We start from the raw sequence: 144179 nt of genomic DNA, 5'->3' as shown, positions 1-144179 counted from the left end.
CAAAACAATTTATATACTCTTTGAACATGAATATCTCTAATTAAAATAAACAGACATACAATTTTTGGGGGTAATAATTCAAAAGGTAGTGAAAAACATAACACTTAATTTTGTTTCAGGGATGTAAACAAACATGGCGTTATCATTTGATCAATAGAAAACAGAGAACTTTAGTGAGGAAAGTCTACATTGGATGGGTTGAATTTGGAACACCACCAATAACAAGGGTAACAATTGAAAGAATGTGAGAGTCGATGTGACGGTGCAGAATATAAGGAAGAGACACTGCAGAAGAATAAGACGTTTAACACACAATGAAAGTATTAATGCAGTGATCCACGCTTACTCACATTCCCCGAAGATATCTCTGAGGCAGTGCTCTCGTGAGACTGGAATATGCAAAAGTAGTGTTCATAGAATTTTACGGGCTCAGAAATTTAGGCCCTACATCCAAAGACTTTACCATTAGAAACGTGACAGTTGCCATGTAGCTCTGTTGTTAAGTCGTTGTCGACGGTGTATTTTGGCGAAAGGAGGCCACCTTGAACATTTACCACCTTTAGTTGTACCGTAGGGTACACCACAAACGTTGTACTGTATTTCTATCTCCTTTAATTACAGAGATAATCAGTTTAAAGGAGTGTATACATTAATTTGGGACAGCGTGGATATTTGACTAAATTTTTCTGAATATGTTGCGATTTCCGTATCGCGATATCAGAGGCTTGGACGTAATAGTACAACCTAAACTGTTGTGAGTGAAGCAGTGGCTACCGACCGACGTACCTAGAAGGAATTATCATGCGCGCGACAGAAATCGGTAGATGTGATGCAGATAAACAAATGATAACCATTTCAGAAAAACTGGATTCGATAGTGCTCGTCGAATCTGCAGTGCAATTTTTCTTGCATTAGCGTTTAATATTTTCACGGTCTGGCGTCACCAATTCTTGCACTTCCCTACGACGACATCTGAGCCTGACTTTCAGCAGGATTAGAAAATTGAGGTAAACGAATCTTTAGTGTACGTTTCAGGATTTCAGCATTAACATTTTGCAAAACATTTTACGTACTCATGACCTCGCGTTACCGCCCAATTTATTCACAAATTTCGTAAGTACGGTCGGCAATAACATCATGATTAGTAAAACTCTCCAGGCCAGCAACACTACCAACATTACTTGACTGTCATATACTGCCACAGTTAACCAGCCGTTATCATGTTGAAGGGTATCGTTATTTTGCAGGCTGAAATTAAGAATTGTCCTACAAATACTGCAGGTCCGCCCAGTAATGCTTTGAAAGCAACAGTTTTCAGCTGAGAGGCTTTTTTTACTATACTACAGCACATTTGAAGACCCTCATCAAAAGCAACAGTCCAAACTACAAAATTAAATACATATATGTTTGAAGCATGAATTACGTCACCCCTTTGTCATGAATTAGACATATTTCATCCTGAAAAGCATCGGATGAAATACTGATAAATTCATGAGCCAGAACTGCCATTATCCAACTGCTGCCAGGATGCAGTAAGTGTAATTCTTGAGAAAAGGGTGAAGTAATTCACACGCCTCTGTTACCACCGATCTGATGTGTCCCACCTCTTGGGCAATTAACATTTAGAATTGCACTATATTATTTTATTCATTCATTCCTTGTTTAATGGGATACATTAGAGTCTGGAATTCCAGGAGTGCGGATATGGGTGTTTCCGGCTGTTTCTCGCCAAATATGTCGCGATTTCCGAGCGTGTGCTAAGAGTGGAACAGAAAAGCACAGCTAGAATTGTCACAAAAAATCTAGTTATTGTGACAGCGTAATTCATAGCGTAGCCCCAGGGCGACTTAAGGTGGGAAGCTAACAACATTGTCGTTGTGAGTAAGAAATTTGCTGGTAGGGACAGACAGATGAGCAGCATAGCCCGACGTCTAGCTTAGGCTGTAATGTAACAGATTGGTTCTGTGTTTGCGAAGCTATCGAATGCTAAAGCGCTAATCTTGCTTGTGGTTAAAGACTGATCTGTTGCGTAGCCCAAACCCTAGGTTAGTGTGGAAGGCAACAGTTTGGTTGTGAGTGAGGGAAATCAACGAATGTTAAAGCAAAAATCGCTGATATTGTGACATGCTGACCTTTAGCTTCATGTTTTCACAATTCGACTTCTTTGCTTTTCTGTTTCATTTAACCCCAAGTTACTGAACCGTTGTGAGGTTTATAATTTCCGACATGATCCACATTCACGAGAATTTAATCTAATCTGCAGATGATACCAATTTGCGGTACTTGCCCATTTGGCATTGTCAGTTTCTTTCTGTCTTTTGCTTACGCCATAGTCCTTCAGCGATCGCAGGGTCGGCGTGGTTACAATGGATTTGGCACTGGTAGTGTTAGGGATGGCCGAATGCCCTTCCTGCCGCCACTCTTTACCCCCCAGGACGGAATCAGCGTACCCCAACTGTCTGCATCTAGTGTAAATCGGGAAATAGTGCGGACATGTGTCAAGTGTCTGCAACGCGTGTAACTGACTCGGAACGTGGGGACCAGCCCGGTATTCACCTAGCGGGATGTGGAAAACCGCCTAAAAACCACATCCAGGCTGGCAGGCACACCTGCCGTCGTCGTTAATCCGCATGGTGGATTCGATCCGGGTCCGGCTCGCCTACCCGAGTCCAGGAAGCAGGGTGTTAAACGGTGCATTACGTACTTATTTTGTATGTGACACACCACTGGAGACCTTATAATTGTAATTAACTAGTGCATAAACTAAAATGAAATAGAGATTTGTAGAACTTACGATGGTATAGTACATTGTTCCATTTCCCCCGCTTTACTGTTGTAGGGTTAAAAGAGTTTAAGAGCAAGAATTGTACTGAACGATCAGACACAGTAAATGTGTAGAGTAGAAATAGGGAGTTTCGTGAGATTTAATTTTCGAGTATTTAATTTTGGGCCTCATTTGACTGTTTTTCTAATAATCTGTTTAGTAATTTCGTATTTTAAACTCCTAGATTCATACAATCTGTGAACTGTAATGAACATAAAAACAGTTTGATTTAACTCCTCCATTACTCTATTCAAAACATGTGAAAATCCATTGCGTTTCTCTATTATAGATGGTTTTTATAAACAGAGATGGATAGACGACCCTATAGTTATATAAACAATATCACAAAAGGAATGGTCAAACTTCAGGTACTACCATTCGAAGCAAAAATGTCTAATAAATATTGCCTCTAAAAAGCATACCTTATGAACTGCTACCATTTTTTCACCTTCACTACTGTGAAACATCTTCCCTACACAATATATGTTGATAGCTCGCAAAGTATGCACGTTGCTATCCATGTTTAGTGGAAATTGTTTTTCTTGTGTTGGTCCATGCTGCCACCTATCAAAATATGGAAAGCAAAGAACTTGCCATAGAAGAGATGTGTTTCACAGTATCGAAAATGAGGAAGTGTTCATCGCTCTTAAGTTACACATTTTAGAGCCCATGTTTATTAGACTCAATGCTTTGAATGGTAATTTTTGTCATATCCCTAAATACTGGCCAATCCACCTACTCTTCAACTCTATCCACCTCCTACTCTTCCCCCTTATCTACCACCTCCTGTTCCCCAATGTCCACCACCACCTCTTCCATTCTGTCTCCCACCATCTCTTCCACCCATATACCACCTCCTCCTCTTCTCATCTGTCCACCTCTTCCTCACTGTCTGCCTCCTCCTCTATCCCACTGTCACCCACCATCTCTTCCCCTCTGTCCACCTCCTCCTCTCCCACTCTGTCCACTTGCCCCACTGTCAACCTAAACCTCTTTCCCTCTGTACACCACCACCTCTTCGCCCTGTCGACCCCTACTTTTCCCCACCCCCCGCCAACCAATTCCTCCTCTTAACTCTGAAAATCTCCCGTTTCTCCACCTCCATCTCTTCCACCTACCTCCTCCTCTTCCCTCTGTCATCCTCCTCCTCTGCCACTCTGTCCACTTCCCCCTCTTCCCCACTGTCTACCTAAACCCCTCTGTCTACCTCCATCTCTTCCCCTGTCAACCCCTACTCCCCCCCCCTCCCGCCAACCAGTTCGTCCTCTTGACTCTGAAAATCACCCTGTCTTCCCTCTGTCCACCTCTTCTGTATGCCCACCTCCTCTTCTTTGCCATTCTCCCCCTATTCGCACTCTCCACTTCCTACTATATCCCTCTGTCCACCTCCTCTACCCCTCTGCCCTACACTTCCCCCAGCCTATCATTTCCTCCCTTTTCTTTTTCCCACATCCCAATCTTCCACTCTGTCCACCACCTCCTCCTCCCTGTCCATGACCCCTTCTTCCAATCTGTCCACCTCCTTTCCTTCCACTCCATATCTTTGTCTATCCCTCTGTCCATCTCTCCCTCTTTGTCTACCTCCTCCTCTTCCCCTCTGTCCACCTCCTCCTTCCCTCTGTCTACCTCATCCTCTTCGTCTCTGTCTACCTCCTCCCTCTCTGTCCACCTCCCTATCTTCCTCTGTGTCCACCTCTTTTCTTTCCCTCTGTCCATCTCCTCAATTTCCCCTCTGTCCAGTTTCACTCTGTCCACCTCCTGCTCTTCCCCTCTGTCCACCTCCTTCTTTTCCATCTGTCCATCTTCTGCTCTTCCCCATATCTTCTTTTCTTCCCCTCCAACCACTTCTCTTCCCCTCTGTCCACCTCCTCCTTTTTCTTTATGGTGACCTTCCCATCTTTGTGTCTGTCCACCTTCTCATTTCCCTCTCTGTCCACCACCTCCTCTTCCTGTCTGTCCATCTCCTGTTTCTCACTCTTGGGCTATCTCCTTCCTTCTCTGTCCACCTCCCCTCACTCTCTGTCCATATCCTCCTTACACACCATTCTCTACCTATCTCCTGCAACTCAGTAGGAGGTTAGTGGGTCTTATCTCCAAGGTACTTCCCTTCAGAAACTAAGCAACAAGTGTATCAAGTTTGATTGATATCGATCCAAGGATTTAGAAGAAGCAGTTTACCTGCGCCTTCACCTGTGTATGCTCTCGTGACATATACTTCACATGTATTTATCACATTTCACCTATTTTTGTGCATATACTTCCCCCTTATCTCTAGCGAATTTCGCCCTGCAGTTTCGTTCTCACCCAGTTCAATGCTTGTCCGTTTCATCTCCTGAACTGTGTATCGTTTAATGCCATAACTTGTCAGGTACATTCAGTGGTATATGTGGACACCATCTGCGAAATGTATTTTAAATGGGATTCGTAGTAGAGAGGTAACAGATGAGAACGTCAAGCGTAATGCGGCAGTTTAATTGAACGAACAGCGAAAATAAGCGATATTGTTTTTCCTTTCATCACTGGTAGGGATGACAGCGAGAAAAAGTTTGGCAAATATTTAAAATTATGTGTAAAGTGTGTTTCAAACCACCAAGTTTCTCTCATACTCAAATACTGGTTGAATTAAATATGAATAGTTGCCCACACCGACCCCCATCCGTTTGATAGGCTGTGGTCCTTTATCTACAGCGCTTCTTTTAGGACAGTAAGAGATGTATGTACAAAGTTGGGCTCAAGTTTGGGAGGGGATGTGGCACACACGCACTTACATCGATTTTTATAGTATGTTGCCTGAATGTATGGGTAGTTTGTTTTCAAATCGAAATACATGTATAAATAAGTAGAGATATAGCTATATATACATAATTTCGGTTCTGCTTTTTTTTCTATCAGAGATGTGGTTAGGCCGGTATATAAGACATCTTAAACTGATGCAAATGGAGCAATGACATTGCTACTCTTGTTTGAGAAAAAATTTATCGCTCTTTTATTCCGAATATGTCGGGGATTCTATATCACGATTTCCGAGGGTATAGTACGGCTTGGACGTAACAACAGAACTTAATTCTAGAACATTAAAGGAGTGTCATTGTGACGTCGTTACTAAACCATCGTAAATTCAATATTCAATATATTATTCAAAGGAAGTCATTATTTATAGTTCATGCACTAGTAAATTACAATTATAAGGTTTCCAGTGGTATTTCACACACAAAGTAAGTAAAAAAATGTCCTGTTTTACACCCTGTACTAACAATTGTACTGTTCAAAATGTTATCGGGAACCACATAATAGTAGTAGTGGCAATTGTTCAGATTTTAGTGATCTAGGTTTAAGTTGCTCTTTTATGTCGTTTGTTGTCACAAATACTTGGCTGTTATTCTACGAACAGGTGGCGATGACCAGAAACGTGTTGAGAGACAGATCTGTAGCGCAGCCAGAGGTCTACGTTAGGTTGGAATTCAACATTTTGGTTGCCAATTGTCGAAGCGAAATTTGGTAAAAGGAAACAACAAAATCGTAGGAAATTGGGTATTGGAAATTTGGAAATTTGTGGTAAGGTCTTATGAGAGCAAACTGCTGAGGTCATCCGTCCTTAAGCTTAATCTAACTTAAACTAACTTACGGTAAGGACAACACACGCACCCATGGCCGAGGGAGGACTCGAACCTCCGACGGGGGTAGCCGCACGGACCGTGACAAGGCGCCCTGGACCGCTCGGCTACCACGCGTGGCAAATCGGGTATTCGATGCAGTTCAGCGAAGGCTGTAAAACGCTTCCTTGTGGGCGTTGAATTTCGGAGCAAGGAGGTGTTGCTCAGAGTAATAAAATAAAAGATCCTCCGTGGGACGTAGATCGTTCGTGACTGCTTGATTTCATACAATACTCAAGGTACGGAACGCTTTCTGTACCTTGAAGTAAATCTTAGTCTGAATTTCGTAGATACGAAAGCTCGTTCCGGACACACCAGAATGTCGACAAAATGCGGAGAGACGTTAAAAGTGTCACCCCGCGATGTGGCAGAAAGACCAAATATTTCGCGGGTTATCTAGCTTCCGTTTACTACATCGCCAGAAAGGAATATTACATCATCATCTTGGTGAAGCGGGTGAACTTTATCCGTTCTGCGAAGCTGTAATGCAATAGTTGTTTCGAAAAATGTTGCGAGCACGGCTAGCCACTACTATTACGTGACTTTCAGGGAAACAGGCGTCTTCAATTTCCTGAACATTACTGGTATGTTATAGCATCAATTTGCTTGGTACGTTTTGTACTTTGCATTGTAATATCTACTATATTCGGTTCATTCTTAAAATGTTTTCGTCATTTGTGTGTACGCGCACTGAAAATGTGATGAGACGACTGCTGATTACATAACGTGTTATGTGCTGTCATTCTTTGTTCTGAATGGCTAAGGAGATGACGTGTCCTGGGTCCAGGACGTGTAAAAAATGCACACAGTATAGCGCAATCGCCGGCCGCTGTGGCCGAGCGGTTCTAGGCGCTTCAGTCCGGAACCACGTGGCTGCTACGGTCGGAGGTTCGAATCCTGCCTCGGGCATGGATGTGTGTGATGTCCTTAGCTTAATTAGGTTTAAACAGTGTTCTAAGTCTAGGGGACTGATGACCTCAGATGTTAAGTCCTATATTGCTTAGAGCCATTTTATAGCGCAATATCGGTTTCTCTTTCCGAAGCTATCGTGCTGTATTTGGTGGACTTCGTATTTGTACTTGCGTATTCGACAAAAACGTAGTCTCAATGCTACATTGCATTTAACATCCATCCAGGACACTTTCTTAAAAATGGCTCTGAGCACTAAGGAACTTAACATCTGAGGTCATCAGTCCCCTAGAACTTAGAACTACTTAAACCTAACTAACCTAAGGACATCACACACATACATGCCGGAGGCAGGATTCGAACCTGCGACCGTAGCAGTCGCGCAGTTCCAGACTGAAGCGCCTAGAACCGCTCGGCCACTGTGGCCGGCGACACGTTCTTATTTCGTCGGTTTGTTGTGCTAGAGTGCCTGAAAGTGTGATACCGATACGTAAAAATTCCATCCTAGTCACACCACATATTTCACGCAAAAAAAGGAGGTGTCATCGTGGACAATGCATTTGGGTAGTCACTTCAGTCGTTCACGCCTACGTGCTGAATGCGTGCTTACCTTCAGCTGCACTCGAGGCAAACGTCTGCTGACGAAACTGGCAAGCCGGACTGCGTCTGTCCGCGGTCGTAGCTCGCGCGCCAGAACTACCTGTTGGCGCTCCGGCGGTGTACAAGCGGACGCAGCGCGCGTTATACAGCGAGCCACTTGGCACTTGTCGCAGGCTTTACTGCCGGCACGGGCGCAGCTGCGACTGAGCACCACACAAAACCGGCAGACGACTCACCTGCAAGCAGCGCCCCCTCTCTAGCCAGGCACAGCTAAGCAGGCCGCGTCCAACTGGCCCCACACCACACATACATACATACAGACCGCGGACTCCCCTATCTCTGCCGTGTTAATGTTTCAAACCAGAATCTAGCAAGAGGACGACGCATAATCGCCCTCACCAATTTCCTACGAGGTTATAGTATACACGACTTAGTCGTTAATGAATGTAACGAAAATTGGAGCTAGCGTTCCGAAAAAAAAAAGAAGTCGAACAAACGCGAGTAGCACTTGTGCTCTGAGCTTTCGTAGAAACTTAATTATGTATGTAGATAGTAATTACACTACTGGCCATTAATATTGCTACACCACGAAGATGACGTGCTACAGACGCGAAAGAAGATGCTGTGATATGCAAATGATTAGCTTTTCAGAGCATTCACACAAGGTTGACACCGGTGGCGACACTTACAACGTGCTGACATGAGGAAAGTTTCCAACCGATTTCTCATACACAAACAGCAGTTGATCGGCGTTGCCTGGTGAAACATTGTTGTGATGCCTCGTGTAAGGAGAAGAAATTTGTACCACACGTTTCCGACTTTGATAAAGGTCGGAGTGTAGCCTATCGCGATTGCGGTTTATCGTATCGCGACAATGACTGTTAGCAGAATATGGAATCGGTGGGTTCAGGAGGGTAATACGGAACGCCGTGCTGGATCCCAACGGCCTCGTATCACTAGCAGTCGAGATGACAGGCATCTTAATCCGCATGGCTGTAACGGATCGTGCAGCCACGTCTCGATCCCTGAATCAACAGATGGGGACGTTAGCAGGACAACAACCCTCTGCACAAACAGTTCGACGACGTCTGCAGCAGCATGGACTATCAGCTCGGAGACCACGGCTGCGGTTACTCTTGACGCTGCATCACAGACAGGAGCGCCTGCGATGGTGTACTCAACGACGAACCTGAGTACACGAATGGCGAAATGTCATTTTTACGTATGAATCCAGATTCTGATTACAGCATCATGATGCTCGCATCCGTGTTTGGCGACATCGTGGTGAACGCTCATTGGAAGCGTGTAATCGTCATCGCCATACTGGCGTATCAGCCGGCGTGATGCTATGGGGTGCCATTGGTTACATGTCTCGGTTACCTTTTGTTCGCACAGACGGCACTTTGATCAGTGGACGTTACATTTCAGACATGTTACGACCCTTGGCTCTACCCTTCATTCGATCCCTGCGAAACCCTACATTTCAGCAGGATAAAGCACGACCGCATGTTGCAGGTCCTGTACGAGCCTTTCTGGATACAGAAAGTGTTCGGTTGCTGCCCTGGCCAGCACATTCTCCATATCTCTCACCAACTGAAAACGTCTGGTCAATGGTGGCCGAGCAACTGGGTCGTCGCAATACACCAGTCACTACTCTTGATGAACTGTGGAATCGTGTTGAAGCTGCATGTCGCAGCTGTACCTGCACGCGCCATCCACTCTCTGTTTGACTCAATGCCCAGGCGTATGAAGGCCGTTATTACGGCCAGAGGTGGTTGTTCTGGGTACTGATTTCTTAGGATCTATGCACCCAAATTGCGTGCAAATGTAATTACATAATATATTTGTCCAATGAATACCCATTTATCATCTGCATTTCTTCTTGGTGTAGCAATTTTAATGTCCAGAAGTGTATTATTATTTAGCGCAGCAGCCTGGTACGGGTCTATCAATTACACGTTATTTTGACGACTTACGTGTCCCTAACCTGCCCAACTTATCCAACTGGGGAGAGGGGACCGATAGTTCAGCGTGAAAACCAGACCACATGTTGTTTCTGGCCAATACTCACATCGCTCACAGGTGAAGCGCATATAAAAACGAAAATTTCTTCCGGGCTTGCGCTTTGCCGTTTTTTCCTTCATTTTCTTCGTCATTGTTCTCATCAGTTAGTATGAGAGAACATCACATGACACCCCTTCAAGTACATCGTTGGATACTTGACTCAGTTTTATTATTTATTTATTTACATTGTTTAGACACATAGAGGATCACATAAAGCAAATTATGACCTGTGGCTGTTATTTTTCTTGTTCTTCCACAATTGTTTCATCATCTTGCTATGCTCAGCTCGACGTTCATCTGACAACTTTCTTCTAGGTACTTTGGGTTTGTCTTCTGATGAAATTTCCCAGCTGTACACCTTATGTCTGAAGACATTTCGGTCTTCGATGTCTGTCGGTGAGATTTTGGCTTTTGGAATTTTCGCAATGTGGACCTGATTTTTTTACACTATTGTCCTTTTCAGTTTCTGTAAGTACGTCAAAATTTTCTTTGTTAGCCTGTTGTCTTCTAGTCTCATGATGTGTCCACAGAATTTCAGGCGTCGTTTGCGGATATCGAGGACGTATTGTAGCGTTTCTGGCGATTTGTTGCCGTTGTATTTTTGAAAGGTGGTTGGGTGATTGATGATTGCTTGGTCGCAGTTGGAGTACCACCATGGGTGTATTGCCTTTTTCGTAAGTGGGATTAGTTCTTTGATTTTTCTGATTATTTTGTTATAGAAGTCAGTCCAGTTGTTCATAGGTGTTTTTTCTCATTCTTCTGCGATCTTTGTTTCTTGAATTCTACATGTGTCGAACTTTTGGATATGCGGTTTTTTACGTTGTACTTTCTTCCAAGAGAATTTTAATTCGGGTGAGGTAGTGGTCCTTGTCCATGTTCGCACCTATTCGGACTTAAATGTCGTGAATGATTCTGTAGCGGGCGTGGAAGATGCCATCCTGGTCGATCTGATATTCACCAAGATGTTGGATTGAGGATCGCCATGTTTTCTGTTTTTGTGGTGGTTTTCTGAAGTGGGTGGACATAACTTTGAAGTTGAACTGTTGGCATACGTGAATCAGACATGTGCCATTGGTGTTAGTATTTTGGAGTGCAGAATTTTTGCAGATTATTTATCGATAAGATTTTTCCTTTCCCGAGATGATCGTAAGTATTTTATTGGCGTTCTGAATGCGCATGGTCATGAGTCGATTATTGATGGTTGTGATTTCTTTAACAGAGCTGATGATGGATTTCTGTGCAAGGAAGGCCATTCCGAAGATTGGTGTGCCTTTCTGCGACCTTCTGTTGAGTTTTGCCCTTGAAGATGCAGTAGTTTCCCTAGTCCATGGTTTCATTAACAGAATGAGATTTTCTGTCTGCAGCGGAGTGTGTGCTGATATGAAACTTCCTGGCAGATTAAAACTGTGTGGCGGACCGAGACTCGAACTCGGGACCTTTGCCTTTCGCGAGCAAGTGCTCCACCAACTGAGCTACCCAAGCACGACTCACACCCCATCCTCACAGCTTTACTTCCGCCAGTACCTCGTCTCCTACCTTGCAAACTCTACAGAAGCTCTCCTGCGAAAGGCAGAGGTCCCGAGTTCGAGTCTCGGTACGGCACACAGTTTTAATCTGCTAGGAAGTTTCATATCAGCGCACACTCCGCTGCAGAGTGAAAATCTCATTCTGGAAATATCCCACAGGCTGTGGCTAAGCCATGTCTCCGCAATATCCTTTCTTTCAGGAGTGCTAGTTCTGAAAGATTCGCAGGAGAGCTTCTGTCAAGTTTGGAAGGTAGGAGACGAGGTACTGGCGGAAGTAAAGCAGTGAGGAGGGGGCGTGAGTCGTGCTTGGGTAGCTCAGTAGGTAGAGCACTGCCAGCGAAAGGCAAAGGTCCCGAGTTCGAGTCTCGGTCCGGCACACGGTTTTAATCTGCCAGGAAGTTTCACGGTTTCATTGTTAGTCAGTCGTGTTTCTTGAAGAGCGAGTATGAGAATTTTTTGTCGGACGATTTGTTGAGTGAGATTACATAATTTTCCTGTCTGGATCAGTGTACTGATGTTTAGTGGTCTAATGAAAGTTTTCTGCTCGTAGGGAAGTTTACTAGATTTTATCTGCTGTGTTTGCCTGCACTCCCCAGACTCCGAAAGTCCAGTTGTCGTCTGTCGACGGGTGGATTGTGTACCACCTGGGGTAAAGTTGAATTTGCATGCGCAGTTCATGATCGCTTGTGTTTTACTAGTTTGTCCAGGTCACTAGCACGACCGGATAGGCTAACAGACGCTGGCCAGAGTACCGGTGATTTTCACTCAGATGTGTATGGATTTTGAATTGCGTTGTTATTTGGTCCACCCCGAGTATTTGATTTCCTCGGTACCAGCCATATCTGGAGGCTTTCCCCTGTCTGCCACCCGGGGAGGCGCCCGATGGAGGATCCAACAAGGTCATACAGTTTTATTATTATTTTTTCCTTCACTTTCTCAGACGTTAAGTCCGGTTAAAAATGGAGTGACGTGGACCTTGATCAAGCGTCACTTCCTTTTAACTGTACGGTATGTGTTATATTGCATTTAGGAACTCTCGGGTAATTGAACATGTATCAATAATTACGGATTTCTGTAGTTGTATATATATGTTTGGATGTAGCTGTATTGCATTGATGTACTGGTGGATATTGTGTGGTATGACTCCTGTAGTTGATAGTATAATTGGTATGATGTCAACTTTATCCTGATGCCACATGTCTTTGACTTCCTCAGCCAGCTGGATGTATTTTTCAATTTTTTCTCCTGTTTTCTTTTGTATATTTGTTGTATTGGGTATGGATATTTCGATTAGTTGTGTTAATTTCTTCTTTTTATTGGTGAGTATGGTGTCAGGTTTGTTATGTGGCGTTGTTTTATCTGTTATAATGGTTCTGTTCCAGTATAATTTGTATTCATCATTCTCCAGTACATTTTGTGGTGTATACTTGTATGTAGGAACGTGTTGTTTTAAAAGTTTATGTTGTAAGGCAAGCTGTTGATGTATTATTTTTGCGACATTGTCATGTCTTCTGGGGTATTCTGTATTTGCTAGTATTGTACATCCGCTTGTGATGTGATCTACTGTTTCTATTTGTTGTTTACAAAGTCTGCATTTATCCGTTGTGGTATTGGGATCTTTAATAATATGCTTGCTGTAATACCTGGTGTTTATTGTTTGATCCTGTATTGCAATCATGAATCCTTCTGTCTCACTGTATATATTGCCTTTTCTTAGCCATGTGTTGGATGCGTCTTGATCGATGTGTGGCTGTGTTTGATGATACGGGTGCTTGCCATGAAGTGTTTTCTTTTTCCAATTTACTTTCTTCGTTATCTGTTGATGTTATGTGATCTAAAGGGTTGTAGAAGTGGTTATGAAGTTGCAGTGGTGTAGCCGATGTATTTATATGAGTGATTGCCTTGTGTATTTTGCTAGTTTCTGCTCGTTCTATAAAGAATTTTCTTAAATTGTCTACCTGTCCATAATGTAGGTTTTTTATGTCGATAAATCCCCTTCCTCCTTCCTTTCTGCTTAATGTGAATCTTTCTGTTGCTGAATGTATGTGATGTATTCTATATTTGTGGCATTGTGATCGTGTAAGTGTATTGAGTGCTTCTAGGTCTGTGTTACTCCATTTCACTACTCCAAATGAGTAGGTCAATATTGGTATGACATAAGTATTTATAGCTTTTGTCTTGTTTCTTGCTGTCAATTCAGTTTTCAGTATTTTTGTTAGTCTTTGTCTATATTTTTTTTTAGTTCTTCTTTAATATTTGTATTATCAATTCTTATTTTTTGTCTGTATCCTAGATATTTATATATATTTTTCCATCGCTTCTATGCAGTCGCTGTGGTTATCCAATATGTAATCTTCTTGTTTAGTGTGTTTTCCCTTGACTATGATATTTTTCTTACATTTGTCTGTTCCAAAAGCCATATTTATATCATTTCTGAATACTTCTGTTATCTTTAGTAATTGGTTGAGTTGTTGATTTGTTGCTGCCAGTAGTTTTAGATCATCCATGTATAGCATATGTGTGATTTTGTGTGGGTATGTTCCAGTAATATTGTATCCATAATTTGTATTATTTAGGATGTTGGACAGTGGATTCAGAGCAAGGCAGAACCAGAAAGGACTTAATGAGTCTCCTTGGTATATTCCACGCTTAATCTGTATTGGCTGTGATGTGATATTATTTGAATTTGTTTGGATATTAAGTGTGGTTTTCCAATTTTTCATTACTATGTTTAGGAACTGTATCAATTTAGGATCTACTTTGTATATTTCCAATATTTGTAGTAACCATGAGTGGGGTACACTATCAAAAGCTTTTTGGTAATCAATGTATGCGTAGTGTAGCGACCTTTGTTTAGTTTTAGCTTGATATGTCACCTCTGCATCTATTATCAGTTGCTCTTTCCATCCTCGTGCTCCTTTGCAACAGCCTTTTTGTTCTTCATTTATAATTTTGTTCTGTGTTGTATGTGTCATTAATTTCTGTTTATTATTATTATTATTATTATTATTATTATTATTACCGAACACGCTGAGCTATCGTGTCGGCTTAAAAGGCATCTGACGAGGATTCAAATGAACCTGCATTAGGGAAAAGGACTTCCATCAGCTGTAGAATGTAACTATTCATCGTAATGAGAATAACACAGGCACTGTAATATCGCATTTACCTGCCGATACCGTGCAAGCGACTTTCAAGTACAACGTCTGGCCTCTACGAGAGTAAACATAGTGGATGTACGAGTTCAGGTCGTAGAACCATGGTTGACGACATATGAAAGTTTGGGTCTGGCCGTGAGTCATGCAGGGATAACCCAATGGTAAGGCGACGGCTCGCGATAGGCGGTTCAAGTCCCGGTCCGGCACAAATTTTCATTGTCGTCATTGCATTCTGCAGTTGATGGTAGTCCTTATTCGCAATTGCGAATTCATTTGATGTGTTTTGTAAGGGCTGTGGTCGCCGCATTGCCTGTTCCTTTGGACATGCATGCATGTACAAATGAATTTTGCATCGTAATCAGAATAACACGGGCGTTGCAATATCGTATTCAAAAGTCAAGGTCAATTGGATGTACCCTATAGGTTATGGTGAGTGAGTTTGTGAGTGTCGATGCATGTAACATAAATGGACGTATGTTACGACTGGATTAACTTAGGTCTAATGTTTTTCATCTCCAAGGGATCTTAGTATTTCGTAAAAATTTCGACTTGGTATTTCTACCAGTTCCCGAGTAAAAGAGTTTTAACTTATGGGCAGACAGACAAGCAACGAAGTGTTCCTACAAGTGTTCCGTATTTACCGAGTGAAGCACAAAATCCTAAAAAAAAACAGCATTTTTGATGCCGATCGAGCTAGGCATAAGACATTTATCTTATTGTAATTTACAAGCAACAGTTGGTGCAGAGGTAGGAGTGCAGGATGGTTATCTGATAGTCGTGAGGTCTGCTCCTTATATAGGAAGATTTTTTTCTTCCCAATTTTTACAGTACTTACACAGCGAATAAAACGAAAAAAAAAAAATGCACTGTACAGGTTGTCCCAGAAATGTTGCGACAAACTTAGAGAGGGTGTAGAGGGTGTCGTGAGAAGAAATCGAAGATACGAACCCATATCTGGGAACGCCATACACCAAGGCAACAGAGCATCGCATCCATAGCAGAGAAGGCCTATCTACGTAGCAGCTGGCTCCATCTTCTCCACTGGCGTTGGTGGCAGTCTGTCGCGATCACTGAATAGCAAGCAGCATAGTGAGATGTTCCGCCTATGGTCCGTCAGCGTAGAAAGCCACATTTGCTGCTGAAGGGGTCGCCTAGATGCAGGCGCCAGCACCTATAACTTTGACGCTCTGTAGCGCCGTCGGATGACGTTTCTGGACGCAGGTTCCCATCCTTGATTTGTTCTTCAAGACACCCTCTACTAACCTTCGAAGATGGTAGCAACATTTCTGGCACAACCTCTATATGACATTTACCAATATTTTCATATGGTGCATCAAAAGTGAAGGCAAACAATAACATGGACGTATACATAAATTCCTAGTAAGGAACTATAATGCATACACAAGGATTTTATATACAAAATTAGATACTTTAGCTTTGCAGTCAATGATTTACACATGGTGATCTGATGTTCCTCGTAAAAGCAGGGGCAGCAGGAATTTTCTTGTTATCTCACGTAAGAGTCGCATTCATACGATCACATATTACTATAGAGAAACAAACTTGATTTACATTCATAAGAGATTCTTTCTCGTAGCACAATTTGGTAGCAAAATGGGTAGATTTTGCCAAATACTGATGATGGCGGCTGGTGATGTACAGTGGGATGCATTTTGATGCAGCCTTCTCAGGCTATGATTTCTTTTTCTCTCGCTCGATGAGACAAGGGCAGTTCTGAAGCTTTTTCATCAAATTCTTCACATGAGGATAAAAATAAGCGTCGCAACGTTGCATTAGCGAAGTGCATATAGTGGGATGGGGAATCATTTTAATACTGCACGATGCAGTGCTTATTCAGCTATCTTCAAATTACTGCGACCAAGCTCTTTTTGTTTTGTCCTTTAGTTTTTTATCATTCCGTCTCCGCTTTCGAACCTCCTAGCGGTTGATCTTCACATGGCATATATTTATTGATTCTTTACAGCAGTGAGGGAGTCATTTAGCTGTGGCAAGATGTACAAACGGAACACGTAAACAGTGAGTGTGGTGAGAATTATTCACATTATGAGGTAGATTTTGTTGCGTTACTTACAGTTATTAGTATCCGTTGGTTGAATGTTGTTGCACACAGGATTCTGGAAAACATAATAAATGTTCTCCAGAATACTGTCTGCACCACCATAAAACCAATGGATGCTAATACCGCACGTAACGCAACATCGTTTATACATCTTGACACGGCTTCACTGAAGAGCCAAAGAAACTGATACAACTGCCGAATATGGTGTAGGGCCCCCGCAAGCACGCAGGAACACGATGTGGCATGGAGTCGACTAATGTCTGAAGTACTGCTAGAGAGAACTGACACCACGAATCCTGCAGCGCTGTCCACAAATCCGTAAGCGAAAGAGGAAGTTCAGAGCTCTTCTGCACAGCATGTTGCCAGGCATCCCAGATATGCTCAATAATGTTCATGTCTGGGGAGTTTGGTGGCCAGCGGAAGTGTTTAAACTCGGAAGAGTGGTCCTGGAGCTACTCTGTAGCAATTGTGGACGTCTGGTGTGTCGCATTGTTCTGCTGGAATTGACCAAGATTGTCGGAATGCTCAATAGACGTGAATGGATGCAGGTGATCATACGGGATACTTAAGTACGTGTCACCTGTCAGAGTCGCATCTAGACGTATCAGGGGTCCAATGTAGCTCCAACTGCACACGCCCCACGTCATTACAGGGCCTCCACCAGCCTGAACAGTCCCCTGCTGACATGTGGGGTGCATGGATTCATGAGGTTGTCTCCACACCCGTACACGGCCATCCGCTCGAAACAGTTTCAAACGAAACTCGTCCGAGCAGGCAATATGCTTCCAGTCATCAACAGTCCAATGTCGGTGTTGGCAGGCCTAGGCGAGGCGTATAGCTTTTTGTCGTGCAGTCGTCAAAGATACACGGGTGGATCCGCAAGTCCATATCGATGATGTTCCGTTGAATGCTTCTCAAGCTGACACTTGTTGATGACCCTGCACTGAAATCTGCAGCCAATTGTGGAAGGGTTGCACTTCTGTCACGTTGAACTATTCTCTCAGTCGTTGTTCGTCCCGCTCTTGAAGGATCTTTTTCGGCGACAGAGATGTCGGACATTTCACCGGATTCCTGATATTCACGGTACACTCGTGATATGTAGTACAGGAAAATCTCCACTTTATCGCTATGTCAGAGACGTTCACCTGCCATTGTAGCAACAGTAACCGATCTAACAACAGCGCCAGACACTTGTTGTCTTATATAAGCGTTAACGACCGGAGCGCCGCTGCCTGTTTACATATCTCTGTATTTGGTAATTGAATGCGCATGCCTATAAGAGTTTCTTTGATGTTTCAGTGTACATGACTCCCACAGTGCTAGAAACAATCAATAAATATGTGCCATCTGTTGATGAATCGCTAGGTGGTTAGAAGTCGGTAATGGGATGATTAAAAGTTGAAGACCAAAACAAAAATCTACTGGTTGCAGTAATTTCAAGAAAACGTTATTCATCACAGTCGCCGTGATCATCATCTATAACGGATAAAAGTTTTTATCCTTATTCATCTTAAAATATCTCATCGTGTAATTGTTTGCTTGTCACTCTACGGCTCACTTAACATAAGGAATTTGCTCTTCTCCATATAGGGTTCCATCACATCAGCCAAAAAGTTTCTGTGCAAGGTTGTCGTAAGATTCCCAAACTTTTATTATTTGCAACGTAACTAATGTAAAGATTTAAAATAAAAATGTTTCCACTGAAGGCCTCGAGCCCTCGACCTTTGGATTACCGATCTCTTCTCTTTCCGCTGCGACATCCACTGCCTGGAGGCTCCTCTAAGATAAATCGCTCATGACTCGCCAGTTTCCACTTTCTGGAGCAACCTGAATCTGCTGCTCTTACAAATCAGACACAAAATTTTTGGTGTGCTATTTCTGCTGCTCCTGAGAAGCTAGTGATTACAAGTAGGTAAGTTGGTGCAACTTTTTGAGTGGCGTTAAAAATGTCGTTATAGAAAGTTTATTTTTAGCAAGAGCAGCTAACATCGTACTTTATTCAGTGTGGTACATACAGTGCATTTCCGTAAGAGCATGCAAAAATGTGACAGGAGATAGAGGATGTCCCACTGAACAATTTGAGGTAGTGAGCCTGGGGTCGGAGAAGTCAGCTTAAGGAGATATGGAAGTAAACTTGTCTACTGCTTTGTCTAGCATTACTGTCTTTGCAGCTTATTTACAACTAACACGCGTACAAGTGTACACGTACTGTGCTGTTTATTTACATGTGCGTTCTTCGTTTCCAGCAAGGGAATAAGAACGACGAGCTTGATTACTAGGAACTCACGATGCCATCTGAATAGCCACCTGTACTTGAGGTTCGTGCAAGGAGTTCTGCCTGAGTTGTTGGAGAGCTTACCCTTGGCTGTTCGTGGCGGGATGTGGATACAACAGGACGGTGCAGTGTGAATGTCTGCCATCATCTCAATGCTGTATTTTCTGGACGCTGGATTGGGAGGGGTGGTCGTATTCCATGACCTGCGAGATCACCTGACCTGAATCCCCTTGTGGGTATATCTAAAGTCACTTTTGTATGGGACCCCAGTAGATACGGAGATGGAATTAGCTGCCAGAATTGTAACTGCCTGTGATGTGACTCGAAATACACTAGTGATATTTGTCAGGGTGAGTCAGAATATTGTTCACCTACGTCGTGCTTGCATTGAGGTTGGTGACCGTCAGTTTCAGTACATTTTGTAAGATACGGTAAAAATGGTACGTTCATTGTGTCAATGATGGTATTTGCACTTAACTGTAACTAATGTAAATAAAAAAGTACGCAGTAATGTGATTTTATTCCTATTATCTTCTTAAGCTGGCTGCTCCGACCCCAGGTTCCCTATCTCAAATTGTTAAGGAGAGCATCCTCTATGTCCTGTTAAATTTTTGTAACCTCTTACGTAAACACACCGTATACAAATAATAGTAACTAAGACAGTATTTCCACAACTGCTGAATTTGGAAAAGTAGTATATGATTCAGCTTGAGGAATATTAAGAGGTAACGCTACTAGACTTGAAGTGAAACCGGTTACCATTGATGGTGTAGCAGTGAGCAGTGGATGACGATCTTCTCTTAGGGGTGTACATTGTTTTTGGAGAAATGAAAGTAGTCCACGACGATACGGAAAATCGCAACGTACCCTCGGCTTCGTCCAACAGTTCATTCGGTAGTAAAAGAAAATTAGATGTCAGTTCTCTTCCACGCGTGTCACAAAGTTTCTTGAAATCAGGGAGCATAGACTGTAGAAACATCCAGCCAGCATAATTAGCTGGCAGCTCCCGTCAGCTTTTAATTACACTAACCTCTTCATTTCCAGCTTCGATTTGTATGGGGAACATATGAAAAGAAAAATACGTGTCAGATCCACCCCCTACGTAGCAGGCCTTGTTGTGGTGTCACCGCCAGGTGGTAGCCTTTAAATCGGCCGCGGTCCGGTGGTATACGTCGGACCCGCGTGTCACCACTATCAGTGATTGCAGACCGAGCGCCGCCACACGGCGGGTCTAGAGAGACGTCCTAGCACTCGACCCAGTTGTACAGCCGACTTTGCTAGCGATGGTCCACTGACAAAATACGCTCTCATTTGCCGAGACTATAGTTAGCATAGCCTTCAGCTACGTCATTTGCTACGACCTAGCAACGCGCCATTATCATTTGCTATTTTTCTTGTGATGCATGTACCGTCAGACCGATGTTCACCAATTATGGATTAAAGTTAAGTATTCCAGAAGCTACGTACCTTCTTTGCTAGTCTCAATTCCTTGTCATTTTCCAGACCTCACGCCAGCCTGCGTGAGCTTAAAAGCGTGCCCTTCGGCCTCCCGTCCTAGTGGATTGGCTGTCTTGCCAGTCCACAAAACTTGTAGTGCGCAGCTGCCAACCTCGTTGGGTGCGATCTCCTGTATATCTCACGTATTTCGTCGAGAATTGGAAAAGTAATGATACTGCTTCCACCGCTAAAACGTTTCCGACTTATTAACTCAGTTTCGTATGCAGCAATATACGACCTAAAACGCACCAAACATCACCTGACCAAACCAATTTCTTCACTGCAAACTTTTCAAAATATGCAAAGTATTTTTATTAATTTATCTACATCTATCACAATAACTACGGGGAGTATCGCAAAGAAAACCAGTTCACCATCAACCTGTGATGTGAGACTATCAAATACGAAAAAATCACTTTTTTCACCAAAAAGTTCCCTCAAAATCGAATGATGACGACATGAGCAAATCCCAAAGCAGTGGTTTTTAATGCTTTAAGCGAAAAGTCAACGTTTTAATAAGGAACTAACTACAGACACAGATGCAGCTTTGTTTCATCTACATAAAACAACTTTTCAGGCACATTGAGGTGACAAAAGTCATGGAATACCTCCTGATATCATGCGGGACCTCCTTTTGCCGGCGTGGTACAGCAACTTGACGTGGCGTGAACTCAACTCGTCGTTGGAAGCCCCCTGCAGAAACACTGAGACATGCTACCTCTATAATCGTCCATAACTGCGGAAGTGTTTCTGGTGCACGATTTTGTGCACGAACTGACCTCTCGATCATGTCTCATAAATGTTCGATAGGATTCACGTCGTGCGATCTAGGTGGTCAAATTACTCGTTCTTATTGTTCAAAATGTTCTTCAGACCAATCGCGAACAACTTCGCCCGGCTGACTGATGCATTCTCATCCATAAAAATTCCATCGTTTTTTGGGAACATTAAGTCTATGAATGGTCTCCAGGTAGCCGTATATAACATACCCCAGTCAATGAACTGTTCAAAAATGGTTCAAATGGCTCTGAGCACTATGGGACTCAACTGCTGAGGTTATTAGTCCCCTAGAACGTAGAACTAGTTAAACCTAACTAACCTAAGGACATCACAAACATCCATGCCCGAGGCAGGATTCGAACCTGCGACCGTAGCGGTCTTGCGGTTCCAGACTGCAGCGCCTTTAACCGCACGGCCAAATGAACTGTTCATCTGGACCACAGAAACTACTTCATTCCCCATAAACACGGCCCACACCATTATGGAGCCACCACCAGCTTGCACAGTGGCTTGTTGACAACCTAGGTCCATGGTTTCGAGGGGTGTGCACCGCACTCGAACTCTACCATCAGCTCTTATCAAATGAAATCGGGACTCATGTGACCAGGTCACATTTTTCTGGTTGTGTAGAGCGTAAAGGGAGATGGTCACGAAGCAAGGAGAGGCGATGCAGCGATGTCGTGCTGTTAGCAAACACACTGACATCGTTCGTCAGCTGCTATTGCCCATTAACGTCAAATTTCGCCACACTATTCTAACGGAAACCCTCGTCGTACGTCCCACATTGATTTCTACTGTTGTTTCACTCAATGTTGCTTGTCTGTTAGCACTGTCTATTCTACGAAAATGGCGCTGCTCTCGGTCGTTCAGTGAAGGCCGTCGGCCACTGTGTTGTCCGTGGTGTGAGGTAATGCCTGAAATTTGGTATTCTCGGCATACTCTTGAGTTCAAAGTCTGCTAAATGCCGTCGTGCAACCATAATCACGTCGGAAACATTCTTGTATGAATCATCAGAGCACAAATGATAGCTCCGCCAATGCATGACCCTTTTATGCCTTGTGTACCCAATACCGCCGCCATCTGTGTATGTGCACATAGCTATTGCACGACTTTCTCCGTGTATGACGGAAGTTCTGTGAACCATGCAGCATACGCCATTGCGGCGGACAGAGTGTGGTATCACAGTGAACCAGCTAACTTGCTTCAACCTTGTTTCTATGCTCTCCACTGAAGCGGGTTGCTTCTCTGCGGTGTTGCGACTCATATCGTGTATCTTATAAAAAATTATATCGCCTCAGTGACCACTGAGCCTGAAGGTTTCAAACCAATATCTAACAAGTGTACCACGCCTCTTTGTCATTTTCCTCCACATTTATGGTACATGCAGTACTTGACCAGAAATGAAAGTGGCAGAAGTGACAGTTCCAGATTGACAATCGTTTACGAAAAATATCAGTTTCTTCGCGCTGATAGGGCAATGTATGAGCCATTTATGTTAGCACATTTCTAGACAGTGCTTGGCGCAATTGAGATAGTACAGAATGGTAATGCGATTGTCGTGTGGTCGAGTCCCTATATGGAAACAATTTTTTGTGTTCAATTTGAAGTCACTTACACTGAAAATTAAACCGAATTAATTCTCAATGTATTATATTTATAAATATTTGTATAGAAGGCGTCAAAAAGGAAGGTAAGTGTCAATTTTGCACTGAGGATTCTATAAATGGTGGAAACTGTGCGGAAAAGTACCGGACTGTCTTCATTATTTCGTCAAAATCTGGGATAATTATATAAAAAAAAATTTTTTTGACTGATGTGATGAAACCCTATATGCAGGAGAATAAATTTCTTTTGTTAATTTACTCATGAGAGTGACAAACAAATCCACAATAATACGATAGGATTCACAAGCTGCGACATCGTCGCGAAAAAACACAGTGACCCGTATATGTAATAAGTTTCCTTTAATTTACGTCTATGGTCACAATCTTTTCTGTTTAACAGAATACCTGTTTCGGTCTTTAACGACCATCATCAGATCTGTCTGCGGACTTTGTTTTTATGAGACAGATCTGACGATGTCTCAGGACTTTGTTTCTATGAGACAGATCTGATGATGGTCATTAAAGACCGAAACCGGCAATCTGTTAAACAGAAAAGATTGTGACCATAGACGTAAATTAAAGGAAACTTAATACGATAGGAATTTTCAAGATGAATGCGGATTGCATGAAGTCAGGCCTTTTCCTTCAAGAAAATTATTTAAAAGTCGGTATGGCGCATGTTTTTAACAGAGTCGGAAGTAAACTTTTTTTATAGCTGCTTACAAGTCGCCATACGTCTTCAAAAATATTAAAAATACCCCATACCACCAGGTCTAGCCATCCTTTCTCCCCCTCAACCCCTCCCCCTCCCAGTTCATGTCGAGTATGGTATGGGTGCTCTTGTACTACTGTCAATCATGTGTTTGGCACTTAGCACTGTATACGTGCACACATCATGAAAACGTTGCCATTAAAGTTGCCATTCGCAGACACAGCCGGTATTTCTCGGCTTATCATGGAACTGTCAACTAATACGAATAAAGCGTATAACATAAAATGTTATATACTTTTACTTATTTGTTAATTGTGTCTGTCATTGACCGTTCCTTGCCACTGTTTAAGCCGAGGTCGTCGGTTTAATTATGTGTAACTCACATCTGTTGCCAAGGTTAGCCAAAACTGTGAGCTGACAGAGAGACTATTACGCGGTTTTAATTTGAATATCCTGGACGTAAATTAAGGTTGGCATCAGAGCAGAAGATGTGCATGTGCAGTAACGTCCAGTAGATGATATGTTTAAGTGAATGTGAGGATCAGTAAGTTCCTTACTGAAACAAAGTCATGAGCAAATATAACTTCTGCAAAATAAGTATGAAAGCCAAACATGTAGACAACCAATTTATTTACGATCTAACGTCGAAAACAAAAGAGTGCACCAAAGAAAGAAGTACGCTCATAACAACGAGAGCTAGTCAATTAGTGAAGGCAACGTATTTTCTATTTTTCTGAAAGACAATACTGACTCAACAGTGACATTTCCTGTGCGTTAGCCGTGTTACCTGAGTGAAGTATTGACATCAGAGCATCTTATTATTAGATCCCTGTAGCTTGTATGCACTGAGTCCCTAAAGGGACTAAAGCTACGAACATTATTCGCCGAATGAAGCTGCAGTAGGATGATGGCTGTCCTAAAAGTGGATCGCGCCTACTCGCCACCACCGAGTTCGTCCAAGTTTATGGTGTACGCACAGCTTTACAAAGAATGAAAGGGATAGAAGTGGGAGCTCCAGTCAGCCAAGCGTTTAGAGGAAATCGCATTTTTAACGCGGGGTGGGAGAGGCACGAGCCAGTTATGTCAGTGCAGTTTCCAGGCAACGGTTCGCGTAGCGGGAAGAGTACAGAACACAACTCCGAGATCATTGTATCGAATCACAGTTTGGAAACCTTTTCTATTTTATACTAGTGAGTACCCCGCATTGCTCAGGTGTGTATTTATTCCAAACTTTTATTAGTACATCCCTTTCTCCCCCCTCTCCATGTCCGTCTCATGCCTTATCTCTGTCCTCCTCTTCGTCTTCCTCTTCCTCCTCCCCCTCTCCCTGTTCATCTCCTCGTTCCCCCTCTCCCTGCCTATCTATTCCCTCCCCATTTCCGTCCGTCACCTCTTCTTTCCTTTCTATGTCCATCTCCTCTCTCTGTGTCCGTAGCTCGTGGTAGTGCGGTAGCGTTCTCCCTTCCCGCGCCCGGGTTCCCGGGTTCGATTCCCGGCGGGGTCAGGGATTTTCTCTGTCTCGTGATGACTGGGTGTTGTGTGATGTCCTTAGGTTAGTTAGGATTAAGTAGTTCTAAGTTATAGAGGACTGATGACCATAGATGTTAAGTCCCATAGTGCTCAGAGCCATTTGAACCATTTTGAACCTCTCTCTGTACCTCTTCCACAGTCCTCTCCATCCATTTCCTTCTCACTCTATCTGTGCCCATCTCCCCCTTGACTGTCTCTTTCCTATTCCCCCATTCACTCTCAACGTTATGACGTTGACCGCAATACTTTGCTGGTGATTCATGCTCGCACAGTATTTCTTTCCAGATTGTAACTAATATCTGTACGAAATTTTGATAAAATCGTTCCACTGTTTAAATTTTAATCAATAATCAGCATTGGTGGCAGAAGACTTCCGGTATAAGAAGTAACCTTCGATCTGCCAACAGCCTTGTCAAAAAGAATGAACAGAGATTCAGGGCACTCTCTTGACCTAGGGGTGGGAAACTGCCCCTGAAGGCGGCAGAATCAGCAGTGATCAACGGCATGAGGATGCAAAAATAGTTCAAATGGCTCTGGGCACTATGGGACTTAACATCTGAGGTCATCAGTCCCCTAGAACCTAGAACTACTTAAACCTAATTAACCTAAGGACATCACACACATCCATGCCCGAGGCAGGATTCGAACCTACGACCGTAGCAGTAGCGCGGTTCCGGACTGAAGCGCCTATAACCGCACGGCCACCGCGGCCGGCCCATGAGGATGCAGAAAGCAACAGAGAGCACTGAATTATAGACACGTTACGTACTCACTGTACTCATATGTAACATCCCCTTAGAAAAATTATAAATGACTGCTGATAAACTTGTTACGTTATTTGATTTTCTAACAGCTGAGCAGAACTGAACGTACTCAGACATTTCTCTCTTTACTTATTCTGATCAACACTAAACTGACACACAATATTTTTAGCGCAACGCAACCTGACTTTCAATGATCCCTACAAAAGAATTGCCCTGACTAACAATAACCTATACCTTTCATGAATCACTTACCTCACAAAAATCTTCGTTACTCGAACTACTGCAATACAGCGAGCGCCAATACTGCCAGCTAAATCAAAGATTCTAATCTAAATCAAATCAAGCTAAATCAAATCTAGCTAAATCAAAGATTATCAAAGATAATGAAGGCACTAACTACTGATCGGCATAGTTAGCAAATAAAAGATTTTGATAGAGAACAAACAATGTATTTAACTTAATAATGTTCAAAAGTCATCATTATATATATATAATCAGTTCATGATATACAGTATTACAAATTTAATGTTTCTGACGGACACACGTCCAGATCGTCAACTCTCAAAATCCTGCCATCTCTCTCCCCACATCCAGCACTGCTGGCGGCTCACCTCCAACTGCGCAACGCTACGCGCTGTTCACATCCAACTGCCCAACACTACAATAGCAAATATTCCAACAGTACCTAACAAACAAACTGAGCAGCTTTGTATTTTCAGTGCAAATATCACCTGAAGTTGAGATGGAAACATGAAATGTAGCACATACAGGCTACTTTGAATCCGTTACTAGCTATGGTATTGCTTTGGGGGCAGCTTGTCAAACATAGTTTGTGTACTAAAAATACAGAAAAGAACTTTTCGAACTGTGTGTTCTGTAAGTCGTAAGGAACAGTTTCGTCGATTATTTAGCAAACTTAAAATATTAACTGTGCCATCCCAATACATTCTATATTACTGTACTGTCTTTTCATATAGCAGACATGAACTATTTGATGAAATCATTTTGTTCACCCACCTGAGACAAGGAATATAAAAAAAAATTGCACGATTCCCACACATCGCCTGAAAAACTGCACCCATAGACCTCGAACCACGGGAGCCAAAATTTATAATAAATTACATGCGAACAAGTTAATGAAGACGAATCCAGGTTCACTTAAAAGAAAGCTATATGAAGTACTGACACCGAATTGTTAGCACTCAGTTGATACAAGGGTCACTGTTTTTTTTAATCCATCTTTTATTCTACATTTTTGAAAGTTTTACAGTGTGTAGATACATCCTTTAGGAACAATATTTTCATTTCTCCACATAATTTCCATCCCTCCAACTGCCTTACTTCATCTTGGAACCAGCGCCTGTATACCCTCACGGTAAAATTTTGGGCCAACCTGTTGGAGCCACTGTTTGGTAGCGTGCGCAATGGAGTCATCATCTTCAAACCTTCTTCCTCGAAGAGAGTCTTTCAGTTTCCCGTCATCATCATCATCATCATCATCATCATCAGTGTTTTGCTTAAAGCCAGGTTTTCACATAGTAGTTCTCCAGGCTGTCCGGTCTTCTGCCATCCTCTTCAGGTCTGCATAATTTCCTCTTCCCATTATGTCGTCTATCACCTTGTATCTCCTTCTTCCTCTCGGTCTTCTCCCACAAACCAATCCTCCCAAAGCGTCTACTAGCAAGCACTCCCTTCTCAATGAATGTCCCAACCAGTTCTTTTTCCTTTCTCTTACAACCTTCAGCAGACATCTTCTCTCACCAACCCTTTCCAATACTCTCTCATTACTCACTCTTTCCATCCAGCTTACTCTCTCCGTTCTCCTCCACATCCACATCTCAAATGCTTCTAACCTTTTTTCATCCTCTCGTCTCAGTGTCCACGTTTCTGCCCGATATAGTGCCACACTCCAAAAAAAAATATTTGCCAAGTCTTTTCCTTAGTCCTTTATCTAATTTGCAACATCAGAGTCTCCTCTTTCTGTTGAATGCCTCCTTCGCTATGGGAATTCGAGTTTTCACCTCCTGGTGACATCTCAAATCTTCAGTTATTGTGCTTCCGAGATATTTAATTTCACTTACTCGGCTAATGGTAGATTGTCCTATTTTAATATTGGACAGTCTGCGCCTTGTACTGATGACCATACTCTTTGTTTTTGCTGTGTTTATTTGCATCCCATATTCCACACAAGCTTCATTCAGTTCTTTGAGCATGTTATTCACTGTCCGCTCACTTTCTGCCACTAATACCATGTCATCAGCAAATCTTATACATTCTATTCTCTTTCCACCAATACATATTTCTCTTTTCCTATCTGAACTTTTCGCAATAATCTCCTCAAGATGTACGTTAAACAACAGCGGCGAAAGGTAACAACCTTGACTAACACCTCATTCAATGCTGCTTCCTTCTGACATTTCATTTCCAATCCTTATCCTTACTTTCTGGTGTAAATATAGATTCTGTATCAGTCGTCTCCCTTTCCAATGTACTCCTTTCCTCTTCAAGATATCCATCAGCTAGTTCCACAGAACTCTGTCAAAAGCCTTTTCTAAATCTGTAAAAACAGCAAAGATTTCTCTACCCTTTTCCATATATCTTTCCCCTATAGTTCTTAGCAGGCCAATAGCATCTCTTGTTCCTTTTCCTCTTCTAAATCCGAACTGCTCCTCTGCAATCCCTCTATCCAGCTTGCCAAATAACCTTCTATTCAACACCCTCAGCAAGACTTTAGCTGCATGAGAAATTAGACTGATGGTCCGGTGCTCTTCACATTTTTTAGTATTTCTCTTTTCTCTATTGGTATCACAACTGTTGCAGCGAAGTCCTCAGGCCATTCCCCTTTGTCATATATCTCGTTACAGAGGTGGACTACTACTTTTCTTGCCTTGTTTCCCAGACTCTTCAACAGTTCTGCTGGCAAATCATCTATTCCACATGCCTCCCTCTTCTTCATCTCCTTCAGCGCCTTTTCTGCTTCTGCTTCCAAGATGGTAAATCCCTTTCCATCTTCCGGCACATATCGCTCCTCTTCAACCTTAATTTCGCTTTCCATTTCATCCCCCTTATACAGACATCCAATATGTTCTTGCCATCTGTTCAAAACCTCCTGTGGTTCTTCTACTAGAGTACCATCCGCTCTTTCTATTTCCATGTTATTCCTCTTTCTTTTACGTTCAAAAACTATCTCACTAGCCAGTCTATACATCATTTCATAATTTCCCTCTCCCTCCATTTTCTCTATTTCGTCACATTTCTGTTTCATCCATTTTTCTCTTGCTTCTTCAGTTTATCTTCTTAATTCATTACTCAGTTTCCTGTACCTCTTTTTGACTTCTTCAGTTTCTACACTTTTCCACTTTCTGCGCTCTTCCATCTTTTTGAACATGTTTTCTGTTATCCATTCTTTCCTGGTGCTTTGGGATACTCTAATTCCTAGTACTTCTTTGGCAGAGTCCATGAGTCCTTCCCTCATTTTTATCCACTTGTCATTAACACTTTCATCAACACTACCTCTTTGCCATTTTTCCAAATCTGATGCCTTTACTACCTCTTTGAGTCTTTCTATGTTTAGTCTTTCCTTTGCTTTACCTCTAAAGACTTTTTTCAACTTCACTTGTATTTCTCCCATCATTAGGTTGTGGTCTGAATTTATATCCGCTCCTGAATAAGCTTTAGCATTCCTCAAACAGTTCCTAAACCTGTTTCCCAAAGAGATGATAGTCACATGGAGCCAGGTCAGGACTGTAAGGCAGGTGTTTCAGGGTTGTCCATCCGCGTTTTGTGATCGCTTCCACGGTTTTTTGACTGACATGTGGCCGTGTATTGTCGTGGAACAGCAAAACATCCTGCTTTTGCCGATGTGGTCAAACACGACTAGCGAGCATGAAGTTTCTTCGGTGTCGTCACATCATCAGAATTTATGGTGGTTCCACTTGGCATGATGTCCACAAGGAAGAGTCCTTCGCAATCGTAAAACACTGTAGCCAGCAGAAGGTGTGGTTTTGAATTTTTTTTTTCTTGGGTGAATTTGCATAATGCCACTCCATTGATTGCCTCTTCGTCTCTGGTGAAAAATGATGGAGCAACCTTTTATCACCTGTCACAATTCTTCCAAGAAATTCATCTCCACTATTCTCGTACTGTTCCAAAAGTTCGCTGCATACCGTTTTTCTTGTTTCTTTGTGAGCCACTGTCAACATCCTGGGAACCCACCTGGCACAAACCTTTTTTAACGCCACACTTTCAGTATTCTGCAGACACTTCCTTCCCCTATCCCAACGTAGCGTGACAATTCGTTCACTGTGATACGTCTGTCAGCAGTGACCTATTCGTTAACTCTCTGCTCATTGTCTGGAGTGTGTGCTGTACGAGGCTGCCGCTGATAGGACAATCCTCAATGTTTCCCTGCCCTCTTTCATGACGTAACCTGCTTGCCCACCGACTAACTGTACTGCGATCGATAGCAGCATCTCCGTACACCTTTTCCAACCTCTTGTGGATGTTTCCCATTGTCTCGTTTTCACAGCAGAGGAATTCTATGACAGCACGTAGCTTCTGACGAACGTCTTGAAGACATCCTGTGACGGCGCCAATCACGGGCACAGGTTGAACTAAGTTTGAAAACAAGGAGGAAGGATGTATCTACACACTGTAAAACTTACACACATGCAGAATGAAAACTGTATTTTACAAAAATAGTGTGCATTTCTTTTGGAGTGACCCTCGTATTTCCTTACAGGACGAACTGGAAGTGTGAAATTGATTCATTGTGTTACATATCTCAATATATATCACTTCAGTACTATATTACTATTTATCAGTGTAAAAATCATTGTAACTGTACAGAAAAATTTTTGGTATGTCTTCTGTACCTAGATCAGATGGTTTGCAAGTATACGTCATGTATGGCTAATAGTTTACAAGCAATCCTCTGAAACCTAGGAATAAGCCTGCATGTTAATTAGTCTAAAACCAAAGGATGCGACTCATCTTCAAGATGACTGCGTGGTTACGAGCCGAAATATCGGAATATGAATTATTACTGTCCCAGATGCTCACCTATAGATGATGGCACGATAAAAATTACACATCTGGCAACCCTAACTTTTCTCCGAATCTTTCGCGTTACGAGAACTGTTTTCACGGTCTTGTTCTTACCAACGTTTCACTCAGTCGCAGACTGGAAACGTTCCAGCGTTTCAACAGTTTGCGTGGCCGGGTCCTGACGACAGTTCCGATGGACCGAGGGACTTGCCTGTCTCTAGATGCTGCTCTGCCCGGGGCAGCGGGAGGGGGTAGGAGTTATATAAAACACCGGGGTAGGCTACAGCCGTGGCGAGACGGAGCACCAACTCCACGCAGCATTCCGCAGGAGAGAACGTCTGCGCGAGGCACGTCGCAATATCGCCACGTGACGATGACGTCAGCACTGGGAACTCGACCCACAGCAGTCCCCTCGCAGCAGACAAAGCGCACTTTCTTGTCACTGCTACCGTTTCTCTCCGTTAGGAGCATATAGGCAGTTAGCGGCGACAAAATTTCAAAGTTCCATCCGAGAGAAATTACGTATTTCAAAAATTGGCAATAATAATTATTAAGAGACGTAATAAATTAATCACAAGTATCAATATCAAATACGAGGAGCGCGTGGGCGTACAGTAATAGTTTATCCAAGAGGAAGCAAAACTCTGAAAACGCCTGCTGATAAAGTTCAGTCTGAAGACGTGTCGTGCGCCAAGATCTTAATTTAACAGGAGATACAGAAAAATAGTTGTATCCGGAACTTTTTTAAATTAATTTTGTACCAAAATGGTAGGCACATTTGATTACGGTATGCAACGTGCATTGTTTTAATCTATTACGAAGATAATAAATGTCATTTTTTCAGTTAATGGTTTTGAATTACGTCTGTATCTGATTAAATCCAACATACCTCCAACGAGTTACTGAGTCAAACTAGACAATATTCCCAACACATTTTTACTGTAAAACAATAAACTAGTAGCCAAGATCGCAGGATCGCTCCCACATGAGCACAATGTGCTCCCTACAGAATAAAAAAAATAAAAGGAATTCCTCCGATCTTGGCTACCAGCTATATGAGTGAAATCCAAGCCCACTTTTATAGTGTTTTCTGTCCTCCCTAGATCCGACGATGGCGGCTTTAGTTTCGCCGAAACCGGTAATCATGGAATAAAAAAAAACTACTGCGATCTTGGCTACCAGTTTATTGTTTTACAAGCATCTAGATCGCTCCTACATGAGCACAATGTGCTCCCTACAAAACATTTTCACTGCGCAAAACAGTGTTATAGAGAGATTTCACTCGTGGTTGCTATTAAGAGGGAATTATTAGTTCTTCATTTTCGACGCGTTTCGCCTGTATTGAAAAACATCTTCAGACAGTCCAGAAAAATTACAAAACCCACTACAAATATAATGGCCACACAGAAAATTTCTAAAACAGCAAAACCACGTAAATTTTTTTAACCTGACAACATAAAAGTTACAGGTCCCAAACTGCGTTTGGAGTTAGGGGCATGCGGGGGGGGGGGGGGGGGGGGGGTGCTAAAAAGTGTACTAGCTACCATAGTATGAAATATAAAATTTAACGCTTACCGAACTACGGTAAAATAATCATCTCATGAAATGAGGACTCAAACACAAAAAATTACAGCCTGCCGTGGTGGCCGAGCGGTTCTAGGCGCTTCAGTCCGGAACCGCGTGACTGCTACGGTCGCAGGTTCGAATCCTGCCTCGGGCATGGATGTGTGTGATGTCCTTAGGTTAGTTAGGTTTAAGTAGTTCTAGGTTCTAAGGGATTGATGACCTCAGATGTTAAGTCCCATAGTGCTCAGAGCCATTTGAACCATAAAATTACACTCAGGAAAGAACGGCCCAAGTGCATGTATGACGCTAAAATACTGAACAGTACCTATGGGCGTAACTTGTATCTAAAACAAGAACTACATTGTGTCGCCCACCATATTACCAGAAATGAGCCATGTGAAGATTTACAGTAATGAGGTAACACCACCAGGCAATAAAAAACAACTCTCATATGGTGAGACCAAATGTGACTTTTTAAAAACACAGCTTCTTTCAATAGCACAAAAAATCATCTGGAGAAGGAAAACAACTCTGTAAAATCATATCAACCATGATTTTATACAACAGGGGGATGCCAACTGTCTGCTTGTCCAAAGAGCTAAGAGACAGAGATTATTTGACTTACCACACGCAGACGCCGCCCGTCAAACACAAAACAGGGCCTCTTCACATGACACATACGCACAACCTTACGTGTTAGCATTGGTCTGACTATTTGAAAACTAAGGCATACGGCGTCGTAGTACTGGGAAGTACGCCAGATGGCGACGCTACGGGTTCTAACTACGGAAGGCTGTGTGTAAACAACAGGGAGGAGCTTCCAGTGTCTAAACTAACATAAAGCCACAAACTCATTGGTAGATGCGCATCATAGAATGTAAGAAAGCCTGATATTCGACAGTAACTTTTCGTTTAAAAGCTTCGGTGATTTGAAGCGAATGTCTTTCGAAATTTCGAATTTCTCAGCAAATTTAATCTTCGCGCTTTATTTTCTACGTTGCCTTGAAACGACACAGTGCAAATTGTAATACAAGCGTGTTTCATGCTTAATTTGTAAATTATTGACGATAGAAACTCACTCCTGATAGAGCATTCTTATTTGATGACATTAACTGTCGCATGTATCATTTACTTAGAGCAATTAAATCATTGCAAGAATGACATTTTTGTGTAAATTTCCGATGTGAGTACATAAAGTCTTGTGAGAGGCCCGTATCGAACGCTAACGAAAGTAAGTGATGTGGTCTTCGGTATTGCGCGAAACATCAAAATGACGTCACATTTGCAAGAAATAGTGTGAAATGAGCTTAAGGCACCCATGTTCTCTCTTATTTGCTGGATGAACTCCAATCTATGACTTCCCCTACAGATTTTAACCTCCCAACCTAGTACCATGGAAGTTATTTCCTGACGTCTTAACACGTATACTATCATCCTGTCCCTTCTTCTTTCCATGTACTCCTTTCTTCGCTGATTCTACGGAGACCCTTCTCATTCCTTACCAGTCCACCTACTTTACAATACCCTTGAACAGCACCACATTGCAAACGTTTCGATTCTTCCGGTTTTCCCACTGTCCATGTTTCACTTACATACAGTGCTGCGCTTCAGTCTTTCACAAATTCTTGCTTCATTTCAGCAAACTTCTTTTCGCCAGGGCAATAGATGCAAGAAGGAAGGAGACATTATGTGGAGAAAGAGGAAATTAATCTGTTTCTGATGCAGACCTCTCCGCGGATACCAGTAAAAATTGCATTAGTAAGTAGTGATGCATACTTTCGTAACTTTTTGTATACTTGTTTGGATGCCATGTGGGTAATTAAGTTAGGCGTTGTATTTTAATAATGACTGTGACACTTAAAAGTGGTCACTTAAAAAACTGTTGTTGTTTTGATAGCCGAGCGGTACTAGGCGCTTCAATCCGGAACCGCGCTGCTGCTACGGTCGCAGGTTCGAATCCTGCCTCGAGCATGGATGTGTGTGATGTCCTTTGGTTAGATAGGTTTAAGTAGTTTCTGAGTATAGGGGACTGATGACCTCGGATGTTAAGTTTCATAGTACTTAGAGCCATTTGAACCATTTTTGTTGTTGTTGCTTTGATAGTTCACGTATACATCCATTATTGGGTAAAATATAGTCTGCCAGGGATGTGCCTACAAGCAGTTATTTGTGCTTTTAATTTTTAAAACTGGAGTATGCATTAATTTCGATGGCGCATTAGATTCGTGTAAATACGGTAAATCATCAAATTCGTTTGCGTCCGTGTAGAGAGTACTACAACTGCCGTTGTAGAATGATGCCACGCCCACGCTCTGAGAAGACGTATTGCGTTCTGTGGTATCAGAGACAAAAATCTCCAATTACTGTGCAACGAAATTTTCTAAGACAGTACGGGACGGAAGCACCTGATACAAGAAGTACTGTTTGCGTGGTACGTGAAGTTTAAGCCTTTCCGAATCTGCTCGATTCTCATCTCGCGAATTAGTTACTCCGAGAACAACGGCAAGAGGATTTCTACACAATAAATTGCAACGACATGCACACAAGCCGGCCGAAGTGGCCGTGCGGTTAAAGGCGCTACAGTCTGGAACCGCAAGACCGCTACGGTCGCAGGTTCGAATCCTGCCTCGGGCATGGATGTTTGTGATGTCCTTAGGTTAGTTAGGTTTAACTAGTTCTAAGTTCTAGGGGACTAATGACCTTAGCAGTTGAGTCCCATAGTGCTCAGAGCCATTTGAACCATTTGAACCATGCACACAAGGTCCATATACGACACGCGTTACAACCAGATTGCCGAGCAGCTTTCGCGACTGAGGTACTGGCACCAGCACACATCATCAATGAGTATCTTCAACGAATTTGTTTTTTGGATGAGGCTACTTTCCACTTATCGCCTTTCCGGGAAAACAATGACGCAACTGCAAAATTCGACAAATCGACTTTAATGCTTCAGTGTTCTCAGTAACCGTGAGTGCAAACAGTGAAACTCTAGTATCCTTGTCGCCACTGTAGAGTCTTGTACTGCAAGGAAGCAGGGGAGAGGGTGTTGTTATGGGTGGCACAACACAAATGCACACGTGGATTAACACGGTTTCTTATTTACGAGGCGTGTTTTTTTAAGTAAGTACCGGTTTGAAATTGAAAAAAAGACGTGCTAAGATATCTCAATAATTTTATTTTTTTACTTTATCAGTAACCCGAAATGCCAAAAAAAAGAAAAAAGAAAAAAATGGAAATCATCTACATCTTAGAGAAACGGGTTTTCCAGATTTCAAGGACAGTAAAGCTTTGCCTGACGAGATGCCTCCTTAGATGGCGAAGGACGTAGACGGGTATGTATTCAAAGTGTCTGAAATTAAATTAAGTCTGTGTGTAAGGAAAAGTGGTGTGTTTCAATGTAGTAATACCTTCAAGCAGCACTGCGAAAATTCGAGATTTAAATAACTTGGCTAACAGCAACATCACTCCTAAATACAAGAGTGTCTACGATTCTCTTTCCACATAAATATAATTTGTTGCTTATTATGTCACTCACAAGACTCAGATAATAAACCCGATCATAGAACAATGAAACTCCGTAAGAATGAAAAAAAAATTTAGAGATCCATTTAAGTTTTTCCAACACATATTTTTGGTCGTATTTGTTATTTTGGTTAATAATGTCAGAATAACAATAACGATGACTTCCGGCATAAGAAGTCAGCCTCATTCTGCCAACGGCCTTGTCAAAGAGGGCGGAGGAGAGGATACAGGTTCGGGGCACTTTCTTGTCCTAGGGGTGGGAAATTGCCCCTAAAGGCGGAAGAATCAGCAATGATCAACGACATGAGCGTGCAGAAGGCAATGGAAACCACTGCATTAAAGACACGTAACGTGTATCCACAAAACATGTGGCCTGTAATTGAAGAAGTGTCATGATGATCTCTCCATTGGCAAAAGGTTCCGGAATAGTCCCCCATTCGGATCTCCGGGAGGGGACTGCCAAGGGGGAGGTTACCATGAGAAAAAGATTGAATAATCAACGAAAGGATAACGTTCTACGAGTCGGGCCGTGGAATGTCAGAAGCTTGAACGTGGTAGGGAAACTAGAAAATCTGAAAACGGAAATGCAAAGGCTCAATCTAGATATAGTAGGGGTCAGTGAAGTGAAGTGGAAGGAAGACAAAAATTTCTGGTCGGACGAGTATGGGGTAATATCAACAGCAGCAGAAAATGGTATAACAGGTGTAGGATTCGTTATGAATAGGAAGGTAGGGCAGAGGGTGTGTTACTGTGAACAGTTCAGTGATCGGGTTGTTCTAATCAGAATCGACAGCAGACGAACACCGACAACGATAGTTCAGGTATACATGCCGACGTCGCAAGCTGAAGATGAACAGATAGAGAAAGTGTATGAGGATATTGAAAGGGTTATGCAGTATGTAAAGGGGGACGAAAATCTTTTAGTCATGGGCGACTGGAATGCAGTTGTAGGGGAAGGAGTAGAAGAAAAGGTTACAGGAGAATATGGTTGGTTGGTTGGTTTGGGGAAGGAGACCAGACAGCGTGGTCATCGGTCTCATCGGATTATGGAAGGATGGGGAAGGAAGTCGGCCGTGCCCTTTGAAAGGAACCATCCCGGCATTTGCCTGGAGTGATTTAGGGAAATCACGGAAAACCTAAATCAGGATGGCCGGACGCGGGATTGAACCGCCGTCCTCCCGAATGCGAGTCCAGTGTCTAACCACTGCGCCACTTCGCTCGGTGGAGAATATGGGCTTGGGACGAGGAATGAAAGAGGAGAAAGACTAATTGAGTTCTGTAACAAGTTTCAGCTAGTAATAGCGAATACCCTGTTCAAGAATCACAAGAGGAGGAGGTATACTTGGAAAATGCCGGGATGTACGGAAAGATTTCAAGTAGATTACATCATGGTCAGACAGAGATTCCGAAATCAGATACTGGATTGTAAGGCGTACCCAGGAGCAGATATAGACTCAGATCACAATATAGTAGTGATGAAGAGTAGGCTGAAGTTCAAGACATTAGTCAGGAAGAATTAATACGCAAAGTAGTGGGATACGGAAGTACTAAGGAATGACGAGATACGTTTGAAGTTCTCTAACGCTATAGATACAGCAATAAGGAATAGCGCAGTAGGCAGCACAGTTGAAGAGGAATGGACATCTCTAAAAAGGGCCATCACAGAAGTTGGGAAGGAAAACCTAGGTACAAAGAAAGTAGCTGCGAAGAGACCATGGGTAACAGAAGAAATACTTCAGTTGATTGATGAAAGGAGGAAGTACAAACATGTTCCGGGAAAATCAGGAATACAGAAATATAAGTCGCTGAGGAATGAAATAAATAGGAAGTGCAGGGAATCTAAGACGAAATGGCTGCAGGAAAAATGTGAAGACATCGAGAAAGATACGATTGTCGGAAGGACAGACTCAGCATACAAGAAAGTCAAAACAACGTTTGCTGACATTAAAAGCAACGGTGGTAACATTAAGAGTGCAACGGGAATTCCACTGTTAAATGCAGAGGAGAGAGCAGATAGGTGGAAAGAATACATTGAAAGCCTCTATGAGGGTGAAGATTTGTCTGATGTGATAGAAGATGAAACAGGAGTCGATTTAGAAGAGAGAGGGGATCCAGTATTAGAATCGAAATTTAAAAGAGCTTTGGAGGACTTACGGTCAAATAAGGCAGAAGGGATAAAAAATATTCCATCAGAATTTCTAAAAGCATTGGGGGAAGTGGCAACTAAACGACTATTCACGTTGGTGTGTAGAATATATGAGTCTGTCGACATACCATCTGACTTTCGGAAAAGCATCATCCACACAATTCCGAAGACGGCAAGAGCTGACAAGTGCGAGAATTATCGCACAATCAGCTTAACAGCTCATGCATCGAAGCTGCTTACAAGAATAGTATACAGAAGAATGGAAAAGAAAATTGAGAATGCGCTAGGTGACGATTTGTTTGGCTTTAGGAAAAGTAAAGGGACGAGAGAAGCAATTCTGACGTTACGGCTAATAATGGAAGCAAGGCTAAAGAAAAATCAAGACACTTTCATAGGATTTGTCGACCTGGAAAAAGCGTTCGACAATATAAAATGGTGCAAGCTGTTCGAGATTCTGAAAAAAGTAGGGGTAAGCTATAGGGAGAGACGGGTCATATACAATACGTACAACAACCAAGAGGGAATAATAAGAGTGGACGATCAAGAACGAAGTGCTCGTACTAAGAAGGGTGTAAGACAAGGCTGTAGCCTTTCGCCCCTACTCTTCAATCTGTACATCGAGGAAGCAATGATGGAAATAAAAGAAAGGTGCAGGAGAGGAATTAAAATACAAGGTGAAAGGATATCAATGATACGATTCGCTGATGACATTGCTATCCTGAGTGAAAGTGAAGAAGAATTAAATGATCTGCTGAACGGAATGAACAGTCTAATGAGTACACAGAATGGTTTGAGAGTAAATCGGAGAAAGACGAAGGTAATGAGAAGTAGTAGAAATGAGAACAGCGAGAAACTTAACATCACGATTGATGGTCACGAAGTCAATGAAGTTAAGGAATTCTGCTACCTAGGCAGTAAAATAACCAATAACGGACGGAGAAAGGAGGACATCAAAAGCAGACTCGCTATGGCAAAAAAGGCATTTCTGGCCAAGAGAAGTCTACTAATATCAAATACCGGCCTTAATTTGAGGAAGAAATTTCTGAGGATGTACGTCTGGAGTACAGCGTTGTATGGTAGTGAAACATGGACTGTGGGAAAACCGGAACAGAAGAGAATCGAAGCATTTGAGATGTGGTGCTATAGACGAATGTTGAAAATTAGGTGGACTAATAAGGTAAGGAATGAGGAGGTTCTACGCAGAATCGGAGAGGAAAGGAATATGTGGAAAATACTGATAAGAAGAAGGGACAGGATGATAGGACATCCGCTAAGACATGAGGGAATGACTTCCATGGTACTAGAGGGAGCTGTAGAGGGCAAAAACTGTAGGGGCAGACAGCGATTGGAATACGTCAAGCAAATAATTGAGGACGTAGGTTGCAAGTGCTATTCTGAGATGAAGAGGTTAGCACAGGAAAGGAATTCGTGGCGGGCCGCATCAAACCAGTCAGTAGACTGATGACAAAAAAAAAAAATTGTCAATGGAGTTGCGAGGGGTTGATGAGGGTGCAATTTTGCTGAAATAATTTTTGTATTTTGTAAGGAACACTTAGTGTCACAATTAGGTGTGGTCGTACTGTTTTCACTGTCTTCAAGGTCCAAAGTATGTGCGTTCACAGTTATTCCTGATCAAGACGAGATGGTGCAAATGTGCGCTAAACTTACGAAGTAACGCTTGTTAGATCTCGAGGAACGCGAGTGGTACAATACGAAACTAAGGTAAAGCAAAACGGGAGACATATGTGGGAGAAATTGCCAGAGAAGGTAGGGGGAATATTTCATACGCTTTTATCCGCATCATAGAATACTGCAAAGTCTTAGAAAGGGGGGAAAATGGAAAAGAGTAACAGAGAAAGTCGCGCTTTACTTAATACACTGAAGAGCACAGTGACAACGCTTGGGTACCTCATATAAAACCAAAATCTATTGGCGCTACTGACAGGTTATATCTGAGTCAAGTGCAAAGAGATTGGCGAACACATGGCATGCAGTAGCGTATGTTTTCAGTGAGCCAGAACTGTATATGGCAAGCTATTGCTCGTATCAAACCACTACTGCTGCCTCTAGGATCACCACGGCAAACATTATAACCTGTAATGCGCTGCATCTGGGTGCAAAAGAAGGCGTACGGTAGACAATGTGGTTTGTCAACGCCTGTAACGTTTCTTATCAGAAATGGCTCATGAGTCACACTTAGACTGTCTGCTAACTTACACTACTGAGCTGACTACAGAAGATTTATAATCAAATGGGGATGTCCGAGTTTTCGTGAGAACCGATACTTCCTATAACATATATTCAGCGTTAGAGTGTACGCAATGAGATCACTAAGTTTACAAAACCGAGCCAATATAATCACACCAAATCCACACAAGTTATAAAAACCGAGCGAGGTGGCGCAGTGGTTAAACACTGGACTCTCATTCGGGAGGACGACGGTTCAATCCCGCGTCCGGCCATCCTGATTTAGGTTTTCCGTGATTTCCCTAAATCGCTCCAGACAAATGCCGTGATGGTTCCTTTCAAAGGGCACGGCCAACTTCCTTCCCCGTCCTTCCCTAATCCGATGAGACCGATGACCCCGCTGTCTGGTCTCCATCCCCAAAACAAATCAACCCAAGTTATAAAAATGGTTGTATGTATGTACTCATATGTATGTCCCACACTCCTCCTACACCACTGGACCAATTTCAACCAAAGTTGGTACATATACCATATACCGTCTGGAATTAATCAGTCTATTGCTAATGACCACCCTCCATCAAAGGGACAGGGGTGAAACAGCTGTGTAGCCAACGACAAGAGAATACCCATACTTTAGCTATCTAGTATTTGAGAACCAGAGCACTTAGACACTTGCAATAAACTTTACAAGTAATTGCAAATCTTTTGCTGAGAACCCACACAATATGTCGCTTACTACATATTCGCTGTTCATGCTAAAATGGTTCAAATGGCTCTGAGGACTATGGGACTTAACATCGAGAACTTAGAACTACTTAAACCTAACTAACCTAAGGACATCACACACTTCCATGCCCGAGGCAGGATTCGAACCTGCGACCGCAGCGGTAGCGCGGTTCCAGACTGAAGCGCCTAGAACCGCTCGGCCACACCGGCCGGCGCTGTTGATGCTATAAAACTGCTAATGAGCCATGAAGTTTTAATTTATTACTTTTTACCTACCAGTTGTATTCGTGGCACATCTTGCAGACTTTATAGACCATTGAATGTACGACACTTAGTTCAGGAGATAGGACATCATAAACGTTAAGTTGCATGAAAACGAAACTGTGGAGCGAAATTTGTTAGACATATAGGTGAAATATGCGTACAAATACGCGTCAGATATGTTAAATACGTCGGATATCCAGCAAAGGCATGGATACAAAGGTCATGCTGAAGCCCACTGAACGATTACATTCAAATTTGGTCAACTTATTAGTTACAATCTGGAAAGAAATACTGTAGGGTAAGAATCACCAGCTTGCTATTGAGCTGAGTTTGATAATGTGGAGGGAAAAGGGAGGATGAGGAGATGGACGGACAGCTAATGGGACAAAGGAGATAGGCTTGCTTGATCCAGCACTACGATCGAGCTTCTTGCTACATCTTTGGCGACCGGTGTGCTTTTGTCAGCTGTTGCCAGCACATCACTCAGCAAACATGTAGCAAGAAGATCAATAGTAGGCGCTGAATCAAGCGCACCTGTCAGGAGAGAGGCCAAAGTCAGACACGCAAGCAACATGCCGCCAATGCCCTCTCGTCCGCAAGTATTTAGATCGCCGCCACTGACCGGAGGGCTCAGTCTCAGTCACTAGCGCAGTTGCTCAGTCACTGACACATCAACCCGCACTCCAGTTTGGCGTCTGTCATTCATTGCATAGCGGGACTTGTGCTTCACCAAAAGTGAGGCTAATGTGGGCTATTAGGGAGAGCTTTTACCATAACACATGGACTCTGTTACAGATAAGTACCTTTCCATTCATGTAAATTAAGAACCCTGTTAATATACGTGTGCAGTTGTGGTGTAGAAAGAGGATACCGGCCACCAAACAACATCCTTTCCCTTGCTCCCTTGGTACAGCCACAGATAGGAGGAGGAGGATATGGACAGAGGAAAGAAAGAGAAGGGAATGAACAGAGAGAGGGGAAAGGATGGAAAAGAGAGGAAAGACAAGGAGATGTACAGAGACAGGGGCAGAAAGAGAGAGAGATGGGCGAGGAGGAGATGAACCAACAAAAAAGGAGGAGGGACTGGAAAGAGAAACGGAAGACGACAAGATGGACTGAGAGAGGAGAGGAGGAGATTGACAAAGTGAGTGGCAAGAGGAGATGGGCAGTGGGGGGTGGAGCAGGTGGACTGAGGGGTAGGAGCAGATTGACAGAGAGAGGGAGGAGGAGGAGATGGATGGAGAGAGGGGCAGTAGAACATAGTCTAACAAAAATTGGAAATTTGTGGTAAGTTCTTATGGGACCAATCTGCTTAGGTCATTGGACCCTAGACTTACACATTATTTAATCTAAGGTAAACTAACTTACGTTAAGAACAACACACACCACACACACACAGCCATGCACAACGGAGGACTCAAACCTCCGATGGGCGGAACTGCGCGAACTGTGGAGGGGCACCTCACACCGCGGGGCTACCCCACGCGGCTAGACTAACAGAAGGTTGGAATAAATAAACATCTGGGCAACGCCGAGTTTCTCAGTTAGTATGTAATTGTGACATGAGTCATCTGAGAAGAAGAAAAACCTATCTAGTGTCACAGTTTCTGTAAAAGGTCATTTTCACTATCACGAAGCGACCTCAAAAACAAGGTAAGCACTTTCACCAAGTAAACGCAGATCAGCCGGCTATAGTTTTCGTATTAACTGAAAGAACAAGCCACTTAGCTCTACGTTTGGATGATGTCTTCCGACTTTGTCTGCGGCTAGATTGTGGTGATGACAGCATACCACTCCCACAAAGATTCAAATACAGCCATCACGTTGCTGACGATGAGAGCACAGTCAGTGTAACGCTCTTATGGCTGCTTGCATAGGAAGTGTGCTGGCCGAATACAACCACAGTCGTCGTACATCTACGTTCAAACTTGTAAAATGCAACGTTCCCAGGACATTAAACTGTCACCTAGGTCACTCTAACTCCTTATGTGCAGGCACAACCACATTAACCTTCTGAATCTTATACAAAAGTCACTGCTTATCGCTTCCCGTGTGTCGCACAAGCGACCTAAGTTTAGAGACAACAGTCATATATCTGGTCACGGTGCTAGCGGAAGATCGCCGTAGTCTGGAAGTTACTATCAACAGGTTCCAGCTGCCAGAGGTGAGGGAGTGGAAGTTGAAGATGCTGCCGTAACAGGAGACGTGAAACAGACTGTGCCACTGAGTAAGAAGGGCAGGAAAAGCACAAATCGTAGAAAGGAGAGGGTACTAAATCCTCAGAGTCTTCAAGGTGGGATGCGTCTATAAAGTCTTGTCGGTTCACAAACCGCTTCGCTTGGAATAAAACCCTCGAGCCTTCAAAAGCTGCCTCCACAATCGTCACGTGCTGGCACGGTATTCCGCTTATACTGATGTAATGGTAGCATCTGGAACCTTCCAGAGACTGTCGATGAGGCGCATGCGCGGAAGCCAAGTTGGGCAGCCCCTAACGGCCCGCTCCCACCGGGAACATTCCACGATGTCTCACAACAAATTCCTCATTTTGTTTTCAACCGAAACTGGCCGAGGAACAATGTCACATTACTTACTGAACGCCCACCATATAAGCTGTTGTTGTGGTCTTCAGTCCGAAGACTGGTTTGATGCAGCTCTCCATGCTATCCTGTACAAGCCTCTCCAAGTAACTACTGCAGCCCACATCCTTCTGAATCTGCTTAGTATATTTATATCTTTGTCTCACTCTACGATTTTTAGGCCAACCGCTTCAATCCAGTTCTGAATTGGTGACACTTTGATGTCACAGCCTGTGTCCTACCGACTGATCCCTTTTTATAATCAGGTTGTGCCACAAATGTCTTTTCACTCCTACCTCTTCATTAGTTACATCATCTACACATCTAATCAGCATTCTTCTGTAGCACCACAATTCAAAAGCTTCTATTCTCTTCTTGTCTCATCCATATTTCGCTTCCAGACATGGCTGCACTCCAGACAATTACTTTCAGAAAAGACTTCCTAACACTTAAATATATATACTGGATGTTAACAAATTTCTCATTTTCATAAATACTTTTCTTGCCATTGATAATCTACATTTTATTTCCTATCTACTTCGACGATTATCAGTTATTTTACTGTCCAAATAGCAAAATTCTTCTAATACTTTAAGTGTCTCATTTCCTAATCTAGTTCCATCAGCCTTGCCTGATTTACACCACTGGCCATTAAAATTGCTTCACCACGAAGGTGACGTGCTACAGACTCGAAATTCAACCGACAGGAAGAAGATTCTGTGATATGCAAATGATTAGCTTTCCAGAGCATTCATTCACACAAGGTTGCCGCCGGTGGCGACACTTACAACGTGCTGACATGAGGAAAGTTTCCAACCGATTTCTCATACACAAACAGCAGTTGACCGGCGTTGCCTGGTGAAACGTTGTTGTGATGCCTCGTGTACGGAGGAGAAATGCGTACCATCACGTTTCCGACTTTGATAAAGGTCGGATTGTAGGCTATCGCGATTCGGTTTATCGTATCGCGACATTGCTGCTCGCGTTGGTCGAGATCCAGTGAGTGTTAGCAGAATATGGAATCGGTGGGTTCAGGAGGGTAATACGGAACGCCGTGCTGGATCCCAACGGCCTCGTGTCACTAGCAGTCGAGATGACAGGCATCTTAATCGAATGGCTGTAACGGATCGTGCAGCCACGTCTCGATCCCTGATGGGGACGTTTGCAAGACAACAACCATTTCCACGAACAGTTCGACAACGTTTGCAGCAGCATGGACTATCAGCTCGGAGACCATGGCTGCGGTTACCCTTGACGCTGCATCACAGACAGGAGCGCCTGCAATGGTGTACTCAACAACGAACCTGGGTGCACGAATGCCAAAACGTCATTTTTCGGATGAATCCAGGTTCTGTTTACAGCATCATGCTGATCACATCTCTGTTTGACGACATCGCAGTGAACGCACATTGGAATCGTGTATTCGTCGTCGCCATACTTGCGTATCACCCAGCGTCATGGTATGAGGTGCCATTGGTTACACGTCTCGGTCACCTTTTCTCGCATTGACGGCACTTCGAACAGTGGACGTTACATTTCAGATGTGTTACGACCCGTGGCTCTACCCGTCATTCGATCCCTGCGAAGCCCTACATTTCAGCAGAATAATGCACGACCACTTGTTGCAGGTCCTGTATGGGCCTTTCTGGACACAGAAAATGTTCGACTGCTGCCCTGGCCAGCACATTCTCCAGATCTCTCACTAATTGAAAACGTCTGTTGGAGCTGCATGGACAGCTGTACCTGTACACGCCATCCAAGATCTGTTTCATCCAATGCCCAGGCGTATCAAGGCTGATATTACGGCCAGAGGTGCTTGGACTGGATTTCTCAGGATCTATGCACCCAAATTGCGTGAAAATGTAATCACACGTCAGTTCTAGTATAATATATTTGTCCAATGAATACCAGTTTATCATTTGCATTACTTCTTGGTGTAGCAATTTTAATGGCCAGTAGTGTAATTGGATTATATTCCAATATCGACGTTTTGCTTTTGTTCATGTTTATCTTATATCCTTCTTTCAACAGCTTATATCCTTCTTCAACTGCTTTTCAAAGTCCTTTGCGGTATCTGACATTATTATAGTGTCATCAGCAAACTTCAAGGTATTTACTTCTTCTCAATGAATTTTAATTCCTACTCCAAACCGTTCTTTTGTTTCCTTTACTGCTTATTCAATATACAGAGTGAATAACATCGGAGATAGGCTATAAGTCTGCCTCACTCTCAGTCACTGATTCCCTTCAGAGCCCCTCGACTCCTATAACTGCCATCTGGTTTCTGTACAAATTGCAAATAGCATTTCGTTCCCTGTATTTTATCCCTGCCACCTTTAGAACTTGAAAGGGAGTATTGCAATCTACAATGTCAAAAGCTTTTTCCCAGTCTACAAATGCTTTAAACGTAGCTTTGCTTTTTCTTAGGTTATCTTGTATGAGAAGTCGCAGGGTCAGGATTGCCTCGCCTGTTTCTACATTTCTCCGGAATTCAAATTGATCTTCCCCGAGATCGACTTCTACCAGTTTTTCCATTCACCTGCATAGAATTCGAGTTAGTATTTTCCAACTGCGACTTATTACACTGATAATTTGGTAACTTTCTCACCGCCAGCACCTGTTTGCTTTGGATTAGGAATTATAATACCCTTCTTGAAGTCTGATGGTATTTCGCCTGTCTCATACATCTTGCTCACCAGATCGTAGAGTTTTGCCAGGGCTGGCTCTCCCAAGGCTATCAGTAGTTCCAACGGAATGTTGTCTACTCCCGGGGTCTTGTTTCGACTTAGGTCTTTCATGCTCTGTCAAAATGTTTCCGCACTATCATACCTCCCATCTCATCTTCATCAACATCCTCTCCCGCTTCCAGAAGATTGCCTTTATTTACATCTCATTGTATAGATGCTCTATACACTCCTTACACCTTTCCGCTCAAAATGGCTCTGAGCACTATGGGACTTAACATCTATGGTCATCACTCCTCTGGAACTTAGAACTACTTAAACCTAATTAACCTAAGGACATCACACAATACCCAGCCATCACGAGGCAGAGAAAATCCCTGACCCCGCCGGGAATCGAACCCGGGAACCCGGGCGTGGGAACCGAGAACACTACCACACGACCACGAGATGCGGGCCACCTTTCTGCTTTCCCTTCTTTGCGTGGGACTAGTTTTTCATCTGAGCTCTTGATATTCGTACGGGTGGTTATCTTTTCTCCAAAGGTCTCTTTAATTTTCCTGTAGGCGTTATCTATCTTTCCCCTAGTGATATATGCTTCCAAATCCTTACATTTATCCTCTAGCCATTCTTGCTTAGCCATTTTCCTGCCAATCTCATTTTTTAAAAAGTTTATAGTCGTTTCGCCTGCATCATTTGCTGCATTATTATGTTTTCTTCTTTCATTAATTAAGTTCAATATCTCTTGTGTTATCCAAGGATTTATTCTAGTCCTTGTCTTGTTACATATTTTATCCTCTGATACCTTCACTATTTCATCTCTTAAAGCTACCCATTCGTCTTCTACTGTTGTAGTCAACATTTGCCGAACGCTTCCTCTGAAACTCTCAACAATCTCTCGTTCTTTCACCTTACCCAGGTCATCTTCTCGATTTCCTACATTTTCTCAATTTCTTCAGTTTTATTCTAGACTTCATAACCAACAGATTGTGATGAGAGTCCACATCTGCCCCTAGAAATGTTTTACAATTTAAAACTAGTTTCCTAATAATCAATCTGAAACCTCCCGGTGTTCTAGGCGCTACAGTCTAGAACAGCGCGACCGCTGCGGTCGCAAGTTCGAATCCTGCCTCGGGCATGGACGTGTGTGATGTCCTTAGGTTAGTTAGGTTTAAGTAGTTCTAAGCTATAGGGGACTGATGACCTCAGCAGTTAAGGCCCATAGTGCTCAGAGCCATTTGAACCTTCCAGTGTCTCCAGGTCTCTTGCACATATGCATCCTTCTTTTATGATTCTTAAACCAAGTGTTAATGACGATTAAATTATCCTCTGTGCAGAATTCTACCTGGCGACTTCCCCTTTCATTCCCTTCCCCAGTCCATATTCACACACCATTTTTCCTTCTCTTCCTTTTCCTACTATCGAATTCCAGTGCATCATCAGTATGATATTTTCGTGTTTCTTAACTTTCTGAATAAGTTCTTTTGTCTCTCCTCCCAAACTGCATAAGGCGAACCCGTGCTGGGGGAGGGGGGAGGGGGGGGGGGTTAAACAACAGACTATCGTGACGCACTGTTTGAAAATTCTCCAACATCCACGCAGGGTAAGCGGACCATGAGGGTAGTTTTCAGACACATACTCACATGTGGAATGAAAAGGATGTTGCTAAAATGGCATACAAAGGACATGTCTATTGAGAAGGCTCTCGGTGCTTTATAAAAAGTACATTATTGATGATACGGGATTTGCAGATACGTTTCAATAGTCTGTTAGTTTTTCGCACGCATTCTGAACACTTAATGTACAACGCATACTGCAGTGTTGCTATACTCATGCCAGAAGGAAAGAATGACTAAACAAATCTGAAGTACTGCCACAGATAAATGAACTCTTCTCGATAGTCGAAGAAATGACTAAACAAATCTGAAGTACTGCAACAGATTAATGAATTCTTCCCGATAGTCGAAAAAATGGCTGATTTCAGCCTAAATTTGAACAAAGAAGCAAATCTACCTCCAATATCATGACAACAAGTTCGAGGGTAGTAAGTATAGTTGCCTGGGAAAGCTTCATCGCCGAAGTCAAAATCAAAATATTCTCGACGAGCCTGACGTTCCTTCACACTGACCATGAGTGTGAATTCTGCATCTGAAATTACAACGGTGAGAATCTTAGGTCGGTTGAGGTTCCTCCAAGTGTGATCCAACCGTAACACTCCTTATCGTTTTATCATGTACGATTAGCAATGGTAGCAATATCGCGCGCAATCGGTCGACAGGCTTTATCATCGCAACGAAACACTTTGGGCCGGAAATACTAGCGCTTATAACCTTTTCTGGAATGTAAACAGCGTGTTCACACACATGGTGTGGTTGGTGCACTGCTTCCTAATGAATAAAATTCCTGTGTTTTCTATCGTCAGTTATTAACACAACTCGTCACATTTCAGATCTTCAGAAGCATTATGAGCCGTGCTGGCCCCAGCTTATGCGTTGTTTTAAACCTTGACTGTTTCCCTGCGTTTGGTTTCCCATGGTTATTGCGGTTATGCCGTGGTTCTTCCTCTTTCTACGTGTGGCAGCAGCGGTGTGTATCGATATTCGCACCTTGAAGTATCTTTGATCTGGTGCTTATAGTTTCCGGCTAGCCGGGGTGCGGCAGTCGGTCGGTTGGTGAAGATCAGCCAGGAAATCTGCACGCGGCGCAGCGGGCCGGGCCAGCTGGCAGTCTCCATGCAGTGTGGCAGTGTGTGGGAGCTGTTCCGATTGCTACGAGGTTCGCGGCTCACCGACCCAGGACATCAAAGTTGAGTGGTGATTTAATTACCGAAGCCATTCTGTTCACATCGTGCCGTTGGTTTTCATGGTTGGCTGTTGGGGGTATTCCCGCGAGCAACAGCGAGTGTTCGAGTTGGCGAAAGTTTGGCCACCATCCGGCGGAGTTTAATTGTATTTTGGTTATTTGAAGTCCAAGTGCACCAGCGGAATTTTCTTCCTTGTGGCCGTTAGCGTCCCGGTTACCTGCCCTGGCCGCTGACGTAAAATTCAGGCAGTGTCCTTTCCTCACCGTGTTGTCGCTGTCCAACACGTGTGTGTAGTTTTGACAGCTTATGCATACTTGGTTGTGGGCGGCTACGCCTTTTACGTTTTGGCATTGGAGTTGCTTGTGCAGTGGTCGGGTGGAAAGCAAGTCGTCTTGTCAGTGGGTCCGTTGATTGTTGCCGGCGGATAGGATGTAGTTGGGCCGACTACCTGTCTCCCCTAAGCGAACGTTAATATTTCAAGTGCAGACCGACCCCTAAAAACTTCTGAGCGCCGCTGGCTGTACTGCCTTTTCTTATTGATGTTTGATTGTGTATTTTAATGGCTAATAGCCGATGGTTTGAATTTGTATGCTTTTAGTTGGGTTTTAAATAATAAGCCTTCAGCCGTTTTAAAATGGAATGTTCCTTACTTGTCAAGTCTTGCATTGTTTGGGGCTTCAGCCTCATTTAAAATATTTTTGGATAAAGCTTTGGGCCTTCTGCCTTCTGAAATAATATTGTAGTTGTGTTTTTCAATCTTGGGCCTTCAGCCGTCTTACAATTAAAATTCCTTACTCGCTAAGTCTTAGATTGTTTGGGCCATCAGCCTCCTTTTTAAAATTATTTAAGGATGAAGCTCTGGGCCTTCTGCGTTTGAAAATGTATTGTAGTTGGGTTTTTAAATCATGGGCCTTCAGCCGTATCAAAATTAAAATTCCTTACTTGCTAAGTCTTAGATTGTTTGGGCCTTCAGCCTCATTTGAAATATTATTAAAGGATAAAACCTTGCGCTTTCTGCCTTTGAAAACTTATTGTTGTTGTGTTTTAAATCATGGGCCTGCAGCCATTTTAAAAATTAAAGAGATTGTTCCTTAAGCGATAAGATTGTGTGACATATGCAGTCGATAGTTAAGCTGTAATGTTTGGGCAACTAAATAAAGTTATATGTGTTCGAGTGTAACTGACAGCCGCTCATTTTTGGCCTCTTTCCACAATTCCAACTACCTGTTCTGTTCCAACTACCAGGCGTTTCACATTAATTGAATCACACAGAACATACACAGAGGCTACGTTAATCAATTTCTGCCCCTAAAATAGTGGCTTCTCTGCTCTTCAGCAGTGAAATCCCTTAATCCACACTGCGTTTTGGACATAAAACCTCGTTGCGCTATTGTTTAAACGAAATTTTCTCATCCCTGACAGTATACAAACGGAAGAGGCTAACTGATGAACAGCAATAACCTTACACGCCTTTAGGAAGGAAAAATGTCTTAAGACTAAATCAATCAGCGAACTTTCACATTTTAACAGAAACGTCAGCATGACAAGCCGTATTATCACATGACAGGTTAATACTTCGTTACTGAAGTCACATGAGAGCAAGAGTATCGCTTTCTGTTCCCTGACTTGAGGGTATCGTTGCTGTGTCACGCCTACACAGCTATTCCTTTATCAGGCGGTCCAGTTTATAAACACTGCGGCAGGCGATCCACGCGCAGCTGTCTGGGCGAGGTCACTTCGCCTCCATTCGGCAGCACCGGTGCGATCATAGTCTGGAGGCGTACGAAAGAGTATCCAGGCACAATAAAGTAAGTCGGCGGCATTGCTTGCAAAAATTGGTGTCGCCTAAGCTGTGTGGATTCAGTGTACGTAAAGATGATTTTGAGTATATCTAGATGGCGGAAATGAGCGATAAACTTACCAAAGAACGTTTGTTAGATCCCGAGGAACCAGAGTTATAAAATACGAAACAAAGTTGAAGGAAAACGAGAGATATATGAGTGCGAAGTTGCCAGGAAAGATGGGGGACACATTTCTTCTGTTTTTCCCTTCAGGGATTGTGAAACGAACCCTGTCGTCCAGGACCGGGTGCCACAAATAACACAGATTCACCACAAGATGGGGAAACTCATAGGCGTTTATTGTCTATTGAGGCCTAAACGCTGTAGTGTGCCAGTGAGACAGATGACAACGTACATCATAGGGAAACCCAGTAGAATGTTGCTAGGGAGGCATAGCAGTGTTAAATATGGCGGACCTAAGATCGGCAATAAAGGGAAACTTTTATGAAACTATTTGAGGGGGGTAGGACGTCAAACGGACCGACTTGGAGAAGGAGAGGCATCACAGGACATTTTAATTTCCAGTGTCTATACTTTTACAAATAAATTGATAAAACTTTGTCGGCATCACCAGGAAGGATTCAGGATTCACTCACTGCAGTGGAAGTTCGAAAACATAACGAAATAAATTATTTTCGCGTGTGAAATTTCATCATTTTTTTCACTTACTAATGGTTGCATTTGTTGATATAGGTACACTTCTCTTTATAAGTTAGATTCTTCAATGAATTTTGCACATCATACATACCATACTCACAGGTGTATGAAACTCTATAATTTATTTAATTTATGAAAAAACGAATGAACTGTTATATTTTAAACTTCATGTTTAGGAAAAACACAAATTTTATAGTTAGTTACCTCAATGTTTACCACAGTTTTTAATAGATTTCGAAAATTCTAGAGTTTCATACACCTTTAAGTATGGTTTGTATGCTGTGCACAAATCATCGAAGAATCTCTCTTACTTATGAAGAAAAGTGTACCTATAGCAACAAATACTGCCGTTAGTAAGTGAAAAAACGATGAAATTTCACATGTAAAAAAAATTAGTTCGTTAAGGTTTTTGAAGTTCCACTGCTATGAGTGTGAATTCTGAATCCTTCCTGGTCATGCTGACAAAGTTTTTTGAATTTTTTTGCAAAAGTATAGACAGTGGAAATTAAAATGTCCTGTGATGGAGCTATTTCATCTGTGTCTTGATTTACTGTTACCGGTATACTGGTGGAATAGCTACTCATTCATGCTCTCCATACAATAATTTAAATATGATTTCATTGTTAACAATTTGACCTTGCAGTATGAGATGTCGACTACATTACTGCATTCCTGCTCCTGTATGGTAGTTTATTATCTTATAAAATTCATGGCACTTCCATAATTTTAACGCGTTTGAATTAATTTTCAAGCTTTACCCAGTAAATTTAAAAAATCTCGTTTAACGCTACCAGTTGTGCAAACCAATCTAAATTTACTAAACGTTGATTGTTTAGCTTAAACAACTGTGTTGAAGTGATTTAACGGTAGCTGAGACAAGTTATAGTAAATGCACACACTTTTACACTCTCGTCACGGATTGTTATGCTGTAAAAGGTTGTCAACATAAATTAAAGAACATAAAAAAGGAGCGCGTGAACTACCAATCTCTGCGGACACCTGGCACGTAACAGTTTACTAAGCAACAGATAATTACTGAAGTGAAATTGAAATTAGTGCACTATGATGAAAATTCCATGTTACGTGTGCTATAAAGTAATGAAACTAGGAAATGGTATTGAAGCCCAGAAAAAAAACTATAATAAATTTCTCTATTTCCGCCTATGATCCCAAACTTGTTAAACCTTTGACTACCGGTTTCGGTCAGAAATGACCATCTTCAGAGCTCGGTACTGATTTGCTGCTTCAGCTTACAAAGCCTTTTGACTCTGTCGTATACCATACACGTCGCAGCTTGTGAAACTAGTGGCATGTCTGACTTACGACAGAATCGAAAGCCCCTGGAGAGTGAAGTAGTAAATCGGTACCGAGATCTGAAGATGATGATTGCTGACCGAAACAGTTAGTCTAAGGACCCAACAAATTTGTGATCACAGACGTAAATAACGAAATTTATTCTACTCTTTCTGGAGCACAGTTCTGTTCGCGACCATGTTGTGATGCAATGTACAGTTGAACATCAGTGAGAGTTTGTCTGAACGTAAATGTGTGAGTCTGATGGTTCGGGAATACTAAACACACGCACACACACACACACACACACACACACACACACACACACACACACACACACACGTCTGCGTCTGAATATTACTCAAAAATGGCGCAGAAAGTGTTCCCAGTGTGGCTGAAGTCTTTTGCTACTGCGCAGTATCATGTGAACACAAACATGGAATAACGGAAACAGTACCGCAGTACTCTGGAACACTCCCAACTTATCTTAGCGCCACGTGTGGCTGCGAACATTGATAAGCGTTACTTCACGCCACTTCTCTTTTCAAGAGAGAACGAATGCCATTAAAGTAATATACACGGTTTCAGTAAAGGAAGACCGTAGTTGCTTGCTTATTTCAGTAGATAGAAAGTTACGCCGTAAGGCAAAACACTCGACCCTTTGCGTGCTGTCATCAGCAGAAAACTTTTTTTTTCACCATCTTGAATCTTTGTTCACGAACAGCTCGTCTCCAAATTTCGATTCGTAAAACGAACCGCGGCTTGGTTGTAGAGCGCATCGCTGGTGGCAGACGTGTTTTGTGTCCTTAAATTTCCTAAATGTGAGCCAATTGTGACGGTTCAGCCACGATTTCCTACACAATAGGTTTCGAAAAAGACCATCGTGTGAAACCCAGCTCGCGCTATTCGTGCACGAGACTCTGAGGGCCACAGACACAGGTTCCCAGGTAGATGCCGTGTTTCTTGACTTCCGCAAGGCGTTCGATACACTTTGCCACAGTCTTTTAGTGGACGAAGTAAGAGCATATGAACTATCAGTCCAATTGTGTGATTGGATTGAAGAGTTCCTAGATAACAGAAAGCAGCATGCCATATCAATGGAGAGAAGTCTTCCGAAGTAAGAGTGATTTCAGGTGTGCCGCAGGGGAGTGTCATAGGACCGTTGCTATTCACAATATACATAAATGACCTTGTGGATAACATCGGAAGTTCACTGAGGCTTTTTGCGGTATATCGAGAGGTTGTAACGATGGAAAATTGTACTGAAATGCAGGAGGATCTGCAATGAATTGACGCATGGAGCAGGGAATGGCAATTGAATCTCAATGTAGACAAGTGTAATGTGCTGCGAATACATAGAAAGAAAGATCCTTTATCATTTATCTACAATATAGCAGGTCAGCAACTGGAAGCAGTTAATTCCATAAATTATCTGGGAGTACGCATTAGGAGAGATTTAAAATGGAATGATCATATAAAGTTGATCGTCGTTAAAGCAGATGCCAGACTGAGATTCATTGGAAGAGTCCTAAGGAAATGCAATCCGAAAATAAAGGAAGTAGGTCACAGTACACTTTTTCGCCCACTGCTTGAATATTGCTCACCAGTGTGGGATCCGTACCAGAAGGGTTGATAGAAGAGATAGAGAAGATCCATCGGAGAGTACGCGCTTCGTTATAGGATCATTTAATAATAGCGAAAGCGTTATGGATATGATAGATAAACTCCAGTGGAAGACTGCGAGAGAGACGCTCAGTAGCTCGGTTTCGAGAACATACCTTCACCGAGGAGTCAAGCAGTATATTGCTTTCTCCTAAGTGTATCTCGCGAAGAGACCATGAGGATAAAATCACAGAGATTAGAGCCCTCACAGAGGCATATCGACAATCTTTCTTTCCACGAACAATACGAGACTGGAATAGAAGGGAGAACCGATAGAGGTACTCAAAATACTCTCCGCCACACACCGTCAGGTGGCTTGCGGAGTATATATGTAGATGTAGATGTAGAATGTCAGATATAAGCTTCAACAGACAAAACAATCCTTGGTTAGTACGAGGGTTGCACAGAAAGTAATGCACCGCATTTTTTTCTCAGCCGAAAACAACGCTACGAATGCGAAACGTTACATATCTATTATTTGAAGTCTCCTGAGTGAGCTTGCCATGTTTCCGTCACTTCCGACATATAGCGTAACTGCAGTTCAGTTTCAATGTGGCGTCTGTAGGTGATGTACGTTACAAGCAACATGGCGTCATTGAGTTTCTCACTGCAAAGAAAGAAACCGTGGGGGATATTCACAAACGCTTGTGCAAAGTCTGTGGAGCATCTGCTGTCGACACAGGTACAGTTACAGAAGTCGCTGGGCAAGGAGGGTGAGGTCATCAGAAGGCAGTTCGGCGGAGCTCCACGATTTGCAGCGGCCGGGGAGACCATCAGGGCTGTCACACCTGACATGCTGCAACGAGTTGATGTTGTCACTCACGTGGACAGACACATTACAACTCGCCAGATTGCGCTGCATCTGTCAGTCAGCAAAGGAAGTGTGAATGCAATTACGCGCACTTTTGGATATTCAAAATTTCGTGCAAGATGGGTCCCGCAGTCTCTAACGATGGATCACAAATCTCACAGAAAAACATTTGTCTTGATTTCTTACAATATTTTGAAGCTGAGATGGAGGCATTCTTGTCCCAAATTGTGAGAGGTGATGAAACCTGGGTTCTCCATTTTGAGCCCAGTCGATGAAATGTCTCCGTTCCCACTCCCCACAGAAGAAAACATTGAAAGCAACTGCTTCCGCCTGTAAGGCCATGAACATGTCCATTATAATTATCCGGGCTGTTATGCCGTGGTCGGTTGATGAATTCTGTTTCGATTCCCAACGTTTCGCCTCCGACTGCGGGAGACATCTTCAAGGGGGTCCGTAGCTCGATGGAAGGTCCAACACACCCACTGGCTCGCTACTGACTGCCGCTAAATTCCGTGTCCGCGCGCTCCCACGCCGCGGCGTGACGTCACGTGTTTTGAAAACGTCAGTGCAATTGGCCGATGTCCGTCGCCGTCGATCGCCGTTGCCATTACCCAGTGGTGGACGGGTGGTACACATTTTCTTTATCACCGGCATCTATCTATATACCGTTTAATTTCACGCCCTCCTCCTTTCGGTTGAAATTATTTGGGTGTTTAGCGATTTCGATTGCCTCACTGTAGAGCCTTTCGTAATATCCGCTTGTGGCCGCTAGTACTTGCGTCTCCTCGAAACGAATATTGTGGTTCCCTGGCTGGAAAGCATGCTCCGCAACAGCTGATCGCTCCGTTTCTCCTCTTCTACAATTTCCCTTGTGCTCTTCCAAACGTTTAGAAACAGTTCTTTTAGTGGTACCCACATAAACATCACCACAGCAGCATGGGATCCTACACACTCCAGCTTTTTCCAATGGTTTGCGAGCGTCCTTGGCAGGCTTAAGGTATTCCTGTATCTTCCTGGTGGGCTTGTAAATTACGAGCTACGGACCCCCTTGAAGATGTCTCCCGCAGTCGGAGATGAAACATTGGGAATCGACACAGAGTTCATCAACCGACCACGGCATAACAGCCCGGATAATTACAATGGACATGATATTTCCGGCCTGGAAGGTCTACATTTTAGTATAAGGCCATGAACACCGTGTTCTGGGACTGTCAAGGTGTGATTCTCATTTATGTGACGCCAAGAGGTGGCACCATTAATTCAGAAGAATATGTCAACACATTAACAAAACACAAGACGCGCTCTCGGCGACTTCGGAGCGATAGCAGCTCTGGAAATGTTTTGCTGCAACGCGATAACGCTAGGCCCCACAAAAATCTGAGGGTTGGACTCTATTACCCGATCCACCATACAGCTCTAAACTAACCCCCTCGGACTTCCACTTGTTTGGGCCATTAAAAGAAGCCATTCGTGGAAGACGTTCTGAGGAAGACGAGGTGGTGATCCACACAGTGAAGCACTGGCTCCGCCACCAGGACAAGGATTGGTGCCGACAGGGCATACACGCCCTTGTCTCACGCTGGAGGAAGGCCATAGTACGGGATGGAGATTACATGGAAAAATAGGGTGTGTAGATAAAACACCATTTCTTCGTGTGAGTAATTTTCGTTATGTTCAATAAAGAATTGTTGAAGAAAACATGTGCTGCATTACTTTCTGGGCAACCCTCGTACAAAGCGATTGGTGACATCGGGTGCTATGTGGTGCGAAGAAAACAGTCTGTTCGGGACCGAGAACAGATTACGTGGTGCGTATGTGGGAATCATTCGTCAGGAAAACGAGTAAATGGGCGACACGTGCGCCAGGGATCTGTAAATACCACAGTCAACTGTCTGTCTCCGCTAACATCTGCGTGTAAAACCAAATTGGCTGCAGATCTTACATGATCTGACTACCCGGAACCATGTGCTTCGTTCTGACTTTTACAACAGCTCTTGCGGCTACATGAGTAAGACTGTTTACCACAGAAGTTGGTTTTCAGTGACAAAGCCACGTTTCATGCGTGGAAACGTGAAGTGTAATAACGTGCGTGTTCTCCCATACCAACAACACAACCATCACCCACGTTTGGGGCACAGAACATCTACACGAGATTGTAGGAAACATTCATGATTCACGTAAACTTAACGTTATCTGTGCCACATCCTCTTCAAAACTTTATGAACAGGTTTTCTTTGTGGAGAAACTTGTGAGTAGTTTGGTTTACCATTTCAGGCACCACCAGTAAGTTACGCAACAGTTCCAGCGAGAAGATTGGAGGCTTGATTTCTCAACAGGACGGCGCTCCACCACACTTACTTTCATACGTTCGCCTGAAAGTCGAGCTGCCTCACCACTGAACTGGTAATGCTTCAAGTCACGACCTTCCTTCATTAGTGCCTTAATCACCTGACTCGGCTCTGTGTGATTTCTTCCAATGGGGTCACATCAAAGACAGTGTCACCTAATTTGGGGGATTTGCCTAGAAAGGATTGCTAATGTGGTCCCCGATATCAACCGTGATGCGTTGGGAAATGTAGGGCAAGAGTTTCAATAACATACTCACGTTCGGCTCCTCAAACGTAGCCCATACTGAGCAGCTAATGTGATCTAGGAACGTGGAAATGCTCCACCCACTTATATGAGTCTATTATTTTCTGTATATCTTGTAGCTTTCACGCAGTCATGCTAGTAAAGGTTATTTACACTAAGATCTAAGTAGCCAAAATCTCTGCAAATCTTCTGTATAATGGTCAGCTTTGAACTCTATTTAGTGACTGTACTCCTCGGCTTCATAATATAAGTACCTTATAGGCATTTGATGTGATACACTAGAAGAATGTCTGATAAGGCAGGACGATAAGCGTACTGTCACGTACAGATTTTTATTCATATGTCACTAACATTGATGATAAACTGGTGCTGGCGTTAACGTGATTAGTCAACATTAACCGTTTTTCGGCTGAAGGTAAGCCTCGTTTATGTTATTCATAAATCGACAACATAGCGCTACATAACCCCCACAACGACTATGCCGGTCTGAATTTGCAGACACAAAAAATGGAAGAGCAGTGTTTATGCGGATGGAACATAGTTAAGGAAAAGAAAGATCTGAACTAAGTACAACAAATAGCACTATTAAACTGTGTTACGTTAACATATAAACACATAGTGATACGTAACGCTCAAGACCGCTAGAAACCTGTAGTACACGCAAAAATGTTTTGCGTCATGGAATAAAAGAAACCATTCAGAAAAAGTTTTTTCAGAGCCTGCACATCTGCGAATGTGAGTGACCTTTGATTCATGGGAAGGAGGAAATGAAAGAGTAGGCCTTATGAAATTAAAATAATAACTTCGCTGTGAAACAAAGAAAACTGGTAATCTGAAGTAAGACAGTCTACTGGAAGATGCACCTTTGGCACAACCGTGGTATTGAAATATGCTGTTGCTCCACGTACTGTAGTGTGATTGGAGCCTGTTCAACACCCTATCCACAGGCAAGATCGTTACAACATAAACTACTGAGCGTTATAAGCGGTAGTGACCTGATCTGACTAGCGTTGTGCCCAGGTTTTCAACCAGAGTGACTCCGTGCACCACAAGAACCTGCCACTGTCAACCGGGTTGCACTGGGCACTACCTACACAAGTATTTAAAATTCGGCGAGGAACGGCCTCCACAAGATCCAGCTGAAGCTTCGCATTGTGTTACATTGAAGAGTCAAAGAAACTGGTACACCTGGCTAATATCGTGCAGCGTCCGAACGATCACGCAGAAACCCCGAACAAGACGTGGCGTGGACTCGACTAATGTCTGAAGTAGTGCTGGCGGGAAGTGACATCATGAATCCTGCAGGCCTGGCCATAATCCCGTAAGAGGACGAGTGGAGATTTCGGAACAGCACGTAGCAAGACATTCCAGATATGCTCAATAATTTACATCTCTTGGGAGTTTGGTTGCCAGCAGAAGTCTTCAAATTCGGAAGAGTGTTCAAGGAGCCACTCTGTAGCAATACTGGACGTGTGGGGTGTCGCATTGTCCTGCATGGAATTGCCCAAGTCCGTCAGAATGCACGATGGACGTGAATGGATGTAGTTGATAACACAGAATGCTTACGTACGTGTCCCCTGTCAGATTCGTATCTAGACGTATTAGAGGTCCCGTGTCACTCCAAGTGTATGTGCCCCACACCCTTACAGAGCCTCCACCATCTTGAACACTTCCCTGCTGACATACACGTAAGTCCATGCATTCATGAGGTTGCCTCCATATCCGTTCACTTCCATCCGTTCTATACGTGCCTCGTCCGACCAGGCGTCATGTTTCCAGTCATTAACGGTGCAATGTCGGTGCTGACGGGCCCAGCCGAGGCGTGAACCTTTGTGTCGTGCAATCATCAAGGGTACACGAGTGGGCCTTCGCCTCTGGAAGCCCATATCGATGGCGTGGTTCGCACGCTGACACTTGTTGAGGGCCCAGCACTGAAATTTGCAGCAATCTGCGGAAAGGTTGCACTTCTGCCATGTTGGACGATTCTCTTCAGTCGTCGTTGGTGCCTTTCTTGGAGGATCTTTTTCCGGAAATGTCGAAGATTTGATGTTTTACCAGATTCCTGATATTCACTGCACATTCGTGAAATGGTCGTACGGGGAAATCCCCACTTCATCGCTGACTGGGAGATGTTGTGTCCCATGGCTCGTGCTCCGACTATCACATCACGTTCAGACTCACTAAAATCTTGATAACCTGCGACTTTAACAGCAGTAACAGATCTAACAACAGCGCCAGACACTGGTTGACTCAGCGCCTATTCTGTCTGTTTACATATCTCTGTATTTAAATACACATGCCTATGTCGGTTTCTTTGGCGTTTCAGTGTAATTAGTAAATGTTACCTACGTAATGGAGGACTTTTTCATATTTACTATCAAGAAAATTGTTGATGTGTCTATCAGTTACCCAGTTCATTGTTAGTATCACATACGAGTATATTGTTTCTCAGGTTAGCATCTCTTTTTCACCAAACGTACTAATCGTACAGGGGTGAATGGTGTATCGTTATAAAGGTCTTTTCTTAAGCGGATTCTGACGCTGCATACCGGTTTCGTTTTAAAACGTACTACTTGTGGAGAATTTTATCATAAAAAGTTTCTGAACTATCAATATGCAAAAGCGCATCATGAATGCCCAACTTCACACCTATACAGGGTTATTACAAATGATTGAAGCGATTTCACAGCTCTACAATAACTTTATTATTTGAGATATTTTCACAATGCTTTGCACACACATACAAAAACTCAAAACGTTTTTTTAGGCACTCACAAATGTTCGATATGTGCCCCTTTAGTGATTCGGCAGACATCAAGCCGATAATCAAGTTCCTCCCACACTCGGCGCAGCATGTCCCCATCAATGAGTTCGAAAGCATCGTTGATGCGAGCTCGCAGTTCTGGCACGTTTCTTGGTAGAGGAGGTTTAAACACTGAATCTTTCACATAACCCCACAGAAAGAAATCACATGGGGTTAAGTCGGGAGAGCGTGGAGGCCATGACATGAATTGCTGATCATGATCTCCACCACGACCGATCCATCGGTTTTCCAATCTCCTGTTTAAGAAATGCCGAACATCATGATGGGAGTGCGGTGGAGCACCATCCTGTTGAAAGATGAAGTCGGCGCTGTCGGTCTCCAGTTGTGGCATGAGCCAATTTTCCAGCATGTCCAGATACACGTGTCCTGTAACGTTTTTTTCGCAGAAGAAAAAGGGGCCGTAAACTTTAAACCGTGAGATTGCACAAAACACGTTAACTTTTGGTGAATTGCGAATTTGCTGCACGAATGCGTGAGGATTCTCTACCGCCCAGATTCGCACATTGTGTCTGTTCACTTCACCATTAAGAAAAAATGTTGCTTCATCACCGAAAACAAGTTTCGCACTGAACGCATCTTCTTCCATGAGCTGTTGCAACCATGCCGAAAATTCAAAGCGTTTGACTTTGTCATCGGGTGTCAGGGCTTGTAGCAATTGTAAACAGTAAGGCTTCTGCTTTAGCCTTTTCCGCAAGATTTTCCAAACCGTGGGCTGTGGTACGTTTAGCTCCCTGCTTGCTTTATTCGTCGACTTCCGCGGGCTACGCGTGAAACTTGCCCGCACGCGTTCAACCGTTTCTTCGCTCACTGCAGGCCGACCCGTTGATTTCCCCTTACAGAGGCATCCAGAACCTTTGAACTGCGCATACCATCGCCGAATGGAGTTAGCAGTTGGTGGATCTTTGTTGAACTTCGTCCTGAAGTGTCGTTGCACTGTTATGACTGACTGATGTGAGTGCATTTCAAGCACGACATACGCTTTCTCGGCTCCTGTCGCCATTTTGTCTCACTGCGCTCTCGAGCGCTCTGGCGACAGAAACCTGGAGTGCGGATTCAGCCGAACAAAACTTTATGAGTTTTTCTACGTATCTGTAGTGTGTCGTGGCCATATGTCAATGAATGGAGCTACAGTGAATTTATGAAATCGCTTCAATCATTTGTAATAGCCCTGTATTTTACGAAGCTGACTTATTGATCACTTATTGTTTTAAAGTACTTATTAACTACATAACTTGTATTCAGAATTGTCATAGATAACATCCGTGACTACTACAATAGTCCATTATCTCTGCCCCTATCCCTTAAAGAAAACGGAAAACAAAAAGTCCGCAAAGTTTACATTCTTACGCGAAATATCGTTTACACTGGGGTATTGTAACGCTTTGTAAACAATTTTGTTAAAAATTATGTGCATGAAAGTAGATGGAAATAAGGGTGTATCATAAATTCGCGATTATTATTTCACGTCGTTCGGTTCATTTTTATAGATGCTTTCTGTTCATCCGCACACTGCCCCTATCCCAAAGATTAGACTAACGCCAAATACTGTCATTATTCACAACTACACAAGTGCGAAAATTTCGCACAGGTCAACTGTTTACAATCGATGCTCATCTGACTGACACCGGGAAAACTGTAGGAATACCAGGGATAGACTTATCATGTGATCCAAACGTGCCTTTTCGATTGACAAGAAGACACTTGAATATTAAAATCTCGTTTTCTATCACTATGAACAAGTCGCAGAGAAAAACGCTTCGAAGAGCAGGATTGTATTTACCAAATCTCGTCTTTGCTTGATTACAATTGTTATGTAGCCGTCTCATGGGTAATTAGATCAACTGCTATTTTTCTGTCCGTTAAAGAAAATGAAAAACAAAAAGTACGCGAAGATTACCTTCTTAAGAATTGTAATACTCGGTAAGAAATTTCATTCAAAATAATTTTCATGGAAATGTATATACAAATATGTGTCATAAATTGCTGAATATTATTTCACGCCGTTTGTTTCATTTTCAAATATGATTTCTCTTTATTCTCACGGCTACTCTTCTCCAACGACTACATTTGTTCCAAACACTGATACTTAAAACTAATAGTGCGAAAGTTTATTTTAATCATGGACGAATCTTTCGTATTCACACATGTGTGCAAGCTGACAACTGTAACTGATGAATTTTTATACAACGTTTAAACACTTTTATGGTGGGTAATTGACGTAACATATAAATCAACAATCGGCTTTTAAATTTCAGCAGCAGACAGCACATCTTATCGTCGCATCCACTTGTGATGAACAGTTTTGTTATCTGTGGCCTCACTTGCGTGCGCTGCTGCTGTGTCACGCACTTAAGACGGCTCCTTTATCTGGCAAGGCCAGTTCACACGGCCGGCGATAGAGGCGGGACGCGCAAGCTCAGTCCGGCACCATTCAGCAGTCGCAACGTACCAGCGCGAATAGCGCCCTAGGCTGCAGGAGCACTGCTTGAGAAACCTGGTGTGGTGAAACTGGCTTCGTCGTACCAGCAGCGTGTGTATTCAGTGTACTTAGTGTTGTTGTCGAGCGAGTCAACAGTGTGGAAATGAGCTGTTAAGATAGCTTACGTGCTAAATCTGGAGAAATGCCAGCTCTAAAATATGAAGTAAAGATAAAGAAAAACGATAGAGCTGTTATGGTAAAGTTACAGAAAGGTTGGAAGTAATATTTCTTGTGACTGTGTCTATAATCTTGAGAGGCACCCACCTGCCTTGTTAATATTGTCGCATCAAGCAGTCAGGCCTGCAAGATGAGTGGTATGCCAAGCGAGTGGATTTATTCTTACTTATCTAGTAACATCAATGACTGATTATGAGCTCTAGTACCCACAATTAAGCTACAAATTATTCTCCTGTTCGAATATTACGCAACGGAAACGAATAACGCACTTCTGACTATTGGGAATTCATACAACTCTGATTGTTCACTACACTCTGGCAATACCACATTTTCTTTCTAACCCAACGGCTTTGACCAACACGTGGCCATCGCACTGAATATGAATGGCGCACAAATTATAAATTCTGGGTATCATGACTACAAACTATTTGAAGAACAAGGCCCACTATCTTTTTCTTTTCACTATCTTTTTTATTCCGAGAAATCCTATTATGATTCAAAGATAACCTAAACACACCATTACATTTTATACAACAATTACACATGAGAAACTCCGCCCAGTGGGCATGGCTTTACATCGGTGGTTCTCTATGTTATGGTCTCGTAATTGTCTAACACTACAGTGCACTTTCTGGATAGGATGGCGGATCTTTTGCTATACCTCACACTACGACTCTCACACCCATCATCACGAAAATTTCCTCCAGACCGAGCGGTACAAAAAGAAACATGCATATCCCACTGCCTGTGAACCTGTCTTGCTACTCTCCCATGCAAACCACACATACTTAAATTACATGAAATACATCACACTGGCAACATACATCACAAAGAATAGTCACAACGTTATAATCCCATCACTTCCAGCTTTCCCACTTCAATTAGTATTCATCCCAGTTTCACACGACACTGCCCCACTTCGTAACTTTTCTTTCCTACTACCAACTCTGAAGGATATATGCACGTCTTCCTGTGCAATGCAAGCCAAGTGGCGTTGCTGGATAGACGGCTCACTCACCTTGCTTCTCTCTCAGAGTATTGGAGTTTGAATCTAGCGTCACACGGAAACATAACACGCAAAGTAATATTAAGATCATATTCACCACACACGCGAGTCCTCAAATGATACCATGGACGAGTACTTCTTTTTATCCTTTGTCTCATACACAGATTGAGACTCACACAGTACTCAGCACGTGGAAGTCCTCGTCTCTAATTTCAAGTCCTGCACACGCCATTTCTTAAATATTTCCAACTTACAGTACGCACGCTAGTAATTCAGCTTAACTTTAGCACTTAGTACTAGCACTCGCAAGTATTTCAACTTATTGCTACACGTGGTTTCATTGTGACCGTTGGTCACTTCCGAAGATTACTACGATCCCCTTAATATTACCTGCCTGACATTTAATTCTCCCCACAAAAGTTCCTGAAATAGAGAAATTATTATTCCAAACTACTCTTAAGCATTCCACATGCATACCATTCTCTCCACTCTTTTGTCTTTACGGAGCACACCTAAGACAGGTCTTACCAACACAAGATCCAGCGCCAGAGTGCTGAAACATGGCCGTTCTTCAGGTCAGCTCGCACCTCCCGCGAGGTAGGGGCGCACTATGTTACCGTATTGGCCAGCCACATTTCAGGCGCTCAAAGCTCAGGTAAATTTCATCTCTTTGATTCCACCAAAGGTGACCAAAGGACCGTCTCAAAGATGATCATATATTGCACATTCACTATATGCGGTTAGCAGACGACCATACATTCATTCATTTCGAAGATCTCACCAAATTGGATATAGGGATTTACTTTGTGGAAGTGCACATGTGATCAATTAAATAAATAAATTGTCATTCTTTCCTACACTGATATCCGGCTTCAGTGTATTAAGTGAAATTGAGTTATTATTACAAAAAATATGTTGTTCTGACAAGAATAACGAAGAATGTTGTACCTATTTTCAATGTCGGGCGGACTGTACCCTTTCAACCTAAAATACAGCGGAACAATACGGTTTATTATGACATGTGAAGCGAGATATAGTCGTCCACGTTCATAGCCAAAACTGTCCACATCTGTGATACACTATGAGCCGGTAGCAGAAAACATTATCTTAGCAGGTATTATGGTTATCCAAAATGTCGATAATCCAAACAAGAGCGGCGCGTGCATCACGGCGTCGGCGTGACAGCAGTACAAAAATTCTCCAGTGGCAGGCGCTACAAGAGAGGCGATGCGTCACAGAGAAGTTTTCTATTGAAATTTCGAGGGACAGTTCTTTACGGAAAATGTCGGACAACATATTAATTCCTTCCGCATTTTGTTGTTGTGGTCTTCAATCCGAATACCGGTTTGATGCAGCTATCCATGTTACATTATCCTGTGCAAGCCTCTTCATCTCCGATCTCCGAGTAACTACTGAAACTTACATCGACTCTAGATTCTCGCAATTTGACCCAATATATACTAATACACCCGTGGTCTAGGGGTTCCTATGTTCCTGTTTGGTGACGGAGAAATCGCGGCCACACCTCGTACAATGACTCCTGCTCACTCTGCCCCCGAGCCCATACCTTCTATGCCTTCATCCTATGACAAAAAAGGGGGGAGGGTAGCGTCTTTGATTAGTAATCAGAATTCTTCGGTCCTGGGTTCCAAACTCGCCAACGCTTAAATTTTGATTAAATGTCAGCACTGGCGGCCGAAGACTTTCGGCATAAAGAGCCACCCTCATTCTGCCAACGGCTTTGTCAAAGAGGACAGAGGAGCAGACAGAAGTTCAGGGCGCTCTCTTGACCTTCGGGTGGGAAACTGCACCTAAAGGTGGAAGAATCAGTAATGATCAAAGGCATGAAGATGCAGAAGGCAATGGAAACCACTGCATTAAAGACACGTAGCGTGTATCCACAGGACATGTAGCCTGTGATTGAAATAGTGTCATGACGACCCTTCCATTGGCGAAAGATTCTGGAATAGTCCCACATTCAGATCTCTGGGAAGGGAAAGCCAAGGGGGAGGTGACCAATGGAAAAAGATTGAGTAACCAACGAAAGAGTAACGTTCTAAGAGTCGCGGCGTGGACTGTCAGAAATTTGAATGCGGTGGGAAGCTAGAAAATCCGAAAAGGCTCAACTGGATATAGTAGGGGTCAATGAAGTGGAATAGAAAGACGACAAGAATTTCTGGTCAGTTGAGTATAGGGCAGATCAAGAGCAGCAGAAAATGGTATAACGGGAGTAGAAATCGTTATGAATAGGAAGGTAGGGCAGAATGTGTGTTACTGAGAACAGATCAGTGATAAGGTTGTTCTTATCATAAACGACAGCAAACCAACACCGACATCGATAGTTCAGGTATACATGCCGACGTCGCAAGATGAAGAGATAGAGAATGTATATGAGGGTGTTGAAAGGGTAATACAGTACGTAAAGGAAGATGAAAATCTAATAGTCATGGGGGACTGGAATGCAGTTGTAGCGGAAGGAGCAGAGGAAACGTTTACAGTGCAGTATGGGCTTTGGACAAGGAATGAGAGAGATGAAAGACTAATTGAGTTCTGTAATAAATTTCAGCTACAGCGAATACTTTGTTCAAGACAAACAAGAGGATGAGGTGTACCTGGAGAATGCCGGGTTTTACGGGAAGATTTCATTTGGATTACTTCATGATCAGACAGAGATTCCGAAATTAGATACTGAATTGTAAGAGGTACTCAGGGGATATATAGACTTAGATCACAATATGGTAATGATGAAGAGCAGACTGAAATTTAAGCGGCTAGTCAGGATGAATCAGTGCGCATAGAAATAGGATACGGGAGTGCTAAGAAATGGTTTAAATTCTCTGAGGCTATAGATACAGCCATAAACAACAGGTCTATAGGCAGTTAAACTGAAGAGGAATGGACATCTACTGGAAGAGCAATCACAGAAGCTGGGAAGAAAAACATAGGTGCAAAGAAGGTAACAGCGAAGAAACCATGGATAACAGAAGAAATACTTCAGTTGATCGACGAAAGATGGAAAAACAATAATGCTCAGGGAAATTCAGGAACACAGGAATACAAGCGGCTGAGTAACGAAATAAATCGGAAGTGCGGGGAACCTAAGACGAAATGGCGGCCGGCAAAATGTGAATAAATCGAAAAAGAAATGAACGTCGGAAGGACTGACTCAGCATACAGGAAAGTAAAAAGAAACCTTCTGTGAAATTAAAAGAAAGGGTAGTTACATTAAGTGTGCAACGAGGATTCCACTGTTAAGTGCAGAGGAGAGGGCGGACAGGTGGAAACAGTACATTGAAGGATGAGGGGGAAGATTTGTCTGACGCGATAGAAGAAGAAACAGGAGTTGATTTAGAATTTAAGCGAGCTTTCGAGGATTTTAGATCAAATAAGGTGGGAGGAATAGATAACATTCCATCAGAATTTCTAAAATCATTGGGGAAGTGGCAACAAAACGACTACTCATGTTGGTGTGTAGAACGTATGAGTCTGGCGATATGCCACCGGAATTTCGGAAAAATATCATCCACACGATTCCGAATACTGCAAGAACTCACCAGTGCGAGAATTATCGCACAATCTGCTTAACAGCTCTTGCATCCAAATTCCTGACAAGAACAAAATACAGAAGAATGGAAAAGAAAATTGAGGATATGTTAGATGACGGTCAATTTGGCTTTAGGAAAGATAAAGGCACCAGATAGGCAATTCTGACGTGGTTGATAATGGAGGCAACACTAAAGAAATATCAACACACGTTCATAGGATCTGTCGAATTAGCGCTCGGCATTGTATAATGGTGCAAGATGTTCGAAACTCTGAGAAAAATAGGTGTAAGCTATAGGGAGGGACAGGTAATATACAATATGTATAAGAGCCAAGAGGGAATAATAGTAGTGGACGACGAAGAACGAAGTACTCAGATTAAAAAGGGTGTAAGACAGGGATTTAGTCTTTCACCCATAACGTTCAGTCTGTACACCGAAGAAGCAATGATGGAAATAAAAGAAAGGTTCAGGAATCGACTTAAAATTCAAGTTGAATATCAATGATAAGATACGCTGATGATATTTCTATCCTTACTGGAAGTGCAGAAAAATGACAGGATCTGCTGAATGGAATAAACAGTTTAAAGATTACAAAATATGGATTGAGAGTTAATCGAAGAAATACAAATGTAATGAGAAGTAGCAGAAATGAGAACAACGTGAAATGTAACATCAGGGTTGGTGAGCAGAAGGGAAATAAAGGAATTCAGCTGCCTAGGAATCAAAATAACTCATGATGGACGGAGCAAGCAGGACATAAAAAGCAGACTAGCATTGGCAAGAAAGGCATTCCTGAGTAAGAGAATATTAATATCAAACATAGCTCTTAAACTGAGGAAGAAATTTCTAATAATGTAAGTCGGGAGCACATAAATGTATGGTAGTGAAACGTGGACTGTCGAGAAATCAGAAAAGAAGAGAATTGAGGCACTTGAGATGTGGTGCTACAGACGAATGTTGAAAATTAAGTGGACTGATAAGGTTAGGAATGAGGAGGTTTTGCGGAGAACGGGAAAGGAATATGTGGTAAACACTGACAAGGAGAAGGGACATGATGATAGGACATTTGTTAAGACATCGGGGAATGACTTCACTGGTACTAGAGGGAGCTGCAGAGGGCCAAAATTGTAAAGGAAGACAGAGATTGGAATACATCCAGCAAATAATTGAGGACGTAGGTTGCAAGTGCTACTCTGAGATGAAGAGGTTGGCTCAGGAGAGAAATTTGTGGTGGGCTACATCATACCAGTCAGAAGACTGATGACTCAAAAGAAAGAAAAAACTAATGTCAGAGCTTCGTGCATTTGATTAATTGTGCATTTGGTGATGAACGTACGTTCAGCAATTCTGAGTTTTTGAAATCATTTAACTGAAATATGTTAAAGAGTTCTTCAAAAGATGAGTAGAGTTTTGCACGAAGTTTCATTATAGTACGCAGGACGAATTATCAGTGTATGGTATGTGCCTTATTATTAGCATCATGGCAGTCTCCTGCTTATTGCGACTGTGGTAGTAGGTGCAGTTGTGCCGATAATAGTAATATCAGTAGTAGTAATTGTTTTAGTCATTGGTGGATCGCGTTTATAGGAAGAAGAGAGTGTCAAAAATGGTTCAAATTTCTCTGAGCACTATGGGACTTAACTTCTGAGGTCATCAGTCCTCTAGGACTTAGAACTACTTAAACCTAAGTAACCTAAGGACATCACACACATCGATGCCCGAGGCAGGATGCGAACCAGCGACCGTAGCGGTCGTGCGGTTCCAGACTGTAGCGCCTAGAACCGCTCGGACGAGAGTGTCGTGGTATTACAGTCTAATAACATGAAACATCATATTCACGACACTTATAAACATTGAGGTGACGAAAGCCATGGGGTACCTCTCAGTATAGTGCCGAACGTCCTTTTGCAGAGCATGGTGCAGCATTTCGACGTGACATGAACTCAACGAGTCGGTGGAAGTCCCGTGTAAAAATACTGAGCCATTGTACCTCCATAGCCGTACACAATTGGGAAAGTGTTGACGGTGCAGGATTTTGTCCACGAACTGACCTCTCGATTTTATCTCACAAATATTTGATGCGATTTATAACGGGCGGTCTGGGAGGCCATTATAATTCGCTTAAACTCTCCAGAACGATCTGCAAATCAGTCACTTACAATAATTGTGGACCAGTGTCGGTTCCATCGTTGGATGTGAACATGAAATCAATGAATGGCTTCAAATGGTTTCCAATCGACCACAAATAACCTTCCCATTCAATAATCTGTTCAGTTGGACCAGTGACCCAGTCCATTCCATGCAAACACAGTCCACAGCATCATGGAACCACCACCGGCTTGCTCAGTGTCTTGTTGATAACTTGGGTCAATGGCTTCGTGGGGTCTGCACCACACTCAAACCCTGCCGTCAGCTACCAACTGAAATCGTGACTCATGTGACCAGGCTATGGTTTTCCAGTAGTACAGACGCCCAGTGATATGGTCACGAGCCAGGAGGGTGCTGCAGGCGATATCGTGCTGTTAGCAGAGGCACTTACATTGGTCGTCTGCTGCCATACCTGATAAACACCGTACATTGTCGCACTGTCCTAACGCATACATTCGTCGTACATCCCACATTGATATCTGCGGGCATTTCACGCAGTATTTCTTGTCTGTTAGCTCTGACAAGTCTACGCAAACGCCGCTGCTCTTTGTCGATAAGTGAAGGCCGTCGCCCACTGCGTTGTCCGTGGTAAGAGGTAACGCTCGAAATTTGGTATTCTCGGCACTCTCTTGACACTGTGGATCTCGGAATATTGTATTCCTAACGATTTACGGAACAGACAGTCCCAGCTCCAATAAACATTCTGCGTTCAATATCTGTTAATTTCCGTCTTGCGGCCGTAATCATTTCGGAAACCTTTGCACATGAATCATCTCAGTACAAACGACAACTCCGCTAATGCACTGTCGTACATGAGATACTTCCGCCATCTTTATGTGTCCATATCGCTGTATCATGACTTTTGTCACTTCGGTGTACTTACAAGCGTAGTTTGGCAAGGATGGAAGAGGCAATTGGTTGTGAGCCTGTATTAGTAATCATTCCGGGATTTTCCTGAAATGGTTTGGGAAGACCACGTAAGGTACAAATCAGAATGGCCAGCCTCCATCCCCCTCCCCCCCCCCCCCCCCAATGCAAGCCCAGTCTGAAAAACAGTGCCGGCTAATTCGGATAATCCTAAGTATGCAAGCTACTGCTTTCTTTAACATTCTTCAAAAGAAAATTTCATAGTTTTAAAAGCTAGAACCGGCACTGTCCGTTCATGTCTCAACACCAGTAACTGCACAAAAACACACACTGTACTCGCACACTTGCTAAGAACAGGACCGTGGTGATCGTTTGCTTCCCATTGTGCAGTTTCTCGCTTGCTAACCTGAGATATGATCGTGAAAGATATAAATCTACTCCACTGGCTGTCTGAAATTTCTAATTTCTTTTTATTTTACGTACTACACCGTTTCGGCTTTCTAACCATTCTGAAGCAATTGCAGGCATATCAGGGAAAAACAGAATGAGAATACAAACTATCAGTTGCTTACAGATAGCAGAATAAAATGAGCGAAAGAAAGAGCATTTACGACATTTAATCTGTTAACTACACATGTTTTGGATTGCCCACACTTAACTTTGCGGGCAGTCAGTGGCTGACATGATGTACAAGAAAGTAAAATAAAACTAAGTGTGCTTCATGTGCATCCACCATCTCATTGCTCAAACTAGTGTATGCCCAATAAGTGTGGCGCAGTCAGTGTACTCCTGCGATAAGGGTCTCAAGTATTCTTTTTTTGTGACTGGTTCCATGCGGCCCGCCACGAATTTCTCTTCTAAGCCAACCTCTTCATCTCAGAGTAGCACTTGCAATCTCCTCAGTTATTTGCTGAATGTATTCCAATCTCTGTCCCCCTCTACAGTTTTTGCCCCCTACAGCACCCTCTAATACCATGGAAGTCATTCCCTCATGTCTTAACAGATGTCCTATCATCCTGTCCATTCTCCCTCTCACTGTTTTCCACATTTTCTTTTCCTCTTCCGCTTCTGCGCAGAACCTCCTCATTTCTTACTTTATCTGTCCACCTAATTTTCAACATTCGTGCGTAGCACCACATCTCAAATGCTTCGATTCTCCTCTGTTCCGATTTTCCCACAGTCCATGTTTCATACCATACAATTCTGTACTTCAGACGTAAATTTTCAGAAATTTCTTCCTCAAATTGAGGCCTATATTTGACACTAGTAGATTTCTCTCGGCCAGGAATGCCCTTTTTGCCATTGCTAGTCCTCGTTTGATGTCCTCCTTGCTCTGTCTGTCACTGGTTACTTTACTACCTATGGAGCAAAATTCCTCAACTCCATCTACTTTGTGACCATCAATCCTGATGTTGTTCCTCCCTGTTCTCGTTTCTGTTACTTCTCATTTCTTTCGTCTTTCTTCAATTTACTCACAATCCATACTCTGTACTTATTAGATTGTTCATTCCATTCAGCAGATCGTATAATTCTTCTTCACTTTCACTCAGGATGGCAATGTCATCAGTGAATCGTACCATTGATATCCTTTCAAACTGAATTTTAATTCCACTCCTGAACCTTTCTTTTATTTCCATCATTGCTTCTTCGATGACCAGATTGAACGGTAGTGGTGAAAGACTTAATCACTGTCTTACATCATTTTTAGTCCGAGCACTTCGTTCTTTGTCGTCCACTCTTATTATTCCCTTTTGGCTCTTGTACATATTGTATATTACACTTCTCTCCATATATCTTACCCCATTTTCCTCAGAATTTCGAATATCTTGCACCATTTTACACTGTCCAAAGCTTTTTCCAGGTCGACAAATCCTATGAACTTGTTTTGATTTTTCTAGTATTCTAAGAACTCGAAAGGTACTGTTTAGTATGGAGACTTGTACTTAGTCATAAGCGGCTGAGATACCGAAGCAGCCGTCTGGGAGGAAGTTGCGCTAAATGAAAGCGGGCAGGCTGTCAGCTGCTACTGCCACCTGATGGTCAAACACTGGCTACACAAGCCTCGTTGTCTCTTGTCCTCAGGGAGGACTTTCCCGGCGAAAACGTTTGCTATTGGCTGGAGGCTCTGACGCCACAGTGGGGAGGCGTAGAGCCGCACGGCACTGTCGTAAATGTGCCACACCACACGCCCTGTGGCTCCGTTACTTGCTCATCTTTCTCTCGGTTAAATTTAATACACATTTGGACAACTCAAATCAAGCAGACTGACAGATTTATTATACTTAGGGTTAACTAAATGGTACTTAAGATTAAATATAACTCACTTGGTTGATAAAGAAGCAGATGTTAATATTGCCTACTGCACGTTTCTGTTACCATTTACCAGATGATTTGGCAATCAGTAGCTGCTTCCTCCTTGTGCTTCATGACTTCCAGCTTAGCTGTAAAATTCAGATACCTAATAAAACTCTATAAAAGTTCTTGTTCTTACATAAAGAGCTATAACTATATCGTGAACCTCAGGGAACTTCTGTTTCAAAAAAGAGGACACAGATTGTTTCACCTTCTCTTTTTTGCACAGTCTGTTTCCAAGAAAAGCAGCAAATTCTGTTTCAAAATTTGGCACTTTGTTGGGGCTTTAGGCTCTCCGTTTTTTTCATCTGAAGGAATATCTGAGATCATGGAGTCAAAACATATAATTACTACATGTACTAATACCAATAAATCAGAGTGCTGTTGTAGTATAGAGATTAGGGTATATTTTTGACGTGCTGAATGTTGTGGATTCTAATCACAGTTTTTATTTTTTATTTTTAAATTATTATCGAAATGAGTATCATCATTATTTTTATTCAGTTAATTGGTCATAATGCAGTTTTTTATTTTTTATTTTTCACTATGTCGTTTTAATTGTTTCATTAACCTTTTTACTTGTTCTCATTTTTCCTTCCTGTCGTCCTTGATTCATTTGAAGAACTGAGACTCTTACAGATTGTTCCCCCACCTCAGGGGAGCTCGCCTCATCTTGCTACAAAAAGTATGGGTACAGGAGTTCAGACGCACGTTGTACTACATTCTCACAAAGAAACAGTGGCGCCGGCCGCAGTGGATGAGCGGTTTTAGGCGCTTCAGTTCGGAACCACGCGGCTGCTACGGTCGCAGGGTCGAATCCTGCTTCGGGCATGGATGTGTGTGATGTCCTTAGGATGGTTAGGTTTAAATAGTTCTAAGTTCTATGGGGCTGATGACATCAGATGTTAAGTCCCATAATGGCCAGAGTCATTTGAACCATCTGAAACAATGGCGATTCATATGAAATTTCACCAATGTGCTGAATATTGCAAAAACAAAGAGAAAAATTTTTTTAAAAATGTATTAAAATATTTCGAAGCAAATCTTTCGCCTGGAAAGCGACATGTGGTGTCGTTCCATCTTGCACAAAAATTCTGTTGGCACAGTTGCGTTCTTGCAAACCTGGAATCACGTATTGCACAAGGAGATCCTTACAACTTGGTCACTGTACACCTAACTCCAAGAAAAACGCACCGAGAATGAAGGACATTGTGAAACCACAGAACACAGTCACATAACCCGAGTGCAGTGGTTGTACCTGAACAACGTGTTCCAAATAATATTCCCCAGCCACATGTCATCCATTTTCATGCGTGCAGAAACACGAGGGGCAAAGTCACGACGTTGTAGCAAATCTGGGAGCTTCATTTGGTGCACCACATTCTGAGCCTTGTACGGTTACCATTGTAAAATTCGCCACGAAATCTTCTGAACTGTTGACCAGGGGAGAGGAAATTCCCGTGATACAGCTCGAGCACTAGCAGCAGAGTTTGAGGCATGTACTGCACGGTCGGCTACAGCTACAAGTGACATGGGAATGGCCACCTCCCTCTCTTCCTGCTGGAGCACCTGTTTCCCGCATTACAACGCTGCTATGCCCGCCGTTCTGATAAAACACGTTACCAGCAGTTATACGCCAAACGTCAACATTCTTAATCATATACACCAACAGTCACTTCATAAGAGAAATCAATACGGGTCGCTAAGTGATAAACAGCATACTGATGTCAAACCACGAAACATTTCACAGTAGGACTGCTTACAGTGCCATAGTTTCAGAAAATGAAACTATTATTTTTTTCAGGGTGCTATGCGAGGCCACTAATTAATGAACACGGCTACCATGTTTCAGTGTCCTGCCATGTAGACAGCCCGCATTGCAGCAGGCGTTGTAATCGCTCCGTATCAATTCACGGATTTATACTACACTCCTGGAAATTGAAATAAGAACACCGTGAATTCATTGTCCCAGGAAGGGGAAACTTTATTGACACATTCCTGGGGTCAGATACATCACATGATCACACTGACAGAACCACAGGCACATAGACACAGGCAACAGAGCATGCACAATGTCGGCACTAGTACAGTGTATATCCACCTTTCGCAGCAATGCAGGCTGCTATTCTCCCATGGAGACGATCGTAGAGATGCTGGATTTAGTCCTGTGGAACGGCTTGCCATGCCATTTCCACCTGGCGCCTCAGTTGGACCAGCGTTCGTGCTGGACGTGCAGACCAGTCCCAAACATGCTCAATGGGGGACAGATCCGGAGATCTTGCTGGCCAGGGTAGTTGACTTACACCTTCTAGAGCACGTTGGGTGGCACGGGATACATGCGGACGTGCATTGTCCTGTTGGAACAGCAAGTTCCCTTGCTGGTATAGGAATGGTAGAACGATGGGTTCGATGACGGTTTGGATGTACCGTGCACTATTCAGTGTCCCCTCGACGATCACCAGTGGTGTACAGCCAGTGTAGGAGATCGCTCCCCACACCATGATGCCGGGTGTTGGCCCTGTGTGCCTCGGTCGTATGCAGTCCTGATTGTGGCGCTCACCTGCACGGCGCCAAACACGCATACGACCATCATTGGCACCAAGGCAGAAGCGACTCTCATCGCTGAAGACGACACGTCTCCATTCGTCCCTCCATTCACGCCTGTCGCGACACCACTGGAGGCGGGCTGCACGATGTTGGGGCGAGAGCGGAAGACGGCCTAACGGTGTGCGGGACCGTAGCCCAGCTTCATGGAGACGGTTGCGAATGGTCCTCGCCGATACCCCAGGAGCAACAGTGTCCCTGATTTGCTGGGAAGTGGCGGTGCGGTCCCCTGCGGCACTGCGTAGGATCCTACGGTCTTGGCGTGCATCCGTGCGTCGCTGCGGTCCGGTCCCAGGTCGACGGGCACGTGCACCTTCCGCCGACCACTGGCGACAACATCGATGTACTGTGGAGACCTCACGCCCCACGTGTTGAGCAATTCGGCGGTACGTCCACCCGGCCTCCCGCATGCCCACTATACGCCCTCGCTCAAAGTCCGTCAACTGCACATACGGTTCACGTCCACGCTGTCGCGGCATGCTACCAGTGTTAAAGACTGCGATGGAGCTCCGTATGCCACGGCAAACTGGCTGACACTGACGGCGGCGGTGCACAAATGCTGCGCAGCTAGCGCCATTCGACGGCCAACACCGCGGTTCCTGGTGTGTCCGCTGTGCCGTGCGTGTGATCATTGCTTGTACAGCCCTCTCGCAGTGTCCGGAGCAAGTATGGTGGGTCTGACACACCGGTGTCAATGTGTTCTTTTTTCCATTTCCAGGAGTGTATTATCTCATGTTTTTTTTTTTTTTTTTTTTTGTATCATGGCAATGGAGTGAATGAGGAGAGCATAATTGAAAATGTAGAAGGACGAATTTCCTGATAAGTCTGTCAATGTCCGGATTATAGTGAAGTTTCGAAATAATGTAGCAGAACTGTCACACTATTTTTGCACTAATTTGGAAACAGTTCATTTTGTCGTTCTCCACAATTCTGCGACATCCAATGTAACAGTTTCGTGTGGACACAGAATCTGGAAGTACTTTCTTCCCCTTTCCAGTGACACTTCATGGTCGCTGTACTGTACGAGTAATTAAGGAATAACCCAAATACAACTAACTATCTTCGACAAGTTTGCACGTACAGTTGCAGCTCCGCATTCAGTTTACGTAGAAATCACTGCGCTGTTTTCTGGTTGTCGGATTTGATCGGCCTACAATGTACGGGTGCCATTTGTTCCACAGAACAGAGACCCTGGTTATTCCGCAGAAATAGCACATATCAAGAAAAGTGGTAGCAGGATGCCAACGGCCTTCCCGCCGTGGTAACGGACCACCGAGTTTAAGCGCTGTCTGACTTGGGCACTTGGATGGGTGACGTCACTGTTAGCAAGAAGGTTGCACCCAGCCCTTGTGAGGACAACTGAGGAGCCACTTGGTTGAGAAGCAGCGGATCCGGTCACGAAAACTGCCAAGGGCTGGGAGACAGATATGCTGACCACATATCTTCACCATATCCGCATCCAGTGACGCCTTTAATAGCAGAGGACGACGCAGCGGTCGGTCGATGGCTCTGGGCCTGTTCGGACGGGCTAGTAGTGGGATAGATAATGAACTAACTCATTTAACAAAGGACAGCTAATAGGGCCGAATGAAACACATGTACGATTCAACATCATCATACGAAACAACATGCTCACGTTTTGGCGGCAGTTAATCCCAGATCACAGGAAGAATCCGAAAAAAGCGCAGGTCATTCCCTTTTTGGAGAAGTCACACAGCGTTAACCATTACAGGCCTGTATCCCTATCGTTAACATGTTGGAGATCTATGGAACACGTTCATGTATTGTCACCTTTTTGGAGACTTATACAACAGCGGCAGGAATCAGTAGGGATTTCACAGACAGAGATCCCGTAAACTTAACTTGGGCTGTCTGCCCACGAAATCCAGAGGGCACTAAATAAAGGGACCAACGTTGATACTGTGTTCCTTGCTTTCCAGGATGCATTCAAGAATGTGCTACGTACAAGATGGCACGAGATGGCTGGCACATATGTATAATCTTCACCAAAAGCGAATGCTAAAACCGATGTTGCATCTACATTCTGGGGCCTTTTAAAACACCGTTGTACATGCACCTATCTGAAAGCACATGCAAATACAAATATTTCGCGAACGTTTGGACCGTCTGAAAAAAAGAGCAAAGCTTGTTTTCTTGTGACATTAACCCAGGGCTCGGATACACAACTTACCTCTCCTGAAAATTTTCGGTGTATGTTGATATCAAAACAGGCGACCTTATATACCATAACGTATTTTTACGATATAATAGTAATAATAATAATAATAATAACGGTCTGTCGGACCAGCTTGGGAAAAATTTACAAGAAGGGGAGCCTCGATCAGAACAGAAAACGAAACCATCTTCAGCAGGACAATGCACTACACTGCTAATTTACTACGGCGTGACAGATTCGATGCACAAATTGTTAGCACCTGTAGGGCGAAACAGAACTACTTTCCCATTTGTATCCTTCCCACTTCCATCCCATTTCCTTCATGCTCTTTCTTCCGTCTCATTCCATCCTTTAACCGTAAACCCTCTGAAGAGACTTCTTTTGTAATTATTTAATTAATTTTGCAACGAATTGCAGACACATGCTCCAATAGTACCAGTGGTAACTTTGCATACACCAGGGCACTGTCCTTGTTATTATATTATCTTTCGTTTTGTGGGAGAGTTGCCACTTATATACTTTATCCAAAGTTGATGATAGTTTTGCCAGGCCTCAATGTTCACTTTCAGTTTTATGTAAATAACTTCTCTAATACTATTTCACCGAAGCTTTTATAACATTATGTTCAACTTTCGGATTTATGCAGATAACTTTTATATTATGTACAGATTTTAATTTTGCATTTTCTGATGTGACCTAATTATTGATATTAGTTTTAATTGTTAATGTATTAATTTTCAATTTTTAAAGATTTTAATAATTGTCAGTTGTTTATTGTTGGGAAAAGATGGGGTGGAGGGGGGAGATGGGTTTTGGGAGGGACGTTTTAACGGGAGGTTAATGCACGTGGCTCGTTGTGATGGAACATTTTGGAAGTAGAAATCGTAAATAAACGACGATGATCCAAAGAAAAATTCTGCAGATTATTGTTCTGTCATACACATATTGGAAGACAAGCTGCAGTAATACCTGGGATTTCCTGTCCTAGCGGAGCAATCTACATCCAAAGGAATTTAAGTTAAGTATTGCCTTGACCAGCAACATATTCAGCAACAGAGAACTGACTTTATAAATACAGTCCTTTCAGCTTTTCCAGATGTTTATCTGGTGGTGGAGGAGACAAATATGTATGTGCCTAATTCTGTAAGTGTAGACATTACTGTTGGATGTAATCTTGAACGTGTGAAGAACCGACTCATCACATCCATAGTAACTGGAATGCTTCGCAAAGTAGCGGGAACATTTCAAGGGGAGAGCGTTGATCCTGGAGGACAGAGTACGTAGGAAGGCATTCTGCAGACATTATCCACGTATACAATGAGGTTAAAAAGTCGTATACAGATGGCGGTAGTATCGCGTACACAAAAGGGCAGTGCATTGGTGGACCTTTATTTGTACTTAGGTGATTCACTGAAATAATGGCCGCACAACGAGAATAAACAGACTATGAGCACGGAATGGTAGTTGGAGATACAGGCATGGGACATTCTCTTTCGAAAATCGTTAGAGAATTCAATAATCCGAGCTCCACAGCGCCGCGAATACAGGCATTACCTCTCACCGCGCCTGCCGCTGTGGCCGAGTGGTTCTAGGCACTTTAAATCCGGAACCGCACAGCTTCTACGGTCGAAGGTTCGGACCCTGCCTCGGTCATGGATGTGTGTGATGTCCTTAGGTCAGTTAGGTTTACGAAGTCTAGGGGACTGATGACCTCAGATGTTAAGTCCCATAGTGCTTAGAGCCATTTGAACCATTTTGAACCTCTCACTGCGGACGGAGCAGTAGTCGACGGTCTTCACTTTACGACCGAGAGCAGTGGGGTTTGCGAAGAGCTGTCAGTGCTAACAAACAACCAACACTGCGTGAAATATCCCCTGAAATCAACATGGGACGCAGACGGGCGGTGGTCGTGTCCGTTATGACAGTGCGCTGAAATTTGGCGTTAATGGGCCATGCCAACAGACGATCGACGCGGATGCCTTTGCTAACACCACTACATCGCCAGCATCGCCTCTCCTCGGCTCGTGATGACACCGGTTGGGCACCAGACGACTGGAAAACCATGGCCTGGTCGGATGAGTCCCGATTTCAGTTGGTAAGAGCGGACGGTAGGGTTCGAGTGTGGCACAGACCCCATGAAGCCGTGGACCCAAGTTACGAACAAGACACTTGGCAAACTGGAGGTGGCTCCATAATGGTGTGGGCCGCGTGTACATGGAATGGGACGGATCCTCTGGTCCAGTTGGACTGATCAACGACTAGACATGGCAACATTTGCCTACTTGGAGAATATTTGCAGGCATTCGTGGACTTCCGAAACAACGATGGAATTGTTATGGATGGCAATGTGTCATGTCACCGCGCCATAATTCTCGCGATTGTTTTGAGGAAGAATCCTGGACAATTCAAACAAATGATTTGACCACCCTGGTCGGCCGAAGTGAATCCCATCTAACATTTATGGGACATAAACGAGAGGTCAGTTCGCCGAAAAAATCAGGCACCAGCAAAACTTTCGTAAGCGTGGACTGCCACAGAGGCAGCATGGCTCAGTGTTTCTGCTGGGGACTTCCAACGACTCGTTTGAGTCCATGCCACGTGGAGTTGCTGCACAACGCCGGGTAAAAGGAGGTCCGACACTACATTATTAGGTATGCGATGACTTTTGTTTTAAAAAATGGTTCAAATGCCTCTAAGCACTATGGGACTTAACATCTGAGGTCATCAGACCCCTAGACTCAGAACTACTTAAACCTAACTAACCTTAAGGACATCACACACATCCGTGCCCGAGGCAGGATTCGAACCTGTGACCGAAGCAGCAGCGCGGTTCCGGACTGAAGCGCCTAGAACCGCTCGGCCACAGCGGCCGTCGACTTTTGTCTTCTCAATACATATTGTAACTGTTTTGAAGATATCGTTAATTCTTTAGTAGGCCGAGCGGTTCTAGGCGCTACAGTCAGAAACCGCGCGAACGCTACGGTCGCAGGTTCGAATCCTGCCTGGGGCATGGATGTGTGTGATGTCCTTAGGTTTAAGTAGTTCTAAGTTCTAGGGGACTGATGACCAATTCATAGTGCTCAGAGCCATTTGAACCAATTCTTTAGTAACAGATTTGTGGTGAGTAAAATTTTAGAACTAATAACGTATCTTAGAGGCGGTTAAGCCACACTTCGTCCGTGGTGCACCGTCTTGTACCTTGAATCAGGTCTCTGTACCACGAAACACGTGGTATCTGCAAATGAACTAAGTTTCTTTAATGACTTAACAATTTTCCCTGGTTTCAAAATGGAAATAATTGTTGTTTGCCCAAATCTTCTGTTTCAAGATGTTTGATTTGTAACTGGTACAAATGGCTCTGAGCACTATGGAACTTAACATCTGACGTCATCAGTCCCCTAGAGCTTATAACTACTTAAACCTAACTAACCTAAGGACATCACACAAATACATGCCCGAGGCAGGATTCGAACTTGCGACCGTAGCGAAGGAGGAGATTAGTGTTTAACGTCCCGTCGACAACGAGGTCATTAGAGAAGGAGCGCCAGCTCGGGTGAGGGAAGGATGGGGTAGGAAATCGGCCGTGCCCTTTCAAAGGAACCATCCCGGCATTTGCCTGAAGCGATTTAGGGAAATCACGGAAAACCTTAATCAGGATGGCCGTAGACGGGATTTAACCGTCGTCCCCCCGATGAGAGTGTGCTAACCACTGCGCCACCTCGCTCGGTGCGACCGTAGCGGTCGAGCGGTTCCAGACTGAAGCGCCTAGAACCGCTCGGCCACACCGGCCGGCGATTTGTAACTGGTTTTTGATAATATTTCTTCCCGACGATTGGTATGCGGTAGAGTAACAATGTAACCCATAGCCATTAAATACAGTACTGAATCAATCTCACACAGACTTTGTCACATGTACAGAGTATGCGGTATGTTCCCGATATTGCAAGTGGGTCTCTTTTGTCCTTTGTCGATTTTAGACATTCTTAGGTCTTCTTTGTCTGTTTGTGTAAAGTCTTTACGCCGTGTTTGCGCAATATGCGACAGATTCTGACCGTCATACTGGGGATGTGTGACAGAAAGCCCGTATCACCGGCGTGACATTTCGCTGACATTTCTCACGCAACTAGTGGAGTATCCATTGCTCCTCAGAACACCTTTCAGGCGATGCATCTCGCGTCCAGCTGCGAGCTCGATTCCATTTTGCCACCAGGATTGGAGGATGTAGCCTGGACAATGCTAGCCACTTACACTCCTGGAAATGGAAAAAAGAACACATTGACAGCGGTATGTCAGACCCACCATACTTGCTCCGGACACTGCGAGAGGGCTGTACAAGCAATGATCACACGCACGGCACAGCGGACACACCAGGAACCGTGGTGTTGGCCGTCGAATGGCGCTAGCTGCGCAGCATTTGTGCACCGCCGCCGTCAGCGTCAGCCAGTTTGCCGTGGCATACGGAGCTCCATCGCAGTCATTAACACTAGTAATATGCCGCGACAGCGTGGACGTGAACCGTATGTGCAGTTGACGGACTTTGAGCGAGGGCGTATAGTGGGCATGCGGGAGGCCGGGTGGACGTACCGCCGAATTGCTCAACACGTGGGGCGTGAGGACTCCACAGTACATCGATGTTGTCGCCAGTGGTCGGCGGAAGGTGCACGTGCCCGTCGACCTGGGACCGGACCGCAGCGACGCACGGATGCACGCCAAGACCGTAGGATCCTACGCAGTGCCGTAGGGGACCGCACCGCCACTTCCCAGCAAATTAGGGACACTGTTGCTCCTGGGGTATCGGCGAGGACCATTCGCAACCGTCTCCATGAAGCTGGGCTACGGTCCCGCACACCGTTAGGCCGTCTTCCGCTCACGCCCCAACATCGTGCAGCCCGCCTCCAGTGGTGTCGCGACAGGCGTGAATGGAGGGACGAATGGAGACGTGTCGTCTTCAGCGATGAGAGTCGCTTCTGCCTTGGTGCCAATGATAGTCGTATGCGTGTTTGGCGCCGTGCAGGTGAGCGCCACAATCAGGACTGCATACGACCGAGGCACACAGGGCCAACACCCGGCATCATGGTGAGGGGAGCGATCTCCTACACTGGCCGTACACCACTGGTGATCGTCGAGGGGACACTGAATAGTGCACGGTACATCCAAACCGTCATCGAACCCATCGTTCTACCATTCCTAGACCGGCAAGGGAACTTGCTGTTCCAACAGGACAATGCACGTCCGCATGTATCCCGTGCCACCCAACGTGCTCTAGAAGGTGTAAGTCAACTACCCTGGCCAACAAGATCTCCGGATCTGTCCCCCATTGAGCATGTTAGGGACTGGATGAAGCGTCGTCTCACGCGGTCTGCACGTCCAGCACGAACGCTGGTCCAACTGAGGCGCCAGGTGGAAATGGCATGGCAAGCCGTTCCACAGGACTACATCCAGCATCTCTACGATCGTCTCCATGGGAGAATAGCAGCCTGCATTGCTGCGAAAGGTGGATATACACTGTACTAGTGCCGACATTGTGCATGCTCTGTTGCCTGTGTCTATGTGCCTGTGGTTCTGTCAGTGTGATCATGTGATGTATCTGACCCCAGGAATGTGTCAATAAAGTTTCCCCTTCCTGGGACAATGAATTCACGGTGTTCTTATTTCAATTTCCAGGAGTGTATATTGGCGAAACGCCGGATGAAACGTCAAATAAACCTTGGACGAAGAGCCTGCGACAGGAGTCAACAAGCAATATGTCAACAAGCGACCAAAAAACCCTCGACAATTTTATCCATCTCGTGTACATTAAGATGGATCTAAGTTGTTTCGCCATCTTCCTGGGTGGGAACAGTGAGTATATGAGGACTTTCTTCTTTTTGTAAAAATATTTCCGATTAGTAGCGAAATGCAAACAGTGAAAATCAAAAAGTACTTTATTTGCAGTATTTAATTGCACCTTCCAACTTGTTCACTACATAGTCGTCGCTCCGGCTTAGACTTTTGTCGTAGTGTGGTACCATCCTTCCAGTGTCCTCGACGTAGAAGGCATCCGCCTGCGCTTTCCACCAATTCCGCACGCTGGTCTGCAGCTCGCTCTCTGTTCAAAATGGCTCAAATGGCTCTGAGCACTACGGGATTCAACTGCTGAGGTCATTAGTCCCCTAGAACTTAGAACTACTTAAACCTAACTAACCTAAGGACATCACACACATCCATGCCCGAGGCAGGATTCGAACCTGCGACCGTAGCGGTCTCGCGGTTCCAGACTGCAGCGCCTTTAACCGCACGGCCACTTCGGCCGGCTCGCTCTCTGTGCCAAAATGCTGTCCTAGTAGCCAGCGTTTCATGTGTGCGATGAGATCAAAATCAGGGATATTCCAGTCAGTTCTGTATGGTGGGTGATCAAACACTTCCCATAGGAAACGCTGCAGGATCGTCTTCATATCCTTTGCAGTATACAGCCGAGAACTGTCATGATAAATGAAACGCATGGCAGTTACGTGATGTGGGCAGGCGAAACACCATAGCAGTACCTCATACTTGGTGAGACACTATTTTCTAGGCATCTTCACCTGCTGGGCGTGCTCAAACTGAAAAGTGCGACGTGCCGCGATAGACGGGCGTACTGGAGACACTGCAGCACTTGCCCACAAAGCGTCATTGAGGGTCGAAGAAAAAAAGTTGAATCGTGCAACTGGCAGGATGAGATAAATCGCTGGACAAGGAGAGAAAATGAGCGGTATGTCGAGTTGGTCGGTCCTAGAACGAGCCAGCTTTTGGTGTGAACTTGCAGATGGTGGCCGTGTGGTCGCTGTGCACCTTGCTGTGTCTGGCGGCGCCGACTCAGCTGGAGGCGGCCCAGGTGCTGGGGCTGTTCCAGGCGGGAGGGCGCAGCCAGTGGGGGCTGGCCGAGACCTTCCTGAGGGCGCTGGAGCGGCGGGGCCACCACGTCACCGCCGTCACCACCTTCCCCTCCAGTCGGGTGGACGGCAACTGGACAGAGATACTCATACCACACCCAATCACAGGTAAGCTTCACTTCTACGGCCGCTGCTGGTGGAACGCTGGCGTCTCCGACACTCTAGACCAGGGCGTTTGCGTAAAGTTGTTAGTGCTAACGGACCAGCAATACTGCATGACATAATCGCAGGATTGAAAGGTGGCAGGGAGTGAAAGGCTATTTACAATTTGTACAGAAACCAGATGGCAGTTACTAGTCGAGGGGCACGAAACGGAAGCTGTGATTGGGAAGGGAGTGAGACAGGGTGGTACCCTATCCCCGAGGTTATTCAATCTGTATACTGAGCAATCAGTAAAGAAAACAAAAGAAAAATTTGGAGTAGGAATTAAAATCCATGGAGAAGAAATAAAAACTTGAGGTTAGCCGATGACATTGTAATTCTGTCAGAAACAGCAAAGGACTGGGAAGAGCAGTTGAACGGAATGGACAGTGTCTTGAGAGGAGGGTATAAGATGAACATCAACAAAAGCAAAACGGGGATAATGGAATGTAGTAGAGTTAACTCGGATGATGCTGAGGGAATTAGATTACGAAATGAGACAAAGTAGTGGAGGAGTTTTGCTATTAGGGGAGCAAAATAACTGATGATGGTCGAAGTAGAGAGGATATAAAATGTAGACTGGCAATGGCAAGGAAAGCGTTTCTGAAGAAGAGAAATTTGTTTACATCGAGTATAGATTTAAGTGTCAGGAAGTCGTTTCTGAAAGTATTTGTATGGAGTGTAGCCATGTATGGATGCGAAACGTGGACGATAAATAGTTTGAACAAGAAGAGAATAGAAGCTTTCGAAATGTGGTGTTACAAAAGAATGCTGACGATCAGATAGGTAGATCACATAACTAATGAGGAATTGAATAGAACTGGGGAGAAGAGGAGTTTGTGGCAGAACTTGACTAGAAGAAGGGATCGGTTGGTAGGAAATGTTCTGAGGCATCAAGGGATCACCAATTTCGTATTGGAGGGCATCGTGGAGGGCAAAAATGGTAGAGGGAGACCAAGAGATGAATACACTAAACAGATTCAGAAGGATGAAGGCTGTAGTACGTACTGGGAGATGAAGCAGCTTGCACAGGATAGAGTAGCATGGAGAGCTGCATCAAACCAGTCTCTGGACTGAAGACAACAACGACAACAACGGGCTTTTGCAGCAGACGACCGCGTGAGTGCCTCTGCTAAGAGCACAGCATCGCCTGCAGCGCCTATCCTGGACCTGTAATCATATCGGTTGGAATCTAGGCCACTGGAAAATCGTGGTCTGGCCAAGTGAGTCTTAACATCAGTTGATAAGAGCTGATGGTAGGGTTCGAGTGTGGTACAGAGCCCACGAAGCCATGGACGCAAGTTGTCAACAATAAACTGTGGAAGCTGGTGGTGGCTCAAGAACGTTGTGGACTGTGTTTACATGGGATAGAGTGAGTCCTCCGGCTATGTTCGGCTACTTGGATACGTGGACTTTATGTTCCCAAACAACTATTGAATTGTTGTGGATGACAATGCGCCACATTAGTGGTCCATATTTCTTAGCGAACATTCTGGACAATTCGAGAAAATGATTTGGTCACCCAGAATGCCCGAGACGAGTTACCTGGAGCAACTATGGGACACCATCGGGAAGTCAGTTCGTGCACAACATTCTGCACCAGAAAGATTTTCGCAACTGTGGACGGCTACAGAAACAACATGTCTCAATATTTCTACAGGTGACTTCCAGTTACTTGTTGAGTCTATGTCACGTAGAGTTGCTGCACTGCCCTAGGCGAAAGGAGGTCCGACACGAGGTATGCCATGACTTTTGTCGCTTAGCCGTTACACAACGTAGAATGCGCTTCCAGATGTGGCTCCACGACTCATACAGCCCCTTGAGAGCTTTTTTAAGAGTGAACGGTTCTGTCATCACACCTAATGAAAGTGTTTGGTGTGGGTCACATGAAATTGCTGTACTGGCACGTCATCAGACTTTGAACTGGTACTCTACGTGCCGATGAAGCGCACGGTGGAAAAGGCGCCCAACATTAGCGCACCCGATCGTGGCGAATCGACGGGGGTGACTCGCTCTGCGAGATCGGAAGCGTTTGTCGTTCCGCGCACTGCCATCTCACGGTAGCTCATTCTACATCGTAGCACATGGTATAATAGGCCATGGGCAACGTATCAGAGCCATTACACTTAAGAGCCAAAGACACTGGTACACCTGCCTAATATCGTGTACGGCCCCCGCGAGCACGCAGAAGAGGCGCAACATGACGTGGTACGGGCTCCACTAATGACTGAAGTATTGCTGGAGGGAACTGACACCAGGAATCCAGCAGGGCTGTCCATAAATCCGTGCGAGTACGAGGGGGTATAGATCTCATTCGAACAGCACGTTGCAAGGCATCCCAGATGTGCTCAAAACGTTGATGTCTGGGGAGTTTGGTGGTTAGAGGAATTTTTTAAACTCAGAAGCCACTCTATAGCAATTCTGGACGTGTAGAGTGTCGCGTTGTCCTGCTGGAATTGCCCAAGTCCGACGGAATGTACAATCGACATCAATGGATGCAGGTGATCAGATTGGGTGCTTACGTACGTGTCACATGTCAGAGTCGTATTTAGACGTATCAGGGCCTCCATGTCACTCCAACAGCACAAGCCCGACGCCATTACAGGGCCTCTACAGCTTGAAAAGTATACTGCTGACACGCAGCGTCCATGGATTCATGAAGTTGTCTACATACTCGTACACGCCCATCCGCTCGATACAATTTGAAATTATACTCGTCCGACCAGACAACGCGTTTCCAGTCATCAACAGTCCAATGTCGGTGTTGACTGGCCCAGGCGAGGCGTAGAGTTTTGTGTCGTGCAGTCATCAAGTGTACGCGAGTGGGCCTTCAAGTCCGAAAGCCCATATCGATTATGTTTCGTTGAATGGTTCGCACGTTAACATTTGTTGATGGCCGAGCAAAACCTGCAGCAATTTGTGGAAAGGGTTGCATTTATGTCATGCTGAACGATTCTCTTTAGTCGTCGTTGGTCCCGTTCTTGCACGATTTTTTTCCGGTCGCAGTAATGTCAGAGATTTGATGTTTTACCGGATTCCTGATATTCACAGTACATTCGTGAAATGGTCGCCACTTTATCGCTACCTCGAGATGCTGTGTCCCATCGCTCGTGCGCCGACAATACCACCTCGTTCAAACTCAAACAAATCTTGATAACCTGCCATTTTAGCAGCAGTAACCGATCCAACAACAGCGCCAGACATATCTTGTCCCCTTATGGAGGTTTGGACCCCCAGTGCGAATCTATTTAACTGAAGCCACCTCAGCGACTTGCGTTGACGATAGTTAAATAAGGATAACACTCTCACCCCGTCCCGAAGGACACAAAAACACCCATTCCCGAGAAAAGCAATTCCCTGACCCGGATGGGACTCGAACCCGTGGCTCTGTTATCGAGAGTCATCGATGATAGACACAAAAGCACCAGCTGCTGACACTTTCATACGCATCTCCACCTCTACGCTCCCCCCCCCCCCCCTCACACTCGTCCCCACCCCCTTTCTCCGATCACCCCGCCACCCCCACCCCACCGATCAAGATTTTTAGTATATTGTTCATGCAACTCCCTCCTACCAACGTACAAAATTTGCGACAAGCAGAATTGTTTCGCTCATATTCTTTGTTGAATCCCTTGGTGCGAAACATGTTCGATAAAGACATGACTCTCTAAATCGTATTCACTGCGAAGGGAAGCCATCTATCGCCATCTGAATAGACCACACGCTAGGCTCTAGAGATAGCCACAGTGTCGTTTCTCGCTACTCTCTCGGTTGCATTCTGGTAGCAGTGAATGGGAGTGGTTGCGCATAGCCGCGCGGGATTAGCCGAGCGGTCTTAGGCACTGCAGTCATGGACTGTGCGGCTGGTCCCGGCGGAGGTTCGAGATCTCCCACGGGCATGTGTGTGTGTGTTTGTCCTTAGGATAATTTAGGTTAAGTAGTGTGTAAGCTTAGGGACTTATGACCTTAGCAGTTAAGTCCCATAAGATTTCACACACATTTGAACATTTGGTTGCGCATTTTGTCTCAGTTTCGTGAGCAGCGTCACGCAATAAAATTTTGTGTGTCGTATGGTGCGTCTGCAGTGTCCTGACGATTCTGGTTTCGTCGATACGAGGGATTTTAAGATGAGGGGAAAATTATGGATTGCAAGAGGAAGGCGCGCCTCAGTGCCCTTGAAAGTGACACGGCCGGAAAAAAATGCAGCACCCTCAAGGACTATTCAGCGGCACCAGGGTTATACTATGTGCATATTGCCACGGTACCTAACAGTTACTGTTTGAGTATTATTTCTCTTCATAACAGCATCCCATACAAGAAAACAGGTTGCGTCTTTAAATGTGGTTACTCGTATTTTAGGTACTTCGGCTGTGCACGGCTCTTTTTAAAAAGAACAGCTCGATATAGTCAAAGGGTCCAGCTGTGTACGTCTTCTTTCATGCCGCACAACTAATTCGCTGCAAATAATAACCTATAGCTGTCATCCTGCAGTCAAACAGTGTATGCATTGGCTAGAATTGCGAGTTAATAAAATACACAGAAATACGAATAAAAGGTGAATGAATAATTTAATAACAAGGCACCTATTGTAACGACAGCAATTGATTTTTACGACAGAGAATTATGTTGAATAATGTTCATTCAAGAAAGGACATCTCAGATAAACGGGAAGTTATCCTACAGTGTTCAGTTAAAATACAGACAGAAAATACGCCTATCAAACCCGGTAAAGTTAAGTTGGTAGTGTTACGAGAATGGTGGTATTGTCCGCAAACTAAATATTAATCAAATATACTCGAAAACTAGGTTCATTTCGTAATCACACTACACGAAATATTCGCCAGCTCAAAACAGTTCCGAGTTCCACATGATGACTCACAAATTAACAGAGACAATGGGAAGTGTAGCAATTGGTGCTCTGTCTATCCTCAGTTACGTGAATCAAGCGGAATAAGCTAGAGGCCTATTCTGGAACACATGTAGATCTCTCGAAATATCAATTCCCCTCAGAAATTAAAGTATGGTAGCAGCCAGCACCACCCGGAGTCAATTACCTACACGGCCGAATCATGCACGTTACCTCAGGCAGGTCTGCCTCCGTCGAGAAATCGACGTAAAGTGTCCAGACTCGTTGCCTTGAGCTTTTCGTTAGAATAGTCCCGATCCCAACCCGACTCCCATAGTGTTTCAGCTATGTCTGCTTTTCCATCGTCTGATGGTCACCACCCCAAAAATACATAGCCCTTGAGCTCTACAAACATGATCTGATTCAAGTTGACCACTTCCCGGACTAAGCTAATATATAAAAAAAAATGTTCAAATGTGTGTGAATCCTAAGGAACCAAACAGCTGAGGTCATCGGTCCCTAGACTTAAACACTACTTAAACTAACTTATGCTAAGAACAAAAGACACACCCATGGCCAAGGGAGGACTCGAACCTCCGGCGGGAAGGGCCGCGCAATCCGTGGCACGGCGCTTCTAACCACGCGGCCGCTCCGCGCGGCTAAGCTGATATTTTGCAACAATTTTTTAAAAAAGAAATCTTAAAACATTCGATTACATGCAGACCATTCACAATAAATATAAGTAATACTTGGTTCATAAATAAGCAGGCCAGCATTCTTGTGCGAATGTGCTCACGATAAATGACAAGAGATCGACCTTAAGTATTGTTTAAACAATAATTTATGCCTTCTTGAGAGAAGCGTATTTTGGTTCTCTTTCCATTCATGGTGTCCGTTAAGACATGCGATTGACCACTCATAAATTACCACAGGTTTTTTAATAGCATTTGCAACCAACATATCAATACAGTTACTGCCAAAATAGTAAATTGTTCATTAAATAAATACACAAGTATGCCAAAATTGAGATATTCATGATGAATCCATTTGCTGTGTATCTGTTGAGAATACGATGCTATGACAAACATTTGTACATTCAAAAAGATAATAGAGAAGTCATATATGAGTAATAAAATACACTAATGCTCATAAATTAAGGATAATTGCAGAATATGGTGCCATACAATGTGGCAATACACAAAACTGGTGCTAAAAGCATAGGCAGCACATAGGGAACACATATGAGACACAGATCTGTAAATCCACGGTTTTGGTGGTAAGTTGAGAAAACCGTCTCGAACCACATCTGCTACAAAACGCCACTGTTTCCTGCGCATGTATCCCGACGTCAATGTGGGATATGATCACCATGCACACGTTCACAGGCCGCATAACGGGTTGGCATACTCTGGATCAGGTGGTCGAGCAGCTGCTGGGGTATAGCCTACCATTCTTGGGCCAGTGCCTGTCGGTGCTCCTGAGGTGTCGTAGGGGTTTGAAGAAGTGCAGCGATACGTCCACCGAGAGCATCCCAGACGTGCTCGATGGGGTTTAGGTCTGGAGAACAGGCAGGCCACTCCATTCGCCTGATATCTTCTGTTTCAAGGTACTCCTCCACGATGGCAGGTCGGTGGGGCCGTGCGTTATCATCCACCACAAGGAAGGTGGGCCCCACTGCACCCCTGAAAAGGCGAACATACTGGTGCAAAATGACGTCCCGATACATCTGACCTGTTACAGTTCCTCTGTCAAAGACATACAGGGGTGTACGTACACCAATCATAATCCTACCCCCACACCATCAAACCACGACCTCCATAAAGGTCACTTTCAAGGACATTAACGGGTTGGTATCTAGTTCCTGGTTCACCCCAGATGAAAACGTGGCGAGAATCACTCTTCAGACTATACCTGAACTCGTCCGTGAACATAACCTGGGACCACAGTTCCAATGACCATGTACTGTGTTCCTGACACCAGGCTTTACGGGCTCTCCTGTGACCAGGCGTCAGTGGAATGCGCCTTGCAGGTCTCCGGGCGAATAAACAATGTCTGTTCAGTCGTCTGTAGACTGTGTGTCTGGAGACAACTGTTCCAGTGGCTGCGGTAAGGTCCCGAGCAAGGCTACCTGCAGTACTCCGTGACCGTTTGCAGGCACTGATGGTGAGATATCGGTCTTCTTGTGGTGTTGTACGCTCTGAACTTCCCGTACTGTAGCGCCTGGACACGTTTCCTGTGTGCTGGAATCGTTGCCATAATCTTGAGATCACACTTTGTGGCACACGGAGGGCCCGTGCTACGACTGCTGTGTTTGACCTGCCTCCAATTTCCCTAGTATTCTACCCTTCATAACGTTATCAATATGTGTTCTTTGAGCCATTTCCAATAGACAGTCACCATTGGCACGTCTGAAAACGTCTTCATACTTACTCGCTGCACTGTACTCTGACATGCGCCAACACCCTCTGCAGATGTGGACTGCTGCCAGCGCCACCGTGCGACGACCGCAGGTCAAATGCGCAACACGATCATACCCCGAGGTGATTTAAACCCGCAAACTGCCCAGCAGAGCGTTGTTAAACCATGTATCAACATTATCCTTAATTTATATGCATGAGTGTAGATACAGAGACGTACCTTCCAGGGATTATACACTGAAGAGCCAAAGACACTGATACACTTGCCACGACATGGCATGGCCTCTAGTAATATCTGAAGTAGTGCTGGAGGGAACTGATACCATGAATCCCGTCGATAAATCCATAAGAGTACGAGGCCGTGGAGATCTCGTTGCCGACCGCAGCGCCATATTCTGGCTGTTTACATATCTCTGGTATCTGAATACGTGTGCCTATACCAGTTCCTTTGGCGCTTCAGTGTAGATTTAATACAGTGCTATCTTCTGAGATACCATTTGCTGAAATCGCATGAAGCGATTAAAAGTGAATCGTTTCCTCGTGGAATGACTCGTGGTTTCTGTTTTTTGCAGGTGACTTCAACACCTTCGAAATGTTGGTGTCTGATTTTGTCGGAACGCTGAAGTTATTTTCTGACGTTGCCGTCATAATGTGCCACTCGTTTCTGGGGGACGAAAACGTACAGAATCTGTACAGATCTGGAAAGAAGTTCGACGTCGTCGTACTGGAGCCCTTCCCTGCCGAGTGCCTGCTGGCGTTTGCGCACAGGTTCGGAGCGCCCGTGGTGGCACTGTCCACCTTCGTAGGGACCGACTGGATAGCCGACATGGTGGGCAACCCCACCCCGTACTCTTACGTTCCCAACGCCTTCCTTCAACTTACAACACGCATGAATTTCCTCGAACGGGTACAGAACACCTTGGCTGGCATAATTCCAAGTATAGTTCGGCAACTGTATTACCTGCCAAAGCTTGATGAGATTGTACGAATGTACCTGAATGACACGGAATTGCCGAAGTTGTCGGAGATCGAAAAACAAGTATCTCTGTTACTAATTAATTACCACTTCACGCACGGATGTCCAAGACCACTTGTGCCAAACATGGTGGAAGTTGGAGGTCTCCACATAAAAACGCCGAAGGCTCTTCCTGAGGTAAGTTATCATGCACGACACACATTACTTAGCTGCAACAGAATATATGAAGATAGTAACTGCTCTCGAAAGAACAGATATCATTGAAGACGGTGCAGCTTCTCTAGAATAAATGATAATTAATTTAAACCCTCAGCTGCTGACAGGTGTTGTTGATATACCACGATGAGGACAGCTTAAAATGTGTGCCCCGACCGGGACACGAACCCGGGATCTCGTGCTTACATGGCAGACGAACTCTCCATCTGAGCCACCAAGGACACAGGTGAATAGCGCGACTGCAGGGACTTATCCCTTGCACGCTTCCCGTGAGGCCCACATTCATAACTGTCCACATTCTACATATGTAATGTACCTAATAGATCGTGGTATATCGGCAGCTGAGGGTTTCAGTTAATTATCCTTTATTCTAGAGAAGCTGCACAGTCATCAATGGTATCTGTTCTTTCGAGAGCAGTTAGTATCTTCATATATAGTTAAAAGGCTACCTGTCCATTGACCTTCGTCAGTGCGAATGCGCACAGGTTGCCCAAACACTTACGGGAATCCTCACCTTAGTGTGCGAGAGTAATGAGTGGATGGGCAAATATCTATTAGGTAGATTACGTATGTAGATTGTGGACAGTTTGAAATGTGGGTCTCACGGGAAGCGTGCAAGGGATAAGTCCCTGCAGTCGCTCTATTCATCTGTCTCCTCAGTGGCTCAGATGGATAGAACGTCTGCCCGGGTTCGAGTTGTAACACCGCCGTTTATTATCCCGACCTGATCTGATCGAATAGCAGCCCAATATTTATTATTGACATGACCGTGAACCTAATGGGGCTGGTAATCGGAATTGACTGCTACGGAAGTTGTTACTTTCAAGTTCGTTCTGCTCAATACTATAATACTGAATGTCTAGTAATGAGGAACACCAACACAATTTTACTAATTATGAACTTATATTCTTCTCAAAACACAAAAAGGAGACAGCCACTGCCTTCGTCATACATATCTAATTACGGCTAATCTCAGCACAGGCTTTCTTCATTTTCCATTGTCGTCACACGCTAATCCATCACTGCATCCAACACTGCAATCCAAGGTTAGGCCGGCGCGGTAGACGCGAAACCAAATATCGGCCCTAGTAACATCACTGATCACTTTTGTAATGATACTTCTTCACTTTCCCGGTATTAATCTATTACATAGGGGTCTAACCACGACGATGGCGACACCCTTCTCCTTTAAAGCCCTGTATTACAACAATGGCCTTCACACACACATATACCCGCCAACCATGCTGGCGCATCTCGACACTCGCTCTCTCAACACGTCGCAATCAATTGTTCGTCCTATCGACCTGTGCCGAATGCAAAGTTATAGTAAGGGCCTACGGACCCCTTACATTCCCGCCCTAGAAGACTTCTTTGGAGCCTCTGGCGTAAAAGAATCGGCAAAGAAACTAGATATTATTACATCTGAACAAAACACGCAGTGTAAATAATTAATGAAATTACAATTTACCAAATAATCCCTCGACTCCGGCAGTGGGCTGCCTCCATAATAATATTCTACAAAAGGTTATTACATCTCACAAACATGGCATTGCCCAAATCGCAATTTTCCATCAAGCAGCAATAATCCTCTACAGTCCATATTGAATGTAACACACAACATACAACCAAAATTATTATGCGAACACATGACATACGAGTTAATATATTACAATTGAATTGTTACAGGTTTTACAGTCATTCTCAAGTAATTGTCGATATGAAATATGAAGTTCTAGTTATAATACATCAGAAAATACAATGCAAATAAACATTCCCCTTTTTCAAATGTCCAATTAACAACTAAATGTTCCAAACATGTCTTACTCAACTACATCATGGAACTTGAACACCCCATTTCAGACATTCGCCCTAATCGAATTCCGCTTCCTCATCTGGGTTATCCCTGTTCTCATGTGACTAGTACCTTTTTATGTTTTCCACATGCTCCTTACCATGCACACTCTTTGTCCGTGCATATTCCAACTCCACCGTGTTAGGATGACCAATTTTTATAATCCTGTATGGTCCCTTATAAACGTGGTTGAATTTGTGTATTTCAGAGTTTATTTTCTTTGATTTTGCATGAACCTTTACTTGTACTAAGTCTCCCACTCGGTAAGTTATCGGTTTCACTAGCTTGTCGTGTCTTTCCTGTCTTTTTCTACCCTTCTCCTTCATACTTAATTCCACTACCAATTTCCTTTCCCAGGTCAATGAACTTCCTGGTGGTAGACTAGCAACTCGCGAAAAATACTGTCAGGTTCTTGATTGAGCAACACTTCACATGGTGCAAACCCTGTAGAATCATGCGGGAGGTGATTCCTGACCCGCTCAAATTCTTCCAAATATTCTTTCCACGAACCATGCTTCCTATGACAGTGTGTTCGGCATAAACGGTTCAATTCCTGCATTGTTCGTTCTGCAGGGTTAGAAGCTGGCCTATATCTAGAAATGGCAATTTTCTCTATTTTATGTTCATTTAGCATCTCTGTCCTCTCCTTTGACCTAAATTGTGACCCATTATCACTCAAAATTCGTTTAGGAATACACACCTTTTGAAAATAGTCTTTCTCAAACTGGTTAATGATGGCTCTACTAGTGGCTTTCTTTAATGGGTAAAATTTTATGTACTTGGAAACCAGTTCTTCCACCACTAAGATTTGTGTGTAATTCCCTCGTGAGGCAGGAAGTGGCCCAAAAAGATCCACTGCTATTATGTCCTTAATCGCTGTTGGTACAATTGGGTGCATATATCCTTTGTGCTGTACTGTAGTCGTTTTAGATTTTTGACAAGTGTCACATGTACTCAGTATCTTACGTATACGCCTTCCCATGTTATTGAATGCACAATCTGACTTCAACTTTTCCAGACACTTCTTCGATCCATAATGCGCATTGCTACAGTGCGTATACCAAATTAATTTCTCTACCACAAGCTCAGGCACACAGAGTTTCCATTTCTCCTCACTCTCCTTGTTTCTTTTATAAAGTATCCCATTGTGAATATAATAAAATGTGCGAATTCTTTCCTCTCCTGCACACCTGTATTTGTTTTTAACTGTCTTTAATTTCTCGTACTCGTTCTGTTCCCTGCGCACATTCTTTAGGAACTTCCTTATTAATTCTTCATACTGTACTCCTTTCATCAGGTTAATTCTAACTCCTTCTCCTTCCAGCCTGTGCACCAACATTCCTCTCGAGTCAGCTGGTAATCTTGACAAGGCATCAAGTATTATATGGGTTGCTCCTGGCTCATAAATTATCTCGAAGTCATAATCCTGTAATGCCAGGGCCCATCGCGTTAGTCTGCTATGCCTCAATTTGCTTGTGGTCAGAAATGAAAGGGCCTTATGGTCAGTCACCACTTTCACATGCCTCCCCACCAAATAATAATGGAATCGCTTAAACCCCCATACGATTGCCAATGCCTCCCTTTCAGTAATCGAATATTTCCTCTGCCAAGCATTTAAACTCCTGCTACTGAACGCTATTGTTCTTACTCTCTCACCATTTCCACTCCTCTCCCCAGTCCATATTCAGAGCTGTCCGCTCCCAAATAAAAGTCCTTGGAAAAATCCGGGTGCTACATTATGTCTGCACTACATAGTGCTTCCTTGATATTCTCAAACTCGGTTTGGCACTCTGCACTCCAGTGCCACGTCATTCTTGCCTTGGTCAATTCCCTCATACTCGGGGCATTAAGTATGGATCCCTTGACAAATTTTCTGTAAAACTCACAAACCCCAAAAAATGCTCGCAACTGCTTCTTACTATGGGGGGTCGGAAAATTTCTAATAGCCTCCATTTTACTAGGATCAGGATAGATACCCTCCTCTGATATTATATGTCCCAAGAATTTTATCTTTGATTTGCCAAATTCGACTTGTCCAGGTTTACAGTTACCCCTGCAGTTTCAAAAGCTTCCAAGACTGCATCCAATCTATCCAAATGTTCTTCCCATGATTCACTTGCTATCAAGAGGTCATCCACATAAACGATGGCTTTTTTAATTAACTCCTCGCCCAGTATCTTATCCATCGCTCTCATGAATTCAGACACTGACACATTAAGCGCAAACGACAACACTCTAAATTGATAGCACCTCCCTCCATAAGTAAATACTGTATACTGGCGGGACTCTGCGGCCAATGGTATTTGCCAGTAACCGGCAGTTAAGTCGATACTACTAAGTACCTTCGCTCCTCAGAATTTTTGAATCAGTTCTTCTATAGTCTCAGGTTTGTCCCGCTCCGGCTCGATGATCTTGTTCACTGTCCGTGCATCTTAAAATATCCTCACCTTTCCATCCTTCTTATCAACAACAAATAGGGGGTTGTTATATAGACTGTTGGCCCTTTCTATAACACCAAGGTCCATCAACCTCTGTATCTTCTCATCTACCGCTCTTCTTTTCGCCTGGGGAATGGAACACTGTTTTATTTTGAATGGTTTATGGTTCTTTATCTTTAGCTTACACTCCACCCCTTTCATGATACCTGGCCGTTGAGAAAATACCTTACAACGCCTGTATAACACTCTGGCTAATTTCCTCTTAATCTCCTCATCTAGGTGTGTCATTTCCTCCAACTTTTTACTGATCTTATCCTCTTCATGTCGATCCTCTCGTGCTAATCCCTCAAAGTACATCAACACTTCTTCTTCTAGTTCCTCTTCCCCGCATCTTACTGTGGGTTCCTCTTCATAACACACCCTTTTAAATTCTTCCTCTTCTTTTATTGCACTACCCTCAGCAAACTTTAACCTCTTCTCTTCTCCCTTTCTTCCTTTGACCTTGATAGTACCTTCATCAAAACTCACTATCGCTTCAACTTCATTCAACCAATCTATTCCTAAAATAATTGATGTGTTCAGTCCAGCCACCACCAAAAATGTTGCTTCGTATTCTTCTCCCTCTATCTCAAAGGTAATCAACACTTGTTCTTTAATAGGTTTACTCCTTGCACCCAACGCATTCACAATTCTCACTCCACTCACCGGGAAACTGGGCAAGCTAATGTTTGCTTTCAGTACCTGTTCATATAACCTCTTGGATATTGCACATGCTTCACTTCCTGTGTCAACTAATGCCTCAATATTCAGTCCACATAGCTTTATCCCTACCATGGGTAGTATAGGTTCTTCGGGAATCCTACTTCTTTCCTCCAGTAGATCTCCTCTTAGTTCTCCACCATTGTCATGTCTTAGTAGGTTTATTCTGGTCCTTGTAGCTCTCACTCCTGACCGGACCTCATCTGGAGTGTCATTCAGTTTTCCGGTCTCTCCACCTCTTCTATATGCTCTGTGTCATTCATTCGCCTATCCCTTCCTCTCTCATGATCTCTCGGTTCTTCACTCCTTTTCCAATCATTCCTCCATTGCCGTTCACCACCATGGTTCCTATACCTATGGCCACCACCTCTTCCTCTATAATTAGACGAATTATTAAAATGATTCCTTTGGTCACCACTTCCCTCTCGGTTTTGATCATTAGCTTGGCTGTGTTCCTGTGATCTAACAGATTCCAACTGTTCCAGTATCTCCATCAAGGCCTCCCTATCTTTAATCAGCCTCCCAGATACAGTTTCTTGCATTCTCCGGCTCAATCTTCTTTTTATCGCTGATATCATTATGTCATCACTCAGGGGTTGTTCCTAGGTCTCATTTAATTCCCATAAATGTTTGGCAAACTCTCTCAATGTCCCTCTCCATGTATTAAGTGACTTGCGGTGTAGTAGGTCCTCAAGTGCTGCACACTGATGACTTTTGGACCAGTATTTCTTCAAGAATTCCCCTTCAGACTGATCATGACTAGTAATCCCTTCCTTCTTCCTAACTCCCCAAGTGAAAGCCTCACCTTCCATCCTATCTATTGCAAATTTCGTTTGCATCAGACAGTAAACCGATTTTGTGACATATTCAAGCTCTTAATCAGCGAATTATTTACACTCATGCACATAAATTAAGGATAATGCTGATACATTGTGAAACAAGGCTCTGGTGGGCGGTTTGCGGGTTTAAATCACCTCGGGGTATGACCATGCGGACATTTGACCTGCGGTCGGCCCACGGTGGCGCTGGCAGCAGTCCACATCTGCAGAGGTGTGTTGGTGCATGTCAGAGTATGGTGCAGCGAGTAAGTGTGCAGACGTTTTCAGACGTGCTAATGGTGACTGTGTGTTGAAAATGGCTCAAAGAACACATATTGATGACGTTATGAGGGGTAGAATACTAGGGCAACTGGAGGCTGGTCAATCACAGCAGGTCGTAGCACGGGCCCTCCGTGTGCCACAAAGTGTGATCTCAAGATTATGCCAACGTTTCCAGCACACAGGAAACGTCTCCAGGCGCTACAGTGCGGGACGTCCACAATGTAAAACACAAGAAGACTGATATCTAACCATCAGTGCCCGCAGACGGCCACGGATTACTGCAGGTAGCCTTGCTTGGGACCTTACCGCAGCCACTGGAAAAGTTGTCTCCAGACACACAGTCCACAGACGACTGAAGAGACATTGTTTATTCGCCTGGAGATCTGCAAGGTGCATTCCAGTGACCCCTGGTCACAGGAGAGCCTGTAAAGCCTGGTGTCAAGAACACAATACATGGGCATTGGAACAGTGGTCCCACGTTATGTTCATAGACAAGTCCAGGTATAGTCTGAAGAGTGATTCACGCCGCGTTTTCGTCTGGCGTGAACCAGCAAGCAGATACCAACCCCTTAATGTCGTTGAAAGGGACCTGTATGGAGGTCGTGGTTTGATGGTGTGGGGCAGGATTATGATTGGCGCATGTACACCCTTGCATGTGTTTGACAGAGGAACTGTAACAGGTCAGGTGTATCGGAAAGTCATTTTGCACCAGTATGTTCGCCTTTTCAGGGGTGCAGTGGGTACCACCTTCCTCCTGATGGATGATAACGCGCGGCTCCACCTACCTGCCATTGTGGTGTAGTACCATGAAACAGAAGATATCAGGCAAATGGAGTGGCCTGCCTGTTCTCCAGACACCAGGACGGTGTGGCCGAGCGATTGTAGGAGCTTCAGTCTGGAACCGCGCGATCGCTATGGTCGCAGGTTTGAATCCTGCCTCTGGCATGGATGTGTGTGATGTCCTTAGGTTAGTTAGGTTTAAATAGTTCTAAGTTGAAGGGGACTGATGGCCTCACATGTTAAGTCCCATAGTGCTCAGAGCCATCTGAACGACTTGAACCTAAACCCCATCGAGCACGTCTGGGATGCTATCGGTCGATGTATCGCTGCACGTCTTCAAACCCCTACGGCACTTCAGGAGCTCCGAGAGGCACTGGTGCAAGAATGGGAGGTAATACCCCAGCAGCTGCTCGACCACCTGATCCAGAGTATGCCGACCCGTTGTGCAGCCTGTGTACGCGTGCATGGTGATCATATCCCATATTGATGTCGGGGTACATGGGCAAGAAACAGTGGCGTTTTGTAGCACATGTGTTTCGGGACGTTTTTCTCAACTTATCACCAATACCGTGGACTTACAGATCTGTGTCGTGTGTGTTCCCTATGTGGCTAAGCTATTAGCGCCAGTTTTGTGTAGTGCCATGTTGTGTGGCACCACATTCTGCAATTATCCTTAATTTATGAGCATGAGTGAAGTTTCACCTGTGCGCTTTGGTAGTTCAGTTTTTGAATCTCTGCATGTTAGTCTCATTTATTAGACATAGTTCTTGCATTTCCCTTCGTGTCTACAGTACTGTATTGCACATCAATTGTCCTTGTTTGTCTGTGTAGTGTAGTTTCCCACGGTCTTTAGTATGAATAGGGACTGTGATGGGTGTGTGCAGATGCGAGCCGAGTTAGTGACACTTGTCTCTCAGCTCCAGGCTGTGATGGCTTAGATTACACAACTTGAACGTGCAGTGGATGGGCGTCACTGTTGTGGAATGGCAGTGCGGATCCAACGGACGTCCAGCATGTCTGAATCTGCCGATCGGTCCACACTGGTGACCAGCCCAGTTACTGCTCGCTCTGAGGCAGCGTGGCAGGTGGCGAAACACTTCCCAGGAGGCAGCATGTAAAGCCTCCCCGACAAGTCTGACAAATAGGTTCCAGATGCTATCTGTGGCTGACACTGTCCGTCACCCAATGCAGTCGCTTGTCCTACTTCAGAGGGAACTTCTCAGCCTGCAAGATCCAGGCAGTCACAGAGGGTGAGGTTATTGGTAGTTGGGAGTTCCAAATTTAGGAGCTTCAAGGGGACCCTTAGGAACACGGCTGCCAGCGACAGGAAGAAAGCCAATGTGCACTCCGTGCGCATACCGGGTGGAGTCATCCCAGACGTGTAAAAGATCCTTTTGGATGCCATGAAGAGCACAGGGTGCAGCCAACTGCAGGTGGTGGCTAACATCTGTACCAATGATGTGTGTCGCTTCGGATCGTAAGAGATTCTCTCTGGTTTCAGGCGGCTAACAGAAGTGTAAAGGCTGCCAATCTTGCTTGCAAAATGAACACAGAGCTCACCATTTGCAGCATAGTCGACAGGACCGATTGCGGACCTCTGGTACAGCCGAGTGGAGGGTCTGAATCAGAGGCTCAGAGGGTTCTCCCACCGTGTAGATTCCTCGACTTGCGCCCTAGGGTGCTGGAGTTTCGGGTTCCGCTGAATAGGTTAAGAGGCGGCTACACGGGTAGCAGGTGCTGTGTTTTGTATATGGGCGGTTTTGTTAGGTTAGAGGGTCTTGGGAAAAAACAATAAGGGCTTCAGTCTCGAAGGCTACAGGTCGGACATAGGAAGAACGTAAATACAGGAACCATCGATATAACTTGTAAATTTTCGTAGCTCTGTTGGGCACGTACTAGAGCTCCAAGCACTTATAGGAAGCACTTATGCCCAAATCGTTATATGCACTGAAAGCTGGCTAAAGTCGGTGATAAGTTCAGCAGAAATTTTTGTGAAGAACATAACGGTGTTCCGAAAGCGTAGACTAAAACACAGTTGGCAGTGGCGTGTTTGTTGCTGTTAGAAGCAGTTTATCTTCTAGAGACATTGAAGCAGATAGTTCCTGTGAGTTAGTATGGGCAGAGGTAATTCTTCGCAACCGGAATAAAATAATCAGCAGGTCCTTTTACCGACTTCCCAACTTCCCAACTCAGATGATGCTATTGTCGAGAGGTTCAAAGAAAATTTGATATTAATTTCACACACGTACCCGACTCACACAATTTACCAATATGTTGGCGAAAATACATGTTTCAATCCGGAGGTACGCATAAAACTTCATCCGAAATTGTGCAAAACCCTTTCTCTGAAAATTATTTCGAGCAGTTACTTCATGAGTCTGTGCGAATAGTAAACGGCTGTGAAAACACACTTGACCTCTTAGCAACAAATAATCCTGAGCTAATAACGAGCGTCAAAACGGGTACAGGGATTAGTGAACGCCGGCCGAAGTGGCCGTGCGGTTAAAGGCGCTGCAGTCTGCAACCGCAAGACCGCTACGGTCGCAGGTTCGAATCCTGCCTCGGGCATGGATGTTTGTGATGTCCTTAGGTTAGTTAGGTTTAACTAGTTCTAAGTTCTAGGGGACTAATGACCTCAGCAGTTGAGTGCCATAGTGCTCAGAGCCATTTGGATTAGTGAACACAGGGTTTTCGTAGCGAGACTGGATATTGTAACCCCCCAAATTCTCCAAAAATAAACGAAAAATATACCTACTCAAAAAAGCAGATAATGTTCACTTGACGCCTTCCTGCGAGACAATCTCAAATCGTCCCAAAATAATAATGAAAGTGTAGAACAGATGTGGCTTAAATTTAAAGAAATAGTATCAGCAGGAATTGAGAGATTCATACCAAATAAAATAACAAACGACGGAGTTGATCCCCCTTAGTACACAAAACGGGTCAGAAGACTGTGGCAAAACAAGCGGAAAAGCACGCCAAATTTAAGCCCACGCAAAATCTCCAAGATTGGCGATCTTTTACAGAATCTCGTAATTAAAACGGACATCAATGCGGGATGCTTGCAGTAGTTTCCTCAACGAAACTTTATCTCGAAAACTGGCAGAAAATGAATGAGAGTCTGGTCGTATGTGAAGTGTGCTATCGGCAAGACACAGACAACACTTTCTCTGCGCGATAGCAGAGTTAGTAAACACGGAATTCCGAAATTCCTTCACCAAAGAAGGCGAAGTAAATATTCCAAAATTCGAGTAAAGAGCAACTGCCAACATGAATAACTTACAAGTAGATATCCTCGGAGTTGTGAAGCAACTTAAGTCACTTGATAAAAGAAAGTAATCTGGTCTAGACTGTATACCGATTACGTTCCGCTCAGGGACTGGGCGTTGTGTGGTCCTCATCATTTCGTCTCCATCTCCGACGCGCAAGTCGCCCAATGTTGCGAACTTCCCCGAATGGGGGACTCCCGGCCCACAATGCCGAACGCTCATTTACATTGCTGAGTATGTTGATACAACAGCTGGGTACTAAACAATTATATATAATCACTCGCTCGACGAATGATCCGTATTCAAAGACTGGAAAGTGGCACAGGGCACACCAATATTCAAGAAAGGTAGTAGGAGTAACCCACTGAAGTCGATATGCAGCAGGATTTTGGAACATATATTGTGTTTGAACATTGTGAATTACCTCGAAGAGAACGGTCTGTTGACACACAGTCAACACGGATTTAGAAAACATCGTCCTTGTGAAACACAACTAGCTCTTTGCAAACACGAAGTGTTGAGTGATGTTAACAAGGGGACTCTAATTGAGTCCGTATCTCTAGATTTCGAAAAAAACTTTTGACACTGTACCACACAAGCGACTTGTACCGAAATTGCGTGCTTATGGAATATCAGTTATGTGACCGGATTTGTGATTGCCTGTCAGATAGGTCACACTTTTTTAGTAACTGACAGAAAGTCATGGAGTAAAAAAGAAGTGATTTCTGGTGTTATAGGCCTTCTGCTGTTCCTTATCTATATAAACGATTTAGGAGACAATTTGAGCAGCCGTATTAGATTGTTTGCAGATGATGGTGTCGTTTACCCTCTAGTAAAATCATCACAAGATCAAGACTAGTTGAAAAATGGTTTAGAAAAGGTATCTGAATGGTGCAAAAATTGGTAGTTGACCCTACATCACGAAAAGTGAGGGGTCATCCACATAAGTGCAAAAAGAAATCCGTTAAACTTAGTTTGCACGATAAATCAGGCTAATCTAAAGGCCGTAAATTCGACTAAATGCCAAGGAATTACAGTTACGAACAATTTATATTTGGAAGAACAGGTAGAAAATGTTGTGGGGAAAGCAAAGCAGAGATTGCGTTTTATTGTCAGAGCACTTGGAAAATGTAACAGATCTACTAAAGAGACTGTTTACACTATGCTTGTCCGTCCTCTTTGGAGTACTGCTGCATGCTGTGTGATTCTTATCACATAGGATGAACGGAGTATATCAAGATAGTTCAGCGAAGAACAGCACGTTTTGTATTATCGCGGAAAAGAGGAGAGAGTGTCAATGACATGATGCTGGATTTGGGGTGGACACCATTAAAACAAAGTCGCTTTTACTTGCGGCAGAATCTTCTCACGAAATTTCATGCACCAACTTTCTCCTCCGAATGCGAGAATATTTTGTTGACGCCGACCTACATAGGGAGGAAACGATCATAATAAGAAAAAAAAAGGAGATCAGAGCTCGCAAGGAAATATGTAGGTGTTTGTTTTCCCGCGCGCTGTTCGAGAGTGGAACAGTACGAGGTGCATTCAAGTTATAAGGCCTCCGATTTTTTTTCTAATTAACTACTCACCCGAAATCGATTAAACTGGCGTTACTTCTCGACGTAATCGCCCTGCAGACGTACACATTTTTCACAACGCTGACGCCATGATTCCATGGCAGCGGCGAAGGCTTCTTTAGGAGTCTGTTTTGACCACTGGAAAATCGCTGAGGCAATAGCAGCACGGCTGGTGAATGTGCGGCCACGGAGAGTGTCTTTCATTGTTGGAAAAAGCCAAAAGTCACTAGGAGCCAGGTCAGGTGAGTAGGGAGCATGAGGAATCACTTCAAAGTTGTTATCACGAAGAAACTGTTGCGTAACGTTAGCTCGATGTGCGGGTGCGTTGTCTTGGTGAAACAGCACACGCGCAGCCCTTCCCGGACGTTTTTGTTACAGTGCAGGAAGGAATTTGTTCTTCAAAACATTTTCGTAGGATGCACCTGTTACCGTAGTGCCCTTTGGAACGCAATGGGTAAGGATTACGCCCTCGCTGTCCCAGAACATGGACACCATCATCTTTTCAGCACTGGCGATTACCCGAAATTTTTTTGGTGGCAGTGAATCTGTGTGCTTCCATTGAGCTGACTGGCGCTTTGTTTCTGGATTGAAGAATGGCATCCACGTCTCATCCATTGTCACAACCGACGAAAAGAAAGTCCCATTCATGCTGTCGTTGCGCGTCAACATTGCTTGGCAACATGCCACACGGGCAGCCATGAGGTCGTCCATCAGCATTCGTGGCACCCACCTGGATGACACTTTTCGCATTTTCAGGTCGTCATGCAGGACTGTGTGCACAGAACCCACAGAAATGCCAACTCTGGAGGCGATCTGTTCAACAGCCATTCGGCGATCCCCCAAAACAATTCTCTCCACTTTCTCGATCATGTCGTCAGACCGGCTTGTGCGAGCCCGAGGTTGTTTCGGTTTGTTGTCACACGATGTTCTGCCTTCATTAAACTGTCGCACCCACGAACGCACTTTCGACACATCCATAACTCCATCACCACATGTCTCCTTCAACTGTCGATGAATTTCAATTGGTTTCACACCACGCAAATTCAGAAAACGAATGATTGCACGCTGTTCAAGTAAGGAAAACGTCGCCATTTTAAGTATTTAAAACAGTTCTCATTCTCGCCGCTGGCGGTAAAATTCCATCTGCCGTACGGTGCTGCCATCTGTGGGATGTATTGACAATGAACACGGCCTCATTTTAAAACAATGCGCATGTTTCTATCTCTTTCCAGTCCGGAGAAAAAAAATCGAAGGCCTTAGAACTTGAATGCACCTCGTAGAGTATTATTGTGAAGGTGGTTCGATAAACCCTCTGTGAGGAACATAAGTGTGATTTGCAGAGTATCCATGTAGATGTGGAGGTAGATTTGTGATACGAGTTCATTTTCGACGGTCCAAATTGTTGTTTCTCACACCACGTGGAGAAAACTTGGTAGCCGCCAAGGAAGCTGCGCTGTACGTGGGCTCAAGTTATCACTAGGTGGTGTCTTGGTGCAGACGGATTATATCAGCACCAGAGAAACAGTTCTGAGTGAGTGAACGAAGGCAAGTGAATGAGTAAAGAAGGATACCAGTGTAAGAAATTGTGGAGAAGGTACTAGTGCCATAGAAAGTTTTAAAACAGCCATCGCAGGTCGAGCTTAAGGAAAACGCTGACAGTAAATACCAACATCCAAAGCGAACTCTGTGGACGAGTTGTCAACCATCTTAATCATCTCCGAACCTTGGAGAGGGTTTTGGTTCCAGTCCAAGTGGAGCACTCAGTAGTGCATTTTTTTCTTCGAACACAAGTTTTATATGAGACTGTCAGCATTGGTTTATCGCTTAAGAACCAGAAAATTTTGCGAAAAGTATTTAAACAACAGCATGTGGTGGACACCTTGGCGAGTTTGTCCTCACATCAGCACAATAATGCTGCCACCCACAAAGCGAGCACAGCCGCAGATTTATTTAAAACCAGTCAGAACGATTTTCTTGATGGGCTGCCCATGGCAGGGACATCGCGGGCTGCGCGGAACATTCGCTAGTGATCAAACCAATCATCCCTTGTTTACCATACTGCTGGAAGAAAGAAAGATATTTCGATCTTTTTGAATCAACACTGGCCGACGAATTTGCCCAGAGAGCAGAAAGAAAACACTACCAAAGAAAGTTTCCAAGCCATTAGTCAAACGTCTGGAATCCTTCCGAAGGCGGTGGTGGGATTCTTTTGGTTAATTATTACACCTACCCCTTGGCAGCAAATAGCCAAGTTCTAATCATTTGGTCTCATAACTTTGTTTTTTATTTCATTCAGTCCCTCACTTCTGTTTATGTCACAGCGTAACATGGCCATTTAAAAAATAAGTGCGTGAACTGGGTTCATTTGTTAACCTGATTACAATGAGGTGACAAAAGTCATGGGGTACCTCCTAATATCGTGGTGGAACCCATTTTTCCCAATGTACTGCAGCAGCTTGAGGTAAGATGGACCCAAAAAGGCGTTGGGAGCCCCCTGCAGAAACGGTGAACCACGCTGCCTCTATAGCCACCCATAATGGCCAAGGTGTTGCTGGTGCAAGATTTTGTGCACGAATTGACCTTCATGTCCCGTAAATGTTCCATTGGATTCGTATCAGGCAATCTTAGCGGCCAAATTATTCACTCAAATTGTTTAGAACGTTATTCAAACCAGTCGCGCAGCTGAAAAGATGCATTGTCACCCATAAAAATTCCATTATAACATGAAGTCCATGAACGACTGTAAATGGTTTCCCAAGTAGCCGAAACAACCAATACCGAGACCATCCCATGTAGACACAGCCCATGCCATTATGGAGCATGCACACTGCCTTGTTGACAACTTGGCTCCATGACTTCGTAGGGTCTGCGCCCCATTCGAACCCTACCATCACATCTTACCAACTGCAATCCCGACTCATCGAACCAGGCCACGGTTTCCCAGTAGCTTAGGGTCCAACCGATATGTTCTTTTAGCAGAGGCATTCGCTTCGGTTGTCTTCTGCAGTAGCGCATTAACGCCAAATCTCGGAGCACTGTCCTAAAGGATAAATTCCTCGTCCATCCCACATTGATTTCTGCGGTTATTTCACGCAGTGTTGCTTGTTTGTTTGTTTGATTGATTGATTGATTGATTTAGGGGGAGGAGACCAAACAGTGAGGTCATCAGTCTCATCGGATTAGGGAAGGATGGGCCCTTTCAGAGGAACCATCCCGGCATCTGCCTGAGGCGATTTAGGAAAATCACGGAAAACCTAAATCAGGATGACCGGATGCGGGATTGAACCGTCGTCCTCCCGAATGCGAGTCCAACCTGCTAACGACTGCGCCACCTCGCTCGATCAGTGTTGCTTGTCTGTCAGCACTGACGACAATACGCAAACAGTGCTGCTCTCGGTCGTTAAGTGAAAGCCACTGTGTCATCCGTCTTGAGAGGTAATGCCTGAAATTAGGTATTCTCGGGACATTCTTGACACTGTGGATCCCAGAATACTGAATTCGCTAACGATTTCCGAAATCGCATGTCCCATGTGTCTAGCTCCGTCTACCATTCCGCGTTCAAAGTCTATTAATTCCTGTAGTGCGACCATAATCACGTCAGAAACGTTTTCACATGAATCGCCTGAGTTTAAATGACAGCTCCACCGAGGCACTGCCCATTTCACACCCTATGTACACTATACAAGCGCTATCTGTGTACTTGCATATCGCTGTTCCGTCACCTCAATCTATGTCGTCAGATCAGGATGAAACCTACTGTTAAATGTACTTAGCAACTTAATACGCAGTGTGGATCCTGGGGAACTGGCAGCAATGATAGTGACTCAGAAGGGCAGGACATACCCACCGTGAACGGAGTGAAGAGCAAAAAGCGTTTCACTGGTTCAGCTGACGAAGCAAAAAATCATGTTAAAAAGACTTTCACTGAAATTGTTAAAATTATAAGAATTCCAAAAAAAAAACAGAAGCTTTATATGGAATTTCAAACAGAATCCTGAAAATTTACTCAACTTAATAAGTAATGTGACATATGTAACGCATCATTGGCACGGAAAGTTTTTCCAGGCGGACTAAAATATGTCATTGTTAAACTGCTTCACAAGAAAAGTGAGAAGAAAGATTTAGATAATTGTAGTCCAGTTTCGCCACTGACATCTTTTTTCAAAATATTCGAAAATGTAATAGCTTCAAGAGTGGTCTTACATTTAGGTAGAAAGAATTTACTTAGCATTTCACAGTTTGGATTCCAAAAGAGTCGCTAGGCCGAAATGCAATTTATAAATTCCCCCACCAAATATTACATGCCTTAAATGACAAACTATCACCAGTTGCTATTTTTGTGATCTTTCCAAGGGGTTTGATCGTGAAGATCATGTTACACTCTTGCACAAGCTTAAGTTTTATGGAACTGATGGCTTCACACAACTGTTTTGAATCATACATCACAAACAAAAAGCAAAAAGTTGTGCTGAATAATTCAAGCAATGTTGCAAAGGCAGAAGGTGTATTGATTGGCAAAAATCATAAAGGGATTCCCACAGGGTTGAATTTTGGATCCACTCCTATTCCTTATGCATTTGAATGACCTTCCACTTAACATACAACAAGTATAACCGATGCTTTTTTGGAAATGATGTTGGAGTTACAATAAATCCCTTTAAAAAGAAAGCAAAAGAAGTGATGGTTAATGATGTTTTCCAAAGAACTGTTAAGTGGTTCTCTGAAAACGAACTCTTCCTCAGTTTCGAGAAGACATGCTATATTGATTATGAAATGGCAAATGGAGTCATACCAACGACTGATTTAGCGCATGCGTAGGTGTCATTAAATAATGTAGAATATTCCAATTTTTTGGGCACTCACGATGAAAACTTGAACTAGAAGTTCCATATTTCACAACGTCTCGATCAATTAAATTCAGCTATTGTTGTTTTTCATATAATTACTAGTCATGGTAACGAACGAATCAACCTCCTGGCGTACGTATTTTGCATATTTCCATTCACTAAAGTTTTATAGAATAATTTCCTCGCGCAACTCATCATTTAGAAAGACAGGATTCTACATCTACATCTACGTGATTAGTCTGCTATTCACAATAAAGTGCCTGACAGAGGGTTCAATGAATCACCTTCAAGCTGCCCCTCTACTGTTCCACTCTCGAACGGAGCGCGGGAAAAACAAGCACTTAAATTTTTCTGAGAGAGTCCTGATTTCTCTTCTTTTATCGTGATGCTCATTTCTCCCTATGCAGGTGGGTGCCAACAAAATTTTTTCGCAATCGGAGGAGAAAACTGGTGATTGAAATTTCATGAGAAGATCCCGTCGCAACGGAGAACGCCTTTGTTTTAATGACCGCCTCTATGGCACTATCTCTACTATTTCGCGATGATACAAAACAACAAATCATGTTGCTCTTCTTTGAACTTTTCCGATGTCATCCGTCAGTCCCACCTGATGCGGATCCCACACCGCACAGCAGTACTCCAGAATAGGGCGGACAAGCGTGGTGTAAGCAGTCTCCTTAGTAGACCTGTTCCACCTTTCGAGTGTTCCGCCAATGGATCGCAGTCTTTCGTTTGCTCTACCCAGAACACTATCTATGCGATCGTTCCAATTTATGTTATTTGTAATTGTAACCTCTAAGTATTTAGTTGAATTTACAGCCTTCAGATTTGTGTGACTTATCGCGCAATCGAAATTTAGCGGATTTCTTTTAGAATTCATGTTTAATAACTTCACACTTTTCTTTATGCAGAGTCAACTGCCACTATTTTCTCCATATACATATCGTATCTAGATCGTTTTGCAATTCGTTTTGGTCATCTGATGACTTTACAAGACTGTAAATGACAGCATCATCTGCAGACAGTCAACTCAGATTGTCTCCGATGTCAGGAACAATAGAGGGCCTGTGGAACGCCGGATATTATTTCTGTTTTACCCAATGACTTTCCGTCTATTACTACGAACTGTGACCTTTCTGACAGAAAACCACGAATCCAGTCTCATAACTGAGGCGATATTCCATAGGCATGCAGTTCTGTTAGAAGACGCTTGTGAGGAACGGTGTCAAAAGTCTTCCGTATATCTAAAAATATGGAATCAATTTGACATCCCGTGTCGATAGCACTCACCATTTCATTTGTGTAAAGAGCTAGATGTGTTTCGCAAGAACGCTATTTTCTGAATCCCTGCACACTGTGTGTCAATAAATCTTTTTCTTCGAGGTAATTCATAATGTTCGAAGACAGCATATGTTATAAAACCCTACTGCAAATCGACGTTAGTGCTATCGGCCTGTAATTCAGCAGATTACTCCTATTTCCCCCATTTGGGTTATTGGTGTGACTTGAGCAATTTTCCAGTCTTTAGGTACGGAACTTTCTGTAATCGAGCGGTTGCACATAATTGCTAAATATGGAGCTATTGTATCAGAATACTCTGAGAGGAACCTCACTGGTATACAATCTGGACCGGAGGCCTTGCCTTTATTAAGTGATTTAAGTTGCTTTGCTACGCCTAGGATATCTACTTCCATGTTTCTCATCTTGGCAGTTCTTCTTGATTGGAATTCAGGAATATTTACATCGTCTCCTTTGATGAAGCAGATAAGGAAAACCATGTTTAATAACTCTGCTTTAGTGGCACTGTGATCAGTGACTTCACCTTCGTTATCGCGCAGTGAAGGTATTGACTGACTCTTGCTACTGGTGTGCTTCATGTATGACCAGAATCTCTTTGGGTTTTCTGCCATATTTCGAGACAGAATTTCGTTGTAGAAATTATTAAAAGCATCTCCCATTGAAGTACGCACTATATTTCGAACTTCTGTAAAACTTTGCCAATCTTGGGGATTTTGTGTTCTTTTAAATTTGGCATGTTTCTTCGTTGCTTCTGCAACAACTATCTGACCCGTTTTGTGTACCATCGGGGATCAGTACCATCACATATTAATTTCTGTGGTATATATGTGGTATATATCTCTCGGTGACAAGAGGAACACGACTTCTGTTCAGGTGAATACAGGGTTACAAACACAAAATCAAATAGGATTAATGCAGGAGAAGGTTTAATAATGAATAGGAAAATAGGAATGTCGGTAAGCTACTACAAACAACATAGTGAACGCATTATTGTGGCCAAGATAGATACAAAGCCCACTCCTACCACAGTAGTACAAGTTTATATGCCAACTAGCTCTGCAGATGACGAAAAAATTGAAGAAATGTGTTATGAAATTAAAGAAACTATTCAGATAGGGCAGGGAGATGAAAATTTAATAGTCATGGGTGACTGGAATTCGGCAGTAGGAAAAGGTAGAGAAGGAAACGTAGTAGGTGAATATGGATTGGGGGTAAGAAATGAAAGAGAAAGCCGCCTGATAGAATTTTGTACAGAGCATTTGGTTCAAGAATCATAAAAGAAGGTTGTATACATGGAAGAAGCCTGGAGATACTAAAAGGTATCAGATAGATTATATAATGGCCAGACAGAGATTTAGGAACCAGGTTTTAAATTGTAAGACATTTCCAGGGGCAGATGTCGACTCTGACCACAATCTATTGGTTGTCAACTGTAGATTAAAACTGAAGAAACTACAAAAAGGTGCTAGTTTAAGGAGATGGGTCCTGGACAAACTGACTGAACCAGAGGTTGTAGAGAGTTTCAGGGAGAGCATAAGGGAACAATTGACAGGAATGGGGGAAAGAAATACAGTAGAAGAAGAATGGGTAGCTCTGAGGGATGAAGTAGTGAAGGCAGCAGAGGATCAAGTAGGTAAAAAGACGAGGGCTAGTAGAAACCCTTGGGTAACAGAAGAAATATTGAATTTAATTGATGAAAGGAGAAATTATAAAAATGCAGTAAATGAAGCAGGCAAAAAGGAACACAAACGTCTCAAAACTGACATCGACAGGAACTGAAAAATGGCTAAGCAGGGATGGCTAGAGGACAAATGTAAGGATGTAGAAGCTTAACTCACTGGGGGTAAGATAGATACTGCCTACAGGAAAATTAAAGAGACCTTTGCAGAAAAGAGAACCACTTGTATGAATATCAAGAGCTCAGATGGAAACCCAGTTCGAAGCAAAGAAGGAAAGTAGAAAGGTGGAAGGAGTATATAGAGGGTCTATACAAGGGCGATGTACTTGAGGACAGTATTATGGAAATGGAAGAAGCTGTAGATGAATATGAAATGGGAGGTACGACACTGCGTGAAGAGTTTGACAGAGCACTGAAAGACCTGAGTCGAAACAAGGCCCCCAGAGTAGACAATATTCCATTAGAACTACTGATAGCCTTGGGAGCGCCAGGCCTAACAAAACTCTACCATCTGGTGAGCAAGATGTATGAGACAGGCATAATACCCTCAGACTCCAAGAAGAATATAATAATTCCAATCCCAAAGAAAGCAGGTGTTGACAGATGTGGAAATTACCGAACTATCAGTTTAATAAGTCACAGCTGCAAAATACTACTGCGAATTCTTTACAGACGAATGGAAAAACTAGTAGAAGCCGACCTAGGGGAACATCGGTTTGGATTCCGTAGAAATATCGGAACACGTGAGGCAATAATGACACTACGACTTATCTTAGAGGCTAGATTAAGGAAAGGCAAATCAACGTTTCTAGCATTTGTAGACTTAGAGAAAGCTTTTCACAATGTTGAATGGAATACTCTCTTTCAAATTCTGAAGGTGGCAGGGGTAAAATACAGGGAGCGAAAGGCTATTTACAATTTGTACAGAAACCAGATGGCAGTTATAAGAGTCGAGGGGCATGAAAGGGAAGCAGCGGTTGGGAAGGGAGTGAGACAGGGTTGTAACCTATCCCCGATGTTATTCAATCTGTATATTGAGCCAGCAGTGAAGGAAACAAAAGAAAAATTCGGAGTAGGAATTAAAATGCGTGGATGTGAGATAAAAACTTGAGGTTCGCCGATGACGTTGTAATTCTGTCACAGACACGAAAGGACTTGGAAGAGTAGTTGAACGGAATGGATAGTGTCTTGAAGGGAGGATATAATATGAACATAAGCAAAAGCAAATCGAGGGTAATGGAATGTAGTCGATGTCAGTTTTGAGACGTTTGTTGTAGTCGAATTAAGTCGGGTGATGCTGAGGGAATTAGATTAGGAAATGAGACACTTAAAGTAGTAAAGGAGTTTTGCTATTTGGGGAGCAAAATAACTGATGATGGTCGAGGTAGAGAGGATATAAAACGTAGACTGGCAATGGCAAGCAAAGCGTTTCTGAAGAAGAGAAATTTGTTAACATCGAGTATTGATTAAAGTGTCGGGAAGTCGTTTCTCAAAGTATTTGTATGGAGTGCAGCCATGTATGGAAGTGAAACATGGACGATAAATAGTTTGGACAAGAAGAGAATAGAAGCTTTCGAAATGTGGTGCTACAGAAGAGTGCTGATCATTAGATGGTAGATCACATAACTAATGAGGAGGTACTGAACAGAATTGGGGAGAAGAGAAGTTTGTGGCACAACTTGACTAGAAGGAGGGATCGGTAGGTAGGACATGTTCTGAGGCATCAAGGGATCACAAATTTAGTACTGGAGGGCAGCGTGGAGGGTAAACATCGTAGAGGGAGACCAAGAGATGAATACAGTAAGCAGATTCAGAAGGATGTAGGTCGCAGTAGGTACTTGGAGAAGAAGAAGCTTGCACAGGAAGAGCAGCATGGAGAGCTGAATGAAACCAGTCTCAGGACTGAAGACCGCAACAACAACAGCATATCTCTCAATTGCTGTTGATACTATCTCTTTGAGAACATTCCACAACTTTTCTACTCTTACATGATCAGATCGGAAGGAGTGAGGACTGTCTCTTAAAAGGGCGTTAAGGGCATTTTTATTAGATTTTTTAAATAGATATACTTCGTGTTTCTTTTTGATTGTTGTAGGTATTACGGTATTCAACCTAGTAGCAACTGCCTTGTGGTCGCTAATCCCTGTATTCGTCACAATACTCACTATTTGTCCAAGATTATTTGTTGCTAAAAGGTCGAGTATGCTTTCGCAACCATTTACGCTTCGAGTGGCCTCATGAGCTAATTGTTCAAAATAATTTACTGAGAAAGCATTCAGTACAATTTCGGACGATGTTTTACGCCTGCCGCCGGATTTAAACGTATAAATTTTCCAGCATTTCGAGGGTATATTGAAGTCACCACTGACTGTAATTGTATGAGCAGGGTACTTATTTGAAATGAGACTCAAGTTTTCTTTGAACTGTTCAGCATCTATAGCTTCTGAGTCGGGGGTCGGTAAAACGATCCAGTTAATAGTTTAGTCCGATTGTAGAGTATAGCCTCTACCCATACTATTCCACAGGAACTATCTACTTCAATTTCATTACAAGGTAAACTACTTCTGTCAGCAATAAATACTCCTCCACCAACTGTATTTAATCTATCCTTTCTGAACACTGTCAGGTCGTTCGGAAAAATTTCGGATGAACTTATTTCCGGCTTTAGCCAGCTTTCCGTGCCTATGAATATTTGAGCTTCAGTGCTTTCTATTAGGGCTTGGAGCTCTGGCTCTTTCCCATTACAGGTACGACAATTTACAGTTGCAATACCGACCGTTTCTACAACTACCTTACTGTGTTTTACCTCCCCCTTTTAGACGGAGACCCTTTCTGTGGTTTCCTGAGAACCTCTAACCTGTTAAGTGGGGCGTTCCCCAAGGGTCGATGCTGGGGCCACTGCTCTTTCTTATTTATATAAATGATATGCCTTCTAGTGTTACAGGTGATTCAAAAATATTTCTGTTTGCTGATGACACTAGCTTGATAGTGAAGGATCTTGTTTGTAATATTGAAACAGTAACAAATAATGTAGTTCATGAAATAAGTTCGTGGCTTGTGGAAAATAATTTGATGCTAAATCACAGTAAGACTCAGTTTTTACAGTTTCTATCTCAGAATTCAACAAGAAACGATATTTTGATCAGACAGAATGGGCATACTATAAGCGAGATGGAACAGTTCAAGTTCCTAGGCGTTCGGATAGATAGTAAGCTGTTGTGGACAGCCCATGTCCAGGATCTTGTTCAGAAACTAAATGCTGCTTTATTTACCATTAGAACAGTATCTGAAAGAAGTGACACCTCAACACGAAAAGTAGTCTACTTCGCATATTTTCATACGCTTATGTCGCATGGTATTATTTTTTGGGGTAATTCTTCCGATTCAAAAAGGGTATTTTTGGCTCAAAAACGGGCTGTTCGAGCTATATGTGGTGTAAGTTCGAGAACCTCTTGTCGACCCCTATTCAATAGTCTGGGAATTCTGACATTGCCCTCACAGTGTATATTTTCTTTAATGTCGTTTGTTATTAGCAATATTAGCTTATCCCAAGAGTTAGCAGCTTTCACTTAGTTAATACTAGGCAGAAATCCAATCTGCATGTGGAATGCACTTCCTTGACTCTTGTGCAGAAAGGAGTGCAGTATTTTGCTGCAACCATTTTCAATAAGCTACCACAAGAACACAAAAATCTTAGCAGTAGCCCAAACACTTTTAAGTCTAAACTGAAGAGTTTCCTCATGGCTCACTCCTTCTATTCTGTCGAGGAGCTCCTGGAAGAGCGAAAAAATTAAGCAAATTCCAGTGTTACATTGTTGATTTTCTTTATTTAAACTTACGACTTGTCACCTGAATATGTTTTTTTATATTTCATTTTATCTGTTTCTAATGTCGTGTTATAATTTCATGTATTGACTCGTTCCATGACCATGGAGACTTCTCCTTAATTTGGTCCCACGGAACAATAAATAAATAAATAAATAAATAAATAAAAACAACCCAGTCCCTTCCACACAGTCCCCGATACCCGTGTAGCCGATTACTGCACGAAAGGGTTCTGTGAGAATATTATGTAGTGTTCATCTGTAAAGATCCTGTACGTGCCTCTTAAGGACTTTTAACTTTTTAATTGCACCATCTCAGTATGTACATTCCCTAATGAAACTCGTCATATGTAATCCGTCGCAATTTGAGAAGAACAATGATGTCCACACCTACCACATTAGAGGTAAAAATGACCTCCTTTATTCTCATTAAAGCTGTCAGTGCCTCAGAAAGGGCTTCTATATACAGCAACAGAATTCTTTTTATGATTTGCCCAATAACATAAAATGTATGACAGGTAGCAAAGCAGTTTTCAAATGTAAATTAAAATCGCGTTTCCTGGTCGACTTCTTCTCATCCATAGAAGAACTTTTATTTAAAAATTGGTAGCCTGTGAAAAATAATCTAGTTTTTAATCGTAACTGCATGAGCAGGACTAAAAATGTGTTCATTAACATTAACACCAAACATATATACATATCCTGTAAACCGACTCATTCCATGTTGTTGTTGTCTTCAGTCCTGAGAATGGTTTGATGCAGCTCTCCATGCTACTCTATCCTGTGCAAGCTTCTTCATCTCCCAGTACCTACTGCAGCCAACATCCTTCTGAATCTGCTTAGTGTATTCATCTCTTGGTCTCCCTCTACGATGTTTACTCTCCACGCTGCCCTCCAGTACTAAATTTGTGATCCCTTGATGCCTCAGAACATGTCCTACCAACCGATCCCCCCTTCTAGTCAAGTTGTGCCACAAACTTCTCTCCTCCCCAATTCTATTCAATACCTCCTCATTAGTTATGTGATCTACCCATCTAATCTTCAGCACTCTTCTGTAGCACCACATTTCGAAAGCTTCTATTCTCTTCTTGTCTAAACTATTTATCGTCCACGTTTCACTTCCATACATGGCTGCACTCCATACAAATACTTTCAGAAACGACTTCCTGACACTTAAATCAATACTCGATGTTAACAAATTTCTCTTCTTCAGCAACGCTTTGCTTGCCATTGACAGTCTACGTTTTATATCGTCTCTACCTCGACCATCATAAGTTATTTTGCTCCCCAAATAGCAAAACTTCTTTACTACTTTAAGTGTCTCATTTCCTAATCTAATTCCCTCAGCATCACCCGACTTAATTCGACTACATTCCATTATCCTCGTTTTGCTTTTGTTGATGTTCATCTTATATCCTCCTTTCAAGACACTGTCCATTCCGTTCAACTGCTCTTCCAAGTCCCTTGCTGTCTCTGACAGAATTACAATGTCATCGGCAAACCTCAAGTTTTTATTTCTTCTCCATGGATTTTAATTCCTACTCCGAATTTTTCTTTTGCTTCCTTCACTGCTTGCTCAATATACAGATTGAATAACATCGGGGAGAGGCTACAACCCTGTCTCACTCCCTTCCCAACCACTCATGTGCCTCGACTCTTATAACTGCAATCTGGTTTCTGTACTAATTGTAAATAGCCTTTCGCTTCCTGTATTTTACCCCTGCCACCTTTAGAATTTGAAAGAGAGTATTCCAGTCAACATTGTCAAACGCTTTCTCTAAGTCTACAAATGCTAGAAACGAGGGTTTGCCTTTCCTTAATCTAGCTTCTAAGATAAGTCGTAGAGTCAGTATTGCCTCACGTGTTCCGATATTTCTACGGAATCCAAACTGATGTTCCCCGAGGTCGGCTTCTACCAGTTTTTCCATTCGCCTGTAAAGAAATCGCAGTAGTATTTTGCAGCTGTGACTTATTAAACTGATACTCATTCCATATCATTTAGATAAAAGAGTCGTTCGAGTAAAGTCACTTAGAATGAGGTTTTCACTCTGCAGCGCAGTGTGCACTGATGATGAAACTGTGTGCCCGACCGAGACTCGAACTCAGGATCGTTTTGAGGCCGAGCGGTTCTAGGCGCTTCAGTCTGGAACCGCGCGAACGCTACGGTCGCAGGTTCGAATCCTGCCTCGGGCATTGCTGTGTGTGATGTCCTTAGATTAGTTAGGTTTAAGTAACTTCTAAGTTCTAGGGAGACTGATGAACTCAGCTGTTAAGCCTCATAGTGCTCAGAGCCATTTGAACCATATCCGTCCTCACAGCTTCAATTCTTCCAGTACATCGTCTCCTACCTAGAGCACTTGCACGCGAAAGGCAAAGGTTCCGAGTTCGAGTCTCGGTCCGGCACACATTTTCAATCTGCCAGGAAGTTTCATGTAAGTAACTAAAGTACCAATATATATATTTCTATGTGAGATGTCTGAACAACAAATTCCTTGACACATACATATCAGCCACACAAACGTGATATCAGTCTTTACTAACGAAGCTCCTTGTACTATGATTATATCCTATCACACATAGGCCTACTATCAAAAGATCTGCAGCGGATAGGCACTTGGTGCAGGGAGTGGCAACTGACCCTTAACATAGCAAAATGTAATGTCTTGCGAATACGTAGAAAGAATGATCCTTTACTGTATGAGTACATGATAGCGGAGCAAACACTGGTAGCAGTTAGTTCTGTAAAATATCTGGGAGTATGCGTGCGGAACGATTTAAAGTGGAATGATCATATAAAATTAATTGTTGGTAAGGCGGGTACCAGGGTGAGATTCATTGGGAGAGTCCTTAGAAAATGTAGTCCATCAACAAAGGAGGTGGCTTACAAAACACTCGTTCGACCTATACTTGAGTATTGCTCATCAGTGTGGGATCCGTACCAGATCGGGTTGACGGAGGAGATAGAGAAGATCCAAAGAAGAGCGGCTCGTTTCGTCAAAGGGTTACTTGGTAACCGTGATAGCATTACGGAGACGTTTAACAAACTCAATTGGCAGACTCTGCAAGAGAGGCGCTCTGCATCGCGGTGTAGCTTGCTCGCCAGGTTTCGAGAGGGTGCGTTTCTGGATGAGGTATCGAATATATTGCTTCCCCCTACTTATACCTCCCGAGGAGATCACGAATGTAAAATTAGAGAGATTAGAGCGCGCACGGAGGCTTTCCGACAGTCGTTCTTCCCGCGAACCATACGCGACTGGAACAGGAAAGGGAGGTAATGACAGTGGCACGTAAAGTACCCTCCGCCACACACCGTTGGGTGGCTTGCGGAGAATAAATGTAGATGTAGACATGAGACACCTGCCTTCTTGTTTTGATCATAGTTAAACACACTACCTGAGGTGCCTCGCTCAGAGACAAGTGCAATTGTTGTCACTTGTTCTACTGTCTACCGTATCAGTGGCCACATGGTCTACTTATAGTATAGGTTGGCAGCTCTGGTGCAGATCGCACACACTTGAATATTAAGCTCGTCAAGATAAGTAATTCCATAATAACTGTCAATTAAGTTAATATTACACCGTAACGAAATTAATTAGTCTGTTTTATATTATCTATTGAAGGTTTCACTCGTTTCAAAGCATTTCTCGAAGGAAAAAAAAAAAACCATAAGGCTCCGTTTCCGCGTACTTAAGACATTTCTTTAAGTATCAAGTCAAGAATTTAGGTTGTTTTCATTACATATTTATTTAGTAGTACCGTATCTACTCGGGGAATTAAACGCGTAAAGCACGTATCGCGCATATACGATTTTAGGCCTAATTTTTCGGGTATACAAGTTTTGATTTTTAACGTTAATTTAACTGCATTACATTACTATATTAATAGTATACACATATATTAGTGCTGAACATAACTTTAGTGGCTTTTGTGATCTGTAGTTAATATTTGTTATTGACAAGATAAATTTTGTAAAAAATATTGTAAAAAACCATGAGCGAGAAGTGTTTGAGCTGTGGTAGGAAAGTCAGTTCTGGGGTTCTGTGCAGCTGTTGTGGCAGATGGTTACATTGGGTTGAATGTAGTGGCATGGGAATCGGGGAAGTAAATGGGTCTCTTCTATGGTATTTCAGATTATGTTCAAGGGATAGGAAAATAGCGGAACAATAAGGGAATATTAGAGCCCCTCAGGCTGAACTGGATAGTGCTAGGGAGGAACTGATGAGATTAATGGGAGAGGAGGGTGAAGACAGGTGGTAGCAAGGAACAGGGGCCACAGAAAGAGAACAGTATCACAGTTTCTTGATTGGCACAAATAATAGATTTGCCTTGCTATCCCAATCAGCTAAGGAAAAGACTCAAGTAGATTTAAGTGTAGTCAGCACGCAACGGACTTTCACTAGGAAACCAACTGTTGCAAAAAAAAGTAGATAGTAGGAGGAAAGTTCTGATGTTAGGTAGTAGCCATGCAAGTGGTGTGGGCCAGATTTTGCAGGAAAAATTAGGTGACAGGTACCAGGTCACAAGTACTGTCAAGCCCAGTGCATGTCTTAGCCAAGTGATAGAGGATGTAGGATCATTGTGCAAAGGTTTTACAAAGCAGGATCATGTCGTGGTAGTGAGTGGAGCGGGAAACAGTGTTGATAGGGATCAGGGCTACAATATTGAGTGTGACTTGGTAAAAATAGCATCTGCAACGAACTATACAAATGTTGGCTTGGTTCCTGCTTTCTTGCAGTATGACCAGCCCCAATTGAACAGCTTTGTCAGGAGGGTCAATATGGAGCTAGATCAGCTGCTTCGGGCAGCTACTTTGTCAAGCATAGGTTTGGTTCCTGTTGATGGTATTGGTAGGTGGGACTTCACAAGACATGGCCTACGTCTCAATAGGAAAGGGAAGGGTAAACTGGCTGGGATGATAGCAAAATCTTTAAGGGGGGGCACTGAAACTCATGGGAGTACTTTTTTGGGCTAAGATCAGTATCCAATCATTCTACATTGATTGAAATTAAGCTTAATAAAAAGTTCAGACAGGCAGGTACTAGTGACGTGAAAATATCACAAGATTCTCGTAACTTTACGGTGAAAAATAATATTAGTATGTCACAAGATTCACATAAAAGCACAGTAAAGAATAATGTTAATACATTGCATCAGAAAATCAGGAGATTAAAAATGAAAGTAGAAGAGCTTCTTGTTTGCATAGAAGATTTACAAACTGAGTGTGGAATAGATGTACTGTGCCTGTCTGAACATCATATAGTCAGATATGGAAATGGTAAATGTAGGTGGATATAACCTTTCACCACATGTAAGTAGAGACACTATGAAGAGAGGAGGAGTTGCCATAAATGTTAAAATCAGTATGAAAAATTTGGAAACTAAAAAATAATGCATAGAACAACACATAGAAGCATGTAAATGTGAGCTTAAACTAAATAAAGGCACTTTTATAATTGTAGCTGTGTATAGGTCCCCATTGGGAAATTTTCAACTATTTTTGAGGAACTTGGACTCTTTGTTGTGCTACCTGTCAGACAAAGGAAAGCAATTTATTGTTTGTGGGTATTTCAACGTAGATTTTCTGAAAGAGTCACATAGAAAGCTTGACCTTGAAGTATTAGCTGGTTCTTTCAATTTGACATCAGTTATTGATTTCCCTACTCGGAGAGCAACACACTGGTAGATAACGTTTTCATAGACCAAGATAAATTCAATCAAATAACTTTTCCTGTTAAGAATGGTCTGTTTGCTCACAATGCACAGCTAGTTACAGTTTATGATATAGATCCACACAGTAATGCAAAACAGTCCTCCAAAATAGTGCGTCCTATTAACGATTTAACACCTCAAAATTTTAGGAAAAGCTTGCAACAGTTAGACTGGGATGAGGTGTACAGGGAATATGATGCTAATTTAAAATTTAATCTATTTCATAATACCTTTGTGATTATGTTTGAAAACTGTTTCCCTGAGAAAACAGTGAAACAAAATTGTAAGAAACCACGTAAAAAGCCATGGCTTGTGATGAAATCGCTGTTGCTATGGATGACAGCACTGCGCGAAGTTCCCCATCGTCAGCCAGTGCGCGTGCTGTGTCGCGACAGTTGAACATCCCGTGGTCCACTGTACAAGATCCATATCGTACAGCAGCTGGCACGAAAGAACGGACAACGACATGTTGACCTCGCTCTCCACTTTCTCGTAAGGACTGAAGTTGACGAGGACTGTCTCTGGACCATCCTACGGACAGACGAAGCTCGTTTATTTCTGACGGGTTTGAACACACAGAATTGCGGACTGTGCAGATATTCGTCTCCACTCACTGTGCATGGAGTTCCTCTGTATGGTGAACGTGTCACCGTATGATGTGGCTTCACAACTACTTTCATCATTCGCCTATTATTTTTTACATAGTTTGGCGCTTATGGACCGAAGACACGCAGAGTGATTGGCCATCGTTACTGCGATATACTTCGCCAGCACGTCATACCCAAACTACAGGAGAAAGACGCACTGAACTCAACAGCATTCACGCAAGATGGCGCCTCCCCGCACATCGCTAATGAAGTTCATCAGCTTCTCCGAAACGCATTATCAGCCGATCGTTTCCAAATGCTTCGCCCACACGATCACCTGATCTCACTCCCTGTGATTTCTGGTTGTGGGGTTACCTGAAGGGAACATTTTCCAGGGCAACATTCACACATGTGCTGATCCGAAGTGCATCATGTCACGGACATGCTTCGTTCTGCTGTGCAGATTGCAATCTTGAGCTTTCAGACTCTTTTGGACCCTGATGGGCGCCGTATTGAGCCCCTTTCATAGCAGTAGTGATACCGATGATGTACCATATCACCACATTACAAGTGTTTCAATTTAAATGATTCTGCATTATTTCTCTTCCACATGTCCTTGACATTAATGCTCGTACAGCAATTAGTTTCCGTGCTATAACGTGTTAAATAGGGAGAGTTCAACTATAACCACCTGGTATATATACAGGGTGAGTCACCTATCATTACCGCTGGATATATTTCGTAAACCACATCAAATACTGACGAATCGATTCCACAGACCGAACGTGAGGGGAGGGGCTAGTGTAATTGGTTAATACAGACCATAAAAAAATGCACGTAAGTATGTTTTTTAACATTTTTTACATAGTTTTTTTAAATGGAACCCCGTTAGTTTTGTTAGCAAATCGGAACATATAAACAAATACGTAATCAGTGCCGTTTGTTGCATTGTAAAATGTTAATTACATCCGGAGATATTGTAACCTAAAGTTGACGCTTGGGCACGACTCCTCCGCTGTTCGATCGTGTGTATCGGAGAGCACCGAATTACGTAGGGATCCAAAGGGAACGGTGATGGACCTTAGGTACAGAAGAGACTGGAACAGCCATTACGTCCATATGCTAACACCTTTTTATTGGTCTTTTCACTGACGCACATGTACATTACCATGAGGGGTGAGGTACACGTACACACGTGGTTTCCGTTTTCAATTACGGAGTGGAATAGAGTGTGTCCCTAAATGTCAGGCCAATAGATGTTCAATGTGGTGGCCATCATATGCTGCACACAACTGCAATCTCTGGCGTAATGAATGTCGTACACGCCGCAATACATCTGGTGTAATGTCAACTTTAGGTTACAATATCTTGTTTACCGAGTGAGGTGGCGCAGTGGTTAGCACACTGGACTCGCATTCGGGAGGACGACGGTTCAATCCCGTCTCCAGCCATCCTGATTTAGGTTTTCCGTGATTTCCCTAAATCGTTTCAGGCAAATGCCGGGATGGTTCCTTTGAAAGGGCACGGCCGATTTCCTTCCAAATCCTTCCCTAACCCGAGCTTGCGCTCCGTCTCTAATGACCTCGTTGTCTACAGGACGTTAAACACTAACCACCACCACCATACAACTTGTTTATATTGCCAGTATTTCCTTCTGAAGAAGAGGTTTTTAACGGCGTTGAAACTATGGTAAAGGGGTTTTAATAAACCTTCCATTTTATATCTGATTGGTTGTTTAGTATTTCTACCAGAAAATTTCGTTATGCACAAAATTTTAAAAGTATCTCTCAGTCGAAATTGCGCCACTTGGATTAATGCTGCCTTCTAATGGATGAAGTACTACTCATCCACCGCAAGCTACCGCTGCTAAAATTACAGCCTTGTTCGTTGATACTCCTACACTATCACTACTACACTCTGATACTCCTACTGCTCTGATCTGGTGCTGGCTACCGCTGTCCCTTTACATGCTTATTAACTTTTTCACTCATAACTCGTTGCACACGATTTTCTTCATTATCTTTCTGATCTACTGAAATATTCCATCTGCACGTGACCATCTTAATCTCCGTCGAACTGTCAAGATTATGGCTGCAATCTTTCTGTCCCGAAGGTGCCTCGAACCGTCGTCTGCTTGGTGTCTTGACAAGTGGTACCCACGTGCTGGCATTGTGGAAGACATCTTCTAGTGTTAACTTGGTGCCTCCTGCGTCCACAGGCAGTATCTTTTATAAGTATGCTGTTCACACTTCAGTCGCTGGGGAGAACACAGCTGCGTGCGTGCTAACAAGTTCTTCCGTTATCTGCTCCACTTACACTCTGAATTATAGCTAAAATATTCTCCATTCATGGCATCTCTCCGAACAAGTATATCAATGTGCATTACACAAAGTGCTGTTAATACAATTAAAATTTTACATATCTTACTTATAACACCCGATAAGTATACATTATGAAACTTCCTGGCAGTATACATTCTGGGAGTATACATTACCGTCAGCCCTTTTTTTTTTCCCTCTCCACCATCCGTTTCTCTAAAAAGTCTTTCATATATCACTCTCCCATCGTCTCCATGTCCTGCTTACAAAGGCAAGTCTAGTGTTACCAGTCATCTCACTAGTCCTTCCCGAAATGGAACGACAATAGTTACTTCCTCCAGTTTCATGAAATAATTCTTTAGACAAATATTTGCAACATTTGCATTTGGAACAAAACAAAAATCCAATATCAATTATAATTAATCTTATATAAATCGCAGTCGGATACGATTGGACTCTTTCTCCTCGTTCCCTTTCGACTTACTCCTTAACTAAAAACTTTTCAGTTTCTACCAATCTCTTACCATCTGTTCTTAGGTCACCTAAGCCTGATGTGACCTGTTTGAAGGGTAACTGTAATCGTACCTCTGGGGCATTAATTTTTGTTTCCAGGTCCTCAAAACATACTGTGTTCAGCTCTAAACTGTATATTACATCCCTTCTAGAGTAATCTGTCTGGATCACTTTGACTGAGTACATATGAGATTTGCATTCTTTAAAATTCTTGTGGAGTTCAATTATTCATGAGTATGTGTTACACTGTATAAACATGTCTTCCCCCTTTCGAAATACAATCATTCAGTGGCACTTAAGTGTGTCCATAAACTCCTATCCAATAAATTACTTTCTTAATACAGTTATCTCTAAGAACTTGTCTTATAATAACCTACTTTACAGTTTTCTTGGCAACACATCGAAATTAACACATACATTTGCTTACATGTTTTCTTCCATTTAGCCATTTCTTTACATTGTAAATGATCAGTTAACAACTTTGCATATAAATTCTTAGTGCTATGTACCTGTGAACAATCTTTCTTTAGCTCTATACATACGTCCTGTTCCTTGCCCATCGTCACTTTGCCTGGTCAAGGTAACACTTTATATATATGTAGCTCCTTATTCTCAACTAAAGCTAACGGCCTTGCCGCAGTGGTACCACCGGTTCCCGTCAGATCACCGAAGTTAAGCGCTGTCAGGCTGGGCTAGAACTTGGATGGGTGACCATCCGGTCTGCCAAGCGCTGTTGGCAAGCGGGGTGCACTCAGCCCTTGTGAGGCAAACTGAGGAACTACTTGACTGATAAGTAGCGGCTCCGGTCTCGGAAACTGACATACGGCCGGGAGAGCGGTGTGCCCCTTTATATCCGCATGCAGTGACGTCTATGGACCGAAGATGGTACCGTTGGGCCTTCCAAGGCCTGTTCGGACAGAGTTCAGTTTAGTTTAGTATTCTCAACTAATGGAATATCAATCACGTAGGTTAACACATAATTCGTTACAAATGCTTCTAGTTCCAGTACTTTCAGCGGCATGTATCCATGTTCTTCCATAAGAGATATTGGAAATGTTACGTCTCTTAATTCATGTTTGATTAGCCTTAGGTATTTAGTAACCTGTACTGTACTTACTATATGTTGTGCAGGCATTCCTTTCTGAGCGTGAACTATTGCGTTCACTATTTGTTCGTATTCTAAATTTGCTAAATAAGATTGGTAACTGTAGGACTTGTTCATTGCTCGTGACGAAAGCTTCATACTCAGATCTATAGTTCTCAAAGAGTTTATGACAAATTGTTCCAATTTAGCAATTTATTTCATAAGCAATCGCTAATTTGCGGCGATCGAATCTACCGTTTGCAAGACACAGAGATGAGCTACTGAGGATAATGCCTACACGTTGCAGGACATCCAAAGCTTTCTGGACGGGGCAGAATCCGGCGCCGTGTACTTCAGTATGGGCACCAACGTGAGGAGCAGTGACTGGCCGGAGGAGAAGCGGGCGGCCTTCCTGAGGGTGTTCTCCAGGCTGGAACAGCGCGTGCTCTGGAAGTGGGAGGCAGACTCACTTCCAGGCCAGCCCCCGAACGTCAAGATAGGCAAGTGGCTGCCGCAGTCGGACATTCTCGGTGAGTGGCGCGTACACACTGTGGAGGCAGCGCACTGTGGCGTCTGAAATTATCAGGTAGACTGGAAGGAATTTCCACTCTGCAGCGAAGCCAGTGATGATTTGAAACTCCGTGCCGGGATGTCACTCGAGCGTGGCACGCGACCTGCGTTTTGATGGTGACCTCTCTACAGGTTGATCCGGCCAGGCACGACCCCTGACCCGCCGTCACAGCTTTGTCTTCAACAGCACCTCCCTCCTACCTTCTGAACTCGTACACCGTTTCAGTCTGCCAGGAAGTTTCACCCTAGGGCGCTCTCCACTACAGAGAACTAATTCATTCTAAAAACAATGCCCTGAGTTCTACACTGAAGCTCCAAAGAAACTGGTAAAGGCATGGGTTTTCTAGTCAGAGATATGTAAACAGGCAAAATACTGCGGTTCCGTCGGCAACGCCCGTATAAGACAACAAGTGTCCGGCGCAGTTGTTAAATTCGGTCACTTCTGCCACAATGCATGTTATCGAGATTTAAGTCGGTTTGATCGTAGTGTTATGGTCGGCGCACGAAAGATGGGACACAGCATCTCAGAGGTAGCGATCAAGTGGGGATTTTCCCGAACGACCATTGCACGAGTGTACCGTGAATATCAGGAATCCGGTAAAACATCCAGTCTGTGACATCGCTGCGGCCGGAAAAAGATCCTGCAGAACGGGACCAACGACGACTGAAGAGAGTCGTTCAACGTGACAGAAGGGCAAGGTTTCGCAAGGTGCTGCAGATATCAATGCTCGGCCATCAACAAGTGTCAGCGTACGAACCATTCAATGAAACATCATTGATATGAGCTTTCGGAGCCGAAGGCCCACTTGTGTACCCCTGATGACTGAATCATGAATCCATGCATCATGCATGGTGGAGGCTCTGTAATGTGTGGCGTGTGCAGTTGGACTGATATGGGAATCCTGATAGGCCTAGATACGACTCTGACAGGTTACACATACGTGAACATTCTGTCTGATCATCTGCATCCATTCATGTCCATTGTGCATTCCGACGGTCTAGGGCAATTCCAGCAGGACAATGCAACGCCCCGCATGTCAAGAATTGCTACAGAATGGCTCCAGGGACACTGTTCTAACACTTCCGTTGGCCGCCAACCTACCCAGACATGAACATTATTGAGTATATCTAGGCTCTTTGCAATGAGCTGTTCAAAGGGGATCTCCACCCCCTCGTACTCTAGCGGATTTATGGACAGCCCTGCAGGATTCATGGTGTCAGAACCCTCCACCACTACTTCCGACATTAGTCGAGTCCATGTCACGTCGTGTTGCGGCACTTCTGCATGCTCTTGGGGGCCCGCACGATATTAAGCAGATGTACCAGTTTCTTTGCCTGTTCAGTATAGAAATAAACCTTACAACTAAAGCGGGACTTTCAATCTCTACTATAATGTGCAGTTGCGGATGTTTCTCCAGAAGGATTTTTAACGTCTCTAATTGATCCAGATGACAGAATTATTCTGAATAATATTTATTCATAGAAGTATCTCAACTGAACGTATACTGGTCCTACGATATCCAGTCAAAATGCAAATAGAAAGTAAGCTTATCAAATGCAGAGAGGTGAGAGAATGGTAACAGAATCCCCAAGCTAAATAGTCTTCAAAGATACGCGAAATTAAAACCATTTCGTGATCACGGCACACGAAATATGCACCATCTAAAAATAGCTCAGAGTTCCCCATGATTATTACCAAATTAACATACGTGAGATAACGAACAGAAACTCATGCTCTGTCTATTCCCAATAATTATGTAATCAGAAAAATTTACAATTACCTATACGACCAAGTCACGCACATTACCACACCCAGGTCTACCTTCTTCCAGAACGAACATGAAAGCATCCTTCAAAAGGCCAGGATCGTAGCGGCCAGTGACCGCTCTGAATCTATCACTCATTCAAAAATGCGTAGTCCTATAATGGCCGTTCTCTTCCCAGAACTACCGAATACCACGAATGCCACACACAGATCTGCCTTCTTCCGCAACTAGACAAAAAATGTATACAATAATTTTGTTGAGCATACTATGAGAAACAATTTTCTGTCCCTTTTTATTCCAGAAGAGTTCCTCCACTCCCTGTTTCTCCATTGGCTTAAGACCATCCCCATCAAAATTACATAGTGCTTAAGTTCTACAAACATGATCTGACTCAGCTTGACCACTTCCCACACTAACCTAATATATTACAACAATATTTAAATATAGGAATATTATAAACATTCAGTCACATTCACACCACTTGCAATAACAATGATTAAAGGTTTATTCATAAATAAACAAGCCAGTAATCTTGTGAAAGTGCGCTCATCTTAAACTTCAACAAATTGTCGTTAAATATTGTTCAGACAATTATTTACGTCTGCTTGATAAAGGAGTCTTTTGGTTCTCTTTCCAGTGCTGGTGTTGACTAAAACATGTGATTGCCCACTTCTTAAATCACTATGATTTTGTATTAGGCATCGTTATCAATAGTGAAAATAGTAAGATAACATTAAATAAATACACGAGTTGACAAGATATGAAGCACTTATGTTGCATTCATTTGCTGTGTTATTGTGGAGGATATGATGTTCTGAAAAATATTTGAATCATGAAAAAGATGTAAAAGATGTCATGAATAAATAAATAATTTAGTCACAGATACATAGCTTTCTGGAATGGTAGCTATAGTGCAAAGCTATCATCTGAGATATCCCAGAATGAAATTTTCACTCCGCAGCGGAGTGTGCACTGATATGAAACATTCTGGATGATCAAAACTGTGTACCGGACCGAGACTCGAATTCGGGACCACTGCCTTTTGCGGGAAAGAGCTCTACCAAGATGGTAGAGCAGTTGCCCGCGAAAGGGAAAGGTCCGAGTTCGAGTATCGGTCCGGCACACAGTTTTATCTGCCAGAAAGTTTCATATCTCAAATATCATTTGGTGAAATTGCATGAGGCATTTAAAAGGTGTTAATTTAGAGGTTCATTGCGTAAATATTTACTCAATCTCAAATATTAACCTTCGTAGTTTTAAAGATATTGAAAATATTGTTGTCATTGGATGTCCCTCATTTTTTTGAGATAGGGGATGTGTTCAGATTTGCTCTATTGTTTGACTGTGATTTACTGTCGAATTTCTAACAGTTGTAACTTCACCATCTTTCAGCTTGTCTCACAGTCCGCCATTGCTGGTGCATTCTTCATCCTGCTAAGTGAGCGACCACTGTCCAGCTAACCCCTTATGGGATTTTCCCCATTCCATTTATGGCAACAATTTTCGTCTTCATACCGCCAATACCAGTTGTTCGGGCGTCAGTCACAGTTCTTTGAATACTATAGTATTCAATAGTATCCGAAGAACTGTGACTGACGCACAAACAGCAGGGACTTATATGCACTGACAATAGAAAATAGTGCATTGAGAATGGCGAACTACTAGCCGAAATCTGGATTTGCTTTATAAAATCTACAAAGAAGGACTTATTGCTGCAGTTTATAATTTTTAAAGTCACTTAACATTCGATGAGTGCACCAACTTTCCGAATCTAAGGTAACCAGATGGTCATTTAATGTCGTTCTTTAAATTAATCGAGGGTTTAAAGCTTACACAGAAGTAGTCAACAAGCACAACTACATATTATTCATTTCAAACTTGTTGCTAGGGGAATAGGGAGAGCACAACTATAATTCTAACTCATTGTGTCAGTAAATGCTGATGTCAGACTTGCCTTTAGGCATTGAGCTCATAATGGCTGTGTGCCGAAAAAAGACTAGTAACGTGATAAAACACTTTTCAGCTCACTTCGTCTATCACTACTCCTCTCCTTGTCGATTACGTATTTTTTCATCATGATAATCTGTCGATGGAGTACATTAGGCACAACGGATAGAGGTGTTACTATTATTGAATTATAGCAAACGAAACTGTCTCACGAGATTTGAATAAACCTTCTACGCTCGTGAATGTTTTATCCTTGGACGACATTCTCTACTTGCGAGTTAATATTCAGTATTCGTCCGACACGCGAGCGATCACACATGTAGACTCCAATGTTACGACTGTGACCGTGACGCACTCAAAAACAAAAAGCCGTAAAACCGATTGTACAACAAATAGATAGCTTAACCCAGTGTTATTTTATCTCACAGAGGTTGAATTTCTTCTCGTATCCATCGATATTCAGTAACAATGACTCCACACACTAAACCAGTAATTAGGACTTCTTTCCGATTCTTGTTTGGGGTTTGGGTTGTTTGGGGGAAGGGAGCGAACTACGAGGTCATCGGTCTCATCGAATTAGGGAAGGCCTGGAAGGAAGTCGGCCGTGCCCTTTCAAAGGAACCATCCCGGCATTTGCCTGGAGCGATTTAGGGAAATCACGGAAAACCTAAATCAGGATGGCCGGACGCGGGACCGATTCTTGTCCAATACGAGAAAATTACCTCGTCGAACGGGAAGTTGAACCCTAATCTTCCTTCATTCTCTACACAGTGCCCTTTGAGGCCAGTTGAGGAGGTACTTGACTAAGAAGTAGCGGCTCCGTTCCCGAAAACTGACAACGGCCGGGAGAGTGGTGTGCTGACCACGTGCCTCTCCAAATACCGGAGGCTGAGGAAGTCACGGCGGTCAATAGGTTCCGTTAGGCCTTCGAAGGCCTGTTCCGAGGAAGTTTTATGGGACCATCACGAATTGCGGTGACTAAGGTGTGATTATTGTCTTAGAATAAATGTGTCATTTCTGTTCGTCTCATTGCATAATTCTTTTAGTTAGCTTCTGTAACGTAGTGCAGTAGAGCTTTCTACGAACGGCCCAAGTTTCATCGAGATACGTTACTTGGTAGTGACATCTTGTGAAAGTTACTTGTGTCCTTAAGTTTTGCACACCAGAGTACTTGTTCACTTTGCATGTTCTGAAGTTAATGTCCCTCTCACAGAACATCGACTGTGATGAGAAGTTTGCGGGTCTCCTTTTCCAGTAATTAGCACGCAAATTCATTTAAGAGATTTACTGAATGTTGCCATTTTTGTCTCAACACTGGTCATAATACAATCAGCAATGAATACTTTGAATTATGCTTCTAATTGGAACGCAAGTGACGAACCGAAACTCTTTAATCTTAACGCAGATCACAGTTTAACAACACTGTATCGTCAATAAATATCCGGCTAAGTTAACACACTTCAACTGAGACTGCGAAAATCCGGAACCACTGACGTGGCAGTCACGACACCTCTCGTCGACGGAAGTACCTCGTCAACCGCAGTGGAGCCTCTGTCTTTTTCTTTTGACAAATCAGAAGCAAGGAATTCCTGCGCTATCATATAAGGTCGTGCTACGATCGCCCACTGAGACGTGGAGGCGCTGTCTCCGTGTGAACAGCCGTTTCTTAGCTTGCGACGCGATAAGCTACCCAGCAGCAGTGCTTGGGAGATATTCCGCAACATAACGACTCACCGTGGGCCAATTAGGAGTAGTGTTACAACTGATTAGAGTGGTATATGTTCATTACAGTGCGCCGAAGGCGACATACAGCGGATAGGCAAAATAATGTGAACATCTGCACTTACATGGGAATGATTCACTAATGAGGGGTTGACGCCCATTTGCCAGTAATACGGCTGCTGCTATTCTTCTTCGAAGACTGGCATACAATGACTGCATGGTGTTCAGTGAAATGTTATGCCACTCTTCGATCAGAACCTCTTCTAACTCCTGTAGTAACGAGGGAGGCGAAAATCTGCTCCGGAGCCTGCACTTCAATACCGTCCACAAGGGTTCGATAATGTTGAAGTGCGTGGACTGTGCTGGCCAGGAAACAAGCTGCAGTTCAGTTGCATGCTCCTCCTACCACGATTGTGCCGTCCTGGCTTTGTGAATGGGTACATTATCGTCCTGAAATGTGGCATCATTGTTTGGGAACAAAATTTGAATCATGGGGTGCATCTACTCTACTAAAATGTTCACATAACCGTTGGCTTTAACATAGCGTTTCACATTAATGATGGGACCAGCAGAATACTATCATATGGCTGCCCATACCGTCACACTTCCATCTCCATGCTTAACCGCCGGAATCAAGCAATCGTGATTGTAGGCTTCTTTTGGCGTTCTCCAGAAGTAAACCTGCCCCGATGTAGGAAATAACGATAAAGTTGACTCGTCGGATAGTATGACGTGTTTCCACTGACAGCCGCCCGGGATTTATGCTCCTGACACCGTATTTTACACTTCTTTGCGTTGGTTGTCGTCATTGTTTCGGTATAGCAGCTCGTCCACGGATATTCGTTTTATGGAGTTGTCGGCGGACAGTATCGATACATACGGAGTCTCGAAGATTTGTGTCGTTTTGACACAAATCGTTTGGTGCACGACGATCTCTGTCATTTGGTTTTAATTTGCGGCCACTGTTGCGTTTACACGATGATGTCTTTCCATGTTTTGCGTAGGCTGTCATGACTGTTGAAACAGTTGCTCTTGAAACATTCAACAATTTGGCTGTCTCGGTTACTGATGCTTCAGCTAATCGGGTCCCGACAATCTGCCCTCTTCGGAACTCTTTTAGGTCTTTCATTGCACGTCGACCTCGGCCTCTGAACGCAAATACGAAGTCTGCACTACTCGTAAACAACCTGCACTGATATCTAGTCCGTCGTGAACTACGCGCAGTCCAGCGCGAGATGTGCCTTACCTTCTTACTATCACTGTTCGTATTATTTTGCGTATCCCCTGTATGTTAGAGGTACCTCTATGTATGACCGCGGCGCGGTGTGTTGTAGCCCACAAGAAGGTGCGCGCGTTCATAACGCACGGCGGCCTGCTGAGCACGCAGGAGGCGACGGCGCGGGGCGTGCCGCTGGTGGCCATCCCCATCTTCCTGGACCAGAAGCTCAACGTGGCGCTCGCCGCCAAGCAGGGCTACGCCGTCAGGCTGGACGTCCACAACATCACCGAGGCCTCCATAGAGTGGGCGCTCAACGAGGTGCTCACCGTCCCCAGGTCAGCTGTAAACGCTGTACAGGCGCTGCCACTTTAACCGACCACTGTGCGTATCACATTGCAGATACACTCCTGGAAATTGAAATAAGAACACCGGGAATTCATTGTCCCAGGAAGGGGAAACTTTATTGACACATTCCTGGGGTCAGATACATCACATGATCACACTAACAGAACCACAGGCACATAGACACAGGCAACAGAGCATGCACAATGTCGGTACTAGTACAGTGTATATCCACCTTTCGCAGCAATGCATGCTGCTATTCTCCCATGGAGACGATCGTAGAGATGCTGGATGTAGTCCTGTGGAACGGCTTGCCATGCCATTTCCACCTGGCGCCTCAGTTGGACCAGCGTTCGTGCTGGACGTGCAGACCGCGTGAGACGACGCTTCATCCAGTCCCAAACATGCTCAATGAGGGACAGATCCGGAGATCTTGCTGGCCAGGGTAGTTGACTTACACCTTCTAGAGCACGTTGGGTGGCACGGGATACATGCGGACGTGCATTGTCCTGTTGGAACAGCAAGTTCCCTTGCCGGTCTAGGAATGGTAGAACGATGGGTTCGATGACGGTTTGGATGTACCGTGCACTATTCAGTGTCCCCTCGACGATCACCAGTGGTGTACGGCCAGTGTAGGGGATCGCTCCCCACACCATGATGCCGGGTGTTGGCCCTGTGTGCCTCGGTCGTATGCAGTCCTGATTGTGGCGCTCACCTGCACGGCGCCAAACACGCATACGACCATCATTGGCACCAAGGCAGAAGCGACTCTCATCGCTGAAGACGACACGTCTCCATTCGTCCCTCCATTCACGCCTGTCGCGACACCACTGGAGGCGGGCTGCACGATGTTGGGGCGTGAGCGGAAGACGGCCTAACGGTGTGCGGGACCGTAGCCCAGCTTCATGGAGACGGTTGCGAATGGTCCTCGCCGATACCCCAGGAGCAACAGTGTCCCTAATTTGCTGGGAAGTGGCGGTGCGGTCTCCTACGGCACTGCGTAGGATCCTACGGTCTTGGCGTGCATCCGTGCGTCGCTGCGGTCCGGTCCCAGGTCGACGGGCACGTGCACCTTCCGCCGACCACTGGCGACAACATCGATGTACTGTGGAGACCTCACGCCCCACGTGTTGAGCAATTCGGCGGTACGTCCACCCGGCCTCCCGCATGCCCACTATACGCCCTCGCTCAAAGTCCGTCAACTGCACATACGGTTCACGTCCACGCTGTCGCGGCATGCTACCAGTGTTAAAGACTGCGATGGAGCTCCGTATGCCACGACAAACTGGCTGACACTGACGGCGGCGGTGCACAAATGCTGCGCAGCTAGCGCCATTCGACGGCCAACACCGCGGTTCCTGGTGTGTCCGCTGTGCCGTGCGTGTGATCATTGCTTGTACAGCCCTCTCGCAGTGTCCGGAGCAAGTATGGTGGGTCTGACACACCGGTGTCAATGTGTTCTTTTTTCCATTTCCAGGAGTGTACATACAGAGATAGTGAGACAGACGGGGGGGGGGGGGGGGAGGGGGGTTGTAGCAGGAGCCTGCAGGAAAAGCGGTCCGCTAGCGCAAGATGAACGGTAGGGGGCAGACACCTCCTCGTAGCCGAAAGTTGTGAAGTCACAGCTCAAGGAAAGCAATTACACCTGGAAAAAAAAACAAGGTGTGGTCATAAAACTAACAGCAATACCAGCCCTCGGCGGCAAAAAGGAGTCTTGACCCAGGTTTCGGCACTGCTACGAGTGCCTTCATCAGAAATAAAACTCTGAAACTGCCATGTCACACATTAAACTAAAAATCAAGCGATAAAGCTTCAGTCACAAAATTTGTAAAACGGAATACATAAAAGGCAAGCAAGAATACATAAAACGCTTGCCTTTTATGTATTCTGTATTACAAATTTTGTGACTACAGCTTCATCGCTTGATTTTTACTTTAATATGTGCTACCGTAGCTCGACGCATATGAGCAGTCCATAGTGCCTTGCCTTTTATGGATTCTGTTTCACAAATTTTGTGACTAAAGATTTATCGCTTGATTTTCAGTTTAATATGTGACATGCTAATCTGACAGTTTTATTTCTGATGAAGGCACCCATAGCAGTTCCGAAACCTGGGTCAAAAGACTCCTTTTTTGCCACCTGGGGCTGGTTATAAACGGTCGCTGACGACGCGGCCATGTACAAAATTTTAGGTGTGACCGTCCGTTCGTAGTTTATGGTGGTTGTATGGACATAATTGTTCAAAATTATACCCCTCTTTGATGTGGTGTGCACTATAAAGATAACCTCACGACATCACTGGAATAAAATTGTGACTTCACAGAGTAATATTGTAAGTGCTATGGCTATGAGGATGTCATCCGGCTAACCCCTTCAATTAAACATGCCAGACGCATTAACAACAACGCCGAGCCTCTGTCAATGCAGGAAAAAGGCAGAAGAAAAGGAAGAGAAATAAGTATGGCTGTGAGGACTCCAGAACACCTAGTCAAAAAGTTTTAATTTTCTTTTATACTTTTAACGTCAAAAAGCCACGTCTGTGACGACATTACACACACACACACACACACACACACACACACACACAGGGCACAATGTGCACTATTTCGACCTCCTCTCCTATGATTGGAGGAGAGAAGAGCGAAATAGTACATCACACACTTAACGTATCTGAAACGGGAATAATGACGAAAGTGTCAACTATGTTTTTATTATTGGGACTTCAATACTGGCCCACCAACTGCATCAATTAATTTCATACATGTTGAGGCTTAGAGATAGGTATCGTAGAGCTAACATGACCAGGCTTAAACTGCCAAAAATACACGTTAGCTAAAATACTATCCTATGCAGACAAGCACACAAACAAACAGGTAGTCTCATGTATTGGAAGAATGTAAGTAACTTGACCCCTTATTGATGTAAGTCACAATACACCATTGAGGTAAGTACTTCCACGTGCAAATTGTTCTCAAGGTAATTTAGTAGGGACAAAGATAATGCATGATGTTATACATAACAAAAATAGAAGTGATAAGACTGATTAACAATTTCCTCTTTTATTACAAATTACTCTGGCCTACTAGAGGTTATGTACAGTGACAATCTGCGATGGAGGAGGCAATATTTACCAACTGGAACTATGATTCCAAGGCTCCCTACACGTTTATAGACCATATCTGCAATAATCAAGTATAAATGACACCCACATCTAATAAAAACACGCAGTGTGAAAAACACTTCACACACACAACGTAGCCAAAGACAACAGATCGTGTAGCAGTTGAACTGCATATTTTTTCATAATACTCGACAAGAACGTCTCTGATGTTTTGACGCATATCACAGCAAAAGATGCTGACAGAAGATCGTGCAACAAGACAGATTCACAGACTCGATATCTTGAAAGCCTACAAGTTAGATCTTCAGTAATGCTGTACATAAATTAAATGATGTTGAAGCGTGATGTATGTATTGTAATAACTTAGACAGAAAGCTTAAGTGCAGAAATATTTAATGGGAAGGTCCGCTCTGCCTGAAAAGTGTGGTACCAATATCGAATTTTTTGTTTTAGACACAGCTTTTAGACGTGAGAGTAACATTGGTAATTCTTGGGGCGTTTTAAGCTGTAAGATAAATCTGTAGTAGTGCTCATGCGTTTTGACACCCATATTTTGATCAGTGTAAAAATACAAAGATGAACGTACTGTGCAGTACAGCTGTCTCCTAAACTATAACTTATTTAAGTAGTGTCAATATTTGAGCTGTGTTTATTTTAATAAGTAATACAGACAATTTAGACAAGGAAAAATTTAAATTTAAGGTTCATACTCGGAAATAACACAACTTTATTCATAGATATGCGTAATTATTTTTTGCGTCTTCTGATAAGCAGCTTGCACCAATCTCTCTCTCTCTCTCTCTCTATATATATATATATATATATATATATATATATATATATATATATATATATATGAAAATTCAGACAAATAAAGCTGTATTATTTCCGAGTATGGATGATTTTGCAAGCACTATGGACCGCCCTGGAATCGGTGAGGAAAGGAATATATGGGAGACACTGACATGAAGAAGGGGAAGGATAATAAAACATCTATTAAGACGTCGGGGAATAATTTCTATGGTACTAGAGGGGCTGTAGAGGCTAAAAACTGTAGGGGAAGTCAGTGATTCGAATACATACAGCAGATAATTGAGGACGTAGGTTGCAAGTACTACTCTGAGATGGAAAGTTTGGCACAGGAGAGAAGTTCGTGGTGGTCCACATCAAACCAGTCTCGAGACTGATGACTCAAGAAAAAAAGTCATAACAGAAGGCGATTCAACACATGACCGGTTTCGGGCCTCTGCACATCTTCAGGTGGTTTACGTTCATTTGCAGGTTTCCACACTCAGTGTCGGTGATCACAGTTTAAAACGAAAGCAAATATAGTGATGATGACGAAATAGACACAAATGATACATTTCGAATAGGCTAAGCGATAGGTGTTGTAAATATTACACGAGGGTCGTTCAATAAGTAACGCCCCACATTTTTTTTAAAAAAAAGCCATTAATATACGTAGAGAAACGTCCTTGTTGGTTTTGTTCTGTGCGCCGGTGAAATTTCGAACCGTTTTGGCAGATGTCTGAGCCGTAGTACAGAGTAAAAATGGCGTCTACATACGTCTCACGTTATAAGCAGGGTGCTGTTATTGTATTCTTGTGTGCAGAAAAAGAAACCGTGGTGAACATCCTTAAACGTTTGTGCTCAGTGTATGGCGATGTTGCATTTGACAGGAGTACAGCTGGGCGATGGGTAAACAAAGTTACAGCCTCAGGAAATGCAGAAGCAGAGGTCCATGATCAGCCACGCTCGGGACGTCCTGTCACATCCACTGCTCCAGTCGTGCTGAATCGTGCAAATGCCATTATTCGTGCCGACCGGCGCATCACAACTCGACAATTGGTTCTACAGTTCTCGGTCAGCTTGGAAGTGTGTCTGCAATGATCGAGGCTCTCGGATATTCAACGAGGTGCTCACGGTGTGTTCCACGAATGCTCACAGTCGACTACAAGGTTCAAAGAAAGTCCATTTCATCTGAATTGTTGGAGCTTTTTGACCGACAGAGGCCTTTCGGCCACGGATCGTTACGGGGGACGAAAAATGGGTGCACCACTTTGCGCCGGAAACAAACGGCAGTCCATGCAGTGGCATCATCCTCATTCACCACAAAAGAAGAAATTCAAGACAACCCTCTCTGCCGGAAAAGTCATGGTGACAGTCTTCAGTGCTTGTAATGGCGTCATTCCCGTGGATGTAATGGCAAGAGGATCAACCATCCATTCAGAGGCATACGTGAAGACTCTGAATAATTCAGGAACCATTTCCGACGTGTTCGATTGGACAAGAATCCAGTAGAAACCTTGCTCAAACACGATAATGCACACCCACATACAAATCTGAGAACCCGGGAAAACATCGCCAGATTGGGTTGGACATCATTGCTTCATCCACTCTGTAGTCCAGACTGGCACCATCGGACTTCCATCTCTTTGGCACGCTTAAATATTCTCTACGGGGAATACACTTTGAAGATGACGAGAGTGTCAGTCATGCAGGACGAGAGCTTTTACCAGCAGGGAATACATGCTCTTACACAACGTTGGCGTACGGCCATAGAAAGTGGTGGAGACAACGTAGAAAAATGGGACATAGACAAGACATGTTCATGTATATTATCACTTAATGCTGACTGTTAAAAGTAAATATGTTCTGAAAAGTGCGGCATTACTTATTGAACGACCCTCGTAGTTCTCACAATATAAATTGGGGGAGGGCCTAAATAACGATTATATTTAAAACAATTATGTCCCATAATGGAGAGGCTCTTTGCTGTTGGCGAAAGGCCCATCAACTGCCATGACTGAGACCTGCATATGTCACTAAATCTATAGCTTTAGTTCTGAATATGAGTAGCTGCTGTGCAGTTTTCTGTGCTGAAGCATATTGTACCAATGCTGTGCTTCGCCCACGTATTGGCTGCTGTGGATTTTTTTCTATGTACGTTGCCTTTCATGCTTCGTAGGTACCGTGAGAGAGCCCAACACCTGTCGCGCATCTTCAACGACCGGCCGATGCACCCACTGGACGAGGCGGTCTACTGGACAGAGTACGTGATCAGGCACCAGGGGGCGCCCCACCTCAGGTCCGCCGCGCTCGACCTCTCGTGGTACCAGTACCTGCTGCTAGATGTCGTCGCTGCGCTGCTGCTCGTGTTCCTGGTGGTCAGTTTTGTCATACGGGCTGTCATCCGGCGTCTGTTCAGAGTTACACCTCATCCAACGGGATTCGGATCGCGTGAAAAATTTACCAAGACAGACTAACAGTGTCGTTCTCAAAACTTGTGTTGTGCTACGGCTTGTGTTGTGCCAAAGCAATCTTCAAATGTTGTGTTGAAAACCAATGTGCGATATTTCATGTTTTTCATTGCCAGGAGAATAAATGTTTTGCTAGTGATGTGTTATACTTTTTCTGTACTTGCAGTCCTGATAAAATCGTTCAAAAATCAAAAAACTGACTCTGAGAACACTAGGTTCACATAAAAACATCGAAAAAGTCACGTTTGTGAGACACAAATGTCGTACTACACCGATTTTCTAAATCGGTCGGCTTAAAATTTCTTTTGGTAGTAAATGTGTATTATTTATCACAAAGGTTGACCGGTTTTGACCTTCTGTTTTCAAATATATGCGACATAAATCTTATAATAATTACTGAGTTGAAATAAAAGCGTTTCACTTTTTGGCAGGGTCTTTTTACGCAATTTCAATCGCCAAATTTCTTTTCCGCATTTGGAAATAATTTGTTGTCTCTTACCCACTTACGAAAAAAACGATCGTCGTAATAGAACGTCAAAAATCGAAGCTCTCTCGGAATTGATTAGTACATGCTATTCCACATTGGAATGGGCGAGAAATAGATTAGATTAGATTCAGTTCTCATTCCTTAGACCTAACAATGAGATGATTCTCATGGGTGTGGAACAAGTCAGAAATCACAACATATAAAAATTTTAAAACATAATACTCACTACCCTGATAATGTCAGTAGATTGCCAAAATATGTGAATACAGTACAGTATGCTGGAATTCCTAATATTTATAGAATTAATACACTGTCAGAATGAAACGTAGTTATGCACTTTTACTAAATTTATCATATACAAAACTCCTAATTTTGACTATTGTCACCAAGTGTTGTCAAAACTGAAATCTAACAGACATTTTTACTTAAGCTGGTCTAACAGTCTTCGTTAAGACATTCATTTATAGAATAGATGGAGTAGCCTATCAAAAAGTCTCTCAAACTCGTTTAAAATGTGCTTTGTCTGAAACGAAGTTGTTAATGGTTGCTGTCAATTTATTGAAATGTGTGTTTCTGAATACTGGAACCCTTTTTGCACCAAGGTAAGTGATTTTAGGTCGTTATGTAGATTGTTCTTATTCCTACTATTGATACTATGTATTTAGCTCTTTGGTTAAAATACAAAGTTCTTTCAACAGGTTTCTCATGATGTTCTTGAATTTACACCACAAATGTGTCTTCTTACACGCTTTTGCACACTAAAAACTTTTGCTCGGTTTGACGAGTCGTATAATTCCGTATGTCATAACAGAATGAAAGTTATGAAAGTATGCAAGGTTTTTTTTATGTTTATGTGTCTAACATCTGACATCATTCTCACTGCAAATACAGACTGGTTTCTTTTTTTTTCTTTTCTTTGCATTTTTGTTCGTTGTTGATCGTTGGGTTTGGTCGTTGCGGACGTCACATGACATCCGTTAAAGTTCGTTTGTTGATCCTTCCACTCAGTTTTTTATTACAGAGGCCAACCAGCTGTCTGACCGAACACGCTGAGCTACCGTGCCGGCTACGTTCAGCAATTCTGTGGTATGCGCTTCCCAACTGAATTTGTTATCAAATTGCAAACACAGAAATTTAACACCGTTAACCTCTTCGATCTGCATGTCTTCATTTGTTATATACATGCTGAAAGGAAATTTCTTTCAGGTTCTGAACTGCATATAGTGGGTCTTTCTAAGTTTAAGGACAGTGAACTAGTTTTAAGCCATTTATTAATGTCAGTGAAAATTTGATTAGCAGTCATTTCTAAATCTGTACTTGAACTGCTACTTTGCTACTTGTTTCAATGTTTGCATCTGCAAACAAAAAAGCTATGGATCTGGCAATGTAACAAATAACAGGTCATTAATGCACACAAGAAAAAGCAACGGACCAGAGATGGAACCTTGAGGAACATCACATGTAATGGCCATATATTCGATGGCTACATAGGACTCAACTGGCAGCAGCAGTGCACCCATGGGCTGGACGTGAGTTGCGGGGATTCACTAGCTTGCTATCACAGTCTCCCTCCCGCCCCACCATCACAAACCCAGAACACCGTCTATCCCATGATGCGTCATTGGAGTCTACAGTACCATTCAACCTGAAACTGATTTGTGTTATCGGTAACAGTACAATATCCATGCTAGTAGCTAGTTTCGAAATACACTCCTGGAAATTGAAATAAGAACACCGTGAATTCATTGTCCCAGGAAGGGGAAACTTTATTGACACATTCCTGGGGTCAGATACATCACATGATCACACTGACAGAACCACAGGCACATAGACACAGGCAACAGAGCATGCACAATGTCGGCACTAGTACAGTGTATATCCACCTTTCGCAGCAATGCAGGCTGCTATTCTCCCATGGAGACGATCGTAGAGATGCTGGATGTAGTCCTGTGGAACGGCTTGCCGTGCCATTTCCACCTGGCGCCTCAGTTGGACCAGCGTTCGTGCTGCACGTGCAGACCGCGTGAGACGACGCTTCATCCAGTCCCAAACATGCTCAATGGGGGACAGATCCGGA

The 144179-nt window shown here is 43.5% G+C and overlaps 1 protein-coding gene and 1 pseudogene across 1 annotated transcript; both read left to right on the top strand.

The window, feature by feature from the left end:
- Positions 1-51223: 51223 nt before the first annotated feature.
- LOC124552328 (UDP-glycosyltransferase UGT5-like) lies at positions 51224-141621 on the top strand. The gene is made up of 6 exons (XM_047126599.1): positions 51224-51301; positions 85312-85546; positions 93415-93995; positions 127976-128198; positions 135008-135227; positions 141324-141621. The coding sequence occupies exons 2-6, from the start codon at positions 85312-85314 to the stop codon at positions 141619-141621; spliced, it is 1557 nt and encodes a 518-aa protein (XP_046982555.1). The 5' UTR covers positions 51224-51301.
- On the top strand, positions 127206-127323 carry LOC124552916 (annotated as a pseudogene).
- Positions 141622-144179: the final 2558 nt, after the last annotated feature.

Source organism: Schistocerca americana, chromosome 10 (genome assembly GCF_021461395.2).
Source record: "Schistocerca americana isolate TAMUIC-IGC-003095 chromosome 10, iqSchAmer2.1, whole genome shotgun sequence".
In the NCBI taxonomy this organism is placed as follows: Eukaryota; Metazoa; Arthropoda; class Insecta; order Orthoptera; family Acrididae; genus Schistocerca; species Schistocerca americana.
This window is presented reverse-complemented; position numbering and strand designations above follow the sequence as displayed.

Bases quoted from the DNA above. Each gene is read 5' to 3' on its own strand.
- LOC124552328 (XM_047126599.1), top strand. From the start codon at position 85,312: ATGGTGGCCGTGTGGTCGCTGTGCACCTTGCTGTGTCTGGCGGCGCCG. The intron at 85,547-93,414 runs GTAAGCTTCACT...TGTTTTTTGCAG, and splicing joins CATACCACACCCAATCACAG to GTGACTTCAACACCTTCGAA. The intron at 93,996-127,975 runs GTAAGTTATCAT...TACACGTTGCAG, and splicing joins CGCCGAAGGCTCTTCCTGAG to GACATCCAAAGCTTTCTGGA.